The sequence below is a fragment of the Pristiophorus japonicus genome, unplaced genomic scaffold, assembly GCF_044704955.1.
Source record: "Pristiophorus japonicus isolate sPriJap1 unplaced genomic scaffold, sPriJap1.hap1 HAP1_SCAFFOLD_282, whole genome shotgun sequence".
NCBI classification, from domain to species: Eukaryota; Metazoa; Chordata; class Chondrichthyes; family Pristiophoridae; genus Pristiophorus; species Pristiophorus japonicus.
In genome coordinates this window covers 579291-717991 of record NW_027252582.1, presented here as the reverse complement: position 1 = coordinate 717991, position 138701 = coordinate 579291, and the positions used below count along the sequence as shown (strand labels likewise).

Sequence of the window (138701 nt, the reverse complement as noted above, 5' to 3'; positions counted from 1 at the left end):
AAACCGGAACTGTCAATCAGCCCTGGTGAAGAGTTAATAGAAGGAGACACAGCGTCGTTAACCTGCTCAGTGAGCAAGGGTTCTACCCCGATTACCCACTTTTTCTGCAAGGTCCCGGATAAAGAACTCAACCGAGAGGAGTCCAACCTACCAGGAATTACTTACCAAATCGGTAAAGTCCACACCAGCACCGAAGGAGATTTCAGTTGTGGGTTTCATATGAGGCAGGAGGACCTCCTCTGCAGAGCGAATCCATTGCGGTTTCAGTAATAGGTGAGTTACTATAAATACCTCGGTGATAGAACGAAATAAGTGACTCAAAGACAGATCAGTCCGTGAATTACTGCTTGTCTATTAGCTTGGATGGTGTAACATCATCTATGACTTCCATCTGTTTGAAGTGAGGCACGGAGTCATTTACATGAAACAGATGAATGCCAAGAACGAGCAAGGAATGCGATCTGGACACATCAAGTATTGAAGTATAAAACGCAACAGTTATTGGTAGGTTTTAATAAGTGGATCACTCAGTTTACGTTGGCAAATTGAGGAAAGTTACACGAAAAGTTTAATGCATCCACGCATAATAATATAGGCAGTAATTTCTGGGAAATACATTTTAGATTTTTTTTCGATAGTTGTTACTTCTGTACTTCAATTGCAATTGGACAATTTAGGTTCCAGCACGATATTATTGGAATATTGCCAGCAGTGGAGCACACTGTCTTCAGTCCAGAGTTAAGCAGCGATCTGAAGGAGTTAATTGTAACTTTAGGCGAAGGTTAAACATGGGTCATGTCGAAGAGACCACCCATTATAACCGTCACCCTATCCCCCTCTTTGTCTTCACTGAGAAGGGAAACCGGATGTGGTATATGACTGCGGATAATTCCACATCTTGCATTTCAGGCCACCTGCCAAATTCAAAATACGTCCTGACATGTTGCGTGTGAAATTCAATCCATGTTGCATTACTGGCTCATTGTCACCATGACCTTGAGGTTGGTGACAAAAACAGTTATGTACATGAGTGTTTCAGTGTAAGAATGAATAGTGGCAAGTGGAATTCAATCGGAAGAAGTGTGAGGTAATGCATTTGGGGACGGCTAACAAGGCCAAAGAATACACATTAAATGGTGCAATGCTGAAAAGTGCAGAGGTACAAAGGGACATTGGAATGCAGGTCCACAAATCGCTGAGGGTATCAAGTCAGGTGGTTAAGGAGGCATATGGAATACTTTCCTTTATTATCGAGGCATAGCATGCAAGAGCAAGGAGGTTATGCTTGAACTGTATAAAACAGTGGTAAGGCCGCAGCTGGGGTACTGTGTGCTGTTCTGTTCACCACATTACAGGAAAGCTGTGATTGCACCTGAACGGGTACAGAGGAGATTTAGAAAAATGTTGTCAGGACTGTAGAATGTTGCCTTTGAGGAAAGATTGGAGATGCTGGGTCTGTTTTCTTTGGAACAGAGGAGGCAGAGGGGAGACCTGACTGAGGTGTAGAAAATTGAGGAGCCTGGATAGAGTGGATAGAAAAGACCTGTTTTCCTTGGCAGAGGAGTCAATAACCAGGGGATAGACATAAATAATTGGGGGGAGGTATAGTGGAGACATGAGGGGAAATTTATTTACCCAGACGGGTCGGGAACTCATTGCCCGAAAGGATGGTAGAGACAGAAAGCCTCAGCACATTAAAACAAATAATTGGATGTGCATTTATAATGCCGTAAACTACAGGGCTATGGACCAAGATCTGGAAAGTGGGATTAGGCTGGGTAGCTCTTGGTCGGCCGGTGTGGACACGATGGGCCAAAATGGCTTCTTTCTGTGCTGCAACTTTCTATGATTCTATAATTCTGTGATGAACTTCCCGGAAAAAAACATCTTCTGTGGTGTTGCAAATATGGCGATATCTGATCGTTCAACTGCTTTATTCCCCGCCTGATGTAAAATCCTGTTGAAGATTTAGATGTTTCAAAGAAAATGTGCTTTTAGGAGTCACGTACAAGACATTATTGAGAATCAATATTCTACATCATTGATTGTACAACATAAGGGACATTCTGAAATAAGTACAATCTATTTACAACTTGCACCAGTCTAATTTACTTCTCTGATTTTACTCTTATCAATTCCTTAAATAACTGCAGTAAGAATTCCCTGCTTTTTTACTCCATCCACGTTGCAATAAAGGCCATGATACCATTGACCCTCCTGATTTATGCACAAGTACCCCCAGGTCGTGCTGTACTACGGATCTTTGCAATCTTTCTCCATTTAATTAATAACTTGCTCTTTTTTTCTGCCAAGATTACCACTTTCCAAGATTATACTCCATCTGCCAAATTTTTGCCCATTCACTAAGCCTGTCTCTGTTCTTTTGCAGATTTTTGTGTCCTCCTCACACGTTGCTTTTCTTCCCATCCTTGTATCATCAGCAAACTTGGCTACGGTACCCTCGGTTCCTTCTTCCAAGTTGTTAAGATATAAATTGTAAGTAGTTGGGGTCCCAGCACTGATCACTGCGTCACCCTCCGAGTTCCTGTAGCTGGTGCTTCTCTCACTTCCAAAACAAACAAAACTGTGACTTCAGCGGGGGACAGCCTCGTTCTCCAGTGCCGGGTGAAGTCAGGCATTGCACCACATTTCTGCTGGTACCTGAACAACCAACATTTAGAAAGCACCACCGAATCTTACCACTTAAACACGGACGGGAGTGAGCTCATTATCAGTTCATTCCAGATAGGCCTTGAGGGCGATAACACTGTGTAGCGACCAACAGGGGAACCAATGAAAAGAGATTTAACACAACCAGCAATTATAAGGAGTTCACGGTATCAGGTAACCGATTCATGATGCTTGTTTTAATTTAATTAATTAGTTTTTGTTCAGCATATCAATCAGTATATTATATTTGCGTGATTTATACTACAAATGACAAATTGCACCTCAGGTGAAAACTTATATGTTATTATTCTGATCAATAAAGTGAACCTAATTAGGGGTTAAATGGTTCCGATATAAACTAGCAGCTTTTCACAAGGGGACTTTTGAAAATGAAATGGACAAATATATGATGTGGCACCCTCGTTAGAAAGTGAGTGAGAGAGAGATCGATCAGTAACCTAGCTGCAAGTGTAGGTCCTGTGAAGACATTTGAAGCAGGATGTAGTAGAGATGGAAATAGGATTAATGAAATGGTTTAAGAGAGTAGAGCTAAACACTTCCACTAATGGTGTGACAAAGGAAACGCAATCGCCCAATAAGCCACAACTCATCTGGCTGAAGGGTGTAAAGATAGAGATCAAATGGGAGGAGATTTGTCTCAAACATAGGGACCACGTGGACCAGGAGTTTAAATTTGTTACTTTGGAGGACAGGAAGATGGTTGAACACAGTGGCGAGTAGGAATTAGTGTGGGAAAGGGAGGTTGGGATTAGTTGGAGTCTGTGGACAGTGGATTTGGAGATCGGAAAGGCAGTCAATGTAATAATAGAGCTTAGAGCTGAAACATGCATGGATATCAGGGAGAAGGGACTGAGTTGATTGGAAAGGGATTCCATTTTGTGCAGATTTAAAAGGAATTTAATTTTGCACTTGATGCGAGGGTGACTCTGTAATGCTTGGAGAGTATTATGTTATTCATGGATTATGTTTACTTGGTTCCACCGCAGAGTCACACGACGTCGATCACAGCAACAGTTCTTCTACTTTTTCTTATGGCCGCCCTGATTAAGTTATTTTTCTTCAAACTTCATAATAAGTAGCAAGGTGTGTATTGTCTTATGGGAAGGTGATTGTCTCCACAGTCAGGTGAGGGGATTGAGTCCCCTGAATTTTCAGTTGCAGCATTCCAAATATCAGAGTAAGATTTGGGAGGGAGATTCCTACTGATGGCTGGAGAACAAATAATTATTTCCATTGATGAGTTCAGAACAGTCATGAATTGATTTTGCTGGGTTGTTGAATTTTTCCCCTCATTCCATTCTGAAAAGGAATGCACCTGGGCGAGGAACAGAACAGTAACTGGCAAATTGTTACTAAGTGAAGGTGTAATCTGATAGTGGATGTGAAATGCATGGCACTATCTAAAAGGTTTCCAGATGTTATTTTTGCATTAGTACTCTTATATTTAATGATTTATATAAATGCATGTTTGTAACAGTTTATTATTAATATCAGTGAACATGTTGCTGTTTGGGGATTAATGAAAGAAACCCAAACCAACTGTAGACAGTAGGAGCGCAATATTTACTGCACAATTTGCTGAAGTTTGTCTCTTCCTGTTTTATCCAGACAATTGCTCAAGTGTTTCACAGCTGCAGGTGTAAATCTGCACAATCTTCATGTTAGTAAGTATTATGCATATCTATGAATATACTGATGGGGTGAATTTCATCTGTGGCAGGAATGAAAATCAGGCGGTTTTGCATCTGCCACCAGTTATAAGTTTCAAATGGAACTGAAATCGGACGGGACATGGAGGGTGGCAGGTATGCTAGCACTAGTTTTGCCATCCCATCCAATTCTAATTCATCCCATAGTCTCTGATATAGCTCCGCTTGAGACATGTAGATTATTTAAGAGCTACAATATCCTCTAAATTCAGTTTTTGCTTTTTAATTTATGAACAGGCCTGTCAGCCACACCTCGCTGTTGAGAAAGTTAAACGTTGGTCACTTCGAGAATGAGACTGGAGAATTAATAATGGGGAACAGGGAAATGGCAGAAACATTTAACCTATATTTTGTATTGGTCTTCACGGCAAAAGACACTAAAAGCATCCCAATAATTGATAATCAAGCAGCTATGGGGAACGGGGATTGTAAAACAATCACTATCACTAGAGAAAAAGTACTAGGCAAACTGATGGGACTTAAGGTGGACAAGTGCCCTGGATCTCAGGCCTGCATTCTAGCATCGTTAAAATAAATGGCTGCAGAGATAGTGGATATTTAGTAGTAATCTACTAAAAAGCCCTGATTCTGGAGAGGTCCCAGCAGATCAGATCATCGAAAATGTAATGGCTTTATTTAAGAAATTAAAGAAGGCAAAATGCTGGAAACTTTCGACCTATTAGCTTAACATCTGTCATTGGGAAAATGTTGGAGTTATTAGTAGCAAGACATTTAGAAAATTATAATAAAGTCAAGCAGATTGAGCATGGTTTGATGAAAGGGAAATCATGTTTGACAAATTTGCTGATGTAAAGAGCAGGGTGAATAAAAGTGAACCAGTGGACGTGGTGCATTTGCATTTCCAGAAGACATTCGATAAGGTGTCACATAAGAGTTTACTGTACAAGATAAAAGATCTCTGGGTTGGGGGTTAATATATTAGCATGGATAGAGGTAGGACGAACTATCAGAAAACAGAGAGTCAGAATAAATGGTACATTTCCAGTTCGGCAAACTGTAACTCGTGGGGTGCCACAGGGATCAGTGCGGGGGAATCAACTATTTACAATCTGTATTAATCACTTGGATGAAGGGAGCGTTTATATTGCAGCCAAGTTTGCTGATGCGACAAAGATAGGTGGGAAAGCACGTTGTGAGGAGGATTCAAAGAAACTGCAAAGGGATATAGATAGCCTAAGTGAGGTCAAACATTTGGCAGATGGATTATAAAGTAGGAAAATGTGCGGTTATCCACATTGGTAGGAATAATTAAAAAGCAAATTATTATTTAAATGGGGAGTGATTACAAAATGTTGTGGTGCAGATGGATCTGCGGGTCCTTGTACATGAAACACGAAAAGTTAGCATGCAGCTACAGCAAGTAATTAGGAAGGCAAAAGGAATGTTAGCCTTTATTGCAAGGGGCTAGAGTATGAAAGTACGGAAGTCCTGCAACAACGGTACAGGCCATCGGTGAGACCACACCTGGAGTACTGCGTATAGTTTCGGTTTTAAGGAGGGATATATCTGCTGTGGAGGTGACGGTGCCTCGAACTCCCACAGTTCTCAAGTAAGTTGAAACCAACACGTCGATCTGAACCGGGCTTGTTGCTTAAGTATCCAGCTTCCCCTTTGACCTGACTCTAGCTTAAAGAATCGGACCAGCAGTACAATGGCAAGGCTCTTATTGAAACTTCTGTTTTTGACAATGCCGTGGTTTTGATGAGGACCAGGGAGAAGATTTTCCCCCACAGCTAGCGCACTGCATACAGTTCTGGTCACTACTATACATAAAATTCACTATTGCACTAGACAGGGTACACAAGAGATTTATGATGATGTTGCCAGCACTGGATAATTTTAGCTGAGGTTTTTTCTTTCGAACGAGGGAAGCTGGAGGTGTACGTTACTGAGGGGCCTATATAAAATGGATAGGAAGGATCTATTTCTCTTGGCAGAGGATTCAATATCCAGGGGATATAGATTTTAAGCAATTGGTACGAGGATTAGGAGAACTTTGTTTCGCCCAGTGGGTGGTGGGGAGTCTGGACCTCTCTGCCTGAAAGGGTGGTAGAGGTACAAAATCTCAACACATGGACTTGGATGTGCACTTGCTGACCCGACAAGGCTATGGACCAAGAGCTGGGATGTGGGTTAGGTTAGATCGCTCTTTTCGGCCAGCACGGAAACGATGGGCCGAAAACTGATCGAATTCTGATTTACACGAATCCAGTGTCATCACATTGAGCGTTCAACTGCTGTTGTCACCCGTGCTAGCTGCTACTCTCGCAAATCAAGCCTCCTTTCTTCTGGAGCTATATCCGGATTAGTTGAGTAAATTTGGGTATAAAATTCGAGGTTTGTGCAAATTCTTTTCACGCTGCTTCTTATAGCGACTCCATGTGTAAAGGCACCACTAACACCAATAATTGATGTCTAAATTACAAACCGGTCTGAGCTTGGTCTGAACCTGAGATTCCTGCCCCTTCCGAACGCTTCAGACTCACTAGACTTGGAGTTTTGTACCATTGGGTGTACTGGATATCATTTTCCCTTTGGGGGATAGGTAATGGTTTAAGTTGCGTCAGTACCTCCGTCTGGTTCTGCTGGTCTCGCGAATCTGAGGCGCTTACTCCTGGTACCTTCTGCCCACTGCGTGAGGCTCAAATCCGTGAAGGGCAAATTATTAACGAGAAACTAGCGACCTTCCGGTGATGCTGGGGGCGGGGAGGTGAGGACGAGGGACTCGTCGAATTGATTGAAATAACAGACGCGGTGCTTTTGAAGTTCAGAACTTTACTAGCTCTCGTAGCTTCACTAATGGGCTCGGCAAGTCTACAGCATTCCGAGCTGGTCTCAGTCAGTCTGATGGCTTGAGCCTTAACTTGAAGGTGGAGGAATTCTTTCCCTCCGAATAACACAAGGTAAGTGGCCCTATATTTAGCTTCGGAATGGTCACCCGATCCGTTTTCTATGGACAATCAAATAGTGGGAACTATATGGACGAGCACAATAAGAGGTGCAAACGTAGAGTAGTAATATTGGGGGGGGGACATACAATCATAATGTAGAATGAATTATAGTAATATAAAGGGCAGAGAAGGGGATGCATTTCTGAAGTGTTTTCAGGAGAATGATCGTTTCCATCCGATGATGCTGGATCTGGTTCTGGGAAAAAGAGGTGGGTCAAATGGGTGAAAAATTAGTGAACAGCGATCACAGTATCATATGCTCAAATTAGCTATGGAAAAGGACAGGGAGCAATATAGTGTAAACATGTTTATCTGGGAAGACCAATTTCAGTGGGACGAAAACTGATCAACTGGAATGAAAAGATTGGCAGGCAAAGGACAATGCGCTGCATTAAAGAGGAAATAGTTCAGGTACATTTGAAGTACATTCCCACGGGGTTTGCTGGGGGAGGCGGGGGGAGGAAAGAGGGAGGTCGGACAACTGAAGTCGGAGCTCCCTGGATGACCAAATACAATGATGAATCAGAACACATGACGGATGTCAAGTTGCAAATATATGATCATCCGGCTAAATACAAAGATCAGATTTGAGGATGATAATAAAATAGCAGCCAACATAAGTTAATCCAAAAGTCTTGAAGCATGCAAATTGTTAATGGGTAGTGAGAGGAGAGATGTTGAAAATTAGGGACTAAAGAGACTTGTGCATGTGGCAGAGTGTATGGCCAGGTACTAAATTAATATTTTGCATCTGTCTTCACCATGGAAGAGGATGCTGTCCTAGAACCAGGGAAGAGGATAGTGGTGAGACTTGATATGATAAAATGAGGTATTGGGAAGGCTGGCAGTGGACTGGAAATTGAAAATATTAAGCCATTGTTGAAAACCCAACAGATACAGGCCAGTCAGTTTAAACTTGGTAATAGGGACGTTTTTAGAAACAATAATCGGACAATTAACCGGGGTGGATTAAATCAGGAAAGCCAGCACGGACTTGTTAACGGCAAATTGTGCTTAACCAACCTGATCAAGTTTTTGATAAGGTAAAAGGGTTCCTGAGGATAATGCAGTTGATGTACATGGATTTCCAAAATATGTTTGACGAAGTGCCAAATATTGGACATGCCAGCAAAGTTGAAGCACATTGAATAAAAAGAACAGTGACAGTCTGGATACAGAGTTGCTAAGTGACAGGAAACAGCAGCGGTGAATGGTTTGTAAACTGCAGGAAGATATACGGTGGTGTTCCAAAGGGGTCGGTCTGCGGTCCACTGCTTTTCTTGATGTATATCAATGATTTGGACTTGGGTGTACAGGGCACAATTTCAAAATTCAGCCGACACAAACCTTGGAAGTAAAGTGATGTGTGGGGGATAGTGATCGACTTCAAGACGACATGGACAAGCTGGTGAAATGGGAAGACACGTGGCAGATGAAATTTAACTCGCGTGAAATGATGTATTTTGGTAGGAATAATGAGTGAAGCACATGTATAGTAAATTGTACAATCCTAAATTAGGCGCATGCAGAGACTTGTGCATAAATCGCTGAATGTGGCAGGGCAGGTTGAGAAAGCAGTTACAAGGCTTGCGGGATCCTGGACTTCCTCGAGGTACGAGTACAAGTGAAAACTTTAATTAATCTGTTCACTGGTTCGGGCCCAACTGGAGTATTCTGAAATTCTGGGAACCGCACTTAAGGAAGGATGTGAAGACCTTTTTTAAAGGTACAGGAAAGATTTACGAGAATGATTCCAGGGATGAGGGATTTCAGTTACATCGATAGACTGGAGAAGCTGGGATTGTTCTCCATTTGAATAGAGGAGATTTGCTAGGCGCTCATTCATGAGGGATCTGGATAGAGTAGATAGCGAAACTGTTCGCATTGGCAGAAGGGGCAAAAACCAGAGGATACATTCAAGGTGATTGGCAAAAGAACCAAAAAATGATCTAAAACATTTTTATGCAGAGAGTGGTTAAGAACCTGAATTGCACTGCCTGAAAGGCTGGTGGAGAAATACTCTTCTTGTCCAAAAGGGTGTTGGACAAGTATCTGAAAGAAACATATTGCAGGGCTATGGCGAAAGGGCTGGGGAGTGGGATTAGCTGAGTTGCCATGGGCTCGAATGGCCACCTTCCACGCTGTAACCATTCTATGATCTGTGATACGATTTGGGAACTGACTCCCATTACCTGAAGTGGTGCACCCTAATAGTTCAGGTCCTGGTACCTGTGCAAATTCCTGGGGTTGGGGTGCTTTTCTTAATCTGCCACTTTTGTAGAGGGAGGGAGTGGCACGAAAAGGTCCGCTGTGATTCTTTTTAAGAGCAGGGGTGTTATCCCCAGTGTCTGGGGATGAATATTTACTAGGTCAACGTTTATCCTCAATCAATGTAACAAGCTGATTATCTGGCCACTAACGCATCGCTGTTTGTGGAAGCTTGCTGTGCGCAAATTCGCTGCCGCTTTTCCCACATTATAACTGTAACTAGACTTCAAAAGTACTTAATTGTAAAGCGCTTTGGGCATCTGGTGGTCGTGAGGAGCTATAAAGTTTTCTTTCGCACTGGGAGTTTGACTTGTGTTGAAGTACGGGCAGTCCAACTGTTGTTCTTTTCCGGACTGGATGAACAAACTGCCACCTCTGCTTGCCTTTGCTCCCCAGGAGGGGCAGCGAATACTGGAGTCAATGAGCTTCGAGGAACGTGGAATGACCACAATCGATCGATTGCAAAGGGAGAGAGCGGAGCACAGAGAGTTTAACGAAGCAATGATGCGTCTCGCGATTGCTGGTGCAGGTAAGCAGGCTGACTGCGGCTGTCCGCTCTGGAATAGGTTACACGTGTAACTTTCTGTGTGATATTTCCTCGTAATTTAAGAGCTTGCTTCCAATTTTCAATCTGGTAAAACTGGGCAGGCCAATATATCAAGGTGTAGTGCCCAGAACTATGCAGAGTACTCCTGATATGGTCTAACCAGAGATTTGTATACCCGCAGCATTACTTCTCCGCTCTTCCCCCGGCCCCTGTATTCAATTCCTCTAGATTTTATCTGTACCTGTCCATAACATTTTAACCTATATACATAGCCCCTAAATCTCTTTAGACCTCCACTGTCACCTTTTCACCAGTTTGAAAGTACTTTGATCTATCCTTGCATCCAAAGTGGATTACCTCCCATTTGCTTACAATATTACAGTTTTGCCCACACGCTTAATCTATTAATACCTAGGAATGTTATGCTTTCATTTGCAATGCTGCCTATTTTGTCATCGTGAACTTGACTGTGTGCTTTTCTATCCTCTATCCTAAGTCGATAATAGTGAATAGTTGAGGCCCCAACGTTGATTTTTGTGGGACAATAGCCTAACATTGCCAATTATCCCTACTGTCTCCTGCCTCTCAGCCAAATTCCTAATCAGGTCAATGATTTGCCTCAATTCCAAAGGCCAAAAATCTTTTCGGGGAATGGGGCAAATTAAATGAAGTATAGGAGGAAATATCTAGAACGGATTCACGTTAAAAAGTATCAGCAACACAGGTTAAGAACAAACCCTGGGTAGATGACAGTGGTGTGCTGTGCACATTTGTGGTCTCTCTCAAATATATATATCCGAGGCACTGGATGATAAATGAATTACATGGATAATATCATCGAAATTTTTAGCACCGAAGGAGGCCATTGCAGCCCATCGTGTCTGCGCTGACCGACAAAGCTACCCAGCCTAATCTAAATTTCCAGCTCTTGATCTGTCGCCCTGTAGGTTGTGGCACTTAAGTGCACATCAAATACTTTTTAGCAGAGTTGAGCGTTTCTGCCTCTACCACCTTTTCAGGCCGGGAGTACCAGACCCCCATCACCCTCTGGGTGAACACATTCCCTTCGCATCTTCTCTAAATCTCCGACCAATTACTTTAAATCTATGCCCCCTGCATGTTGGCCCCTCGACGGGAAATCGGTCCTTCCTATCCACTCTATCGAGGCCCCTCAGAATTTTACACATCAGTCTTTGCATAAATGATCCGACACAAGCGATTGAACGGGGTGGGGCACTGAGGTGACCTGAGGAAGTATATCAAAATCGAAAGAAGGGCTTTGAAAGACTAGATTAGAAATATGGCGGTTTGTGGAGAATACAACACTGTCATAATAAATGATGGTCAATAATTAACCAATAAAGATTGAGGGGAAACTACTTGGTGGATAAAATGTGGAACTGGATACGACGGGGAGTAGTTGAGGAAAGTAGCATAGATGCAATTAACATGGGTGAAAGGAATATAAGGTTTTACGTGTTGGGTTCGGTGAATTGGTTGGAAGGACGCACTTGTGTAGCATAAAGCAGCAGGGCTGAGCGGCCTCTTTCTGTGCTGTGGAATACATGTAATAATCATAGGCATTCGTTATGTTTCACGAACTAGACTCTGGGAATAAAAGACAGTATATGGAATCGAAGGCAACCTGTCGCCAGTGGTAAGAAATTGGTTAGGGGCAGGGGACAGCGATACTGGCCATCTACTGCAATTGGCAGGGTGTGATTTGTGGTCCTCCTAGGGATCTGTACTGGGGCCTCAGACTTTCACTTTCAATGATTTAGATGAAACAATATAAATATAGAAATTTACAGCGCAGAAGGAGGCCATTTCGGCCCATAGTGTCCGCGCCGGCCGACACACAGCCGTATATCCAAGTTTTCTCACGCCAGCAAGTTGGCTGGCACAGTAACTAGTGTATAAGGTAGCAATTAAGTTTCAAAAGGCTATTAAAGTAAGGCAGCAAAACTGCCAAGATGGCGTTTAGTGTGGGAAGTGTGAGATTGTCGACTTTAAATACCGAGAACGTTGGATCATTATTTCTGTTCGGTTAGAAGCTCGGAACTCAAGCAGAAGAGATCGAGGGACCTCTGAGCAGATATCATTAAACCAGTGGGAGTTACAAAAGACTACTGAGAATTGCTTTCAGGCTCAAATCTCAGTGATCTTAGAAGCGGGCGCGGCCTCCGGCAACTCCCGGCTGGATTTGAATCTGACACCGAGGCAAACATCCAGCGTCTGAGCTGTAGGACGTTTCAAACTAATGGCTCCTGGCTCTGAACACCCAGACGCAGGAAACTTCCGTTAGTTTCCCGGCAGGGTCCTTGGGATTGGAGCCTTGTTCCTGATGGACTATTGAGGTGGTGGGTTGAACAACAAGCCCGCACTGTTCCTCATTGTCCGTCTGCCTGATTGGGCTGCACCCACCAATGAATGTAGCAATTGCACTTTATATCCTCACGGTGGGCTGGGTGGAGGGCTCGGTGTGTGAACTAGACAGAAATAACTCGAGGGCGTGGTTTACGATCAAAGCCTGGATTTATGTCACTTCTCCCAGAGGGCGAGATACAGCCATTGAGACATGAACGGGAAGATCCCAGGTCCTGCTGACTGATTCTGGATTGTCACCAGGGGACCGGGCGGGGTGTCCGGACACACATTATTAGCGGGGGCGGGGAAGTGGGAGTATAACTTGACACTTAACACTGTCTTCAGACTGAAATCGGCTTTCTTTCCCTCTGAACTTCACAGGTGAACAAGGCAGGTCCAGCCTGGCTGGCGATTGTGGAAACCGGGATCAGTGAAAAGTGGACAGGCGGAATTTCCTGATCCGTGTACATTTCTCGTTGCTCAGTTCGGTCTATTCCAAGGTCCTTTCTGAAATGTTTGTTCTCTGGGTCAGTTTTACCTCTTCTGCCTGGGCTGCAGTCAGTGTAAACCTCCACCTTTCGTTACCTGATTGATTCCCGTCCACTTTATTGTCTCCAAACCCCAACTAGGCAGCGGAACTGTTCCCTCGGGTGGAGTTTTGAAAATGGACCAGGGCCCGAATGGTAACAGATTATGCCAGAAGTTTAATTCTCTGATGCCGGGCCAAGCTGGGTCTCAGCATGTCAATGTGACGCTTCATATTCTTCATCCAGGCAGTAAGTGGACAGGGATGGCAAAATTGTTCATCGAATTAATTATTTATGTTTAACACTCTTTTAGTTTCTCGTCTCTGATGCTTGAGCTTATTCCGGGTGAAGTGAGTAATTCATTGTCAGAAGAATAACAAATGAGCCTGGGCGGGAGTCGGATGAACTCTGGCTTGGATCGTGTTGCAATCGGTGGTGCAGCAACAGATTTCGGCAATGTGCACTCCTGGTCTCATGTGAATATTTCTGCTCCTTCCTTTCACGCCTCTATTCCTTTCCTCCTGTTTTGGACCCATTAGGCCGCTCCTCCTGTTCACGAGCGTGCCCCACTGACCAATGGAAGCACAGCCGCTTCAGCAGTTTAATGTGCTGACTCAACTCCCCAGTCCCAGCACGGTCAGTGATCCATATTCAATGAGCAGACTGAACTTCCGTTAACCCCCAGTAACTGAGGCGGCGTTATCTCAGTGCTTGGCCCCTCCTTATATCCATCTACATATTGCATCTCGGTGACATCATCCAAAAGACAATGGGCTGCATTTAACCAGTCCTATAGCGGCCTACGCACAGCATACACTGTCGCAAGCGCCCTTCTGGGATTTCGGCATATGGATGTGCGGAGAAAAAAAAACAGAACTTGCGATATGTCCATGACTGATCGCACCCGTCTGCTGTAAATTCCCTTTCGCTGGTGCAGGATTGGTCTATTTGCCCAACTACTGCCCAATGAACACCCAGTAAACACTTGTACTTGGTAAAAGCAATAAGATCATTTACCAGCATAAAGGTTTATATAAATATTTCAAATGATTTTTAAAAAACGCGAACATTTAAAAGTTCTGGTCAATTTGTCCTGGTTAAAAATGCCTAGATTTATTTTTTAATTTTATTCAAAAGTTTTAATTTTGAAACTAACTATTTTTATTTCTATTTCAGTCAGAGTAGTTTTTTTTAGGTGATTTCCAATATGCTTGTACGGATTAAAGTATCTTCCTTTCTGATTGGTTTTCCTGACTCCCGTGACCCCAGGCACTGCATGCGTCCCTGTGATGCATGAGGTTTTACGCCGGCGTATACCTGCATGCCGAGGACCGCAAAGGACTTGAGCCATGAGATGAGGCATTTTTCTTGAAGTTGAGAGATTTGAGCATGCGGCAAGAATCCGACTGCAATTACCAGGCCGTTATGAGAAGATCGCAGGTTCGAAGCCTGTCACGGTCGTTTTACTCAGTGTAATTTTTTATACTCTGTTCTGAATTGTCCCAAACTGATTGTCTGACAGTGCTCGCCTGAAGTAACGGAAGACCATTTGCTCAAAAAATTCGCCCAGGTCACCAGCAGAATATCATGTGGGACAGTAATGGTAGCACAAATACCCTGCATGAGGAAACTCTAAGCTCAGAGCTCGAGAAGATCTCTCCCCGTGAGAAAAACCCTCGGAGTCGATTTGAGAGGCATCCTACCCTAAAAGCCCTCAGCAATGACATAGATGGGAGTAAAAATAAATTCCATCTATACTGGCTGGAGAAACAAAATAACTCTTGAACTGGCTGACCCAAACAATGAGAACACCCTTCAAACAGCCGTGGTCGAGGTTTGTTCGGCACTCCAGACGATTCAGCATCTGTGGGCTACGCTCTACGACCTCTATACAAGATAAAGCGAGAGCATTCAAGTAAGATGGTCAAAAAACTGAGTAAATCTTCCTAGAGAACAGCGATATTGCCCACATTATGGAGCGGCTCCACACCATGGCCCTACAATCACGGTCGAGCGTCAGCAGGCGGTCGGGACACTCGACAAGAACTCCAGGACATCGTCCTCAAGTCAGCCTACCTAGATTAATTCTCGACCCAATGCTGCTGCTGCAACAAAGAACACAGATTTAGTGGAGGTCATAGCGAGATAAACGGTCGAGGCGAAAGTGGCAGAAGTCCAGGGCGAGGTGGCCTTCCAGTTCCTTCAAGCCAGGAAATCCATGGCCGTACAGCAAGCAAGGGTAGAGGAGATGGAGCGAGCTGGGCAAGAAGCACGGAGGTCTTGTGTCCAAACCTCACCGGAACAGAACTCAAATGACCATGCCTCACAGTTTCGGCACCTCACAGCCAGGTCGGCTCACTCTGCCACTGCATTCCGACTTCAGCTAGCAGCCCTGATCATTCAGCCAGCCGGAACGGAATGAAGAGCTGTCCCCTCAGCCAGTGGCGTAGCACCAAACTACTCGAGCCTCCGTCATCTCGAGCCAGCAACCAACATGCGGGACCAAACCTCGACCTACCAATGGCATTGCCAACACTCGTCACTGCCAGCCTGCACATGAGCCTCATGTTTATGATAGGCTCCCAATCACGTTTCAGCCATGGCACCACACATTTGAAGCCATGGTAGACAGGCCACGCAGAAACTTGCTTTTCTCATCAAGTATATAAAAAGAGAAACTTCAAACAGTTGGTAAAGGTTCCGACACTGGTACTTTGCGGAACATAAAAAGGCCTACCAGGAAGTGTGTAAGGAAATGGAGAGTTTTGGCAAACGTTCAAGATTACCACATACATCCTTCGAAAGCTCGACAAGTTTCTGAAGTTCAAAGCGGATGAAGCCACAAACTTCCCGAACTTGCTTAATTATGTACAGAAATCGCAGTGCAGATGGATGACTTGTCCAAATTGTGGCTGCTCAATTATCCCAACTATCTTCGCCCAACACTCACAACTCCAGGTCTACCTATGCAACGCATGGCGAGAGATGTATCGGAGCATAAGGCTGATACTGGCAGCGACTCATTTCATTAAGCTGGCTAAATTTCTTAAAGGAAGCCAGACCGCACAGCGTCCTTTTCTGCAGTTAGCTCCGTACACCAGCTTCAGAAAAGATGCCAATCATTTTCCTCCGACAAATAAATTCCCCGGAACGACTGGCCACTTGTCGCGGCCTCTGGGTCCTACCCCGCCGAGGGCAGATGGGTACATAAGGTGGAGGTCACGGTTGGCAGCGGTGGCACGTGTCATACCTATACGAGACTGAACTCTCACATAAGATGACACCCGCCTAGAAGCCAACTCACGCACGAAGAGGAACTGAACTGAGTAAACATTTGTAATCCTTGCTTCCAAACACGGAGTGTATTGGTTGGAGCGAGTTTAATTCTTGTCATGAAGTTGTCCAATCATAGGCTGGCATTTTTCCGATTGAACGGAAAAGAGCAGAGAAAGAAAAACCACACGAAACCACCAGCCACAGATTAACAAGCATCCATTTTAGCTCAGATTGTGAAATTTTATTTCAAAACGAACTTCCTTCTATATTAAACCTAACCAGAAGGAAAGTGATGTAAGACGCTTCTCATCCAATTGTTCTGGAATTGTTGTATGTGTGATGGACGGTAAGATAAATTAATTCTCGATTACTGCTTTTATTCGATTGTGAATGTTACAAGAATGTTAGATCTGTATGCTATTCTTTATCAACAGTTTTCGCACTGCATTATAAAAGGATTTGGATTCTGAAGCTCTGACCTTCGGCCATATGCCTTTGTGCAGATTTGAACCCAGCTGGAGAATTAGAGCTATGCTCACGTTATGCTACACTCTGACAGAAACCGGTACAAGGAACCCCAACGTTACACATTAATGATGCCCTCTCTTAATTCCCCATGCGTTTTGTCTCCTGTTTCTTTTGCTCTAACCTACTTTGTTTATTGGAACCATTGTCCCCTTGTTTCTGGATCTCGTAATTTCCCAATTTCTCTAACCAATTCCTCGTTTCTGGGGCTGAAATGTCCTTTGTTTCTAGAGCACCTGATTCCCCCTCCTTCAGGAGCGAATTAACATATTTCTGATCATAATTCCTCTGTTTCTGGAGTTCATAATTCTGGTGCTGGTGGAGAACCTAATTCCCCAGTTTGTGGTGTTAATTCCAATGTTTTAGGAGTTAATTCGCGTGTTTATGGAATTCATTCCTGTATTTAATGAAATCCCATTCCATGTTTCTGGGGCAAATTTCTCTGTTCCTGAAGCTGCTTATTCCCATGTTTCAATTGCTCCTAATGCTCCTGTTACTGGAGCGACTAATACTCTAGATTATAGATGAACTTGTTCCCCTTTTTCTGGAGATATTTCATTTGTTGACATCACAGTTACCCGGTTTCTGGAGCTCCACATTGTATAGTTTATGAAGCACCTAATTGTGCTTTTTGCGTGGCTACCATTTCCACGATAAATATAGCTCCGAATTATATTGCTTGAGGTTCACTCTCCAAATCCTCCTGCTGCAGGAATAGCTAAGTTACCTGTGTCTTTAGCCAACTCTCTTCTTTCTAAACTTAATTCCTCTTTTTTTGCAGCTAATTTCGATGTACAGAGTGAGTTCCCCCTCTTCCTGGAGCTCCCACTTCCCCCTGTTCCTGGAGCTCCCCCTTCCCCCTGTTCCTGGAGCACCAGGTTGTACTTTATACGTGTCTGAGTGCGGCGATATATATAGCTGAATTGTCCCCAATATCTGACGACTGACCCTATTCTCTGTCCCTATTCACTGATCTCACTCTATGACCTGCGGCCCTACACCCGTACCCCTCACCCCAGGTCTCCAAAATCGGCGGAATTATGAGAATGCTAAAGAAAGAGGGGGATTTGAAGATCCAGAAATGGGACAATAGGGATCGCTAAAATCAAGGTCAGGAAATAGGTATTGGTAGAGTTAACCCAAAACAGTGCAGTTAACAGAGAGCTCCCGAAGCAGGGTAAATATTTGCTATGTTAAAAGGTATTTTGAGCTGCTAAAACAGACAAACCTGAGCTTCAGAAACAGGAACATTGAAAGTACATTAAAGAGGGGCACTAACAACTCCATAAACAGGGAGCATTTGCTCAAGGAATCTATCGAATTCGCAATGGCCTGCAAGTTGCGTTAGTTGGACGATGTAGCTCGGCGACGTAGCTCGCCACTTCCTGGCCTTCAGACCATTGACACGTGTAAAATCGATAGCTTGCCATCAGAACGCTTTCATTCGGATTTATGTGCTCCCAGACCAGCGTACACAGTTCTTCATACGATTTGGTTGTTGGTTTCACAAGAGCTAGAAGATTCTTCATGAGGCCATAGGATGTTACCCCACAGAGAGTGAGGAGGATCGTCCTTCGTTTAGCAGCGTTCTCGTCCCCTTCCAGCTCGTTGGCCACGAAGTTTTGGGCGAGTCGCTCCAGGAAAGCCGCCTAATCGTCCCCTTCTGAGAATTTCTTCAGGGTACCAAAAGTTCTCTGCATTTTCACGTGATTGTTCGTTGTCTCTTCGCCAGTTGTTAGTTGCATTACTTTATTATAAGCCTGGGTACTGTTGACATGAGTAAGTGGGACCCAACTCCTTTATACAAAATCCAGAGTGTTGGTACAGCGTGGGAGGCCTGATTATATAAATTGCTGGCATGGGATGCTGGGCTCGCTTGGGACTCCATCAAGTATGCCCTCTGGTGGCCGTATGATACAGATTACTTAGGTTGTATATATAACCAGGTGTTCCTGTTGCAGGGGAATTCGGAGAGCACACTTTTTATATTCTATTCGGAGCTCCAAATTTCGGGAAATTCTCAGCCACATAAAAAGAACAATTAGCTGCTGCATAAACATCTGACTTTGGAGCTCCATAAAAAAAGGGAATTCGCTTCAGAAGCAGGGCGAAAGTCTCCAGAAACAGGCGTCTTAGCTCGAGAAAGTGCAGAACTGCTCCAGAAAAATAGGATTTAGGACGATATTAAGAGCCTCAGAAAAGGGTGAATTAGCTCCAGAAACGGGAATTAGTAGCAGGATCAGGGAAATTAGGATCAGCAGAAATAGCTACCGTATAAGCTCCAGGAATGCGTGAATTAGCTCTGGAACAAGTTAATTCACTCGAGGAACATTGGAATTTGAAGCTCCCGGTAAAGGGGAATTTGAAGCTCCAGGAACAGGGGAATTAGGTCAAGGACAAGGGAGCTAGCAGCAGAAATTGCGGAATTATGAGATACAGCATCAGGGCAAATAGCTCCAGGAACATGATTTTGCATAGAAACATAGACAATAGGTGCAGGAGTAGGACATTCGGCTCTTCGAGCCTGCAGCATGATTCAGTCAGATCATTGCTGATCATTCACCTCAATACCCCTTTGCTGCTTTCTCTCCATACCCCTTGATCCCGTTATCCATAAGGGCATCTCAGTACCCCTTTCCTGCTTTCCCTCCATACTCCTTGATCCCTTTATCCGTAAGGGCGATATCAAACTCCCTTTGGATAGATCTAAATAACTGGCCTCAACAACTTTCTGTGATAGAGAATTCCACAGGGTAATAACCCTCTGACTCAAGAAGTTTCTCCTCATCTCGGTCTTAAATGGCTTACCCCTTATCCTTCGACAGTGACCCCTGGTTCTGGACTAAACCAGTATCGGGAACATTCTTCTGCCTCTAACCTGTCCACTCCCGTCAGTATGTTTATGTTTCTATGAGATCCATTCTCATTTTTCTAAACTCCAGTGAATACAGGCACAGTCGATCCAGTCTCTCCTCATTTGTCAATCCTGCCATCCCGGGAATCAATCTGGTGAACCTTCGCTGCACTCCTTCAATAGCAAGAACGTCCTTTCTCAGATTGGGAGACCAAAACTAACACAATATTCGAGGCGAGGCCTCACCAAGGCCCTGTACAAAAGTATTAAGATATCCCTGCTCCTATACTCAAATCCCCTGGCTATGAAGACCATTTGCCTTCTTCACCGCCTGCTGTACATGAATGCCAACTTTCAATGACTGATGTACCATGACTCCTAGATCTCGTTGCACCTCGCCTTTTCATAATCTGTCGCCACTCAGATAATATTCTGCATTCCTGTTTTTGCCACCAAAGTGGATATTCTCACATTTATCCACATTATACTGCATCTGCCATGCATTTGCCCACTCAACTAACCAGTCCAAGTCACCCTGCAGCCTCTTGGCATCCTCTTAACAGCTCAGACAGCCAACCAGCTTAGTATCAACTGCAAGCTTGGAGATATTACACTCAATTCCTTCATCTAAATCATTGATGTATATTGTAAATAGCTGGGGCCCCAGCACTGAACCCTGCAGCACCACACTTGTCACTGTCTGCCATTCTGAAAAGGACCCGTGTATCCTGACACGCTGCGTCCTGTCTGCCATACAGTTCTCTATCCACTTCAATAACTTACCCCCAATATTTGTGCTTTAATTTTGCCACTAAAGTCTTGTGTGGACCCTTGTCAAGAGCCTTTCTGAAAATCCAAATACACCAGATCCACTGGTTCTCCCTTGTCCACTCTACTAGTTATGTCCTCAAAAAATTCTGGAAGATTTGTTAAGCATGATTTCCCTTTCATAAAACCAATGCTGACTTAGACCGATCCTGTCACTGCTTTCCGAATGCGCTGCTATTTCATCTTTAACAACTGATTCCAACATTTTCCCCACTGCCGATGTCAGGCAAACTGGTCTATAATTCCCCCTTTTCTCTCTCCCTCCTTTTCTGAAAAGTGGAATTACATTAGCTACCCTCCAGTCCATAGTAACTGATCCAGAGTCGATAGGCTGTTGGACAATGAGCACCAATGCATCCACTATTTCTGGGGCCACTTCCTGAAGTATTCTGGGATGCAGATTATCAGACCCTTGGGATTTATCGGCCTTCAATCCCATCAATTTCGCTAACACAATATGCTGACTAATAAGGATTTCCTTCAGTTCTTCCTTCTCGCTCGACACTCGGTCCCATATATTTCCAGAAGGTTATTTGTGTCTTCCTTCATGAAGACAGAACTAAAGTATTTGTTCAATTGGTCTGCCGTTTCTTTGTTCCCCATTATAAATTCATCTGATTCTGACAGCAAGGGACCTTCGTTTGCCTTCACTAATATTTTTCTCTTCACATATCTATATAAGCTTTTGCAGTCAGTTTTTATGTTCCCAGCAAGCTCCCTCTCATATTCTATTTTCCAAGTTCTAATTAAACCCTTTGTCCTCTGCTGAATTCTAAATTTCACCCAATTCTTAGGTTTTCTCCTTTTTCTGGCCTATTTATATTCCTCTTCCTTGGATTTAACACTATCCCTAATTCGCCTTGTTCGCCACAGTTGAGCCACATTGCCCGTTTTGTTTTACTCCAGACACAGGTGTACAATTGTTGAAGTTCAACCATGACATATTTAAATATCTGCCATTGCCTATCCAAAGTCAACGCTTTATGTACCATTCGCCAGTCTATTCTAGCCAATTCATGTCTCATACCATCGAAGTTAACTTTCCTTAAGTTCAGGACCCTAGTCTCTGAATTAATTGTGTTGCTCTCCATCTTAATAAAGATTTCTACCATATTATGGTCACTCTTTCCCAAGGGGCCTCGCACAACAAGATTGCTAATTAGTCATTTCTAATTACATATCACCCAGTCTAGGGTGGCCAGCCTTCTCGTTGGTTCCTCGACATATTGGTGTCGAAAACCATTCCTAGTACACTCCAGAAAATCCTCCTCCACCTTATTGCTACCAGTTTGGCTAGCCCAATCTATATTTGGATTAAAGTCGCCCATGATAAATGCTGTACCTTTATTGCCCGCACCCCTAATTGCTTGTTTGCTGTTGTCCCCAACCTCACTACTACTGCTTGGTGGTCAGTACACAACGTCCACTAGCGTTTTCTGCCCTTTGGTATTCCGCAGCTCTACCCGTACCGATTCCAGATCATCCAAGCTAATGTCCTTCCTTACTATTGCGTTAATTTCCTCTTTAACCAGCAACGCTACCCCACCTCCTTTTCCTTTTTGTCTATGGTTCCTGCATGTTGAATACCTCTGTGTGTCGTGTTCCCAGCCTTGGTCATCCTGCAGCCATATCTCCGAAATCCCAATTATATCATATTCGTTAATATATGCATGCGCAGTAAGTTCATCTACCTTATTACGAATACTCCTCGCATTGAGGCACAGAGCCCTGAGGCTTGTATTTTTAACAAACTTTCTCCCTTTAGATTTTGGCAGTAATGTGGTCGTTTATAATTTTTACCTTGTGTTTCTGTGCTGTCCATTTTTACTTTTCTTCTTTCCATCATTTGCTTCTGCCCCCATTCGACGTCCCTCAATCTCCCTGCATAGGTTCCTACCCCCTGCTATATTAGTTTAATACCTCCTCAACAGCACTAACAAACACTTCCTCTAAGACATTGATTTTGTTCCTGTCCAGGTTCAGATCATCCGGTTTTTACTGGGCCCACCTCCCACAGAACCGGTTCCAATATCCAAGGACTTTGAGTCGCTCCCTCCTGCACCAATCCTCAAGCCACGTATTCATCTTAGCTATCCTGCTAACTCTATTCTGACGAGCACGTGGCACTGGCAACCATCTTGAGATTACCACCTTTGAGATCTACCTTTTAATTTAACTCATGGATTCCTATATTCAGCTTGTAGGACCTCATCCCGTTTTTCACTTACATCGTTGGTACCTATATGCACCGCGACAACTGGCTTGTCACGCTCCCCCTCCAGAATTTCCTGCAGCCACTCCGGGAAATATTTGACCATTGCACCATGGAGGCAACATACCATCCTGGAGTCTCTGTTGCGACTGCAGGAACGCCTATCTATTCCCCTTACAATAGAATCCCCAACCACAATAGCTCTCCCATTCTTTTTCCTGCCCTCTTGTGCATCAGAGCCACCCACGGTGCCATGAACTTTGCTGCTGGCTATCCCTGTTGAGCCATCTCCCCCAACAATATCCAAAACGGTATATTTGTCTTGGAGGGAGATGACTCAGGGGAGCCACGCACTGCCTTCCCGTTCCTGTTCTGATTGATGATAACCCATTCCCTATCTGCCTGTGGAACCTTTACGTGCGTTGTGAGCAACTCATTAAAAGTGCTATTCTCGAAATCCTCAGCATCGTGGATGCTCAACAGTGAATCCATCCGCAGCTCCATTGCCCTAATGCGGTCGCAAGAAATAGTCAATATAACTCCAGAAACAGGGTAATTTCCTGATGAAACTGAATGTTAACTAGAAACAGAAGATAGAGCGCAAGAGACAGCTGAAGTGGCTCAATAAACATGGGAGATGGGATCTCCGGAGACATGGAATGTAAAAGCAAAATAATGCGGCTGCTGGATTCTTGAATAATAACAGAAAATGCGGGAAATTTCAGCAGGTGGCAGCAGCTGTGCTGAAAAGCAGAGTTAACGTTTCGGATAGATGACACTTCGTCAGAACTGCAGAATCTTGGAAAGAACAGATTCTTTAATTAAACACGAATACAAAAGCAAAATATTGTGGATGCTGGAATCTGGAATGAAAACTGAAAATGCTGTAAATCTCAGCAGGTCAGGCAGCATCTGTGGAGAGGAATTAACTAATACAAAAGCAAAATACTGGGGATGCTGGAATCTGGAACGAAAAGAGAAAATATAGATCTTCCCCTCTCCCAATCAGTGCTTCTAAGAATCGGTTCTTTTCCAACACTCTCCAGTTCTGACAAAGTGTCATCGACCAGAAACGTTATCATTGCTTCCTCTCCACAGATACTGCCTGACCTGCTGAGATTTAAAGCATTTTATGTTTTTACAACAGTTGATGTGTCCCAAAACTCTGCCCACTTATTAGCTGTCCTGTGCGATCGCTTAGGTTCCTCTTGCACATAATTTGGCAATGGAGGATGAGTAATATAGATTCAAAGATATAACCAGGAAATACATTTACAACAAACAGGTGCTCTCTGCAATACAATTATTTAAAAAAACTATTGCATTATAATAGACAAACACTAACGCAGGTAAGTATATTTATTTATATACCAAAGCACAACTCACAGCTACACGTTTCACTAACACAAATACACCACAATATATTTACAACTATCACAGATCAAACAAGATTTTACTCGCTGCGAATCCTCGCCAAATGCTGCTGTGCCTGTTTTTAGCGTGCTTGTGCTCGATGTATGGGAAGATTTGGCCGGGCCTTTGTACTTCGCGACTGCATTTCCCTCCCTCAGAGCCTGAGAGATCCGCCAGCACGGGAGGAGCGTTTAATTGATCGCCGAATGCCCTTCTCCAAAATGTGAAGAGACGTAAAACTGGGCAGAGTGCCGATAGAAAGTAACACAAAAAGAGCGAATGATTCTAACAAAATTAATGTTGAAAATTATTATCACGCAACCGCTGAACGGCCCATCCCTCAAGCAATGTCCTGATATGAAACCAGGCTCTCCCCTAAAAATGAAGGGGACACAAAATAACTAGAAATTGCTGAAACCTGGGAGTGAACCAGGAATCTTTAAACCAACCATCCAACACTCTCTCAAATGAGCCATTTCGACATTACAACAAATTAAAGAAAACTTTCACACCCCTTTTTTAAAGAAAACCTAACATCGGGAGAAATTACCCTGACCACACAACCCTCACTTCAGGGCAATGAGTCCCGACCAGATCTCGGAGTTCAGGTTGTGTGAATGTATTAGGAAACTCTTAATGCCCAGGTTGCGTTTTCACTGCCACGGCCCGGGCACTGCCTGATTCTAGATTTGTACACATTGCTAAGTTCAAACTGTTGCATTTTTCTTACTGGCAATGAAATGACTGATAGTCATGCTGTGAGAAGCGAGGGTGATGCAGCGTAAGAAGAAAAAGTCAAGACTAAAGATAACCGAGATTTTATTGACACTTGCAGTTAAATATTGCCAAGATTTACAGTGTCAATTAGCAATGAAAGAGATCTCGTCATTGAATGCTGACTTTAAAACAGCAGGCACAGAAGTGTATTTTGTATCGCAACAATGAATAATGCGCTGCTGATGGTTGCAGCAGCAGCAGTGTGATAAACTGTAAATTTGTTCAAAAACAGCCGTTTACTTTGCAGTTAAAACAGCCGTAAATATTATGCTCGGCGGCCAGGAATCGAACCCAGATCGCAGTGTTAAGAGCGCCGAACCGAATCTCGAGACCACCAAGAAAGCTACTGCAAGTTTGTGTGCCAACAAGCAGACCAACCCAGTCTTTCCTGCTTGCTCCTTCGAAATTCTCACCACATTTGCGCCAGGTAAAACTGTTGGCAGCAAATGTCCGCGCATCCACAGCATCACGTGCGGGTAGGCATCCACTGTAAACTATTTCATTCTGTCCGTTTCTCGGGATTTTTCACTCTCGGTGCTGGGTGAACATTTCATTTGGTGTTTTGTCCTGAACTGCAGCCTTTTGCCCATCTCCGGGCGGCAGAATTGTTCTGTCTGTCTGTTCCTACTTATGACCGTTGACAGGAACAGACCTCCGGTTCATCGTTTATCAGCAAACCAAGAAACACAAATAAACAGAAAGATGTGCCTCTCCACCCCGTCGGCAAAGAAGCCATGACTGTTATTCCAAATAATTCCCAACCCTTGGGATTCTGTATGGATTTGTTTCATTATAAAGATTTGATTTTAAAAGTTAATAAAAAACGAATGAAAATAATGAAGACCATTAGAATGGAACCCGCGACCTTGGCATTATTAGTGCCAGGCTCCAAACAACGGAGCTAACCAGCCACAAAGCGCGTCAAAATTGCGTGTAAGCCCAGTCTGAGGGAATTGTGTTTCCGACTCACACTGGGTGACAGATTTACTTCATAAACATAAAACACATCACATCGCTTAAACATTGTTCACTGTTCAGATACAACACTGGGCAGAGCAAAAATAGAACGTAACAGATAAAGAGCACTGCATCTAAAAAAAATTCATGTTGAAGATTATTATCACGCAACCGCTGAAGAGCACATCCCTCAAGCAGTGTCCCAATATAAAAGAAGTCTCTCCCCTCAGAATGAAGGGAAAGTGAAAAAACCAGAAATGGCTGAAACACAGGATTGAACCAGGAACCATATGGATTTTCAGTCTAACGCTCTCCCAACTGAACTATTTCGGCCCGACAGTGAACAAAGCAAAATTTTCTCACACATTTTTGAAAGAAAACTTAAGCCCGGAAGGAATTGCCCCGCCCACTCAGTCCTCATTTCAAGGCAATGGGTCCCAAAAACATTTCGGAGCTCTGGATGTGTCAACGTAATGTATAATGATACCGAAAATCTTAATGCTTATGTTAAGTTATCACTGCCCACGATCCTGGCTCTTTCGGATTCCGGTCTTGTACATGTTGCAAAGTTCAAAATGTGCATTTTTCCGCACTGGCAATGAATTGACTGATAGCCGGGCTGTGATCATCTCGGTTTGTTAGGGTGATGCCGAGCAAGAACGGACATGGAAGAATAATGATCATTGTGATTGTTCTCACACTGCAGTGAAATGATGGCAAACCGTACAGTGTCAATCAGCAATTGTAGTTCCATATGTTCATTTAATGTTCTGCAGAAGTGTTCATAAATACACAAAAATTGCACACCAGGCTAGATCTCAGCGTGTTGAAGACACATTGAAATATACTGGAGAGTTTATAACTGTTTCAGGACATCAAATGTCAGTACAATTCCCCGTTCTGTTCTCGGCACTGATGGGTTGTGAAAGGGAGACGGGCCGAAGTCCTGTTGAGCCGCACTGACCCAGAGTCAAGGTGAAATTAAAGCAGCTTCAGTCCTTAGCAGTGATATGATAAAGAGAGATAAGAGTCGCGAATCAAGGAGAGATTTAACGTTAGTGATGGTGAATCTCGGTTAGATCAAAAACTACATGAATTCTCTGCAGGGAAATTCAGATCTTGCAAATCGCCTGTGAATGCTAAACATTGACAGGGAGTAAACCAATGTGCAAAATAGGAGGAGCCCAGTCCAAAAATGAAAACTCAAGCATAGGTTATCCGTGCCCATGGTCCAGGCATTCCATGATTCCAGTCTTGCACAAGTTGCAAAGTTTAAAATACTGAATATTTCCACAGTGGCAATGCATTGATTGATGATAAGCTCGAGTGATGTGGCGCACATAGGGAACTGGAAGACTAAAGATAGCCATGATTGGCAAAATTTAATTTGTCTTTCAGCAATTGTAGTTCCACTTGTTGAGCGAGATCTTGTCATTTAGTGCAGACTTCAAAACAGAAGTGTCGGTTGTATCACGACGCGCTGCTGATGATTGGGGCAACAACAGCGAGGTGAGCTGCAAGTTTGCTCAGGAACAGCATTGCATTTCGAAGCACCGCAAATACAATGTTCGATGACCGGGAATTGAACCCGGGCCGCGGCGGTGAGAGCGCCGAATCCTTACCACTAGACCACCAGGGAAGCTGCTGCAAACGTTTGTGCCAGCAAGCAGACCAACCCAGTCTTTCCTCCTTGCTGTTTCGAAACTCTCATCACATTCGCGCCAGAGAAAACTGTTCGCAGCAAATGGCAGTTTTTGTGGAGAACATCAAAGACATGTCCGCGCAATCACAGCGTAAAGTGCGGCTAGGCATCCAGTGAAATCCATTTCATTCTCTCCATTTTCCGGGAATTTTCACTCTCGGTATCGTGTGAAGATTTCATTTGGTGCTTTTGTCCTGAAATGCAGCCTTTTGCTCATCTCCGGGCGACAGAACCGTTCTGTCTTTCTGTTCTGCTTATAACCATTGACGGGAACTGGTCTCCCGTTCACCGGTTATCAGCAAAGCAAGAAACACGTATAAACAGAAAGTTGTGCTCTGCACACCGTCGGCAAAGAAGCAATGGCTGTTATTCCAAATCATTCCCATCCCTTGGGATTCCGTGTGGATTTGTTTCTTTATGAAGATTTGATTGTAAAAGTTAGTAAAAACGGAATAAAAATCATGAAAAATTGGGATGGCCCATATGGGGATCGGGCCCGCGCTCTTGGCTTTATTAATACCACGCCCTAAACGACCGATTTAACCGGCAACAAAATGCCCTTGGGCTGCGTGAAAGCACAGCCTGAGATGATTTTGCATCCGGCACACACTGGGTGATAGAGTTATTGCATAAGAATTGAACACATCGCATCGCTGAAACATTGTTCACTATTAGAATCATGCAAAATAGGTGCAGGAGCATGCCATTCAGTTCTTCTAGCCTGCACCGCCATTCAATGAGTTCATGGCTGAACATCAAACTTCAGTACCATATACAAAACTTGGCAGAGTATGAATAGAAAGTAACAGAAAAAGAGCGCTGAATCTAAAAAAAATCATGTCGAAAATTAGTACCACGCAACCGCTGAACAGCCCATCCCTCAAGCAATGTCTCGAGATCAAACCAGCTTCTCCCCTTAAAATAAAGGAAACGTGAAATCACCAGATATTGCCGAACCCGGGATTGGACCAGGGACCTTTAAAACTTCAGTCTAACGCTCTCCCAACTGAACTATTTCGGCCCGACAGAAAACGAAGCAAAACTTTCTCACACCTTTTTGAAAGAAAACTTAAACCCCGGAAGGAATTGCCCCGCACACTCAGTCCTCATTTCGGGGCAATGGGTCCCAAACACATCTCAGAGCTCCGGATGTGTTCATGTAATGTATAATGATATTGAAAATCTTAATGCTCATTTTAATTTATCACTGCCCACGATCCAGGCACTCCCTGATTCCGGTATTGTGCACGTTGCTAAGCTGAAAATGTGCATTTTTCCGCACTGGCAATGAATTGACTGATAGCCGGGCTGTGATCAGCTCGGTTTGTTAGGGTAATGCCGCGCAAGAAAGTACATGGAAGAATAATGATCATTGTGATTGTTCTCACACTGCACTTAAATCTTGGCAAACAGTACAATGTCAATCAGCAATTGTAGTTCCATATGTTCATTTAATGTACTGATGAAGTGTTCATAAAGACACAAGGATTGCACACCAGGCTAGATCTCACAGTGTTAAAGACACTGTGAAATATACTCGAGAGTTTATATACTGTTTCAGAACTTAACATGTCAGTAAAATTCCCTGTTCTGTTCTCGACACTGATGGGTTGTGAAAGGGAGACGGGCCGAAGGCCTATTAAGCCGCACTGACCCCGAGCCAAGGTAAAAATAAAGCAGGTTCTGTCCTTTGCTGTGACATGATGAAGAGAGATAAGAGTCGCGAATCAAGGAGAGATTTAACGTTAGTGATGGTGAATCTCAGTTAGATCAAAAACTCCATGAATTTTCTGCCGGGACATTCTAATCTTGGAAATCGCCTGTGAACGCTAAACATTGACACGCAGTGAGCCAGTGTGCAATATAGAAGGGGCCCAGGCCAAATGAATGCTAAAGGATAAGTTATCAGTGCCCATGGTCCAGGCATTCCCTGATTCCAGTCTTGCACTCTTTGCGAAGTTTAAAATGCTGAATATTTCCACAGTGGCAATGCATTGATTGATGATAAGCTCGAGTGATGTGGCGCAAATAGGTAACTGGAAGACTAATTATAGCCATTATTGGCAAAATGTACGTTGTCTATCAGCAATTGTAGTTCCACTTGTTGAGCGAGATCTTGTCATTTAGTGCAGACTTTAAAACAGAAGTGTTTTTGTTGTATCACGACACGCTGCTGATGATTGGGCCAACAACAGCGAGGTGATCTGCAAGCTTGTTCAGGAACAACATTTCATTGCGAAGCACCGCAAATACAATGTTCCATGACCGGGAATCGAATCTGGGCCGCGGCGGTGAAAGCGCCGAATCCTAACCACTAGACCACCAGGGAAGCGGCTGCAAACTTTTGTGCCAGCAAGCAGACCAACCCAGTCTTTCCTTCTTGCTGTTTAGAAATTCTCATCACATTCGCGCCAGGGAAAACTGTTCGCAGCAAATGGCAGTTTTTGTGGAGAACATCAAAGACTTGTCCGCGCAATCACAGCGTTAAGTGCGGCTAGGCATCCACTGAAATCCATTTCATACTCTCCTTTTTCCGGGAATTTTCACTCTCGGTACCGTGTGAAGATTTCATTTGGTGCTTTTGTCCTAAAATGCAGCCTTTTGCTCATCTTCGGGCGACAGAACCGTTCTGTCTTTCTGTTCTGCTTTTAACCATTGACGGGAACAGGTCTCCAGTTCATCGGTTATGCGCAAAGCAAGAAACACGTATCAACAGAAAGTTGTGCTCTGCACACCGTCGGCAAAGAAGCAATGGCAGTTATTCCAAATTGTTCCCATCCCTTGGGATTCCGTGTGGATTTGTTTCGTTATGAAGATTTGATTGTAAAAGTTACTAAAAACCGAATAAAAATCATGAAAAATTGGGCTGGCGCATACGGGGATCATGCCCGCGCTCTTTGCTTTATTAATACCACGCCCTAAACGACCGATTTAACCGGCAACAAAATGCCCTTGGGCTGCGTGAAAGCACAGCCTGAGATGATTTTGTATCCGGCACACACTGGGTGATAGAGTTACTGCATAAGAACTGAACACATCGCATCGCTTAAAAATTGTTCACTCTTAGAAACATAGAAAATCGGTGCAGGAGCAGGCCACTCAGCCCTTCGAGCCTGCACCGCCATTCAATGAGTTCATGGCTGAACATGAAACTTCAGTACCATATACAAAACTGGGCAGAGTATAAATAGAACGTAACAGAGCGCTGAATCAAAAAAAAATCATGTCGAAAATTAGTACCACGCAACCGCTGAACAGCCCACCCCTCAAGCACTGTCTCGATCTCAAACCAGCTTCTCCCCTTAAAATGAAGGAAACGTAAAATCGCCAGATATTGCCGAAACCCGGGACCTTTAAATCTTCAGTCTTACGCTCTCCCAACTGAACTATTTCGGCCCGACAGAAAACGAAGCAAAACTTGCTCACACCTTTTTGAAAGAAAACTTGAACCCCGGAAGGATTTGCCCCGCACACTCAGTGCTCATTTCGGGGCAAAGGGTCACAAATACATCTCGGAGCTCCGCATGTGTTCATGTAATGTATAATGATATTGAAAATCTTCATGCTCATGTTAATTTATCAATGCCCACGATCCAGGCACTCTTTGATTCCGGTATTGTGCACGTTGCTAAGCTGAAAATGTGCATTTTTCCGCACTGGCAATGAATTGACTGATAGCCGGGCTGTGATCAGCTCGGTTTGTTCGGGTAATGCCGCGCAAGAAAGTACAAGGAAGAATAATGATCATTGTGATTGTTCTCACACTGCACTTAAATGTTGGCAAACCGTACAATGTCAATCAGCGATTGTAGTTCCATATGTGCATTTAATGTACTGATGAAGTGTTCATAAAGACACAAGGATTGCACACCAGGCTAGATCTCACAGTGTTGAAGACACTGTGAAATATACTGGAGAGTTTATATACTGTTTCAGAACTTAACATGTCAGGAAAATTCCCTGTTCTGTTCTCGACACTGATGGGTTGTGAAAGGGAGACGGGCCGAAGGCCTATTGAGCCGCACTGACCCCGAGCCAAGGTGAAATTAAAGCAGGTTCTGTCCTTTGCAGTGACATGATGAAGAGAGATAAGAGTCGCGAATCATGGAGAGATTTAACGTTAGTGATGGTGAATCGCGGTTAGATCGAAAACTCCATGAATTTTCTGCCGGGAAATTCTAATCTTGGAAATCGCCTGTGAACGCTAAACATTGACACGCAGTGAGCCAGTGTGCAATATAGAAGGGGCCCAGGCCAAATGAATGCTCAAGGATAAGTTATCAGTCCCCATGGTACAGGCATTCCCTGATTCCAATATTGCACTCTTTGCGAAGTTTAAAATGCTGAATATTTCCACAGTGGCAATGCATTGATTGATGATAAGCTCGAGTGATGTGGCGCAAATACGTACCTGCAAGACTAAAGATAGCCATGATTGGCAAAATGTACGTTGTCTATCAGCAATTGGAGTTCCACTTGTTGAGCGAGATCTTGTCATTTAGTGCAGACTTTAAAACAGAAGTGTTTTTGTTGTATCACGACACGCTGCTGATGATTGGGGCAACAACAGCGAGTTGAGCTGCAAGCATGTTCAGGAACAGCATTGCATTTCGAAGCACCGCAGATACAATTTTCCCTGACCGGGAATCGAACCCGGGCCGCGGCGGTGAAAGCGCCGAATCCTAACCACTAGACCACCAGGGAAGCTGCTGCAAACGTTTGTGCCAAAAAGCAGACCAACCCAGTCTTTCCTCCTTGCTGTTTAGAAATTCTCATCACATTCGTGCCAGGGAAAACTGTTCGCAGTAAATGGCAGTATTTGTGGAGAACATCAAAGACTTGTCCGCGCTATCACAGCGTTAAGTGCGGCGAGGCATCCACTGAAATCCATTTCATTCTCTCCTTTTTCCGGGAATTTTCACTCTCGGTACCCTGTGAAGATTTCATTTGGTGCTTTTGTCCTGAAATGCAGCCTTTTGCTCATCTCCTGGCGACAGAACCGTTCTCTCTTTCTGTTCTGCTTTTAACCATTGACGGGAACAGGTCTCCAGTTCATCGGTTATGCGCAAAGCAAGAAACACGTATCAACAGAAAGTTGTGCTCTGCACACCGTCGGCAAAGAAGCAATGGCTGTTATTCCAAATCGTTTCCATCCCTTGGGATTCCGTGTGGATTTGTTTCGTTATGAAGATTTGATTGTAAAAGTTACTAAAAACCGAATAAAAATCATGAAAAATTGGGTTGGCTCATACGGGGATCATGCCCGCGCTCTTTGCTTTATTAATACCACGCCCTAAACGACCGATTTAACCGGCAACAAAATGCCCTTGGGCTGCGTGAAAGCAGAGCCTGAGATGATTTTGTATCCGGAACACACTGGGTGATAGAGTAACTGCATAAGAATTGAACACATCGCATCGCTTAAACATTGTTCACTCTTAGAAACATAGAAAATAGGTGCAGGAGCAGGCCATTCAGCTCTTCTAGCCTGCACCGCCATTCAATGAGTTCATGGCTGAACATGAAACTTCAGTACCATATACAAAACTGGTCAGAGTATAAATAGAACGTAACAGAGCGCTGAATCTAAAAAAAATCATGTCGAAAATTACTACCACGCAACCGCTGAACAGCCCAGCCCTCAACCACTGTCTCGATCTAAAACCAGCTTCTCCCCTTAAAATGAAGGAAACGTAAAATCACCAGATATTGCCGAAACCCGGGATTGAACCAGTGACCTTTAAATCTTCAGTCTCACGCTCTCCCAACTGGACTATTTCGGCACGACAGAAAACGAAGCAAAACTTTCTCACACCTTTTTGAAAGAAAACTTAAACCCCGGAAGGAATTGCCCCGCACACTCAGTCCTCATTTCGGGGCAATGGGTCCCAAACACATCTCGGAGCTCCGGATGTGTTCATGTGATGTATAATGATATTGAAAAGGAGAGATTTAACGTTAGTGATGGTGAATCTCGGTTACATCAAAAACTCCATGAATTCTCTGCCGGGAAATTCAGATCTTGGAAATCGCCTTTAAACGCTAAACATTGACACGCAGTGAGCCAGTGTGCACTGTAGAAGGTGCCCTGTCCAAATGAATGCTCAAGGATAAGTTATCAGTGCCCATGGTCCAGGCATTCCCTGATTCCAGTCTTGCACTCTTTGCGAAGTTTAAAATGCTGAATATTTCCGCAGTGGCAATGCATTGATTGATGACAAGCTCGAGTGCTGTGGCGCAAATACGTACCTGCAAGACTAAAGATAGCCATGATTGGCAAAATGTACGTTGTCTATCAGCAATTGGAGTTCCACTTGTTGAGCGAGATCTTGTCATTTAGTGCAGACTTTAAAACATAAGTGTTTTTGTGGTATCACGACACGCTGCTGATGATTGGGGCAACAACAGCGAGTTGAGCTGCAAGCATGTTGAGGAACAGCATTGCATTTCGAAACACCGCAGATACAATGTTCCCTGACCGGGAATCGAACCAGGGCCGCGGCGGTGAAAGCGCCGAATCCTAACCACTAGACCACCAGGGAAGCTGCTGCAAACGTTTGTGCCAGCAAGCAGACCAACCCAGTCTTTCCTCCTTGCTGTTTAGAAATTCTCATCACATTCGTGCCAGGGAAAACTGTTCGCAGTAAATGGCAGTATTTGTGGAGAACATCAAAGACATGTCCGCGCTATCACAGCGTTAAGTGCGGCTAGGCATCCACTGAAATCCATTTCATTCTCTCCTTTTTCCGGGAATTTTCACTCTCGGTACCGTGTGAAGATTTCATTTGGTGCTTTTGTCCTGAAATGCAGCCTTTTGCTCATCTCCTGGCGACAGAACCGTTCTGTCTTTCTGTTCTGCTTTTAACCATTGACGGGAACAGGTCTCCAGTTCATCGGTTATGCGCAAAGCAAGAAACACGTATCAACAGAAAGTTGTGCTCTGCACACCGTCGGCAAAGAAGCAATGGCTGTTATTCCAAATCGTTCCCATCCCTTGGGATTCCGTGTGGATTTGTTTCGTTATGAAGATTTGATTGTAAAAGTTACTAAAAACCGAATAAAAATCATGAAAAATTGGGTTGGCTCATACGGGGATCATGCCCGCGCTCTTTGCTTTATTAATACCACGCCCTAAACGACCGATTTAACCGGCAACAAAATGCCCTTGGGCTGCGTGAAAGCAGAGCCTGAGATGATTTTGTATCCGGAACACACTGGGTGATAGAGTAACTGCATAAGAATTGAACACATCGCATCGCTTAAACATTGTTCACTCTTAGAAACATAGAAAATAGGTGCAGGAGCAGGCCATTCAGCTCTTCTAGCCTGCACCGCCATTCAATGAGTTCATGGCTGAACATGAAACTTCAGTACCATATACAAAACTGGTCAGAGTATAAATAGAACGTAACAGAGCGCTGAATCTAAAAAAAATCATGTCGAAAATTAGTACCACGCAACCGCTGAACAGCCCAGCCCTCAACCACTGTCTCGATCTAAAACCAGCTTCTCCCCTTAAAATGAAGGAAACGTAAAATCACCAGATATTGCCGAAACCCGGGATTGAACCAGTGACCTTTAAATCTTCAGTCTCACGCTCTCCCAACTGGACTATTTCGGCACGACAGAAAACGAAGCAAAACTTTCTCACACCTTTTTGAAAGAAAACTTAAACCCCGGAAGGAATTGCCCCGCACACTCAGTCCTCATTTCGGGGCAATGGGTCCCAAACACATCTCGGAGCTCCGGATGTGTTCATGTAATGTCTAATGATATTGAAAATCTTAATGCTCATGTTAATTCATCACTGCCCACGCTCCAGGCACTCTCTGATTCCGGTATTGTGCACGTTGCTAAGTTGAAAATGTGCATTTTTCCGCACTGGCAATGAATTGACTGATAGCCGGGCTGTGATCAGCTCGGTTTGTTAGGGTAATGCCGCGCAAGAAAGTACATGGAAGAATAATGATCTTCACAGTTGAAGACACTGTGAAATATACTGGAGAGTTTATATACTGTTTTAGAACTTAACATGTCAGTAAAATTCCCTGTTCTGTTCTCGACACTGATGGGGTGTGAAAGGGAGACGGGCCGAAGGCCGATTGAGCCGCACTGACCCCGAGCCAAGGTGAAATTAAAGCAGCTTCTGTCCTTTGCAGTGACATGATGAAGAGAGATCAGAGTCGCGAATCAAGGAGAGATTTAACGTTAGTGATGGTGAATCTCGGTTACATCAAAAACTCCATGAATTTTCTGCCGGGAAATTCTAATCTTGGAAATCGCCTGTGAACGCTAAACATTGACACGCAGTGAGCCAGTGTGCACTGTAGAAGGGGCCCTGTCCAAATGAATGCTCAACGATTAGTTATCAGTGCCCATGGTCCAGGCATTCCCTGATTCCAGTCTTGCACTCTTTGCGAAGTTTAAAATGCTGAATATTTCCGCAGTGGCAATGCATTGATTGATGATAAGCTCGAGTGATGTGGCGCAAATACGTACCTGCAAGACTAAAGATAGCCATGATTGGCAAAATGTACGTTGTCTATCAGCAATTGGAGTTCCACTTGTTGAGCGAGATCTTGTCATTTAGTGCAGACTTTAAAACAGAACTGCTTTTGCTGTATCACGACACGCTGCTGATGATTGGGGTAACAACAGCGAGTTGAGCTACAAGCATATTCAGGAACAGCATTGCATTTCGAAGCACCGCAGATACAACGTTCCCTGACCGGGAATCGAACCCGGGCCGCGGCAGTGAAAGCGCCGAATCCTAACCACTAGACCACCAGGGAAGCTGCTGCAAACGTTTGTGCCAGCAAGCAGACCAACCCAGTCTTTCCTCCTTGCTGTTTAGAAATTCTCATCACATTCGTGCCAGGGAAAACTGTTCGCAGTAAATGGCAGTATTTGTGGAGAACATCAAAGACATGTCCGCGCTATCACAGCGTTAAGTGCGGCTAGGCATCCACTGAAATCCATTTCATTCTCTCCTTTTTCCGGGAATTTTCACTCTCGGTACCGTGTGAAGATTTCATTTGGTGCTTTTGTCCTGAAATGCAGCCTTTTGCTCATCTCCGGGCGACAGAACCGTTCTGTCTTTCTGTTCTGCTTTTAACCATTGACGGGAACAGGTCTCCAGTTTATCGGTTATGCGCAAAGCAAGAAACACGTATCAACAGAAAGTTGTGCTCTGCACACCGTCGGCAAAGAAGCAATGGCTGTTATTCCAAATCGTTCCCATCCCTTGTGATCCCGTGTGGATTTGTTTCGTTATGAAGATTTGATTGTAAATGTTACTAAAAACCGAATAAAAATCATGAAAAATTGGGTTGGCGCATACGGGGATCATGCCCGCGCTCTTTGCTTTATTAATACCACGCCCTAAACGACCGATTTAACCGGCAACAAAATGCCCTTGGGCTGCGTGAAAGCAGAGCCTGAGATGATTTTGTATCCGGAACACACTGGGTGATAGAGTAACTGCATAAGAATTGAACACATTGCATCGCTTAAACATTGTTCACTCTTCGAAACATAGAAAATAGGTGCAGGAGCAGGCCATTCAGCTCTTCTATCCTGCACCGCCATTCAATGAGTTTATGGCTGAAAATGAAACTTCAGTACCATATACAAAACTGGGCAGAGTATAAATAGAACTTAACAGAGCGCTGAATCGAAAAAAAATCATGTCGAAAATTAGTACCACGCAACCGCTGAACAGCCCATCCCTCAAGCAATGTCTCGATATCAAACCAGCTTCTCCCCTTAAAATGAAGGAAACGCAAAATCACTAGATATTGCCGAAACCCGGGATTGAACCAGGAACTTTTAGATCTTCAGTCTAACGCTCTCCCAACTGAGCTATTTCGGCCCGACAGAAAACGAAGCAAAACTTTCTCACACCTTTTTGAATGAAAACTTAAACCCCGGAAGGAATTGCCCTGCACACTCAGTCCTCATTTCGGGGCAATGGGTCCCAAACACATCTCGGAGCTCCGGATGTGTTCATGTAATGTCTAATGATATTGAAAATCTTAATGCTCATGTTAATTCATCACTGCCCACGCTCCAGGCACTCTCTGATTCCGGTATTGTGCACGTTGCTAAGTTGAAAATGTGCATTTTTCCGCACTGGCAATGAATTGACTGATAGCCGGGCTGTGATCAGCTCGGTTTGTTAGGGTAATGCCGCGCAAGAAAGTACATGGAAGAATAATGATCATTGTGATTGTTCTCACACTGCACTTAAATGTTGGCAAACCGTACAATGTCAATCAGCAATTGTAGTTCCATATGTTCATTTAATGTACTGATGAAGTGTTCATAAAGACACAAATATTGCACACCAGGCTAGATCTCACAGTGTTGAAGACACTGTGAAATATACTGGAGAGTTTATATACTGTTTTAGAACTTAACATGTCAGTACAATTCCCAGTTCTGTTCTCGACACTGATGGGGTGTGAAAGGGAGACGGGCCGAAGGCCGATTGAGCCGCACTGACCCCGAGCCAAAGTGAAATTAAAGCAGGTTCTGTCCTTTGCAGTGACATGATGAAGAGAGATCAGAGTCGCGAATCAAGGAGAGATTTAACGTTAGTGATGGTGAATCTCGGTTACATCAAAAACTCCATGAATTCTCTGCCGGGAAATTCAGATATTGGAAATCGCCTTTAAACGCTAAACTTTGACAAGCAGTGAGCCAGTGTGCACTGTAGAAGGGGCCCTGTCCAAATGAATGCTCAAGGATAAGTTATCAGTGCCCATGGTCCAGGCATTCCCTGATTCCAGTCTTGCACTCTTTGCGAAGTTTAAAATGCTGAATATTTCCGCAGTGGCAATGCATTGATTGATGACAAGCTCGAGTGATGTGGCGCAAATACGTACCTGGAAGACTAAAGATAGCCATGATTGGCAAAATGTACGTTGTCTATCAGCAATTGGAGTTCCACTTGTTGAGCGAGATCTTGTCATTTAGTGCAGACTTTAAAACAGAAGTGCTCTTGTTGTATCACGACACGCTGCTGATGATTGGGGCAACAACAGCGAGTTGAGCTGCAAGCATGTTCAGGAACAGCATTGCATTTCGAAGCACCGCAGATACAATGTTCCCTGACCGGGAATCGAACCCGGGCCGCGGCGGTGAAAGCGCCGAATCCTAACCACTAGACCACCAGGGAAGCTGCTGCAAACGTTTGTGCCAGCAAGCAGACCAACCCAGTCTTTCCTCCTTGCTGTTTAGAAATTCTCATCACATTCGTGCCAGGGAAAACTGTTCGCAGTAAATGGCAGTATTTGTGGAGAACATCAAAGACTTGTCCGCGCTATCACAGCGTTAAGTGCGGCGAGGCATCCACTGAAATCCATTTCATTCTCTCCTTTTTCCGGGAATTTTCACTCTCGGTACCCTGTGAAGATTTCATTTGGTGCTTTTGTCCTGAAATGCAGCCTTTTGCTCATCTCCTGGCGACAGAACCGTTCTCTCTTTCTGTTCTGCTTTTAACCATTGACGGGAACAGGTCTCCAGTTCATCGGTTATGCGCAAAGCAAGAAACACGTATCAACAGAAAGTTGTGCTCTGCACACCGTCGGCAAAGAAGCAATGGCTGTTATTCCAAATCGTTTCCATCCCTTGGGATTCCGTGTGGATTTGTTTCGTTATGAAGATTTGATTGTAAAAGTTACTAAAAACCGAATAAAAATCATGAAAAATTGGGTTGGCTCATACGGGGATCATGCCCGCGCTCTTTGCTTTATGAATACCACGCCCTAAACGACCGATTTAACCGGCAACAAAATGCCCTTGGGCTGCGTGAAAGCCGAGCCTGAGATGATTTTGTATCCGGAACACACTGGGTGATAGAGTAACTGCATAAGAATTGAACACATTGCATCGCTTAAACATTGTTCACTCTTAGAAACATAGAAAATAGGTGCAGGAGCAGGCCATTCAGCTCTTCTATCCTGCACCGCCATTCAATGAGTTTATGGCTGAAAATGAAACTTCAGTACCATATACAAAACTGGGCAGAGTATAAATAGAACTTAACAGAGCGCTGAATCGAAAAAAAATCATGTCGAAAATTAGTACCACGCAACCGCTGAACAGCCCATCCCTCAAGCAATGTCTCGATATCAAACCAGCTTCTCCCCTTAAAATGAAGGAAACGCAAAATCACTAGATATTGCCGAAACCCGGGATTGAACCAGGGACCTTTAGATCTTCAGTCTAACGCTCTCCCAACTGAGCTATTTCGGCCCGACAGAAAACGAAGCAAAACTTTCTCACACCTTTTTGAATGAAAACTTAAACCCCGGAAGGAATTGCCCTGCACACTCTGTCCTCATTTCGGGGCAATGGGTCCCAAACACATCTCGGAGCTCCGGATGTGTTCATGTAATGTCTAATGATATTGAAAATCTTAATGCTCATGTTAATTCATCACTGCCCACGATCCAGGCACTCTCTGATTCCGGTATTGTGCACGTTGCTAAGTTGAAAATGTGCATTTTTCCGCACTGGCAATGAATTGACTGATAGCCGGGCTGTGATCAGCTCGGTTTGTTAGGGTAATGCCGCGCAAGAAAGTACATGGAAGAATAATGATCTTCACAGTTGAAGACACTGTGAAATATACTGGAGAGTTTATATACTGTTTCAGAACTTAACATGTCAGTAAAATTCCCTGTTCTGTTCTCGACACTGATGGGGTGTGAAAGGGAGACGGGCCGAAGGCCGATTGAGCCGCACTGACCCCGAGCCAAGGTGAAATTAAAGCAGCTTCTGTCCTTTGCAGTGACATGATGAAGAGAGATCAGAGTCGCGAATCAAGGAGAGATTTAACGTTAGTGATGGTGAATCTCGGTTAGATCAAAAACTCCATGAATTTTCTGCCTGGAAATTCTAATCTTGGAAATCGCCTGTGAACGCTAAACATTGACACGCAGTGAGCCAGTGTGCACTGTAGAAGGGGCCCTGTCCAAATGAATGCTCAAGGATTAGTTATCAGTGCCCATGGTCCAGGCATTCCCTGATTCCAGTCTTGCACTCTTTGCGAAGTTTAAAATGCTGAATATTTCCGCAGTGGCAATGCATTGATTGATGATAAGCTCGAGTGATGTGGCGCAAATACGTACCTGCAAGACTAAAGATAGCCATGATTGGCAAAATATACGTTGTCTATCAGCAATTGGAGTTCCACTTGTTGAGCGAGATCTTGTCATTTAGTGCAGACTTTAAAACAGAACTGCTTTTGCTGTATCACGACACGCTGCTGATGATTGGGGGCAACAACAGCGAGTTGAGCTGCAAGCATGTTCAGGAACAACATTGCATTTCGAAGCACCGCAGATACAATGTTCCCTGATCGGGAATCGAACCCGGGCCGCGGCGGTGAAAGCGCCGAAGCCTAACCACTAGACCACCAGGGAAGCTGCTGCAAACGTTTGTGCCAGCAAGCAGACCAACCCAGTCTTTCCTCCTTGCTGTTTAGAAATTCTCATAACATTCGCGCCAGGGAAAACTGTTCGCAGCAAATGGCAGTTTTTGTGGAGAACATCAAAGACATGTCCGCGCAATTACAGCGTTAAGTGCGGCTAGGCATCCACTGAAATCCATTTCATTCTCTCCTTTTTCCGGGAATTTTCACTCTCGGTACCGTGTGAAGATTTCATTTGGTGCTTTTGTCCTGAAATGCAGCCTTTTGCTCATCTCCGGGCGACAGAACCGTTCTGTCTTTCTGTTCTGCTTTTAACCATTGACGGGAACAGGTCTCCAGTTCATCGGTTATGCGCAAAGCAAGAAACACGTATCAACAGAAAGTTGTGCTCTGCACACCGTCGGCAAAGAAGCAATGGCTGTTATTCCAAATCGTTCCCATCCCTTGTGATCCCGTGTGGATTTGTTTCGTTATGAAGATTTGATTGTAAAAGTTACTAAAAACCGAATAAAAATCATGAAAAATTGGGTTGGCGCATACGGGGATCATGCCCGCGCTCTTTGCTTTATTAATACCACGCCCTAAACGACCGATTTAACCGGCAACAAAATGCCCTTGGGCTGCGTGAAAGCAGAGCCTGAGATGATTTTGTATCCGGAACACACTGGGTGATAGAGTAACTGCATAAGAATTGAACACATTGCATCGCTTAAACATTGTTCACTCTTAGAAACATAGAAAATAGTTGCAGGAGCAGGCCATTCAGCTCTTCTATCCTGCACCGCCATTCAATGAGTTTATGGCTGAAAATGAAACTTCAGTACCATATACAAAACTGGGCAGAGTATAAATAGAACTTAACAGAGCGCTGAATCGAAAAAAAATCATGTCGAAAATTAGTACCACGCAACCGCTGAACAGCCCATCCCTCAAGCAATGTCTCGATATCAAACCAGCTTCTCCCCTTAAAATGAAGGAAACGCAAAATCACTAGATATTGCCGAAACCCGGGATTGAACCAGGGACCTTTAGATCTTCAGTCTAACGCTCTCCCAACTGAGCTATTTCGGCCCGACAGAAAACGAAGCAAAACTTTCTCACACCTTTTTGAATGAAAACTTAAACCCCGGAAGGAATTGCCCTGCACACTCAGTCCTCATTTCGGGGCAATGGGTCCCAAACACATCTCGGAGCTCCGGATGTGTTCATGTAATGTCTAATGATATTGAAAATCTTAATGCTCATGTTAATTCATCACTGCCCACGATCCAGGCACTCTCTGATTCCGGTATTGTGCACGTTGCTAAGTTGAAAATGTGCATTTTTCCGCACTGGCAATGAATTGACTGATAGCCGGGCTGTGATCAGCTCGGTTTGTTAGGGTAATGCCGCGCAAGAAAGTACATGGAAGAATAATGATCATTGTGATTGTTCTCACACTGCACTTAAATGTTGGCAAACCGTACAATGTCAATCAGCAATTGTAGTTCCATATGTTCATTTAATGTACTGATGAAGTGTTCACAAAGACACAAATATTGCACACCAGGCTAGATCTCACAGTGTTGAAGACACTGTGAAATATACTGGAGAGTTTATATACTGTTTTAGAACTTAACATGTCAGTAAAATTCCCTGTTCTGTTCTCGACACTGATGGGGTGTGAAAGGGAGACGGGCCGAAGGCCGATTGAGCCGCACTGACCCCGAGCCAAGGTGAAATTAAAGCAGGTTCTGTCCTTTGCAGTGACATGATGGAGAGAGATCAGAGTCGCGAATCAAGGAGAGATTTAACGTTAGTGATGGTGAATCTCGGTTACATCAAAAACTCCATGAATTCTCTGCCGGGAAATTCAGATATTGGAAATCGCCTTTAAACGCTAAACTTTGACACGCAGTGAGCCAGTGTGCACTGTAGAAGGGGCCCTGTCCAAATGAATGCTCAAGGATAAGTTATCAGTGCCCATGGTCCAGGCATTCCCTGATTCCAGTCTTGCACTCTTTGCGAAGTTTAAAATGCTGAATATTTCCGCAGTGGCAATGCATTGATTGATGACAAGCTCGAGTGATGTGGCGCAAATACGTACCTGGAAGACTAAAGATAGCCATGATTGGCAAAATGTACGTTGTCTATCAGCAATTGGAGTTCCACTTGTTGAGCGAGATCTTGTCATTTAGTGCAGACTTTAAAACAGAAGTGCTCTTGTTGTATCACGACACGCTGCTGATGATTGGGGCAACAACAGCGAGTTGAGCTGCAAGCATGTTCAGGAACAGCATTGCATTTCGAAGCACCGCAGATACAATGTTCCCTGACCGGGAATCGAACCCGGGCCACGGCGGTGAAAGCGCCGAATCCTAACCACTAGACCACCAGGGAAGCTGCTGCAAACGTTTGTGCCAGCAAGCAGACCAACCCAGTCTTTCCTCCTTGCTGTTTAGAAATTCTCATAACATTCGCGCCAGGGAAAACTGTTCGCAGCAAATGGCAGTTTTTGTGGAGAACATCAAAGACATGTCCGCGCAATCACAGCGTTAAGTGCGGCTAGGCATCCACTGAAATCCATTTCATTCTCTCCTTTTTCCGGGAATTTTCACTCTCGGTACCGTGTGAAGATTTCATTTGGTGCTTTTGTCCTGAAATGCAGCCTTTTGCTCATCTCCTAGCGACAGAACCGTTCTGTCTTTCTGTTCTGCTTTTAACCATTGACGGGAACAGGTCTCCAGTTCATCAGTTATGCGCAAAGCAAGAAACACGTATCAACAGAAAGTTGTGCTCTGCACACCGTCGGCAAAGAAGCAATGGCTGTTATTCCAAATCGTTCCCATCCCTTGTGATCCCGTGTGGATTTGTTTCGTTATGAAGATTTGATTGTAAAAGTTACTAAAAACCGAATAAAAATCATGAAAAATTGGGTTGGCGCATACGGGGATCATGCCCGCGCTCTTTGCTTTATGAATACCACGCCCTAAACGACCGATTTAACCGGCAACAAAATGCCCTTGGGCTGCGTGAAAGCCGAGCCTGAGATGATTTTGTATCCGGAACACACTGGGTGATAGAGTAACTGCATAAGAATTGAACACATTGCATCGCTTAAACATTGTTCACTCTTAGAAACATAGAAAATAGGTGCAGGAGCAGGCCATTCAGCTCTTCTATCCTGCACCGCCATTCAATGAGTTTATGGCTGAAAATGAAACTTCAGTACCATATACAAAACTGGGCAGAGTATAAATAGAACTTAACAGAGCGCTGAATCGAAAAAAAATCATGTCGAAAATTAGTACCACGCAACCGCTGAACAGCCCATCCCTCAAGCAATGTCTCGATATCAAACCAGCTTCTCCCCTTAAAATGAAGGAAACGCAAAATCACTAGATATTGCCGAAACCCGGGATTGAACCAGGGACCTTTAGATCTTCAGTCTAACGCTCTCCCAACTGAGCTATTTCGGCCAGACAGAAAACGAAGCAAAACTTTCTCACACCTTTTTGAATGAAAACTTAAACCCCGGAAGGAATTGCCCTGCACACTCTGTCCTCATTTCGGGGCAATGGGTCCCAAACACATCTCGGAGCTCCGGATGTGTTCATGTAATGTCTAATGATATTGAAAATCTTAATGCTCATGTTAATTCATCACTGCCCACGATCCAGGCACTCTCTGATTCCGGTATTGTGCACGTTGCTAAGTTGAAAATGTGCATTTTTCCGCACTGGCAATGAATTGACTGATAGCCGGGCTGTGATCAGCTCGGTTTGTTAGGGTAATGCCGCGCAAGAAAGTACATGGAAGAATAATGATCATTGTGATTGTTCTCACACTGCACTTAAATGTTGGCAAACCGTACAATGTCAATCAGCAATTGTAGTTCCATATGTTCATTTAATGTACTGATGAAGTGTTCACAAAGACACAAATATTGCACACCAGGCTAGATCTCACAGTGTTGAAGACACTGTGAAATATACTGGAGAGTTTATATACTGTTTTAGAACTTAACATGTCAGTAAAATTCCCTGTTCTGTTCTCGACACTGATGGGGTGTGAAAGGGAGACGGGCCGAAGGCCGATTGAGCCGCACTGACCCCGAGCCAAGGTGAAATTAAAGCAGGTTCTGTCCTTTGCAGTGACATGATGAAGAGAGATCAGAGTCGCGAATCAAGGAGAGATTTAACGTTAGTGATGGTGAATCTCGGTTACATCAAAAACTCCATGAATTCTCTGCCGGGAAATTCAGATATTGGAAATCGCCTTTAAACGCTAAACTTTGACACGCAGTGAGCCAGTGTGCACTGTAGAAGGGGCCCTGTCCAAATGAATGCTCAAGGATAAGTTATCAGTGCCCATGGTCCAGGCATTCCCTGATTCCAGTCTTGCACTCTTTGCGAAGTTTAAAATGCTGAATATTTCCGCAGTGGCAATGCATTGATTGATGACAAGCTCGAGTGATGTGGCGCAAATACGTACCTGGAAGACTAAAGATAGCCATGATTGGCAAAATGTACGTTGTCTATCAGCAATTGGAGTTCCACTTGTTGAGCGAGATCTTGTCATTTAGTGCAGACTTTAAAACAGAACTGCTTTTGTTGTATCACGACACGCTGCTGATGATTGGGGCAACAACAGCGAGTTGAGCTGCAAGCATGTTGAGGAACAGCATTGCATTTCGAAACACCGCAGATACAATGTTCCCTGACCGGGAATCGAACCAGGGCCGCGGCGGTGAAAGCGCCGAATCCTAACCACTAGACCACCAGGGAAGCTGCTGCAAACGTTTGTGCCAGCAAGCAGACCAACCCAGTCTTTCCTCCTTGCTGTTTAGAAATTCTCATCACATTCGTGCCAGGGAAAACTGTTCGCAGTAAATGGCAGTATTTGTGGAGAACATCAAAGACATGTCCGCGCTATCACAGCGTTAAGTGCGGCTAGGCATCCACTGAAATCCATTTCATTCTCTCCTTTTTCCGGGAATTTTCACTCTCGGTACCGTGTGAAGATTTCATTTGGTGCTTTTGTCCTGAAATGCAGCCTTTTGCTCATCTCCTGGCGACAGAACCGTTCTGTCTTTCTGTTCTGCTTTTAACCATTGACGGGAACAGGTCTCCAGTTCATCGGTTATGCGCAAAGCAAGAAACACGTATCAACAGAAAGTTGTGCTCTGCACACCGTCGGCAAAGAAGCAATGGCTGTTATTCCAAATCGTTCCCATCCCTTGGGATTCCGTGTGGATTTGTTTCGTTATGAAGATTTGATTGTAAAAGTTACTAAAAACCGAATAAAAATCATGAAAAATTGGGTTGGCTCATACGGGGATCATGCCCGCGCTCTTTGCTTTATTAATACCACGCCCTAAACGACCGATTTAACCGGCAACAAAATGCCCTTGGGCTGCGTGAAAGCAGAGCCTGAGATGATTTTGTATCCGGAACACACTGGGTGATAGAGTAACTGCATAAGAATTGAACACATCGCATCGCTTAAACATTGTTTACTCTTAGAAACATAGAAAATAGGTGCAGGAGCAGGCCATTCAGCTCTTCTAGCCTGCACCGCCATTCAATGAGTTCATGGCTGAACATGAAACTTCAGTACCATATACAAAACTGGTCAGAGTATAAATAGAACGTAACAGAGCGCTGAATCTAAAAAAAATCATGTCGAAAATTAGTACCACGCAACCGCTGAACAGCCCAGCCCTCAACCACTGTCTCGATCTAAAACCAGCTTCTCCCCTTAAAATGAAGGAAACGTAAAATCACCAGATATTGCCGAAACCCGGGATTGAACCAGTGACCTTTAAATCTTCAGTCTCACGCTCTCCCAACTGGACTATTTCGGCACGACAGAAAACGAAGCAAAACTTTCTCACACCTTTTTGAAAGAAAACTTAAACCCCGGAAGGAATTGCCCTGCACACTCAGTCCTCATTTCGGGGCAATGGGTCCCAAACACATCTCGGAGCTCCGGATGTGTTCATGTGATGTATAATGATATTGAAAAGGAGAGATTTAACGTTAGTGATGGTGAATCTCGGTTACATCAAAAACTCCATGAATTCTCTGCCGGGAAATTCAGATCTTGGAAATCGCCTTTAAACGCTAAACATTGACACGCAGTGAGCCAGTGTGCACTGTAGAAGGGGCCCTGTCCAAATGAATGCTCAAGGATAAGTTATCAGTGCCCATGGTCCAGGCATTCCCTGATTCCAGTCTTGCACTCTTTGCGAAGTTTAAAATGCTGAATATTTCCGCAGTGGCAATGCATTGATTGATGACAAGCTCGAGTGATGTGGCGCAAATACGTACCTGCAAGACTAAAGATAGCCATGATTGGCAAAATGTACGTTGTCTATCAGCAATTGGAGTTCCACTTGTTGAGCGAGATCTTGTCATTTAGTGCAGACTTTAAAACATAAGTGTTTTTGTGGTATCACGACACGCTGCTGATGATTGGGGCAACAACAGCGAGTTGAGCTGCAAGCATGTTGAGGAACAGCATTGCATTTCGAAACACCGCAGATACAATGTTCCCTGACCGGGAATCGAACCAGGGCCGCGGCGGTGAAAGCGCCGAATCCTAACCACTAGACCACCAGGGAAGCTGCTGCAAACGTTTGTGCCAGCAAGCAGACCAACCCAGTCTTTCCTCCTTGCTGTTTAGAAATTCTCATCACATTCGTGCCAGGGAAAACTGTTCGCAGTAAATGGCAGTATTTGTGGAGAACATCAAAGACATGTCCGCGCTATCACAGCGTTAAGTGCGGCTAGGCATCCACTGAAATCCATTTCATTCTCTCCTTTTTCCGGGAATTTTCACTCTCGGTACCGTGTGAAGATTTCATTTGGTGCTTTTGTCCTGAAATGCAGCCTTTTGCTCATCTCCTGGCGACAGAACCGTTCTGTCTTTCTGTTCTGCTTTTAACCATTGACGGGAACAGGTCTCCAGTTCATCGGTTATGCGCAAAGCAAGAAACACGTATCAACAGAAAGTTGTGCTCTGCACACCGTCGGCAAAGAAGCAATGGCTGTTATTCCAAATCGTTCCCATCCCTTGGGATTCCGTGTGGATTTGTTTCGTTATGAAGATTTGATTGTAAAAGTTACTAAAAACCGAATAAAAATCATGAAAAATTGGGTTGGCTCATAGGGGGATCATGCCCGCGCTCTTTGCTTTATTAATACCACGCCCTAAACGACCGATTTAACCGGCAACAAAATGCCCTTGGGCTGCGTGAAAGCAGAGCCTGAGATGATTTTGTATCCGGAACACACTGGGTGATAGAGTAACTGCATAAGAATTGAACACATCGCATCGCTTAAACATTGTTCACTCTTAGAAACATAGAAAATAGGTGCAGGAGCAGGCCATTCAGCTCTTCTAGCCTGCACCGCCATTCAATGAGTTCATGGCTGAACATGAAACTTCAGTACCATATACAAAACTGGTCAGAGTATAAATAGAACGTAACAGAGCGCTGAATCTAAAAAAAATCATGTCGAAAATTAGTACCACGCAACCGCTGAACAGCCCAGCCCTCAACCACTGTCTCGATCTAAAACCAGCTTCTCCCCTTAAAATGAAGGAAACGTAAAATCACCAGATATTGCCGAAACCCGGGATTGAACCAGTGACCTTTAAATCTTCAGTCTCACGCTCTCCCAACTGGACTATTTCGGCACGACAGAAAACGAAGCAAAACTTTCTCACACCTTTTTGAAAGAAAACTTAAACCCCGGAAGGAATTGCCCCGCACACTCAGTCCTCATTTCGGGGCAATGGGTCCCAAACACATCTCGGAGCTCCGGATGTGTTCATGTGATGTATAATGATATTGAAAAGGAGAGATTTAACGTTAGTGATGGTGAATCTCGGTTACATCAAAAACTCCATGAATTCTCTGCCGGGAAATTCAGATCTTGGAAATCGCCTTTAAACGCTAAACATTGACACGCAGTGAGCCAGTGTGCACTGTAGAAGGGGCCCTGTCCAAATGAATGCTCAAGGATAAGTTATCAGTGCCCATGGTCCAGGCATTCCCTGATTCCAGTCTTGCACTCTTTGCGAAGTTTAAAATGCTGAATATTTCCGCAGTGGCAATGCATTGATTGATGACAAGCTCGAGTGATGTGGCGCAAATACGTACCTGCAAGACTAAAGATAGCCATGATTGGCAAAATGTACGTTGTCTATCAGCAATTGGAGTTCCACTTGTTGAGCGAGATCTTGTCATTTAGTGCAGACTTTAAAACATAAGTGTTTTTGTGGTATCACGACACGCTGCTGATGATTGGTGCAACAACAGCGAGTTGAGCTGCAAGCATGTTGAGGAACAGCATTGCATTTCGAAACACCGCAGATACAATGTTCCCTGACCGGGAATCGAACCAGGGCCGCGGCGGTGAAAGCGCCGAATCCTAACCACTAGACCACCAGGGAAGCTGCTGCAAACGTTTGTGCCAGCAAGCAGACCAACCCAGTCTTTCCTCCTTGCTGTTTAGAAATTCTCATCACATTCGTGCCAGGGAAAACTGTTCGCAGTAAATGGCAGTATTTGTGGAGAACATCAAAGACATGTCCGCGCTATCACAGCGTTAAGTGCGGCTAGGCATCCACTGAAATCCATTTCATTCTCTCCTTTTTCCGGGAATTTTCACTCTCGGTACCGTGTGAAGATTTCATTTGGTGCTTTTGTCCTGAAATGCAGCCTTTTGCTCATCTCCTGGCGACAGAACCGTTCTGTCTTTCTGTTCTGCTTTTAACCATTGACGGGAACAGGTCTCCAGTTCATCGGTTATGCGCAAAGCAAGAAACACGTATCAACAGAAAGTTGTGCTCTGCACACCGTCGGCAAAGAAGCAATGGCTGTTATTCCAAATCGTTCCCATCCCTTGGGATTCCGTGTGGATTTGTTTCGTTATGAAGATTTGATTGTAAAAGTTACTAAAAACCGAATAAAAATCATGAAAAATTGGGTTGGCTCATACGGGGATCATGCCCGCGCTCTTTGCTTTATTAATACCACGCCCTAAACGACCGATTTAACCGGCAACAAAATGCCCTTGGGCTGCGTGAAAGCAGAGCCTGAGATGATTTTGTATCCGGAACACACTGGGTGATAGAGTAACTGCATAAGAATTGAACACATCGCATCGCTTAAACATTGTTCACTCTTAGAAACATAGAAAATAGGTGCAGGAGCAGGCCATTCAGCTCTTCTAGCCTGCACCGCCATTCAATGAGTTCATGGCTGAACATGAAACTTCAGTACCATATACAAAACTGGGCAGAGTATAAATAGAACGTAACAGAGCGCTGAATCTAAAAAAAATCATGTCGAAAATTAGTACCACGCAACCGCTGAACAGCCCAGCCCTCAACCACTGTCTCGATCTCAAACCAGCTTCTCCCCTGAAAATGAAGGAAACGTAAAATCACCAGATATTGCCGAAACCCGGGATTGAACCAGTGACCTTTAAATCTTCAGTCTCACGCTCTCCCAACTGGACTATTTCGGCACGACAGAAAACGAAGCAAAACTTTCTCACACCTTTTTGAAAGAAAACTTAAACCCCGGAAGGAATTGCACCGCACACTCAGTCCTCATTTCGGGGCAATGGGTCCCAAACACATCTCGGAGCTCCGGATGTGTTCATGTAATGTATAATGATATTGAAAAGGAGAGATTTAACGTTAGTGATGGTGAATTTCGGTTACATCAAAAACTCCATGAATTCTCTGCCGGGAAATTCAGATCTTGGAAATCGCCTTTAAACGCTAAACATTGACACGCAGTGAGCCAGTGTGCACTGTAGAAGGGGCCCTGTCCAAATGAATGCTCAAGGATAAGTTATCAGTGCCCATGGTCCAGGCATTCCCTGATTCCAGTCTTGCACTCTTTGCGAAGTTTAAAATGCTGAATATTTCCGCAGTGGCAATGCATTGATTGATGACAAGCTCGAGTGATGTGGCGCAAATACGTACCTGCAAGACTAAAGATAGCCATGATTGGCAAAATGTACGTTGTCTATCAGCAATTGGAGTTCCACTTGTTGAGCGAGATCTTGTCATTTAGTGCAGACTTTAAAACATAAGTGTTTTTGTGGTATCACGACACGCTGCTGATGATTGGGGCAACAACAGCGAGTTGAGCTGCAAGCATGTTGAGGAACAGCATTGCATTTCGAAACACCGCAGATACAATGTTCCCTGACCGGGAATCGAACCAGGGCCGCGGCGGTGAAAGCGCCGAATCCTAACCACTAGACCACCAGGGAAGCTACTGCAAACGTTTGTGCCAGCAAGCAGACCAACCCAGTCTTTCCTCCTTGCTGTTTAGAAATTCTCATCACATTCGTGCCAGGGAAAACTGTTCGCAGTAAATGGCAGTATTTGTGGAGAACATCAAAGACATGTCCGCGCTATCACAGCGTTAAGTGCGGCTAGGCATCCACTGAAATCCATTTCATTCTCTCCTTTTTCCGGGAATTTTCACTCTCGGTACCGTGTGAAGATTTCATTTGGTGCTTTTGTCCTGAAATGCAGCCTTTTGCTCATCTCCTGGCGACAGAACCGTTCTGTCTTTCTGTTCTGCTTTTAACCATTGACGGGAACAGGTCTCCAGTTCATCGGTTATGCGCAAAGCAAGAAACACGTATCAACAGAAAGTTGTGCTCTGCACACCGTCGGCAAAGAAGCAATGGCTGTTATTCCAAATCGTTCCCATCCCTTGGGATTCCGTGTGGATTTGTTTCGTTATGAAGATTTGATTGTAAAAGTTACTAAAAACCGAATAAAAATCATGAAAAATTGGGTTGGCTCATACGGGGATCATGCCCGCGCTCTTTGCTTTATTAATACCACGCCCTAAACGACCGATTTAACCGGCAACAAAATGCCCTTAGGCTGCGTGAAAGCAGAGCCTGAGATGATTTTGTATCCGGAACACACTGGGTGATAGAGTAACTGCATAAGAATTGAACACATCGCATCGCTTAAACATTGTTCACTCTTAGAAACATAGAAAATAGGTGCAGGAGCAGGCCATTCAGCTCTTCTAGCCTGCACCGCCATTCAATGAGTTCATGGCTGAACATGAAACTTCAGTACCATATACAAAACTGGGCAGAGTATAAATAGAACGTAACAGAGCGCTGAATCTAAAAAAAATCATGTCGAAAATTAGTACCACGCAACCGCTGAACAGCCCAGCCCTAAACCACTGTCTCGATCTCAAACCAGCTTCTCCCCTGAAAATGAAGGAAACGTAAAATCACCAGATATTGCCGAAACCCGGGATTGAACCAGTGACCTTTAAATCTTCAGTCTCACGCTCTCCCAACTGGACTATTTCGGCACGACAGAAAACGAAGCAAAACTTTCTCACACCTTTTTGAAAGAAAACTTAAACCCCGGAAGGAATTGCACCGCACACTCAGTCCTCATTTCGGGGCAATGGGTCCCAAACACATCTCGGAGCTCCGGATGTGTTCATGTAATGTATAATGATATTGAAAAGGAGAGATTTAACGTTAGTGATGGTGAATCTCGGTTACATCAAAAACTCCATGAATTCTCTGCCGGGAAATTCAGATCTTGGAAATCGCCTTTAAACGCTAAACATTGACACGCAGTGAGCCAGTGTGCACTGTAGAAGGGGCCCTGTCCAAATGAATGCTCAAGGATAAGTTATCAGTGCCCATGGTCCAGGCATTCCCTGATTCCAGTCTTGCACTCTTTGCGAAGTTTAAAATGCTGAATATTTCCGCAGTGGCAATGCATTGATTGATGACAAGCTCGAGTGATGTGGCGCAAATACGTACCTGCAAGACTAAAGATAGCCATGATTGGCAAAATGTACGTTGTCTATCAGCAATTTGAGTTCCACTTGTTGAGCGAGATCTTGTCATTTAGTGCAGACTTTAAAACATAAGTGTTTTTGTGGTATCACGACACGCTGCTGATGATTGGGGCAACAACAGCGAGTTGAGCTGCAAGCATGTTGAGGAACAGCATTGCATTTCGAAACACCACAGATACAATGTTCCCTGACCGGGAATCGAACCCGGGCCGCGGCGGTGAAAGCGCCGTATCCTAACCACTAGACCACCAGGGAAGCTGCTGCAAATGTTTCTGCCAGCAATCAGACCAACCCAGTCTTTCCTCCTTGCTGTTTAGAAATTCTCATCACATTCGCGCCAGGGAAAACTGTTCGCAGCAAATGGCAGTTTTTGTGGAGAACATCAAAGACATGTCCGCGCAATCACAGCGTTAAGTGCGGCTAGGCATCCACTGAAATCCATTTCATTCTCTCCTTTTTCCGGGAATTTTCACTCTCGGTACCGTGTGAAGATTTCATTTGGTGCTTTTGTCCTGAAATGCAGCCTTTTGCTCATCTCCTGGCGACAGAACCGTTCTGTCTTTCTGTTCTGCTTTTAACCATTGACGGGAACAGCTCTCCAGTTCATTGGTTATGCGCAAAGCAAGAAACACGTATCAACAGAAAGTTGTGCTCTGCACACCGTCGGCAAAGAAGCAATGGCTGTTATTCCAAATCGTTCCCATCCCTTGGGATTCCGTGTGGATTTGTTTCGTTATGAAGATTTGATTGTAAAAGTTACTAAAAACCGAATAAAAATCATGAAAAATTGGGTTGGCTCATACGGGGATCATGCCCGCGCTCTTTGCTTTATTAATACCACGCCCTAAACGACCGATTTAACCGGCAACAAAATGCCCTTGGGCTGCGTGAAAGCAGAGCCTGAGATGATTTTGTATCCGGAACACACTGGGTGATAGAGTAACTGCATAAGAATTGAACACATCGCATCGCTTAAACATTGTTCACTCTTAGAAACATAGAAAATAGGTGCAGGAGCAGGCCATTCAGCTCTTCTAGCCTGCACCGCCATTCAATGAGTTCATGACTGAACATGAAACTTCAGTACCATATACAAAACTGGGCAGAGTATAAATAGAACGTAACAGAGCGCTGAATCTAAAAAAAATCATGTCGAAAATTAGTACCACGCAACCGCTGAACAGCCCAGCCCTCAACCACTGTCTCGATCTCAAACCAGCTTCTCCCCTTAAAATGAAGGAAACGTAAAATCACCAGATATTGCCGAAACCCGGGATTGAACCAGTGACCTTTAAATCTTCAGTCTCACGCTCTCCCAACTGGACTATTTCGGCACGACAGAAAACGAAGCAAAACTTTCTCACACCTTTTTGAAAGAAAACTTAAACCCCGGAAGGAATTGCCCCGCACACTCAGTCCTCATTTCGGGGCAATGGGTCCCATACACATCTCGGAGCTCCGGATGTGTTCATGTAATGTATAATGATATTGAAAAGGAGAGATTTAACGTTAGTGATGGTGAATCTCGGTTACATCAAAAACTCCATGAATTCTCTGCCGGGAAATTCAGATCTTGGAAATCGCCTTTAAACGCTAAACATTGACACGCAGTGAGCCAGTGTGCACTGTAGAAGGGGCCCTGTCCAAATGAATGCTCAAGGATAAGTTATCAGTGCCCATGGTCCAGGCATTCCCTGATTCCAGTCTTGCACTCTTTGCGAAGTTTAAAATGCTGAATATTTCCGCAGTGGCAATGCATTGATTGATGACAAGCTCGAGTGATGTGGCGCAAATACGTACCTGCAAGACTCAAGATAGCCATGATTGGCAAAATGTACGTTGTCTATCAGCAATTGGAGTTCCACTTGTTGAGCGAGATCTTGTCATTTAGTGCAGACTTTAAAACATAAGTGTTTTTGTGGTATCACGACACGCTGCTGATGATTGGGGCAACAACAGCGAGTTGAGCTGCAAGCATGTTGAGGAACAGCATTGCATTTCGAAACACCGCAGATACAATGTTCCCTGACCGAGAATCGAACCCGGGCCGCGGCGGTGAAAGCGCCGTATCCTAACCACTAGACCACCAGGGAAGCTGCTGCAAACGTTTCTGCCAGCAAGCAGACCAACCCAGTCTTTCCTCCTTGCTGTTTAGAAATTCTCATCACATTCGCGCCAGGGAAAACTGTTCGCAGCAAATGGCAGTTTTTGTGGACAACATCAAAGACATCTCCGCGCAATCACAGCGTTAAGTGCGGCTAGGCATCCACTGAAATCCATTTCATTCTCTCCTTTTTCCGGGAATTTTCACTCTCGGTACCGTGTGAAGATTTCATTTGGTGCTTTTGTCCTGAAATGCAGCCTTTTGCTCATCTCCTGGCGACAGAACCGTTCTGTCTTTCTGTTCTGCTTTTAACCATTGACGGGAACAGCTCTCCAGTTCATCGGTTATGCGCAAAGCAAGAAACTCGTATCAACAGAAAGTTGTGCTCTGCACACCGTCGGCAAAGAAGCAATGGCTGTTATTCCAAATCGTTCCCATCCCTTGGGATTCCGTGTGGATTTGTTTCGTTATGAAGATTTGATTGTAAAAGTTACTAAAAACCGAATAAAAATCATGAAAAATTGGGTTGGCTCATACGGGGATCATGCCCGCGCTCTTTGCTTTATTAATACCACGCCCTAAACGACCGATTTAACCGGCAACAAAATGCCCTTGGGCTGCGTGAAAGCAGAGCCTGAGATGATTTTGTATCCGGAACACACTGAGTGATAGAGTAACTGCATAAGAATTGAACACATCGCATCGCTTAAACATTGTTCACTCTTAGAAACATAGAAAATAGGTGCAGGAGCAGGCCATTTAGCTCTTCTAGCCTGCACCGCCATTCAATGAGTTCATGGCTGAACATGAAACTTCAGTACCATATACAAAACTGGGCAGAGTATAAATAGAACGTAACAGAGCGCTGAATCTAAAAAAAATCATGTCGAAAATTAGTACCACGCAACCGCTGAACAGCCCAGCCCTCAACCACTGTCTCGATCTCAAACCAGCTTCTTCCCTTAAAATGAAGGAAACGTAAAATCACCAGATATTGCCGATACCCGGGATTGAACCAGTGACCTTTAAATCTTCAGTCTCACGCTCTCCCAACTGGACTATTTCGGCACGACAGAAAACGAAGCAAAACTTTCTCACACCTTTTTGAAAGAAAACTTAAACCCCGGAAGGAATTGCCCCGCACACTCAGTCCTCATTTCTGGGCAATGGGTCCCAAACACATCTCGGAGCTCCGGATGTGTTCATGTAATGTATAATGTTATTGAAAAGGAGAGATTTAACGTTAGTGATGGTGAATCTCGGTTACATCAAAAACTCCATGAATTCTCTGCCGGGAAATTCAGATCTTGGAAATCGCGTTTAAACGCTAAACATTGACACGCAGTGAGCCAGTGTGCACTGTAGAAGGGGCCCTGTCCAAATGAATGCTCAAGGATAAGTTATCAGTGCCCATGGTCCAGTCATTCCCTGATTCCAGTCTTGCACTCTTTGCGAAGTTTAAAATGCTGAATATTTCCGCAGTGGCAATGCATTGATTGATGACAAGCTCGAGTGATGTGGCGCAAATACGTACCTGCAAGACTCAAGATAGCCATGATTGGCAAAATGTACGTTGTCTATCAGCAATTGGAGTTCCACTTGTTGAGCGAGATCTTGTCATTTAGTGCAGACTTTAAAACATAAGTGTTTTTGTGGTATCACGACACGCTGCTGATGATTGGGGCAACAACAGCGAGTTGAGCTGCAAGCATGTTGAGGAACAGCATTGCATTTCGAAACACCGCAGATACAATGTTCCCTGACCGGGAATCGAACCCGGGCCGCGGCGGTGAAAGCGCCGTATCCTAACCACTAGACCACCAGGGAAGCTGCTGCAAACGTTTCTGCCAGCAAGCAGACCAACCCAGTCTTTCCTCCTTGCTGTTTAGAAATTCTCATCACATTCGCGCCAGGGAAAACTGTTCGCAGCAAATGGCAGTTTTTGTGGACAACATCAAAGACATGTCCGCGCAATCACAGCGTTAAGTGCGGCTAGGCATCCACTGAAATCCATTTCATTCTCTCCTTTTTCCGGGAATTTTCACTCTCGGTACCGTGTGAAGATTTCATTTGGTGCTTTTGTCCTGAAATGCAGCCTTTTGCTCATCTCCTGGCGACAGAACCGTTCTGTCTTTCTGTTCTGCTTTTAACCATTGACGGGAACAGCTCTCCAGTTCATCGGTTATGCGCAAAGCAAGAAACACGTATCAACAGAAAGTTGTGCTCTGCACACCGTCGGCAAAGAAGCAATGGCTGTTATTCCAAATCGTTCCCATCCCTTGGGATTCCGTGTGGATTTGTTTCGTTATGAAGATTTGATTGTAAAAGTTACTAAAAACCGAATAAAAATCATGAAAAATTGGGTTGGCTCATACGGGGATCATGCCCGCGCTCTTTGCTTTATTAATACCACGCCCTAAACGACCGATTTAACCGGCAACAAAATGCCCTTGGGCTGCGTGAAAGCAGAGCCTGAGATGATTTTGTATCCGGAACACACTGGGTGATAGAGTAAATGCATAAGAATTGAACACATCGCATCGCTTAAACATTGTTCACTCTTAGAAACATAGAAAATAGGTGCAGGAGCAGGCCATTCAGCTCTTCTAGCCTGCACCGCCATTCAATGAGTTCATGGCTGAACATGAAACTTCAGTACCATATACAAAACTGGGCAGAGTATAAATAGAACGTAACAGAGCGCTGAATCTAAAAAAAATCATGTCGAAAATTAGTACCACGCAACCGCTGAACAGCCCAGCCCTCAACCACTGTCTCGATCTCAAACCAGCTTCTTCCCTTAAAATGAAGGAAACGTAAAATCACCAGATATTGCCGATACCCGGGATTGAACCAGTGACCTTTAAATCTTCAGTCTCACGCTCTCCCAACTGGACTATTTCGGCACGACAGAAAACGAAGCAAAACTTTCTCACACCTTTTTGAAAGAAAACTTAAACCCCGGAAGGAATTGCCCCGCACACTCAGTCCTCATTTCTGGGCAATGGGTCCCAAACACATCTCGGAGCTCCGGATGTGTTCATGTAATGTATAATGTTATTGAAAAGGAGAGATTTAACGTTAGTGATGGTGAATCTCGGTTACATCAAAAACTCCATGAATTCTCTGCCGGGAAATTCAGATCTTGGAAATCGCGTTTAAACGCTAAACATTGACACGCAGTGAGCCAGTGTGCACTGTAGAAGGGGCCCTGTCCAAATGAATGCTCAAGGATAAGTTATCAGTGCCCATGGTCCAGTCATTCCCTGATTCCAGTCTTGCACTCTTTGCGAAGTTTAAAATGCTGAATATTTCCGCAGTGGCAATGCATTGATTGATGACAAGCTCGAGTGATGTGGCGCAAATACGTACCTGCAAGACTCAAGATAGCCATGATTGGCAAAATGTACGTTGTCTATCAGCAATTGGAGTTCCACTTGTTGAGCGAGATCTTGTCATTTAGTGCAGACTTTAAAACATAAGTGTTTTTGTGGTATCACGACACGCTGCTGATGATTGGGGCAACAACAGCGAGTTGAGCTGCAAGCACGTTGAGGAACAGCATTGCATTTCGAAACACCACAGATACAATGTTTCCTGACCGGGAATCGAACCCGGGCCACGGCGGTGAAAGCGCCGAATCCTAACCACTAGACCACCAGGGAAGCTGCTGCAAACGTTTGTGCCAGCAAGCAGACCAACCCAGTCTTTCCTCCTTGCTGTTTAGAAATTCTCATCACATTCGCGCCAGGGAAAACTGTTCGCAGCAAATGGCAGTTTTTGTGGAGAACATCAAAGACATGTCCGCGCAATCACAGCGTTAAGTGCGGCTAGGCATCCACTGAAATCCATTTCATTCTCTCCTTTTTCCGGGAATTTTCACTCTCGGTACCGTGTGAAGATTTCATTTGGTGCTTTTTTCCTGAAATGCAGCCTTTTGCTCATCTCCTGGCGACAGAACCGTTCTGTCTTTCTGTTCTGCTTTTAACCATTGACGGGAACAGCTCTCCAGTTCATCGGTTATGCGCAAAGCAAGAAACACGTATCAACAGAAAGTTGTGCTCTGCACACCGTCGGCAAAGAAGCAATGGCTGTTATTCCAAATCGTTCCCATCCCTTGGGATTCCGTGTGGATTTGTTTCGTTATGAAGATTTGATTGTAAAAGTTACTAAAAACCGAATAAAAATCATGAAAAATTGGGTTGGCTCATACGGGGATCATGCCCGCGCTCTTTGCTTTATTAATACCACGCCCTAAACGACCGATTTAACCGGCAACAAAATGCCCTTGGGCTGCGTGAAAGCAGAGCCTGAGATGATTTTGTATCCGGAACAGACTGGGTGATAGAGTAACTGCATAAGAATTGAACACATCGCATCGCTTAAACATTGTTCACTCTTAGAAACATAGAAAATAGGTGCAGGAGCAGGCCATTCAGCTCTTCTAGCCTGCACCGCCATTCAATGAGTTCATGGCTGAACATGAAACTTCAGTACCATATACAAAACTGGGCAGAGTATAAATAGAACGTAACAGAGCGCTGAATCTAAAAAAAATCATGTCGAAAATTACTACCACGCAACCGCTGAACAGCCCAGCCCTCAACCACTGTCTCGATCGAAAACCATCTTCTCCCCTTAAAATGAAGGAAACGTAAAATCACCAGATATTGCCGAAACCCGGGATTGAACCAGTGACCTTTAAATCTTCAGTCTCACGCTCTCTCAACTGGACTATTTCGGCACGACAGAAAACGAAGCAAAACTTTCTCACACCTTTTTGAAAGAAAACTTAAACCCCGGAAGGAATTGCCCCGCACACTCAGTCCTCATTTCGGGGCAATGGGTCCCAAACACATCTCGGAGCTCCGGATGTGTTCATGTAATGTATAATGATATTGAAAAGGAGAGATTTAACGTTAGTGATGGTGAATCTCGGTTACATCAAAAACTCCATGAATTCTCTGCCGGGAAATTCAGATCTTGGAAATCGCCTTTAAACGCTAAACATTGACACGCAGTGAGCCAGTGTGCACTGTAGAAGGGGCCCTGTCCAAATGAATGCTCAAGGATAAGTTATCAGTGCCCATGGTCCAGGCATTCCCTGATTCCAGTCTTGCACTCTTTGCGAAGTTTAAAATGCTGAATATTTCCGCAGTGGCAATGCATTGATTGATGACAAGCTCGAGTGATGTGGCGCAAATACGTACCTGCAAGACTCAAGATAGCCATGATTGGCAAAATGTACGTTGTCTATCAGCAATTGGAGTTCCACTTGTTGAGCGAGATCTTGTCATTTAGTGCAGACTTTAAAACGTAAGTGTTTTTGTGGTATCACGACACGCTGCTGATGATTGGGGCAACAACAGCGAGTTGAGCTGCAAGCATATGGAGGAACAGCATTGCATTTCGAAACACCGCAGATACAATGTTCCCTGACCGAGAATCGAACCCGGGCCGCGGCGGTGAAAGCGCCGAATCCTAACCACTAGACCACCAGGGAAGCTGCTGCAAACGTTTGTGCCAGCAAGCAGACCAACCCAGTCTTTCCTCCTTGCTGTTTAGAAATTCTCATCACATTCGCGCCAGGGAAAACTGTTCGCAGCAAATGGCAGTTTTTGTGGAGAACATCAAAGACATGTCCGCGCAATCACAGCGTTAAGTGCGGCTAGGCATCCACTGAAATCCATTTCATTCTCTCCTTTTTCCGGGAATTTTCACTCTCGGTACCGTGTGAAGATTTCATTTGGTGCTTTTGTCCTGAAATGCAGCCTTTTGCTCATCTCCTGGCGACAGAACCGTTCTGTCTTTCTGTTCTGCTTTTAACCATTGACGGGAACAGCTCTCCAGTTCATCGGTTATGCGCAAAGCAAGAAACACGTATCAACAGAAAGTTGTGCTCTGCACACCGTCGGCAAAGAAGCAATGGCTGTTATTCCAAATCGTTCCCATCCCTTGGGATTCCGTGTGGATTTGTTTCGTTATGAAGATTTGATTGTAAAAGTTACTAAACACCGAATAAAAATCATGAAAAATTGGGTTGGCTCATACGGGGATCATGCCCGCGCTCTTTGCTTTATTAATAGCACGCCCTAAACGACCGATTTAACCGGCAACAAAATGCCCTTGGGCTGCGTGAAAGCAGAGCCTGAGATGATTTTGTATCCGGAACACACTGGGTGATAGAGTAACTGCATAAGAATTGAACACATCGCATCGCTGAAACATTGTTCACTCTTAGAAACATAGAAAATAGGTGCAGGAGCAGGCCATTCAGCTCTTCTAGCCTGCACCGCCATTCAATGAGTTCATGGCTGAACATGAAACTTCAGTACCATATACAAAACTGGGCAGAGTATAAATAGAACGTAACAGAGCGCTGAATCTAAAAAAAATCATGTCGAAAATTAGTACCACGCAACCGCTGAACAGCCCAGCCCTCAACCACTGTCTCGATCTCAAACCAGCTTCTCCCCTTAAAATGAAGGAAACGTAAAATCACCAGATATTGCCGAAACCCGGGATTGAACCAGTGACCTTTAAATCTTCAGTCTCACGCTCTCCCAACTGGACTATTTCGGCACGACAGAAAACGAAGCAAAACTTTCTCACACCTTTTTGAAAGAAAACTTAAACCCCGGAAGGAATTGCCCCGCACACTCAGTCCTCATTTCAGGGCAATGGGTCCCAAACACATCTCGGAGCTCCGGATGTGTTCATGTAATGTATAATGATATTGAAAAGGAGAGATTTAACGTTAGTGATGGTGAATCTCGGTTACATCAAAAACTCCATGAATTCTCTGCCGGGAAATTCAGATCTTGGAAATCGCCTTTAAACGCTAAACATTGACACGCAGTGAGCCAGTGTGCACTGTAGAAGGGGCCCTGTCCAAATGAATGCTCAAGGATAAGTTATCAGTGCCCATGGTCCAGGCATTCCCTGATTCCAGTCTTGCACTCTTTGCGAAGTTTAAAATGCTGAATATTTCCGCAGTGGCAATGCATTGATTGATGACAAGCTCGAGTGATGTGGCGCAAATACGTACCTGCAAGACTAAAGATAGCCATGATTGGCAAAATGTACGTTGTCTATCAGCAATTGGAGTTCCACTTGTTGAGCGAGATCTTGTCATTTAGTGCAGACTTTAAAACATAAGTGTTTTTGTGGTATCACGACACGCTGCTGATGATTGGGGCAACAACAGCGAGTTGAGCTGCAAGCATGTTGAGGAACAGCATTGCATTTCGAAACACCACAGATACAATGTTCCCTGACCGGGAATCGAACCCGGGCCACGGCGGTGAAAGCGCCGAATCCTAACCACTAGACCACCAGGGAAGCTGCTGCAAACGTTTGTGCCAGCAAGCAGACCAACCCAGTCTTTCCTCCTTGCTGTTTAGAAATTCTCATCACATTCGCGCCAGGGAAAACTGTTCGCAGCAAATGGCAGTTTTTGTGGAGAACATCAAAGACATGTCCGCGCAATCACAGCGTTAAGTGCGGCTAGGCATCCACTGAAGTCCATTTCATTCTCTCCTTTTTCCGGGAATTTTCACTCTCGGTACCGTGTGAAGATTTCATTTGGTGCTTTTGTCCTGAAATGCAGCCTTTTGCTCATCTCCTGGCGACAGAACCGTTCTGTCTTTCTGTTCTGCTTTTAACCATTGACGGGAACAGCTCTCCAGTTCATCGGTTATGCGCAAAGCAAGAAACACGTATCAACAGAAAGTTGTGCTCTGCACACCGTCGGCAAAGAAGCAATGGCTGTTATTCCAAATCGTTCCCATCCCTTGGGATTCCGTGTGGATTTGTTTCGTTATGAAGATTTGATTGTAAAAGTTACTAAACACCGAATAAAAATCATGAAAAATTGGGTTGGCTCATACGGGGATCATGCCCGCGCTCTTTGCTTTATTAATAGCACGCCCTAAACGACCGATTTAACCGGCAACAAAATGCCCTTGGGCTGCGTGAAAGCAGAGCCTGAGATGATTTTGTATCCGGAACACACTGGGTGATAGAGTAACTGCATAAGAATTGAACACATCGCATCGCTGAAACATTGTTCACTCTTAGAAACATAGAAAATAGGTGCAGGAGCAGGCCATTCAGCTCTTCTAGCCTGCACCGCCATTCAATGAGTTCATGGCTGAACCTGAAACTTCAGTACCATATACAAAACTGGGCAGAGTATAAATAGAACGTAACAGAGCGCTGAATCTAAAAAAAATCATGTCGAAAATTAGTACCACGCAACCGCTGAACAGCCCAGCCCTCAACCACTGTCTCGATCTCAAACCAGCTTCTCCCCTTAAAATGAAGGAAACGTAAAATCACCAGATATTGCCGAAACCCGGGATTGAACCAGTGACCTTTAAATCTTCAGTCTCACGCAATCCCAACTGGACTATTTCGGCACGACAGAAAACGAAGCAAAACTTTCTCACACCTTTTTGAAAGAAAACTTAAACCCCGGAAGGAATTGCCCCGCACACTCAGTCCTCATTTCAGGGCAATGGGTCCCAAACACATCTCGGAGCTCCGGATGTGTTCATGTAATGTATAATGATATTGAAAAGGAGAGGTTTAACGTTAGTGATGGTGAATCTCGGTTACATCAAAAACTCCATGAATTCTCTGCCGGGAAATTCAGATCTTGGAAATCGCCTTTAAACGCTAAACATTGACACGCAGTGAGCCAGTGTGCACTGTAGAAGGGGCCCTGTCCAAATGAATGCTCAAGGATAAGTTATCAGTGCCCATGGTCCAGGCATTCCCTGATTCCAGTCTTGCACTCTTTGCGAAGTTTAAAATGCTGAATATTTCCGCAGTGGCAATGCATTGATTGATGACAAGCTCGAGTGATGTGGCGCAAATACGTACCTGCAAGACTCAAGATAGCCATGATTGGCAAAATGTACGTTGTCTATCAGCAATTGGAGTTCCACTTGTTGAGCGAGATCTTGTCATTTAGTGCAGACTTTAAAACGTAAGTGTTTTTGTGGTATCACGACACGCTGCTGATGATTGGGGCAACAACAGCGAGTTGAGCTGCAAGCATATGGAGGAACAGCATTGCATTTCGAAACACCGCAGATACAATGTTCCCTGACCGAGAATCGAACCCGGGCCGCGGCGGTGAAAGCGCCGAATCCTAACCACTAGACCACCAGGGAAGCTGCTGCAAACGTTTGTGCCAGCAAGCAGACCAACCCAGTCTTTCCTCCTTGCTGTTTAGAAATTCTCATCACATTCGCGCCAGGGAAAACTGTTCGCAGCAAATGGCAGTTTTTGTGGAGAACATCAAAGACATGTCCGCGCAATCACAGCGTTAAGTGCGGCTAGGCATCCACTGAAATCCATTTCATTCTCTCCTTTTTCCGGGAATTTTCACTCTCGGTACCGTGTGAAGATTTCATTTGGTGCTTTTGTCCTGAAATGCAGCCTTTTGCTCATCTCCTGGCGACAGAACCGTTCTGTCTTTCTGTTCTGCTTTTAACCATTGACGGGAACAGCTCTCCAGTTCATCGGTTATGCGCAAAGCAAGAAACACGTACCAACAGAAAGTTGTGCTCTGCACACCGTCGGCAAAGAAGCAATGGCTGTTATTCCAAATCGTTCCCATCCCTTGGGATTCCGTGTGGATTTGTTTCGTTATGAAGATTTGATTGTAAAAGTTACTAAAAACCGAATAAAAATCATGAAAAATTGGGTTGGCTCATACGGGGATCATGCCCGCGCTCTTTGCTTTATAAATACCACGCCCTAAACGACCGATTTAACCGGCAACAAAATGCCCTTGGGCTGCGTGAAAGCAGATCCTGAGATGATTTTGTATCCGGAACACACTGGGTGATAGAGTAACTGCACAAGAATTGAACACATCGCATCGCTTAAACATTGTTCACTCTTAGAAACATAGAAAATAGGTGCAGGAGCAGGCCATTCAGCTCTTCTAGCCTGCACCGCCATTCAATGAGTTCATGGCTGAACATGAAACTTCAGTACCATATACAAAACTGGGCAGAGTATAAATAGAACGTAACAGAGCGCTGAATCTAAAAAAAATCATGTCGAAAATTAGTACCACGCAACCGCTGAACAGCCAGCCCTCAACCACTGTCTCGATCTCAAACCAGCTTCTCCCCTTAAAATGAAGGAAACGTAAAATCACCAGATATTGCCGAAACCCGGGATTGAACCAGTGACCTTTAAATCTTCAGTCTCACGCTCTACCAACTGGACTATTTCGGCACGACAGAAAACGAAGCAAAACTTTCTCACAGCTTTTTGAAAGAAAACTTAAACCCCGGAAGGAATTGCCCCGCACACTCAGTCCTCATTTCGGGGCAATGGGTCCCAAACACATCTCGGAGCTCCGGATGTGTTCATGTAATGTATAATGATATTGAAAAGGAGAGATTTAACGTTAGTGATGGTGAATCTCGGTTACATCAAAAACTCCATGAATTCTCTGCCGGGAAATTCAGATCTTGGAAATCGCGTTTAAACGCTAAACATTGACACGCAGTGAGCCAGTGTGCACTGTAGAAGGGGCCCTGTCCAAATGAATGCTCAAGGATAAGTTATCAGTGCCCATGGTCCAGGCATTCCCTGATTCCAGTCTTGCACTCTTTGCGAAGTTTAAAATGCTGAATATTTCCGCAGTGGCAATGCATTGATTGATGACAAGCTCGAGTGATGTGGCGCAAATACGTACCTGCAAGACTAAAGACAGCCATGATTGGCAAAATGTACGTTGTCTATCAGCAATTGGAGTTCCACTTGTTGAGCGAGATCTTGTCATTTAGTGCAGACTTTAAAACATAAGTGTTTTTGTGGTATCACGACACGCTGCTGATGATTGGGGCAACAACAGCGAGTTGAGCTGCAAGCATGTTGAGGAACAGCATTGCATTTCGAAACACCACAGATACAATGTTCCCTGACCGGGAATCGAACCCGGGCCACGGCGGTGAAAGCGCCGAATCCTAACCACTAGACCACCAGGGAAGCTGCTGCAAACGTTTGTGCCAGCAAGCAGACCAACCCAGTCTTTCCTCCTTGCTGTTTAGAAATTCTCATCACATTCGCGCCAGGGAAAACTGTTCGCAGCAAATGGCAGTTTTTGTGGAGAACATCAAAGACATGTCCGCGCAATCACAGCGTTAAGTGCGGCTAGGCATCCACTGAAATCCATTTCATTCTCTCCTTTTTCCGGGAATTTTCACTCTCGGTACCGTGTGAAGATTTCATTTGGTGCTTTTGTCCTGAAATGCAGCCTTTTGCTCATCTCCTGGCGACAGAACCGTTCTGTCTTTCTGTTCTGCTTTTAACCATTGACGGGAACAGCTCTCCAGTTCATCGGTTATGCGCAAAGCAAGAAACACGTATCAACAGAAAGTTGTGCTCTGCACACCGTCGGCAAAGAAGCAATGTCTGTTATTCCAAATCGTTCCCATCCCTTGGGATTCCGTGTGGATTTGTTTCGTTATGAAGATTTGATTGTAAAAGTTACTAAACACCGAATAAAAATCATGAAAAATTGGGTTGGCTCATACGGGGATCATGCCCGCGCTCTTTGCTTTATTAATAGCACGCCCTAAACGACCGATTTAACCGGCAACAAAATGCCCTTGGGCTGCGTGAAAGCAGAGCCTGAGATGATTTTGTATCCGGAACACACTGGGTGATAGAGTAACTGCATAAGAATTGAACACATCGCATCGCTGAAACATTGTTCACTCTTAGAAACATAGAAAATAGGTGCAGGAGCAGGCCATTCAGCTCTTCTAGCCTGCACCGCCATTCAATGAGTTCATGGCTGAACATGAAACTTCAGTACCATATACAAAACTGGGCAGAGTATAAATAGAACGTAACAGAGCGCTGAATCTAAAAAAAATCATGTCGAAAATTAGTACCACGCAACCGCTGAACAGCCCAGCCCTCAACCACTGTCTCGATCTCAAACCAGCTTCTCCCCTTAAAATGAAGGAAACGTAAAATCACCAGATATTGCCGAAACCCGGGATTGAACCAGTGACCTTTAAATCTTCAGTCTCACGCTCTCCCAACTGGACTATTTCGGCACGACAGAAAACGAAGCAAAACTTTCTCACACCTTTTTGAAAGAAAACTTAAACCCCGGAAGGAATTGCCCCGCACACTCAGTCCTCATTTCAGGGCAATGGGTCCCAAACACATCTCGGAGCTCCGGATGTGTTCATGTAATGTATAATGATATTGAAAAGGAGAGGTTTAACGTTAGTGATGGTGAATCTCGGTTACATCAAAAACTCCATGAATTCTCTGCCGGGAAATTCAGATCTTGGAAATCGCCTTTAAACGCTAAACATTGACACGCAGTGAGCCAGTGTGCACTGTAGAAGGGGCCCTGTCCAAATGAATGCTCAAGGATAAGTTATCAGTGCCCATGGTCCAGGCATTCCCTGATTCCAGTCTTGCACTCTTTGCGAAGTTTAAAATGCTGAATATTTCCGCAGTGGCAATGCATTGATTGATGACAAGCTCGAGTGATGTGGCGCAATTACGTACCTGCAAGACTAAAGATAGCCATGATTGGCAAAATGTACGTTGTCTATCAGCAATTGGAGTTCCACTTGTTGAGCGAGGTCTTGTCATTTAGTGCAGACTTTAAAACATAAGTGTTTTTGTGGTATCACGACACGCTGCTGATGATTGGGGCAACAACAGCGAGTTGAGCTGCAAGCATGTTGAGGAACAGCATTGCATTTCGAAACACCACAGATACAATGTTCCCTGACCGGGAATCGAACCCGGGCCACGGCGGTGAAAGCGCCGAATCCTAACCACTAGACCACCAGGGAAGCTGCTGCAAACGTTTGTGCCAGCAAGCAGACCAACCCAGTCTTTCCTCCTTGCTGTTTAGAAATTCTCATCACATTCGCGCCAGGGAAAACTGTTCGCAGCAAATGGCAGTTTTTGTGGAGAACATCAAAGACATGTCCGCGCAATCACAGCGTTAAGTGCGGCTAGGCATCCACTGAAATCCATTTCATTCTCTCCTTTTTCCGGGAATTTTCACTCTCGGTACCGTGTGAAGATTTCATTTGGTGCTTTTGTCCTGAAATGCAGCCTTTTGCTCATCTCCTGGCGACAGAACCGTTCTGTCTTTCTGTTCTGCTTTTAACCATTGACGGGAACAGCTCTCCAGTTCATCGGTTATGCGCAAAGCAAGAAACACGTATCAACAGAAAGTTGTGCTCTGCACACCGTCGGCAAAGAAGCAATGGCTGTTATTCCAAATCGTTCCCATCCCTTGGGATTCCGTGTGGATTTGTTTCGTTATGAAGATTTGATTGTAAAAGTTACTAAACACCGAATAAAAATCATGAAAAATTGGGTTGGCTCATACGGGGATCATGCCCGCGCTCTTTGCTTTATTAATAGCACGCCCTAAACGACCGATTTAACCGGCAACAAAATGCCCTTGGGCTGCGTGAAAGCAGAGCCTGAGATGATTTTGTATCCGGAACACACTGGGTGATAGAGTAACTGCATAAGAATTGAACACATCGCATCGCTGAAACATTGTTCACTCTTAGAAACATAGAAAATAGGTGCAGGAGCAGGCCATTCAGCTCTTCTAGCCTGCACCGCCATTCAATGAGTTCATGGCTGAACATGAAACTTCAGTACCATATACAAAACTGGGCAGAGTATAAATAGAACGTAACAGAGCGCTGAATCTAAAAAAAATCATGTCGAAAATTAGTACCACGCAACCGCTGAACAGCCCAGCCCTCAACCACTGTCTCGATCTCAAACCAGCTTCTCCCCTTAAAATGAAGGAAACGTAAAATCACCAGATATTGCCGAAACCCGGGATTGAACCAGTGACCTTTAAATCTTCAGTCTCACGCTCTCCCAACTGGACTATTTCGGCACGACAGAAAACGAAGCAAAACTTTCTCACACCTTTTTGAAAGAAAACTTAAACCCCGGAAGGAATTGCCCCGCACACTCAGTCCTCATTTCAGGGCAATGGGTCCCAAACACATCTCGGAGCTCCGGATGTGTTCATGTAATGTATAATGATATTGAAAAGGAGAGATTTAACGTTAGTGATGGTGAATCTCGGTTACATCAAAAACTCCATGAATTCTCTGCCGGGAAATTCAGATCTTGGAAATCGCCTTTAAACGCTAAACATTGACACGCAGTGAGCCAGTGTGCACTGTAGAAGGGGCCCTGTCCAAATGAATGCTCAAGGATAAGTTATCAGTGCCCATGGTCCAGGCATTCCCTGATTCCAGTCTTGCACTCTTTGCGAAGTTTAAAATGCTGTATATTTCCGCAGTGGCAATGCATTGATTGATGACAAGCTCGAGTGATGTGGCGCAATTACGTACCTGCAAGACTAAAGATAGCCATGATTGGCAAAATGTACGTTGTCTATCAGCAATTGGAGTTCCACTTGTTGAGCGAGGTCTTGTCATTTAGTGCAGACTTTAAAACAGAAGTGTTTTTGTGGTATCACGACACGCTGCTGATGATTGGGGCAACAACAGCAAGTTGAGCTGCAAGCATGTTGAGGAACAGCATTGCATTTCGAAACACCGCAGATACAATGTTCCCTGACCGAGAATCGAACCCGGGCCGCGGCGGTGAAAGCGCCGAATCCTAACCACTAGACCACCAGGGAAGCTGCTGCAAACGTTTGTGCCAGCAAGCAGACCAACCCAGTCTTTCCTCCTTGCTGTTTAGAAATTCTCATCACATTCGCGCCAGGGAAAACTGTTCGCAGCAAATGGCAGTTTTTGTGGAGAACATCAAAGACATGTCCGCGCAATCACAGCGTTAAGTGCGGCTAGGCATCCACTGAAATCCATTTCATTCTCTCCTTTTTCCGGGAATTTTCACTCTAGGTACCGTGTGAAGATTTCATTTGGTGCTTTTGTCCTGAAATGCAGCCTTTTGCTCATCTCCTGGCGACAGAACCGTTGTGTCTTTCTGTTCTGCTTTTAACCATTGACGGGAACAGCTCTCCAGTTCATCGGTTATGCGCAAAGCAAGAAACACGTACCAACAGAAAGTTGTGCTCTGCACACCGTCGGCAAAGAAGCAATGGCTGTTATTCCAAATCGTTCCCATCCCTTGGGATTCCGTGTGGATTTGTTTCGTTATGAAGATTTGATTGTAAAAGTTACTAAAAACCGAATAAAAATCATGAAAAATTGGGTTGGCTCATACGGGGATCATGCCCGCGCTCTTTGCTTTATAAATACCACGCCCTAAACGACCGATTTAACCGGCAACAAAATGCCCTTGGGCTGCGTGAAAGCAGAGCCTGAGATGATTTTGTATCCGGAACACACTGGGTGATAGAGTAACTGCACAAGAATTGAACACATCGCATCGCTTAAACATTGTTCACTCTTAGAAACATAGAAAATAGGTGCAGGAGCAGGCCATTCAGCTCTTCTAGCCTGCACCGCCATTCAATGAGTTCATGGCTGAACATGAAACTTCAGTACCATATACAAAACTGGGCAGAGTATAAATAGAACGTAACAGAGCGCTGAATCTAAAAAAAATCATGTCGAAAATTAGTACCACGCAACCGCTGAACAGCCAGCCCTCAACCACTGTCTCGATCTCAAACCAGCTTCTCCCCTTAAAATGAAGGAAACGTAAAATCACCAGATATTGCCGAAACCCCGGATTGAACCAGTGACCTTTAAATCTTCAGTCTCACGCTCTACCAACTGGACTATTTCGGCACGACAGAAAACGAAGCAAAACTTTCTCACAGCTTTTTGAAAGAAAACTTAAACCCCGGAAGGAATTGCCCCGCACACTCAGTCCTCATTTCGGGGCAATGGGTCCCAAACACATCTCGGAGCTCCGGATGTGTTCATGTAATGTATAATGATATTGAAAAGGAGAGATTTAACGTTAGTGATGGTGAATCTCGGTTACATCAAAAACTCCATGAATTCTCTGCCGGGAAATTCAGATCTTGGAAATCGCCTTTAAACGCTAAACATTGACACGCAGTGAGCCAGTGTGCACTGTAGAAGGGGCCCTGTCCAAATGAATGCTCAAGGATAAGTTATCAGTGCCCATGGTCCAGGCATTCCCTGATTCCAGTCTTGCACTCTTTGCGAAGTTTAAAATGCTGAATATTTCCGCAGTGGCAATGCATTGATTGATGACAAGCTCGAGTGATGTGGCGCAAATACGTACCTGCAAGACTCAAGCTAGCCATGATTGGCAAAATGTACGTTGTCTATCAGCAATTGGAGTTCCACTTGTTGAGCGAGATCTTGTCATTTAGTGCAGACTTTAAAACGTAAGTGTTTTTGTGGTATCACGACACGCTGCTGATGATTGGGGCAACAACAGCGAGTTGAGCTGCAAGCATATGGAGGAACAGCATTGCATTTCGAAACACCGCAGATACAATGTTCCCTGACCGAGAATCGAACCCGGGCCGCGGCGGTGAAAGCGCCGAATCCTAACCACTAGACCACCAGGGAAGCTGCTGCAAACGTTTGTGCCAGCAAGCAGACCAACCCAGTCTTTCCTCCTTGCTGTTTCGAAATTCTCATCACATTCGCGCCAGGGAAAACTGTTCGCAGCAAATGGCAGTTTTTGTGGAGAACATCAAAGACATGTCCGCGCAATCACAGCGTTAAGTGCGGCTAGGCATCCACTGAAATCCATTTCATTCTCTCCTTTTTCCGGGAATTTTCACTCTCGGTACCGTGTGAAGATTTCATTTGGTGCTTTTGTCCTGAAATGCAGCCTTTTGCTCATCTCCTGGCGACAGAACCGTTCTGTCTTTCTGTTCTGCTTTTAACCATTGACGGGAACAGCTCTCCAGTTCATCGGTTATGCGCAAAGCAAGAAACACGTACCAACAGAAAGTTGTGCTCTGCACACCGTCGGCAAAGAAGCAATGGCTGTTATTCCAAATCGTTCCCATCCCTTGGGATTCCGTGTGGATTTGTTTCGTTATGAAGATTTGATTGTAAAAGTTACTAAAAACCGAATAAAAATCATGAAAAATTGGGTTGGCTCATACGGGGATCATGCCCGCGCTCTTTGCTTTATAAATACCACGCCCTAAACGACCGATTTAACCGGCAACAAAATGCCCTTGGGCTGCGTGAAAGCAGATCCTGAGATGATTTTGTATCCGGAACACACTGGGTGATAGAGTAACTGCACAAGAATTGAACACATCGCATCGCTTAAACATTGTTCACTCTTAGAAACATAGAAAATAGGTGCAGGAGCAGGCCATTCAGCTCTTCTAGCCTGCACCGCCATTCAATGAGTTCATGGCTGAACATGAAACTTCAGTACCATATACAAAACTGGGCAGAGTATAAATAGAACGTAACAGAGCGCTGAATCTAAAAAAAATCATGTCGAAAATTAGTACCACGCAACCGCTGAACAGCCAGCCCTCAACCACTGTCTCGATCTCAAACCAGCTTCTCCCCTTAAAATGAAGGAAACGTAAAATCACCAGATATTGCCGAAACCCGGGATTGAACCAGTGACCTTTAAATCTTCAGTCTCACGCTCTACCAACTGGACTATTTCGGCACGACAGAAAACGAAGCAAAACTTTCTCACAGCTTTTTGAAAGAAAACTTAAACCCCGGAAGGAATTGCCCCGCACACTCAGTCCTCATTTCGGGGCAATGGGTCCCAAACACATCTCGGAGCTCCGGATGTGTTCATGTAATGTATAATGATATTGAAAAGGAGAGATTTAACGTTAGTGATGGTGAATCTCGGTTACATCAAAAACTCCATGAATTCTCTGCCGGGAAATTCAGATCTTGGAAATCGCGTTTAAACGCTAAACATTGACACGCAGTGAGCCAGTGTGCACTGTAGAAGGGGCCCTGTCCAAATGAATGCTCAAGGATAAGTTATCAGTGCCCATGGTCCAGGCATTCCCTGATTCCAGTCTTGCACTCTTTGCGAAGTTTAAAATGCTGAATATTTCCGCAGTGGCAATGCATTGATTGATGACAAGCTCGAGTGATGTGGCGCAAATACGTACCTGCAAGACTAAAGACAGCCATGATTGGCAAAATGTACGTTGTCTATCAGCAATTGGAGTTCCACTTGTTGAGCGAGATCTTGTCATTTAGTGCAGACTTTAAAACATAAGTGTTTTTGTGGTATCACGACACGCTGCTGATGATTGGGGCAACAACAGCGAGTTGAGCTGCAAGCATGTTGAGGAACAGCATTGCATTTCGAAACACCACAGATACAATGTTCCCTGACCGGGAATCGAACCCGGGCCACGGCGGTGAAAGCGCCGAATCCTAACCACTAGACCACCAGGGAAGCTGCTGCAAACGTTTGTGCCAGCAAGCAGACCAACCCAGTCTTTCCTCCTTGCTGTTTAGAAATTCTCATCACATTCGCGCCAGGGAAAACTGTTCGCAGCAAATGGCAGTTTTTGTGGAGAACATCAAAGACATGTCCGCGCAATCACAGCGTTAAGTGCGGCTAGGCATCCACTGAAATCCATTTCATTCTCTCCTTTTTCCGGGAATTTTCACTCTCGGTACCGTGTGAAGATTTCATTTGGTGCTTTTGTCCTGAAATGCAGCCTTTTGCTCATCTCCTGGCGACAGAACCGTTCTGTCTTTCTGTTCTGCTTTTAACCATTGACGGGAACAGCTCTCCAGTTCATCGGTTATGCGCAAAGCAAGAAACACGTATCAACAGAAAGTTGTGCTCTGCACACCGTCGGCAAAGAAGCAATGTCTGTTATTCCAAATCGTTCCCATCCCTTGGGATTCCGTGTGGATTTGTTTCGTTATGAAGATTTGATTGTAAAAGTTACTAAACACCGAATAAAAATCATGAAAAATTGGGTTGGCTCATACGGGGATCATGCCCGCGCTCTTTGCTTTATTAATAGCACGCCCTAAACGACCGATTTAACCGGCAACAAAATGCCCTTGGGCTGCGTGAAAGCAGAGCCTGAGATGATTTTGTATCCGGAACACACTGGGTGATAGAGTAACTGCATAAGAATTGAACACATCGCATCGCTGAAACATTGTTCACTCTTAGAAACATAGAAAATAGGTGCAGGAGCAGGCCATTCAGCTCTTCTAGCCTGCACCGCCATTCAATGAGTTCATGGCTGAACATGAAACTTCAGTACCATATACAAAACTGGGCAGAGTATAAATAGAACGTAACAGAGCGCTGAATCTAAAAAAAATCATGTCGAAAATTAGTACCACGCAACCGCTGAACAGCCCAGCCCTCAACCACTGTCTCGATCTCAAACCAGCTTCTCCCCTTAAAATGAAGGAAACGTAAAATCACCAGATATTGCCGAAACCCGGGATTGAACCAGTGACCTTTAAATCTTCAGTCTCACGCTCTCCCAACTGGACTATTTCGGCACGACAGAAAACGAAGCAAAACTTTCTCACACCTTTTTGAAAGAAAACTTAAACCCCGGAAGGAATTGCCCCGCACACTCAGTCCTCATTTCAGGGCAATGGGTCCCAAACACATCTCGGAGCTCCGGATGTGTTCATGTAATGTATAATGATATTGAAAAGGAGAGGTTTAACGTTAGTGATGGTGAATCTCGGTTACATCAAAAACTCCATGAATTCTCTGCCGGGAAATTCAGATCTTGGAAATCGCCTTTAAACGCTAAACATTGACACGCAGTGAGCCAGTGTGCACTGTAGAAGGGGCCCTGTCCAAATGAATGCTCAAGGATAAGTTATCAGTGCCCATGGTCCAGGCATTCCCTGATTCCAGTCTTGCACTCTTTGCGAAGTTTAAAATGCTGAATATTTCCGCAGTGGCAATGCATTGATTGATGACAAGCTCGAGTGATGTGGCGCAATTACGTACCTGCAAGACTAAAGATAGCCATGATTGGCAAAATGTACGTTGTCTATCAGCAATTGGAGTTCCACTTGTTGAGCGAGGTCTTGTCATTTAGTGCAGACTTTAAAACATAAGTGTTTTTGTGGTATCACGACACGCTGCTGATGATTGGGGCAACAACAGCGAGTTGAGCTGCAAGCATGTTGAGGAACAGCATTGCATTTCGAAACACCACAGATACAATGTTCCCTGACCGGGAATCGAACCCGGGCCACGGCGGTGAAAGCGCCGAATCCTAACCACTAGACCACCAGGGAAGCTGCTGCAAACGTTTGTGCCAGCAAGCAGACCAACCCAGTCTTTCCTCCTTGCTGTTTAGAAATTCTCATCACATTCGCGCCAGGGAAAACTGTTCGCAGCAAATGGCAGTTTTTGTGGAGAACATCAAAGACATGTCCGCGCAATCACAGCGTTAAGTGCGGCTAGGCATCCACTGAAATCCATTTCATTCTCTCCTTTTTCCGGGAATTTTCACTCTCGGTACCGTGTGAAGATTTCATTTGGTGCTTTTGTCCTGAAATGCAGCCTTTTGCTCATCTCCTGGCGACAGAACCGTTCTGTCTTTCTGTTCTGCTTTTAACCATTGACGGGAACAGCTCTCCAGTTCATCGGTTATGCGCAAAGCAAGAAACACGTATCAACAGAAAGTTGTGCTCTGCACACCGTCGGCAAAGAAGCAATGGCTGTTATTCCAAATCGTTCCCATCCCTTGGGATTCCGTGTGGATTTGTTTCGTTATGAAGATTTGATTGTAAAAGTTACTAAACACCGAATAAAAATCATGAAAAATTGGGTTGGCTCATACGGGGATCATGCCCGCGCTCTTTGCTTTATTAATAGCACGCCCTAAACGACCGATTTAACCGGCAACAAAATGCCCTTGGGCTGCGTGAAAGCAGAGCCTGAGATGATTTTGTATCCGGAACACACTGGGTGATAGAGTAACTGCATAAGAATTGAACACATCGCATCGCTGAAACATTGTTCACTCTTAGAAACATAGAAAATAGGTGCAGGAGCAGGCCATTCAGCTCTTCTAGCCTGCACCGCCATTCAATGAGTTCATGGCTGAACATGAAACTTCAGTACCATATACAAAACTGGGCAGAGTATAAATAGAACGTAACAGAGCGCTGAATCTAAAAAAAATCATGTCGAAAATTAGTACCACGCAACCGCTGAACAGCCCAGCCCTCAACCACTGTCTCGATCTCAAACCAGCTTCTCCCCTTAAAATGAAGGAAACGTAAAATCACCAGATATTGCCGAAACCCGGGATTGAACCAGTGACCTTTAAATCTTCAGTCTCACGCTCTCCCAACTGGACTATTTCGGCACGACAGAAAACGAAGCAAAACTTTCTCACACCTTTTTGAAAGAAAACTTAAACCCCGGAAGGAATTGCCCCGCACACTCAGTCCTCATTTCAGGGCAATGGGTCCCAAACACATCTCGGAGCTCCGGATGTGTTCATGTAATGTATAATGATATTGAAAAGGAGAGATTTAACGTTAGTGATGGTGAATCTCGGTTACATCAAAAACTCCATGAATTCTCTGCCGGGAAATTCAGATCTTGGAAATCGCCTTTAAACGCTAAACATTGACACGCAGTGAGCCAGTGTGCACTGTAGAAGGGGCCCTGTCCAAATGAATGCTCAAGGATAAGTTATCAGTGCCCATGGTCCAGGCATTCCCTGATTCCAGTCTTGCACTCTTTGCGAAGTTTAAAATGCTGAATATTTCCGCAGTGGCAATGCATTGATTGATGACAAGCTCGAGTGATGTGGCGCAATTACGTACCTGCAAGACTAAAGATAGCCATGATTGGCAAAATGTACGTTGTCTATCAGCAATTGGAGTTCCACTTGTTGAGCGAGGTCTTGTCATTTAGTGCAGACTTTAAAACATAAGTGTTTTTGTGGTATCACGACACGCTGCTGATGATTGGGGCAACAACAGCAAGTTGAGCTGCAAGCATGTTGAGGAACAGCATTGCATTTCGAAACACCGCAGATACAATGTTCCCTGACCGAGAATCGAACCCGGGCCGCGGCGGTGAAAGCGCCGAATCCTAACCACTAGACCACCAGGGAAGCTGCTGCAAACGTTTGTGCCAGCAAGCAGACCAACCCAGTCTTTCCTCCTTGCTGTTTAGAAATTCTCATCACATTCGCGCCAGGGAAAACTGTTCGCAGCAAATGGCAGTTTTTGTGGAGAACATCAAAGACATGTCCGCGCAATCACAGCGTTAAGTGCGGCTAGGCATCCACTGAAATCCATTTCATTCTCTCCTTTTTCCGGGAATTTTCACTCTAGGTACCGTGTGAAGATTTCATTTGGTGCTTTTGTCCTGAAATGCAGCCTTTTGCTCATCTCCTGGCGACAGAACCGTTGTGTCTTTCTGTTCTGCTTTTAACCATTGACGGGAACAGCTCTCCAGTTCATCGGTTATGCGCAAAGCAAGAAACACGTACCAACAGAAAGTTGTGCTCTGCACACCGTCGGCAAAGAAGCAATGGCTGTTATTCCAAATCGTTCCCATCCCTTGGGATTCCGTGTGGATTTGTTTCGTTATGAAGATTTGATTGTAAAAGTTACTAAAAACCGAATAAAAATCATGAAAAATTGGGTTGGCTCATACGGGGATCATGCCCGCGCTCTTTGCTTTATAAATACCACGCCCTAAACGACCGATTTAACCGGCAACAAAATGCCCTTGGGCTGCGTGAAAGCAGAGCCTGAGATGATTTTGTATCCGGAACACACTGGGTGATAGAGTAACTGCACAAGAATTGAACACATCGCATCGCTTAAACATTGTTCACTCTTAGAAACATAGAAAATAGGTGCAGGAGCAGGCCATTCAGCTCTTCTAGCCTGCACCGCCATTCAATGAGTTCATGGCTGAACATGAAACTTCAGTACCATATACAAAACTGGGCAGAGTATAAATAGAACGTAACAGAGCGCTGAATCTAAAAAAAATCATGTCGAAAATTAGTACCACGCAACCGCTGAACAGCCAGCCCTCAACCACTGTCTCGATCTCAAACCAGCTTCTCCCCTTAAAATGAAGGAAACGTAAAATCACCAGATATTGCCGAAACCCGGGATTGAACCAGTGACCTTTAAATCTTCAGTCTCACGCTCTACCAACTGGACTATTTCGGCACGACAGAAAACGACGCAAAACTTTCTCACAGCTTTTTGAAAGAAAACTTAAACCCCGGAAGGAATTGCCCCGCACACTCAGTCCTCATTTCGGGGCAATGGGTCCCAAACACATCTCGGAGCTCCGGATGTGTTCATGTAATGTATAATGATATTGAAAAGGAGAGATTTAACGTTAGTGATGGTGAATCTCGGTTACATCAAAAACTCCATGAATTCTCTGCCGGGAAATTCAGATCTTGGAAATCGCGTTTAAACGCTAAACATTGACACGCAGTGAGCCAGTGTGCACTGTAGAAGGGGCACTGTCCAAATGAATGCTCAAGGATAAGTTATCAGTGCCCATGGTCCAGGCATTCCCTGATTCCAGTCTTGCACTCTTTGCGAAGTTTAAAATGCTGAATATTTCCGCAGTGGCAATGCATTGATTGATGACAAGCTCGAGTGATGTGGCGCAAATACGTACCTGCAAGACTAAAGATAGCCATGATTGGCAAAATGTACGTTGTCTATCAGCAATTGGAGTTCCACTTGTTGAGCGAGATCTTGTCATTTAGTGCAGACTTTAAAACATAAGTGTTTTTGTGGTATCACGACACGCTGCTGATGATTGGGGCAACAACAGCGAGTTGAGCTGCAAGTATGTTGAGGAACAGCATTGCATTTCGAAACACCACAGATACAATGTTCCCTTACCGGGAATCGAACCCGGGCCACGGCGGTGAAAGCGCCGAATCCTAACCACTAGACCACCAGGGAAGCTGCTGCAAACGTTTGTGCCAGCAAGCAGACCAACCCAGTCTTTCCTCCTTGCTGTTTAGAAATTCTCATCACATTCGCGCCAGGGAAAACTGTTCGCAGCAAATGGCAGTTTTTGTGGAGAACATCAAAGACATGTCCGCGCAATCACAGCGTTAAGTGCGGCTAGGCATCCACTGAAATCCATTTCATTCTCGCCTTTTTCCGGGAATTTTCACTCTCGGTACCGTGTGAAGATTTCATTTGGTGCTTTTGTCCTGAAATGCAGCCTTTTGCTCATCTCCTGGCGACAGAACCGTTCTGTCTTTCTGTTCTGCTTTTAACCATTGACGGGAACAGCTCTCCAGTTCATCGGTTATGCGCAAAGCAAGAAACACGTATCAACAGAAAGTTGTGCTCTGCACACCGTCGGCAAAGAAGCAATGGCTGTTATTCCAAATCGTTCCCATCCCTTGGGATTCCGTGTGGATTTGTTTCGTTATGAAGATTTGATTGTAAAAGTTACTAAAAACCGAATAAAAATCATGAAAAATTGGGTTGGCTCATACGGGGATCATGCCCGCGCTCTTTGCTTTATTAATAGCACGCCCTAAACGACCGATTTAACCGGCAACAAAATGCCCTTGGGCTGCGTGAAAGCAGAGCCTGAGATGATTTTGTATCCGGAACACACTGGGTGATAGAGTAACTGCATAAGAATTGAACACATCGCATCGCTGAAACATTGTTCACTCTTAGAAACATAGAAAATAGGTGCAGGAGCAGGCCATTCAGCTCTTCTAGCCTGCACCGCCATTCAATGAGTTCATGGCTGGACATGAAACTTCAGTACCATATACAAAACTGGGCAGAGTATAAATAGAACATAACAGAGCGCTGAATCTAAAAAAAATCATGTCGAAAATTAGTACCACGCAACCGCTGAACAGCCCAGCCCTCAACCACTGTCTCGATCTCAAACCAGCTTCTCCCCTTAAAATTTAGGAAACGTAAAATCACCAGATATTGCCGAAACCCGGGATTGAACCAGTGACCTTTAAATCTTCAGTCTCACGCTCTCCCAACTGGACTATTTCGGCACGACAGAAAACGAAGCAAAACTTTCTCACACCTTTTTGAAAGAAAACTTAAACCCCGGAAGGAATTGCCCCGCACACTCAGTCCTCATTTCAGGGCAATGGGTCCCAAACACATCTCGGAGCTCCGGATGTGTTCATGTAATGTATAATGATATTGAAAAGGAGAGATTTAACGTTAGTGATGGTGAATCTCGGTTACATCAAAAACTCCATGAATTCTCTGCCGGGAAATTCAGATCTTGGAAATCGCCTTTAAACGCTAAACATTGACACGCAGTGAGCCAGTGTGCACTGTAGAAGGGGCCCTGTCCAAATGAATGCTCAAGGATAAGTTATCAGTGCCCATGGTCCAGGCATTCCCTGATTCCAGTCTTGCACTCTTTGGGAAGTTTAAAATGCTGAATATTTCCGCAGTGGCAATGCATTGATTGATGACAAGCTCGAGTGATGTGGCGCAAATACGTACCTGCAAGACTAAAGATAGCCATGATTGGCAAAATGTAAGTTGTCTATCAGCAATTGGAGTTCCACTTGTTGAGCGAGGTCTTGTCATTTAGTGCAGACTTTAAAACATAAGTGTTTTTGTGGTATCACGACACGCTGCTGATGATTGGGGCAACAACAGCAAGTTGAGCTGCAAGCATGTTGAGGAACAGCATTGCATTTCGAAACACCGCAGATACAATGTTCCCTGACCGAGAATCGAACCCGGGCCGCGGCGGTGAAAGCGCCGAATCCTAACCACTAGACCACCAGGGAAGCTGCTGCAAACGTTTGTGCCAGCAAGCAGACCAACCCAGTCTTTCCTCCTTGCTGTTTAGAAATTCTCATCACATTCGCGCCAGGGAAAACTGTTCGCAGCAAATGGCAGTTTTTGTGGAGAACATCAAAGACATGTCCGCGCAATCACAGCGTTAAGTGCGGCTAGGCATCCACTGAAATCCATTTCATTCTCTCCTTTTTCCGGGAATTTTCACTCTAGGTACCGTGTGAAGATTTCATTTGGTGCTTTTGTCCTGAAATGCAGCCTTTTGCTCATCTCCTGGCGACAGAACCGTTCTGTCTTTCTGTTCTGCTTTTAACCATTGACGGGAACAGCTCTCCAGTTCATCGGTTATGCGCAAAGCAAGAAACACGTACCAACAGAAAGTTGTGCTCTGCACACCGTCGGCAAAGAAGCAATGGCTGTTATTCCAAATCGTTCCCATCCCTTGGGATTCCGTGTGGATTTGTTTCGTTATGAAGATTTGATTGTAAAAGTTACTAAAAACCGAATAAAAATCATGAAAAATTGGGTTGGCTCATACGGGGATCATGCCCGCGCTCTTTGCTTTATAAATACCACGCCCTAAACGACCGATTTAACCGGCAACAAAATGCCCTTGGGCTGCGTGAAAGCAGAGCCTGAGATGGTTTTGTATCCGGAACACACTGGGTGATAGAGTAACTGCACAAGAATTGAACACATCACATCGCTTAAACATTGTTCACTCTTAGAAACATAGAAAATAGGTGCAGGAGCAGGCCATTCAGCTCTTCTAGCCTGCACCGCCATTCAATGAGTTCATGGCTGAACATGAAACTTCAGTACCATATACAAAACTGGGCAGAGTATAAATAGAACGTAACAGAGCGCTGAATCTAAAAAAAATCATGTCGAAAATTAGTACCACGCAACCGCTGAACAGCCAGCCCTCAACCACTGTCTCGATCTCAAACCAGCTTCTCCCCTTAAAATGAAGGAAACGTAAAATCACCAGATATTGCCGAAACCCGGGATTGAACCAGTGACCTTTAAATCTTCAGTCTCACGCTCTACCAACTGGACTATTTCGGCACGACAGAAAACGAAGCAAAACTTTCTCACAGCTTTTTGAAAGAAAACTTAAACCCCGGAAGGAATTGCCCCGCACACTCAGTCCTCATTTCGGGGCAATGGGTCCCAAACACATCTCGGAGCTCCGGATGTGTTCATGTAATGTATAATGATATTGAAAAGGAGAGATGGTGAATCTCGGTTACATCAAAAACTCCATGAATTCTCTGTCGGGAAATTCAGATCTTGGAAATCGCCTTTAAACGCTAAACATTGACACGCAGTGAGCCAGTGTGCACTGTAGAAGGGGCCCTGTCCAAATGAATGCTCAAGGATAAGTTATCAGTGCCCATGGTCCAGGCATTCCCTGATTCCAGTCTTGCACTCTTTGCGAAGTTTAAAATGCTGAATATTTCCGCAGTGGCAATGCATTGATTGATGACAAGCTCGAGTGATGTGGCGCAAATACGTACCTGCAAGACTAAAGATAGCTATGATTGGCAAAATATACGTTGTCTATCAGCAATTGGAGTTCCACTTGTTGAGCGAGATCTTGTCATTTAGTGCAGACTTTAAAACATAAGTGTTTTTGTGGTATCACGACACGCTGCTGATGATTGGGGCAACAACAGCGAGTTGAGCTGCAAGCATGTTGAGGAACAGCATTGCATTTCGAAACACCACAGATAAAATGTTCCCTGACCGGGAATCGAACCTGGGCCACGGCGGTGAAAGCGCCGAATCCTAACCACTAGACCACCAGGGAAGCTGCTGCAAACGTTTGTGCCAACAAGCAGACCAACCCAGTCTTTCCTCCTTGCTGTTTAGAAATTCTCATCACATTCGCACCAGGGAAAACTGTTCGCAGCAAATGGCAGTTTTTGTGGAGAACATCAAAGACATGTCCGCGCAATCACAGCGTTAAGTGCGGCTAGGCATCCACTGAAATCCATTTCATTCTCTCCATTTTCCGGGAATTTTCACTCTCGGTACCGTGTGAAGATTTCATTTGGTGCTTTTGTCCTGAAATGCAGCCTTTTGCTCATCTCCTGGCGACCGAACCGTTCTGTCTTTCTGTTCTGCTTTTAACCATTGACGGGAACAGCTCTCCAGTTCATCGGTTATGCGCAAAGCAAGAAACACGTACCAACAGAAAGTTGTGCTCTGCACACCGTCGGCAAAGAAGCAATGGCTGTTATTCCAAATCGTTCCCATCCCTTGGGATTCCGTGTGGATTTGTTTCGTTATGAAGATTTGATTGTAAAAGTTACTAAAAACCGAATAAAAATCATGAAAAATTGGGTTGGCTCATACGGGGATCATGCCCGCGCTCTTTGCTTTATTAATACCACGCCCTAAACGACCGATTTAACCGGCAACAAAATGCCCTTGGGCTGCGTGAAAGCAGAGCCTGAGATGATTTTGTATCCGGAACACACTGGGTGATAGAGTAACTGCATAAGAATTGAACACATCGCATCGCTTAAACATTGTTCACTCTTAGAAACATAGAAAATAGGTGCAGGAGCAGGCCATTCAGCTCTTCTAGCCTGCACCGCCATTCAATGAGTTCATGGCTGAACATGAAACTTCAGTACCATATACAAAACTGGGCAGAGTATAAATAGAACGTAACAGAGCGCTGAATCTAAAAAAAATCATGTCGAAAATTAGTACCACGCAACCGCTGAACAGCCCAGCCCTCAACCACTGTCTCGATCTCAAACCAGCTTCTCCCCTTAAAATGAAGGAAACGTAAAATCACTAGATATTGCCGAAACCCGGGATTGAACCAGTGACCTTTAAATCTTCAGTCTCACGCTCTCCCAACTGGACTATTTCGGCACGACAGAAAACGAAGCAAAACTTTCTCACAGCTTTTTGAAAGAAAACTTAAACCCCGGAAGGAATTGCCCCGCACACTCAGTCCTCATTTCGGGGCAATGGGTCCCAAACACATCTCGGAGCTCCGGATGTGTTCATGTAATGTATAATGATATTGAAAAGGAGAGATTTAACGTTAGTGATGGTGAATCTCGGTTACATCAAAAACTCCATGAATTCTCTGCCGGGAAATTCAGATCTTGGAAATCGCCTTTAAACGCTAAACATTGACACGCAGTGAGCCAGTGTGCACTGTAGAAGGGGCCCTGTCCAAATGAATGCTCAAGGATAAGTTATCAGTGCCCATGGTCCAGGCATTCCCTGATTCCAGTCTTGCACTCTTTGCGAAGTTTAAAATGCTGAATATTTCCGCAGTGGCAATGCATTGATTGATGACAAGCTCGAGTGATGTGGCGCAAATACGTACCTGCAAGACTAAAGATAGCCATGATTGGCAAAATGTACGTTGTCTATCAGCAATTGGAGTTCCACTTGTTGAGCGAGATCTTGTCATTTAGTGCAGACTTTAAAACATAAGTGTTTTTGTGGTATCACGACACGCTGCTGATGATTGGGGCAACAACAGCGAGTTGAGCTGCAAGCATGTTGAGGAACAGCATTGCATTTCGAAACACCACAGATAAAATGTTCCCTGACCGGGAATCGAACCCGGGCCACGGCGGTGAAAGCGCCGAATCCTAACCACTAGACCACCAGGGAAGCTGCTGCAAACGTTTGTGCCAGCAAGCAGACCAACCCAGTCTTTCCTCCTTGCTGTTTAGAAATTCTCATCACATTCGCACCAGGGAAAACTGTTCGCAGCAAATGGCAGTTTTTGTGGAGAACATCAAAGACATGTCCGCGCAATCACAGCGTTAAGTGCGGCTAGGCATCCACTGAAATCCATTTCATTCTCTCCTTTTTCCGGGAATTTTCACTCTCGGTACCGTGTGAAGATTTCATTTGGTGCTTTTGTCCTGAAATGCAGCCTTTTGCTCATCTCCTGGCGACTGAACCGTTCTGTCTTTCTGTTCTGCTTTTAACCATTGACGGGAACAGCTCTCCAGTTCATCGGTTATGCGCAAAGCAAGAAACACGTATCAACAGAAAGTTGTGCTCTGCACACCGTCGGCAAAGAAGCAATGGCTGTTATTCCAAATCGTTCCCATCCCTTGGGATTCCGTGTGGATTTGTTTCGTTATGAAGATTTGATTGTAAAAGTTACTAAAAACCGAATAAAAATCATGAAAAATTGGGTTGGCTCATACGGGGATCATGCCCGCGCTCTTTGCTTTATTAATACCACGCCCTAAACGACCGATTTAACCGGCAACAAAATGCCCTTGGGCTGCGTGAAAGCAGAGCCTGAGATGATTTTGTATCCGGAACACACTGGGTGATAGAGTAACTGCATAAGAATTGAACACATCGCATCGCTTAAACATTGTTCACTCTTAGAAACATAGAAAATAGGTGCAGGAGCAGGCCATTCAGCTCTTCTAGCCTGCACCGCCATTCAATGAGTTCATGGCTGAACATGAAACTTCAGTACCATATACAAAACTGGGCAGAGTATAAATAGAACGTAACAGAGCGCTGAATCTAAAAAAAATCATGTCGAAAATTAGTACCACGCAACCGCTGAACAGCCCAGCCCTCAACCACTGTCTCGATCTCAAACCAGCTTCTCCCCTTAAAATGAAGGAAACGTAAAATCACCAGATATTGCCGAAACCCGGGATTGAACCAGTGACCTTTAAATCTTCAGTCTCACGCTCTCCCAACTGGACTATTTCGGCACGACAGAAAACTATGCAAAACTTTCTCACAGCTTTTTGAAAGAAAACTTAAACCCCGGAAGGAATTGCCCCGCACACTCAGTCCTCATTTCGGGGCAATGGGTCCCAAACACATCTCGGAGCTCCGGATGTGTTCATGTAATGTATAATGTTATTGAAAAGGAGAGATTTAACGTTAGTGATGGTGAATCTCGGTTACATCAAAAACTCCATGAATTCTCTGCCGGGAAATTCAGATCTTGGAAATCGCCTTTAAACGCTAAACATTGACACGCAGTGAGCCAGTGTGCACTGTAGAAGGGGCCCTGTCCAAATGAATGCTCAAGGATAAGTTATCAGTGCCCATGGTCCAGGCATTCCCTGATTCCAGTCTTGCACTCTTTGCGAAGTTTAAAATGCTGAATATTTCCGCAGTGGCAATGCATTGATTGATGACAAGCTCGAGTGATGTGGCGCAAATACGTACCTGCAAGACTAAAGATAGCCATGATTGGCAAAATATACGTTGTCTATCAGCAATTGGAGTTCCACTTGTTGAGCGAGATCTTGTCATTTAGTGCAGACTTTAAAACATAAGTGTTTTTGTGGTATCACGACACGCTGCTGATGATTGGGGCAACAACAGCGAGTTGAACTGCAAGCATGTTGAGGAACAGCATTGCATTTCGAAACACCACAGATAAAATGTTCCCTGACCAGGAATCGAACCCGGGCCACGGCGGTGAAAGCGCCGAATCCTAACCACTAGACCACCAGGGAAGCTGCTGCAAACGTTTGTGCCAGCAAGCAGACCAACCCAGTCTTTCCTCCTTGCTGTTTAGAAATTCTCATCACATTCGCACCAGGGAAAACTGTTCGCAGCAAATGGCAGTTTTTGTGGAGAACATCAAAGACATGTCCGCGCAATCACAGCGTTAAGTGCGGCTAGGCATCCACTGAAATCCATTTCATTCTCTCCTTTTTCCGGGAATTTTCACTCTCGGTACCGTGTGAAGATTTCATTTGGTGCTTTTGTCCTGAAATGCAGCCTTTTGCTCATCTCCTGGCGACCGAACCGTTCTGTCTTTCTGTTCTGCTTTTAACCATTGACGGGAACAGCTCTCCAGTTCATCGGTTATGCGCAAAGCAAGAAACACGTATCAACAGAAAGTTGTGCTCTGCACACCGTCGGCAAAGAAGCAATGGCTGTTATTCCAAATCGTTCCCATCCCTTGGGATTCCGTGTGGATTTGTTTCGTTATGAAGATTTGATTGTAAAAGTTACTAAAAACCGAATAAAAATCATGAAAAATTGGGTTGGCTCATACGGGGATCATGCCCGCGCTCTTTGCTTTATTAATACCACGCCCTAAACGACCGATTTAACCGGCAACAAGATGCCCTTGGGCTGCGTGAAAGCAGAGCCTGAGATGATTTTGTATCCGGAACACACTGGGTGATAGAGTAACTGCATAAGAATTGAACACATCGCATCGCTTAAACATTGTTCACTCTTAGAAACATAGAAAATAGGTGCAGGAGCAGGCCATTCAGCTCTTCTAGCCTGCACCGCCATTCAATGAGTTCATGGCTGAACATGAAACTTCAGTACCATATACAAAACTGGGCAGAGTATAAATAGAACGTAACAGAGCGCTGAATCTAAAAAAAATCATGTCGAAAATTAGTACCACGCAACCGCTGAACAGCCCAGCCCTCAACCACTGTCTCGATCTCAAACCAGCTTCTCCCCTGAAAATGAAGGAAACGTAAAATCACCAGATATTGCCGAAACCCGGGATTGAACCAGTGACCTTTAAATCTTCAGTCTCACGCTCTCCCAACTGGACTATTTCGGCACGACAGAAAACGAAGCAAAACTTTCTCACACCTTTTTGAAAGAAAACTTAAACCCCGGAAGGAATTGCCCCGCACACTCAGTCCTCATTTCGGGGCAATGGGTCCCAAACACATCTCGGAGCTCCGGATGTGTTCATGTAATGTATAATGATATTGAAAAGGAGAGATTTAACGTTAGTGATGGTGAATCTCGGTTACATCAAAAACTCCATGAATTCTCTGCCGGGAAATTCAGATCTTGGAAATCGCCTTTAAACGCTAAACATTGACACGCAGTGAGCCAGTGTGCACTGTAGAAGGGGCCCTGTCCAAATGAATGCTCAAGGATAAGTTATCAGTGCCCATGGTCCAGGCATTCCCTGATTCCAGTCTTGCACTCTTTGCGAAGTTTAAAATGCTGAATATTTCCGCAGTGGCAATGCATTGATTGATGACAAGCTCGAGTGATGTGGCGCAAATACGTACCTGCAAGACTAAAGATAGCCATGATTGGCAAAATATACGTTGTCTATCAGCAATTGGAGTTCCACTTGTTGAGCGAGATCTTGTCATTTAGTGCAGACTTTAAAACATAAGTGTTTTTGTGGTATCACGACACGCTGCTGATGATTGGGGCAACAACAGCGAGTTGAGCTGCAAGCATGTTGAGGAACAGCATTGCATTTCGAAACACCACAGATAAAATGTTCCCTGACCGGGAATCGAACCCGGGCCACGGCGGTGAAAGCGCCGAATCCTAACCACTAGACCACCAGGGAAGCTGCTGCAAACGTTTGTGCCAACAAGCAGACCAACCCAGTCTTTCCTCCTTGCTGTTTAGAAATTCTCATCACATTCGCACCAGGGAAAACTGTTCGCAGCAAATGGCAGTTTTTGTGGAGAACATCAAAGACATGTCCGCGCAATCACAGCGTTAAGTGCGGCTAGGCATCCACTGAAATCCATTTCATTCTCTCCATTTTCCGGGAATTTTCACTCTCGGTACCGTGTGAAGATTTCATTTGGTGCTTTTGTCCTGAAATGCAGCCTTTTGCTCATCTCCTGGCGACCGAACCGTTCTGTCTTTCTGTTCTGCTTTTAACCATTGACGGGAACAGCTCTCCAGTTCATCGGTTATGCGCAAAGCAAGAAACACGTACCAACAGAAAGTTGTGCTCTGCACACCGTCGGCAAAGAAGCAATGGCTGTTATTCCAAATCGTTCCCATCCCTTGGGATTCCGTGTGGATTTGTTTCGTTATGAAGATTTGATTGTAAAAGTTACTAAAAACCGAATAAAAATCATGAAAAATTGGGTTGGCTCATACGGGGATCATGCCCGCGCTCTTTGCTTTATTAATACCACGCCCTAAACGACCGATTTAACCGGCAACAAAATGCCCTTGGGCTGCGTGAAAGCAGAGCCTGAGATGATTTTGTATCCGGAACACACTGGGTGATAGAGTAACTGCATAAGAATTGAACACATCGCATCGCTTAAACATTGTTCACTCTTAGAAACATAGAAAATAGGTGCAGGAGCAGGCCATTCAGCTCTTCTAGCCTGCACCGCCATTCAATGAGTTCATGGCTGAACATGAAACTTCAGTACCATATACAAAACTGGGCAGAGTATAAATAGAACGTAACAGAGCGCTGAATCTAAAAAAAATCATGTCGAAAATTAGTACCACGCAACCGCTGAACAGCCCAGCCCTCAACCACTGTCTCGATCTCAAACCAGCTTCTCCCCTTAAAATGAAGGAAACGTAAAATCACTAGATATTGCCGAAACCCGGGATTGAACCAGTGACCTTTAAATCTTCAGTCTCACGCTCTCCCAACTGGACTATTTCGGCACGACAGAAAACGAAGCAAAACTTTCTCACAGCTTTTTGAAAGAAAACTTAAACCCCGGAAGGAATTGCCCCGCACACTCAGTCCTCATTTCGGGGCAATGGGTCCCAAACACATCTCGGAGCTCCGGATGTGTTCATGTAATGTATAATGATATTGAAAAGGAGAGATTTAACGTTAGTGATGGTGAATCTCGGTTACATCAAAAACTCCATGAATTCTCTGCCGGGAAATTCAGATCTTGGAAATCGCCTTTAAACGCTAAACATTGACACGCAGTGAGCCAGTGTGCACTGTAGAAGGGGCCCTGTCCAAATGAATGCTCAAGGATAAGTTATCAGTGCCCATGGTCCAGGCATTCCCTGATTCCAGTCTTGCACTCTTTGCGAAGTTTAAAATGCTGAATATTTCCGCAGTGGCAATGCATTGATTGATGACAAGCTCGAGTGATGTGGCGCAAATACGTACCTGCAAGACTAAAGATAGCCATGATTGGCAAAATGTACGTTGTCTATCAGCAATTGGAGTTCCACTTGTTGAGCGAGATCTTGTCATTTAGTGCAGACTTTAAAACATAAGTGTTTTTGTGGTATCACGACACGCTGCTGATGATTGGGGCAACAACAGCGAGTTGAGCTGCAAGCATGTTGAGGAACAGCATTGCATTTCGAAACACCACAGATAAAATGTTCCCTGACCGGGAATCGAACCCGGGCCACGGCGGTGAAAGCGCCGAATCCTAACCACTAGACCACCAGGGAAGCTGCTGCAAACGTTTGTGCCAGCAAGCAGACCAACCCAGTCTTTCCTCCTTGCTGTTTAGAAATTCTCATCACATTCGCACCAGGGAAAACTGTTCGCAGCAAATGGCAGTTTTTGTGGAGAACATCAAAGACATGTCCGCGCAATCACAGCGTTAAGTGCGGCTAGGCATCCACTGAAATCCATTTCATTCTCTCCTTTTTCCGGGAATTTTCACTCTCGGTACCGTGTGAAGATTTCATTTGGTGCTTTTGTCCTGAAATGCAGCCTTTTGCTCATCTCCTGGCGACTGAACCGTTCTGTCTTTCTGTTCTGCTTTTAACCATTGACGGGAACAGCTCTCCAGTTCATCGGTTATGCGCAAAGCAAGAAACACGTATCAACAGAAAGTTGTGCTCTGCACACCGTCGGCAAAGAAGCAATGGCTGTTATTCCAAATCGTTCCCATCCCTTGGGATTCCGTGTGGATTTGTTTCGTTATGAAGATTTGATTGTAAAAGTTACTAAAAACCGAATAAAAATCATGAAAAATTGGGTTGGCTCATACGGGGATCATGCCCGCGCTCTTTGCTTTATTAATACCACGCCCTAAACGACCGATTTAACCGGCAACAAAATGCCCTTGGGCTGCGTGAAAGCAGAGCCTGAGATGATTTTGTATCCGGAACACACTGGGTGATAGAGTAACTGCATAAGAATTGAACACATCGCATCGCTTAAACATTGTTCACTCTTAGAAACATAGAAAATAGGTGCAGGAGCAGGCCATTCAGCTCTTCTAGCCTGCACCGCCATTCAATGAGTTCATGGCTGAACATGAAACTTCAGTACCATATACAAAACTGGGCAGAGTATAAATAGAACGTAACAGAGCGCTGAATCTAAAAAAAATCATGTCGAAAATTAGTACCACGCAACCGCTGAACAGCCCAGCCCTCAACCACTGTCTCGATCTCAAACCAGCTTCTCCCCTTAAAATGAAGGAAACGTAAAATCACCAGATATTGCCGAAACCCGGGATTGAACCAGTGACCTTTAAATCTTCAGTCTCACGCTCTCCCAACTGGACTATTTCGGCACGACAGAAAACTATGCAAAACTTTCTCACAGCTTTTTGAAAGAAAACTTAAACCCCGGAAGGAATTGCCCCGCACACTCAGTCCTCATTTCGGGGCAATGGGTCCCAAACACATCTCGGAGCTCCGGATGTGTTCATGTAATGTATAATGTTATTGAAAAGGAGAGATTTAACGTTAGTGATGGTGAATCTCGGTTACATCAAAAACTCCATGAATTCTCTGCCGGGAAATTCAGATCTTGGAAATCGCCTTTAAACGCTAAACATTGACACGCAGTGAGCCAGTGTGCACTGTAGAAGGGGCCCTGTCCAAATGAATGCTCAAGGATAAGTTATCAGTGCCCATGGTCCAGGCATTCCCTGATTCCAGTCTTGCACTCTTTGCGAAGTTTAAAATGCTGAATATTTCCGCAGTGGCAATGCATTGATTGATGACAAGCTCGAGTGATGTGGCGCAAATACGTACCTGCAAGACTAAAGATAGCCATGATTGGCAAAATGTACGTTGTCTATCAGCAATTGGAGTTCCACTTGTTGAGCGAGATCTTGTCATTTAGTGCAGACTTTAAAACATAAGTGTTTTTGTGGTATCACGACACGCTGCTGATGATTGGGGCAACAACAGCGAGTTGAACTGCAAGCATGTTGAGGAACAGCATTGCATTTCGAAACACCACAGATAAAATGTTCCCTGACCAGGAATCGAACCCGGGCCACGGCGGTGAAAGCGCCGAATCCTAACCACTAGACCACCAGGGAAGCTGCTGCAAACGTTTGTGCCAGCAAGCAGACCAACCCAGTCTTTCCTCCTTGCTGTTTAGAAATTCTCATCACATTCGCACCAGGGAAAACTGTTCGCAGCAAATGGCAGTTTTTGTGGAGAACATCAAAGACATGTCCGCGCAATCACAGCGTTAAGTGCGGCTAGGCATCCACTGAAATCCATTTCATTCTCTCCTTTTTCCGGGAATTTTCACTCTCGGTACCGTGTGAAGATTTCATTTGGTGCTTTTGTCCTGAAATGCAGCCTTTTGCTCATCTCCTGGCGACCGAACCGTTCTGTCTTTCTGTTCTGCTTTTAACCATTGACGGGAACAGCTCTCCAGTTCATCGGTTAAGCGCAAAGCAAGAAACACGTATCAACAGAAAGTTGTGCTCTGCACACCGTCGGCAAAGAAGCAATGGCTGTTATTCCAAATCGTTCCCATCCCTTGGGATTCCGTGTGGATTTGTTTCGTTATGAAGATTTGATTGTAAAAGTTACTAAAAACCGAATAAAAATCATGAAAAATTGGGTTGGCTCATACGGGGATCATGCCCGCGCTCTTTGCTTTATTAATACCACGCCCTAAACGACCGATTTAACCGGCAACAAGATGCCCTTGGGCTGCGTGAAAGCAGAGCCTGAGATGATTTTGTATCCGGAACACACTGGGTGATAGAGTAACTGCATAAGAATTGAACACATCGCATCGCTTAAACATTGTTCACTCTTAGAAACATAGAAAATAGGTGCAGGAGCAGGCCATTCAGCTCTTCTAGCCTGCACCGCCATTCAATGAGTTCATGGCTGAACATGAAACTTCAGTACCATATACAAAACTGGGCAGAGTATAAATAGAACGTAACAGAGCGCTGAATCTAAAAAAAATCATGTCGAAAATTAGTACCACGCAACCGCTGAACAGCCCAGCCCTCAACCACTGTCTCGATCTCAAACCAGCTTCTCCCCTGAAAATGAAGGAAACGTAAAATCACCAGATATTGCCGAAACCCGGGATTGAACCAGTGACCTTTAAATCTTCAGTCTCACGCTCTCCCAACTGGACTATTTCGGCACGACAGAAAACGAAGCAAAACTTTCTCACACCTTTTTGAAAGAAAACTTAAACCCCGGAAGGAATTGCCCCGCACACTCAGTCCTCATTTCGGGGCAATGGGTCCCAAACACATCTCGGAGCTCCGGATGTGTTCATGTAATGTATAATGATATTGAAAAGGAGAGATTTAACGTTAGTGATGGTGAATCTCGGTTACATCAAAAACTCCATGAATTCTCTGCCGGGAAATTCAGATCTTGGAAATCGCCTTTAAACGCTAAACATTGACACGCAGTGAGCCAGTGTGCACTGTAGAAGGGGCCCTGTCCAAATGAATGCTCAAGGATAAGTTATCAGTGCCCATGGTCCAGGCATTCCCTGATTCCAGTCTTGCACTCTTTGCGAAGTTTAAAATGCTGAATATTTCCGCAGTGGCAATGCATTGATTGATGACAAGCTCGAGTGATGTGGCGCAAATACGTAGCTGCAAGACTAAAGATAGCCATGATTGGCAAAATATACGTTGTCTATCAGCAATTGGAGTTCCACTTGTTGAGCGAGATCTTGTCATTTAGTGCAGACTTTAAAACATAAGTGTTTTTGTGGTATCACGACACGCTGCTGATGATTGGGGCAACAACAGCGAGTTGAGCTGCAAGCATGTTGAGGAACAGCATTGCATTTCGAAACACCACAGATAAAATGTTCCCTGACCGGGAATCGAACCCGGGCCACGGCGGTGAAAGCGCCGAATCCTAACCACTAGACCACCAGGGAAGCTGCTGCAAACGTTTGTGCCAACAAGCAGACCAACCCAGTCTTTCCTCCTTGCTGTTTAGAAATTCTCATCACATTCGCACCAGGGAAAACTGTTCGCAGCAAATGGCAGTTTTTGTGGAGACATCAAAGACATGTCCGCGCAATCACAGCGTTAAGTGCGGCTAGGCATCCACTGAAATCCATTTCATTCTCTCCATTTTCCGGGAATTTTCACTCTCGGTACCGTGTGAAGATTTCATTTGGTGCTTTTGTCCTGAAATGCAGCCTTTTGCTCATCTCCTGGCGACCGAACCGTTCTGTCTTTCTGTTCTGCTTTTAACCATTGACGGGAACAGCTCTCCAGTTCATCGGTTATGCGCAAAGCAAGAAACACGTACCAACAGAAAGTTGTGCTCTGCACACCGTCGGCAAAGAAGCAATGGCTGTTATTCCAAATCGTTCCCATCCCTTGGGATTCCGTGTGGATTTGTTTCGTTATGAAGATTTGATTGTAAAAGTTACTAAAAACCGAATAAAAATCATGAAAAATTGGGTTGGCTCATACGGGGATCATGCCCGCGCTCTTTGCTTTATTAATACCACGCCCTAAACGACCGATTTAACCGGCAACAAAATGCCCTTGGGCTGCGTGAAAGCAGAGCCTGAGATGATTTTGTATCCGGAACACACTGGGTGATAGAGTAACTGCATAAGAATTGAACACATCGCATCGCTTAAACATTGTTCACTCTTAGAAACATAGAAAATAGGTGCAGGAGCAGGCCATTCAGCTCTTCTAGCCTGCACCGCCATTCAATGAGTTCATGGCTGAACATGAAACTTCAGTACCATATACAAAACTGGGCAGAGTATAAATAGAACGTAACAGAGCGCTGAATCTAAAAAAAATCATGTCGAAAATTAGTACCACGCAACCGCTGAACAGCCCAGCCCTCAACCACTGTCTCGATCTCAAACCAGCTTCTCCCCTTAAAATGAAGGAAACGTAAAATCACTAGATATTGCCGAAACCCGGGATTGAACCAGTGACCTTTAAATCTTCAGTCTCACGCTCTCCCAACTGGACTATTTCGGCACGACAGAAAACGAAGCAAAACTTTCTCACAGCTTTTTGAAAGAAAACTTAAACCCCGGAAGGAATTGCCCCGCACACTCAGTCCTCATTTCGGGGCAATGGGTCCCAAACACATCTCGGAGCTCCGGATGTGTTCATGTAATGTATAATGATATTGAAAAGGAGAGATTTAACGTTAGTGATGGTGAATCTCGGTTACATCAAAAACTCCATGAATTCTCTGCCGGGAAATTCAGATCTTGGAAATCGCCTTTAAACGCTAAACATTGACACGCAGTGAGCCAGTGTGCACTGTAGAAGGGGCCCTGTCCAAATGAATGCTCAAGGATAAGTTATCAGTGCCCATGGTCCAGGCATTCCCTGATTCCAGTCTTGCACTCTTTGCGAAGTTTAAAATGCTGAATATTTCCGCAGTGGCAATGCATTGATTGATGACAAGCTCGAGTGATGTGGCGCAAATACGTACCTGCAAGACTAAAGATAGCCATGATTGGCAAAATGTACGTTGTCTATCAGCAATTGGAGTTCCACTTGTTGAGCGAGATCTTGTCATTTAGTGCAGACTTTAAAACATAAGTGTTTTTGTGGTATCACGACACGCTGCTGATGATTGGGGCAACAACAGCGAGTTGAGCTGCAAGCATGTTGAGGAACAGCATTGCATTTCGAAACACCACAGATAAAATGTTCCCTGACCGGGAATCGAACCCGGGCCACGGCGGTGAAAGCACCGAATCCTAACCACTAGACCACCAGGGAAGCTGCTGCAAACGTTTGTGCCAGCAAGCAGACCAACCCAGTCTTTCCTCCTTGCTGTTTAGAAATTCTCATCACATTCGCACCAGGGAAAACTGTTCGCAGCAAATGGCAGTTTTTGTGGAGAACATCAAAGACATGTCCGCGCAATCACAGCGTTATGTGCGGCTAGGCATCCACTGAAATCCATTTCATTCTCTCCTTTTTCCGGGAATTTTCTCTCTCGGTACCGTGTGAAGATTTCATTTGGTGCTTTTGTCCTGAAATGCAGCCTTTTGCTCATCTCCTGGCGACCGAACCGTTCTGTCTTTCTGTTCTGCTTTTAACCATTGACGGGAACAGCTCTCCAGTTCATCGGTTATGCGCAAAGCAAGAAACACGTATCAACAGAAAGTTGTGCTCTGCACACCGTCGGCAAAGAAGCAATGGCTGTTATTCCAAATCGTTCCCATCCCTTGGGATTCCGTGTGGATTTGTTTCGTTATGAAGATTTGATTGTAAAAGTTACTAAAAACCGAATAAAAATCATGAAAAATTGGGTTGGCTCATACGGGGATCATGCCCGCGCTCTTTGCTTTATTAATACCACGCCCTAAACGACCGATTTAACCGGCAACAAAATGCCCTTGGGCTGCGTGAAAGCAGAGCCTGAGATGATTTTGTATCCGGAACACACTGGGTGATAGAGTAACTGCATAAGAATTGAACACATCGCATCGCTTAAACATTGATCACTCTTAGAAACATAGAAAATAGGTGCAGGAGCAGGCCATTCAGCTCTTCTAGCCTGCACCGCCATTCAATGAGTTCATGGCTAAACATGAAACTTCAGTACCATATACAAAACTGGGCAGAGTATAAATAGAACGTAACAGAGCGCTGAATCTAAAAAAAATCATGTCGAAAATTAGTACCACGCAACCGCTGAACAGCCCAGCCCTCAACCACTGTCTCGATCTCAAACCAGCTTCTCCCCTTAAAATGAAGGAAACGTAAAATCACCAGATATTGCCGAAACCCGGGATTGAACCAGTGACCTTTAAATCTTCAGTCTCACGCTCTCTCAACTGGACTATTTCGGCACGACAGAAAACGAAGCAAAACTTTCTCACAGCTTTTTGAAAGAAAACTTAAACCCCGGAAGGAATTGCCCCGCACACTCAGTCCTCATTTCGGGGCAATGGGTCCCAAACACATCTCGGAGCTCCGGATGTGTTCATGTAATGTATAATGATATTGAAAAGGAGATATTTAACGTTAGTGATGGTGAATCTCGGTTACATCAAAAACTCCATGAATTCTCTGCCGGGAAATTCAGATCTTGGAAATCGCCTTTAAACGCTAAACATTGACACGCAGTGAGCCAGTGTGCACTGTAGAAGGGGCCCTGTCCAAATGAATGCTCAAGGATACGTTATCAGTGCCCATGGTCCAGGCATTCCCTGATTCCAGTCTTGCACTCTTTGCGAAGTTTAAAATGCTGAATATTTCCGCAGTGGCAATGCATTGATTGATGACAAGCTCGAGTGATGTGGCGCAAATACGTACCTGCAAGACTAAAGATAGCCATGATTGGCAAAATGTACGTTGTCTATCAGCAATTGGAGTTCCACTTGTTGAGCGAGATCTTGTCATTTAGTGCAGACTTTAAAACATAAGTGTTTTTGTGGTATCACGACACGCTGCTGATGATTGGGGCAACAACAGCGAGTTGAGCTGCAAGCATGTTGAGGAACAGCATTGCATTTCGAAACACCACAGATAAAATGTTCCCTGACCGGGAATCGAACCCGGGCCACGGCGGTGAAAGCGCCGAATCCTAACCACTAGACCACCAGGGAAGCTGCTGCAAACGTTTGTGCCAGCAAGCAGACCAACCCAGTCTTTCCTCCTTGCTGTTTAGAAATTCTCATCACATTCGCGCCAGGGAAAACTGTTCGCAGCAAATGGCAGTTTTTGTGGAGAACATCAAAGACATGTCCGCGCAATCACAGCGTTAAGTGCGGCTAGGCATCCACTGAAATCCATTTCATTCTCTCCTTTTTCCGGGAATTTTCACTCTCGGTACCGTGTGAAGATTTCATTTGGTGCTTTTGTCCTGAAATGCAGCCTTTTGCTCATCTCCTGGCGACCGAACCGTTCTGTCTTTCTGTTCTGCTTTTAACCATTGACGGGAACAGCTCTCCAGTTCATCGGTTATGCGCAAAGCAAGAAACACGTATCAACAGAAAGTTGTGCTCTGCACACCGTCGGCAAAGAAGCAATGGCTGTTATTCCAAATCGTTCCCATCCCTTGGGATTCCGTGTGGATTTGTTTCGTTATGAAGATTTGATTGTAAAAGTTACTAAAAACCGAATAAAAATCATGAAAAATTGGGTTGGCTCATACGGGGATCATGCCCGCGCTCTTTGCTTTATTAATACCACGCCCTAAACGACCGATTTAACCGGCAACAAAATGCCCTTGGGCTGCGTGAAAGCAGAGCCTGAGATGATTTTATATCCGGAACACACTGGGTGATAGAGTAACTGCATAAGAATTGAACACATCGCATCGCTTAAACATTGTTCACTCTTAGAAACATAGAAAATATGTGCAGGAGCAGGCCATTCAGCTCTTCTAGCCTGCACCGCCATTCAATGAGTTCATGGCTGAACATGAAACTTCAGTACCATATACAAAACTGGGCAGAGTATAAATAGAACGTAACAGAGCGCTGAATCTAAAAAAAATCATGTCGAAAATTAGTACCACGCAACCGCTGAACAGCCCAGCCCTCAACCACTGTCTCGATCTCAAACCAGCTTCTCCCCTTAAAATGAAGGAAACGTAAAATCACCAGATATTGCCGAAACCCGGGATTGAACCAGTGATCTTTAAATCTTCAGTCTCACGCTCTCCCAACTGGACTATTTTGGCACGACAGAAAACTATGCAAAACTTTCTCACACCTTTTTGAAAGAAAACTTAAACCCCGGAAGGAATTGCCCCGCACACTCAGTCCTCATTTCGGGGCAATGGGTCCCAAACACATCTCGGAGCTCCGGATGTGTTCATGTAATGTATAATGATATTGAAAAGGAGAGATTTAACGTTAGTGATGGTGAATCTCGGTTACATCAAAAACTCCATGAATTCTCTGCCGGGAAATTCAGATCTTGGAAATCGCCTTTAAACGCTAAACATTGACACGCAGTGAGCCAGTGTGCACTGTAGAAGGGGCCCTGTCCAAATGAATGCTCAAGGATAAGTTATCAGTGCCCATGGTCCAGGCATTCCCTGATTCCAGTCTTGCACTCTTTGCGAAGTTTAAAATGCTGAATATTTCCGCAGTGGCAATGCATTGATTGATGACAAGCTCGAGTGATGTGGCGCAAATACGTACCTGCAAGACTAAAGATAGCCATGATTGGCAAAATATACGTTGTCTATCAGCAATTGGAGTTCCACTTGTTGAGCGAGATCTTGTCATTTAGTGCAGACTTTAAAACATAAGTGTTTTTGTGGTATCACGACACGCTGCTGATGATTGGGGCAACAACAGCGAGTTGAGCTGCAAGCATGTTGAGGAACAGCATTGCATTTCGAAACACCACAGGTAAAATGTTCCCTGACCGGGAATCGAACCCGGGCCACGGCGGTGAAAGCGCCGAATCCTAACCACTAGACCACCAGGGAAGCTGCTGCAAACGTTTGTGCCAACAAGCAGACCAACCCAGTCTTTCCTCCTTGCTGTTTAGAAATTCTCATCACATTCGCACCAGGGAAAACTGTTCGCAGCAAATGGCAGTTTTTGTGGAGAACATCAAAGACATGTCCGCGCAATCACAGCGTTAAGTGCGGCTAGGCATCCACTGAAATCCATTTCATTCTCTCCATTTTCCGGGAATTTTCACTCTCGGTACCGTGTGAAGATTTCATTTGGTGCTTTTGTCCTGAAATGCAGCCTTTTGCTCATCTCCTGGCGACCGAACCGTTCTGTCTTTCTGTTCTGCTTTTAACCATTGACGGGAACAGCTCTCCAGTTCATCGGTTATGCGCAAAGCAAGAAACACGTACCAACAGAAAGTTGTGCTCTGCACACCGTCGGCAAAGAAGCAATGGCTGTTATTCCAAATCGTTCCCATCCCTTGGGATTCCGTGTGGATTTGTTTCGTTATGAAGATTTGATTGTAAAAGTTACTAAAAACCGAATAAAAATCATGAAAAATTGGGTTGGCTCATACGGGGATCATGCCCGCGCTCTTTGCTTTATTAATACCACGCCCTAAACGACCGATTTAACCGGCAACAAAATGCCCTTGGGCTGCGTGAAAGCAGAGCCTGAGATGATTTTGTATCCGGAACACACTGGGTGATAGAGTAACTGCATAAGAATTGAACACATCGCATCGCTTAAACATTGTTCACTCTTAGAAACATAGAAAATAGGTGCAGGAGCAGGCCATTCAGCTCTTCTAGCCTGCACCGCCATTCAATGAGTTCATGGCTGAACATGAAACTTCAGTACCATATACAAAACTGGGCAGAGTATAAATAGAACGTAACAGAGCGCTGAATCTAAAAAAAATCATGTCGAAAATTAGTACCACGCAACCGCTGAACAGCCCAGCCCTCAACCACTGTCTCGATCTCAAACCAGCTTCTCCCCTTAAAATGAAGGAAACGTAAAATCACTAGATATTGCCGAAACCCGGGATTGAACCAGTGACCTTTAAATCTTCAGTCTCACGCTCTCCCAACTGGACTATTTCGGCACGACAGAAAACGAAGCAAAACTTTCTCACAGCTTTTTGAAAGAAAACTTAAACCCCGGAAGGAATTGCCCCGCACACTCAGTCCTCATTTCGGGGCAATGGGTCCCAAACACATCTCGGAGCTCCGGATGTGTTCATGTAATGTATAATGATATTGAAAAGGAGAGATTTAACGTTAGTGATGGTGAATCTCGGTTACATCAAAAACTCCATGAATTCTCTGCCGGGAAATTCAGATCTTGGAAATCGCCTTTAAACGCTAAACATTGACACGCAGTGAGCCAGTGTGCACTGTAGAAGGGGCCCTGTCCAAATGAATGCTCAAGGATAAGTTATCAGTGCCCATGGTCCAGGCATTCCCTGATTCCAGTCTTGCACTCTTTGCGAAGTTTAAAATGCTGAATATTTCCGCAGTGGCAATGCATTGATTGATGACAAGCTCGAGTGATGTGGCGCAAATACGTACCTGCAAGACTAAAGATAGCCATGATTGGCAAAATGTACGTTGTCTATCAGCAATTGGAGTTCCACTTGTTGAGCGAGATCTTGTCATTTAGTGCAGACTTTAAAACATAAGTGTTTTTGTGGTATCACGACACGCTGCTGATGATTGGGGCAACAACAGCGAGTTGAGCTGCAAGCATGTTGAGGAACAGCATTGCATTTCGAAACACCACAGATAAAATGTTCCCTGACCGGGAATCGAACCCGGGCCACGGCGGTGAAAGCGCCGAATCCTAACCACTAGACCACCAGGGAAGCTGCTGCAAACGTTTGTGCCAGCAAGCAGACCAACCCAGTCTTTCCTCCTTGCTGTTTAGAAATTCTCATCACATTCGCACCAGGGAAAACTGTTCGCAGCAAATGGCAGTTTTTGTGGAGAACATCAAAGACATGTCCGCGCAATCACAGCGTTATGTGCGGCTAGGCATCCACTGAAATCCATTTCATTCTCTCCTTTTTCCGGGAATTTTCTCTCTCGGTACCGTGTGAAGATTTCATTTGGTGCTTTTGTCCTGAAATGCAGCCTTTTGCTCATCTCCTGGCGACCGAACCGTTCTGTCTTTCTGTTCTGCTTTTAACCATTGACGGGAACAGCTCTCCAGTTCATCGGTTATGCGCAAAGCAAGAAACACGTATCAACAGAAAGTTGTGCTCTGCACACCGTCGGCAAAGAAGCAATGGCTGTTATTCCAAATCGTTCCCATCCCTTGGGATTCCGTGTGGATTTGTTTCGTTATGAAGATTTGATTGTAAAAGTTACTAAAAACCGAATAAAAATCATGAAAAATTGGGTTGGCTCATACGGGGATCATGCCCGCGCTCTTTGCTTTATTAATACCACGCCCTAAACGACCGATTTAACCGGCAACAAAATGCCCTTGGGCTGCGTGAAAGCAGAGCCTGAGATGATTTTGTATCCGGAACACACTGGGTGATAGAGTAACTGCATAAGAATTGAACACATCGCATCGCTTAAACATTGATCACTCTTAGAAACATAGAAAATAGGTGCAGGAGCAGGCCATTCAGCTCTTCTAGCCTGCACCGCCATTCAATGAGTTCATGGCTGAACATGAAACTTCAGTACCATATACAAAACTGGGCAGAGTATAAATAGAACGTAACAGAGCGCTGAATCTAAAAAAAATCATGTCGAAAATTAGTACCACGCAACCGCTGAACAGCCCAGCCCTCAACCACTGTCTCGATCTCAAACCAGCTTCTCTCCTTAAAATGAAGGAAACGTAAAATCACCAGATATTGCCGAAACCCGGGATTGAACCAGTGACCTTTAAATCTTCAGTCTCACGCTCTCCCAACTGGACTATTTCGGCACGACAGAAAACGAAGCAAAACTTTCTCACAGCTTTTTGAAAGAAAACTTAAACCCCGGAAGGAATTGCCCCGCACACTCAGTCCTCATTTCGGGGCAATGGGTCCCAAACACATCTCGGAGCTCCGGATGTGTTCATGTAATGTATAATGATATTGAAAAGGAGATATTTAACGTTAGTGATGGTGAATCTCGGTTACATCAAAAACTCCATGAATTCTCTGCCGGGAAATTCAGATCTTGGAAATCGCCTTTAAACGCTAAACATTGACACGCAGTGAGCCAGTGTGCACTGTAGAAGGGGCCCTGTCCAAATGAATGCTCAAGGATACGTTATCAGTGCCCATGGTCCAGGCATTCCCTGATTCCAGTCTTGCACTCTTTGCGAAGTTTAAAATGCTGAATATTTCCGCAGTGGCAATGCATTGATTGATGACAAGCTCGAGTGATGTGGCGCAAATACGTACCTGCAAGACTAAAGATAGCCATGATTGGCAAAATGTACGTTGTCTATCAGCAATTGGAGTTCCACTTGTTGAGCGAGATCTTGTCATTTAGTGAAGACTTTAAAACATAAGTGTTTTTGTGGTATCACGACACGCTGCTGATGATTGGGGCAACAACAGCGAGTTGAGCTGCAAGCATGTTGAGGAACAGCATTGCATTTCGAAACACCACAGATAAAATGTTCCCTGACCGGGAATCGAACCCGGGCCACGGCGGTGAAAGCGCCGAATCCTAACCACTAGACCACCAGGGAAGCTGCTGCAAACGTTTGTGCCAGCAAGCAGACCAACCCAGTCTTTCCTCCTTGCTGTTTAGAAATTCTCATCACATTCGCGCCAGGGAAAACTGTTCGCAGCAAATGGCAGTTTTTGTGGAGAACATCAAAGACATGTCCGCGCAATCACAGCGTTAAGTGCGGCTAGGCATCCACTGAAATCCATTTCATTCTCTCCTTTTTCCGGGAATTTTCACTCTCGGTACCGTGTGAAGATTTCATTTGGTGCTTTTGTCCTGAAATGCAGCCTTTTGCTCATCTCCTGGCGACCGAACCGTTCTGTCTTTCTGTTCTGCTTTTAACCATTGACGGGAACAGCTCTCCAGTTCATCGGTTATGCGCAAAGCAAGAAACACGTATCAACAGAAAGTTGTGCTCTGCACACCGTCGGCAAAGAAGCAATGGCTGTTATTCCAAATCGTTCCCATCCCTTGGGATTCCGTGTGGATTTGTTTCGTTATGAAGATTTGATTGTAAAAGTTACTAAAAACCGAATAAAAATCATGAAAAATTGGGTTGGCTCATACGGGGATCATGCCCGCGCTCTTTGCTTTATTAATACCACGCCCTAAACGACCGATTTAACCGGCAACAAAATGCCCTTGGGCTGCGTGAAAGCAGAGCCTGAGATGATTTTATATCCGGAACACACTGGGTGATAGAGTAACTGCATAAGAATTGAACACATCGCATCGCTTAAACATTGTTCACTCTTAGAAACATAGAAAATATGTGCAGGAGCAGGCCATTCAGCTCTTCTAGCCTGCACCGCCATTCAATGAGTTCATGGCTGAACATGAAACTTCAGTACCATATACAAAACTGGGCAGAGTATAAATAGAACGTAACAGAGCGCTGAATCTAAAAAAAATCATGTCGAAAATTAGTACCACGCAACCGCTGAACAGCCCAGCCCTCAACCACTGTCTCGATCTCAAACCAGCTTCTCCCCTTAAAATGAAGGAAACGTAAAATCACCAGATATTGCCGAAACCCGGGATTGAACCAGTGATCTTTAAATCTTCAGTCTCACGCTCTCCCAACTGGACTATTTCGGCACGACAGAAAACTATGCAAAACTTTCTCACACCTTTTTGAAAGAAAACTTAAACCCCGGAAGGAATTGCCCCGCACACTCAGTCCTCATTTCGGGGCAATGGGTCCCAAACACATCTCGGAGCTCCGGATGTGTTCATGTAATGAATAATGATATTGAAAAGGAGAGATTTAACGTTAGTGATGGTGAATCTCGGTTAAATCAAAAACTCCATGAATTCTCTGCCGGGAAATTCAGATCTTGGAAATCGCCTTTAAACGCTAAACATTGACACGCAGTGAGCCAGTGTGCACTGTAGAAGGGGCCCTGTCCAAATGAATGCTCAAGGATAAGTTATCACTCCCCATGGTCCAGGCATTCCCTGATTCCAGTCTTGCACTCTTTGCGAAGTTTAAAATGCTGAATATTTCCGCAGTGGCAATGCATTGATTGATGACAAGCTCGAGTGATGTGGCGCAAATACGTACCTGCAAGACTAAAGATAGCCATGATTGGCAAAATGTACGTTGTCTATCAGCAATTGGAGTTCCACTTGTTGAGCGAGATCTTGTCATTTAGTGCAGACTTTAAAACATAAGTGTTTTTGTGGTATCACGACACGCTGCTGATGATTGGGGCAACAACAGCGAGTTGAGCTGCAAGCATGTTGAGGAACAGCATTGCATTTCGAAACACCGCAGATACAATGTTCCCTGACCGGGAACCGAACCCGGGCCGCGGCGGTGAAAGCGCCGAATCCTAACCACTAGACCACCAGGGAAGCTGCTGCAAACGTTTGTGCCAGCAAGCAGACCAACCCAGTCTTTCCTCCTTGCTGTTTCGAAATTCTCATCACATTCGCGCCAGGGAAAACTGTTCGCAGCAAATGGCAGTTTTTGTGGAGAACATCAAAGACATGTCCGCGCAATCACAGCGTTAAGTGCGGCTAGGCATCCACTGAAATCCATTTCATTCTCTCCTTTTTCCGGGAATTTTCACTCTCGGTACCGTGTGAAGATTTCATTTTGTGCTTTTGTCCTGAAATGCAGCCTTTTGCTCATCTCCTGGCGACAGAACCGTTCTGTCTTTCTGTTCTGCTTTTAACCATTGACGGGAACAGCTCTCCAGTTCATCGGTTATGCGCAAAGCAAGAAACACGTATCAACAGAAAGTTGTGCTCTGCACACCGTCGGCAAAGAAGCAATGGCTGTTATTCCAAATCGTTCCCATCCCTTGGGATTCCGTGTGGATTTGTTTCGTTATGAAGATTTGATTGTAAAAGTTACTAAAAACCGAATAAAAATCATGAAAAATTGGGTTGGCTCATACGGGGATCATGCCCGCGCTCTTTGCTTTATCAATACCACGCCCTAAACGACCGATTTAACCGGCAACAAAATGCCCTTGGGCTGCGTGAAAGCAGAGCCTGAGATGATTTTGTATCCGGAACACACTGGGTGATAGAGTAACTGCATAAGAATTGAACACATCGCATCGCTTAAACATTGTTCACTCTTAGAAACATAGAAAATAGGTGCAGGAGCAGGCCATTCAGCTCTTCTAGCCTGCACCGCCATTCAATGAGTTCATGGCTGAACATGAAACTTCAGTACCATATACAAAACTGGGCAGAGTATAAATAGAACGTAACAGAGCGCTGAATCTAAAAAAAATCATGTCGAAAATTAGTACCACGCAACCGCTGAACAGCCCAGCCCTCAACCACTGTCTCGATCTCAAACCAGCTTCTCCCCTTAAAATGAAGGAAACGTAAAATCACCAGATATTGCCGAAACCCGGGATTGAACCAGTGACCTTTAAATCTTCAGTCTCACGCTCTCCCAACTGGACTATTTCGGCACGACAGAAAACGAAGCAAAACTTTCTCACACCTTTTTGAAAGAAAACTTAAACCCCGGAAGGAATTGCCCCGCACACGCAGTCCTCATTTCGGGGCAATGTGTCCCAAACACATCTCGGAGCTCCGGATGTGTTCATGTAATGTATAATGATATTGAAAAGGAGAGATTTAACGTTAGTGATGGTGAATCTCGGTTACATCAAAAACTCCATGAATTCTCTGCCGGGAAATTCAGATCTTGGAAATCGCCTTTAAACGCTAAACATTGACACGCAGTGAGCCAGTGCGCACTGTAGAAGGGGCCCTGTCCAAATGAATGCTCAAGGATAAGTTATCAGTGCCCATGGTCCAGGCATTCCCTGATTCCAGTCTTGCACTCTTTGCGAAGGTTAAAATGCTGAATATTTCCGCAGTGGCAATGCATTGATTGATGACAAGCTCGAGTGATGTGGCGCAAATACGTACCTGCAAGACTAAAGATAGCCATGATTGGCAAAATGTACGTTGTCTATCAGCAATTGGAGTTCCACTTGTTGAGCGAGATCTTGTCATTTAGTGCAGACTTTAAAACATAAGTGTTTTTGTGGTATCACGACACGCTGCTGATGATTGGGGCAACAACAGCGAGTTGAGCTGCAAGCATGTTGAGGAACAGCATTGCATTTCGAAGCACCGCAGATACAATGTTCCCTGACCGGGAATCGACCCCGGGCCGCGGCGGTGAAAGCGCCGAATCCTAACCACTAGACCACCAAGGAAGCTGCTGCAAACGTTTCTGCCAGCAAGCAGACCAACCGAGTCTTTCCTCCTTGATGTTTAGAAATTCTCATCACATTCGCGCCAGGGAAAACTGTTCGCAGCAAATGGCAATTTTTGTGGAGAACATCAAAGACATGTCCGCGCAATCACAGCGTTAAGTGCGGCTAGGCATCCACTGAAATCCATTTCATTCTCTCCTTTTTCCAGGAATTTTCACTCTCGCTACCGTGTGAAGATTTCATTTGGTGCTTTTGTCCTGAAATGCAGCCTTTTGCTCATCTCCTGGCGACAGAACCGTTCTGTCTTTCTGTTCTGCTTTTAACCATTGACGGGAACAGGTCTCCAGTTCATCGGTTATGCGCAAAGCAAGAAACACGTATCAACAGAAAGTTGTGCTCTGCACACCGTCGGCAAAGAAGCAATGGCTGTTATTCCAAATCGTTCCCATCCCTTGGGATTCCGTGTGGATTTGTTTCGTTATGAAGATTTGATTGTAAAAGTTACTAAAAACCGAATAAAAATCATGAAAAATTGGGTTGGCTCATACGGGGATCATGCCCGCGCTCTTTGCTTTATTAATACCACGCCCTAAACGACCGATTTAACCGGCAACAAAATGTCCTTGGGCTGCGTGAAAGCAGAGCCTGAGATGATTTTGTATCCGGAACACACTGGGTGATAGAGTAACTGCATAAGAATTGAACACATCGCATCGCTTAAACATTGTTCACTCTTAGAAACATAGAAAATAGGTGCAGGAGCAGGCCATTCAGCTCTTCTAGCCTGCACCGCCATTCAATGAGTTCATGGCTGAACATGAAACTTCAGTACCATATACAAAACTGGGCAGAGTATAAATAGAACGTAACAGAGCGCTGAATCTAAAAAAAATCATGTCGAAAATTAGTACCACTCAACCGCTGAACAGCCCAGCCCTCAACCACTGTCTCGATCTCAAACCAGCTTCTCCCCTTAAAATGAAGGAAACGTAAAATCACCAGATATTGCCGAAACCCGGGATTGAACCAGTGACCTTTAAATCTTCAGTCTCACGCTCTCCCAACTGGACTATTTCGGCACGACAGAAAACGAAGCAAAACTTTCTCACACCTTTTTGAAAGAAAACTTAAACCCCGGAAGGAATTGCCCCGCACACGCAGTCCTCATTTCGGGGCAATGGGTCCCAAACACATCTCGGAGCTCCGGATGTGTTCATGTAATGTATAATGATATTGAAAAGTAGAGATTTAACGTTAGTGATGGTGAATCTCGGTTACATCAAAAACTCCATGAATTCTCTGCCGGGAAATTCAGATCTTGGAAATCGCCTTTAAACGCTAAACATTGACACGCAGTGAGCCAGTGTGCACTGTAGAAGGGGCCCTGTCCAAATGAATGCTCAAGGATAAGTTATCAGTGCCCATGGTCCAGGCATTCCCTGATTCCAGTCTTGCACTCTTTGCGAAGTTTAAAATGCTGAATATTTCCGCAGTGGCAATGCATTGATTGATGACAAGCTCGAGTGATGTGGCGCAAATACGTACCTGCAAGACTAAAGATAGCCATGATTGGCAAAATGTACGTTGTCTATCAGCAATTGGAGTTCCACTTGTTGAGCGAGATCTTGTCATTTAGTGCAGACTTTAAAACATAAGTGTTTTTTGTGGTATCACGACACGCTGCTGATGATTGGGGCAACAACAGCGAGTTGAGCTGCAAGCATGTTGAGGAACAGCATTGCATTTCGAAACACCGCAGATACAATGTTCCCTGACCGGGAATCGAACCCGGGCCGCGGCGGTGAAAGCGCCGTATCCTAACCACTAGACCACCAGGGAAGCTGCTGCAAACGTTTCTGCCAGCAAGCAGACCAACCCAGTCTTTCCTCCTTGCTGTTTAGAAATTCTCATCACATTCGCGCCAGGGAAAACTGTTCGCAGCAAATGGCAGTTTTTGTGGAGAACATCAAAGACATGTCCGCGCAATCACAGCGTTAAGTGCGGCTAGGCATCCACTGAAATCCATTTCATTCTCTCCTTTTTCCGGGAATTTTCACTCTCGGTACCGTGTGAAGATTTCATTTGGTGCTTTTGTCCTGAAATGCAGCCTTTTGCTCATCTCCTGGCGACAGAACCGTTCTGTCTTTCTGTTCTGCTTTTAACCATTGACGGGAACAGCTCTCCAGTTCATCGGTTATGCGCAAAGCAAGAAACACGTATCAACAGAAAGTTGTGCTCTGCACACCGTCGGCAAAGAAGCAATGGCTGTTATTCCAAATCGTTCCCATCCCTTGGGATTCCGTGTGGATTTGTTTCGTTATGAAGATTTGATTGTAAAAGTTACTAAAAACCGAATAAAAATCATGAAAAATTGGGTTGGCTCATACGGGGATCATGCCCGCGCTCTTTGCTTTATTAATACCACGCCCTAAACGACCGATTTAACCGGCAACAAAATGCCCTTGGGCTGCGTGAAAGCAGAGCCTGAGATGATTTTGTATCCGGAACACACTGGGTGATAGAGTAACTGCATAAGAATTGAACACATCGCATCGCTTAAACATTGTTCACTCTTAGAAACATAGAAAATAGGTGCAGGAGCAGGCCATTCAGCTCTTCTAGCCTGCACCGCCATTCAATGAGTTCATGGCTGAACATGAAACTTCAGTACCATATACAAAACTGGGCAGAGTATAAATAGAACGTAACAGAGCGCTGAATCTAAAAAAAATCATGTCGAAAATTAGTACCACGCAACCGCTGAACAGCCCAGCCCTCAACCACTGTCTCGATCTAAAACCAGCTTCTCCCCTTAAAATGAAGGAAACGTAAAATCACCAGATATTGCCGAAACCCGGGATTGAACCAGTGACCTTTAAATCTTCAGTCTCACGCTCTCCCAACTGGACTATTTCGGCACGACAGAAAACGAAGCAAAACTTTCTCACACCTTTTTGAAAGAAAACTTAAACCCCGGAAGGAATTGCCCCGCACACTCAGTCCTCATTTCGGGGCAATGGGTCCCAAACACATCTCGGAGCTCCGGATGTGTTCATGTAATGTATAATGATATTGAAAAGGAGAGATTTAACGTTAGTGATGGTGAATCTCGGTTACATCAAAAACTCCATGAATTCTCTGCCGGGAAATTCAGATCTTGGAAATCGCCTTTAAACGCTAAACATTGACACGCAGTGAGCCAGTGTGCACTGTAGAAGGGGCCCTGTCCAAATGAATGCTCAAGGATAAGTTATCAGTGCCCATGGTCCAGGCATTCCCTGATTCCAGTCTTGCACTCTTTGCGAAGTTTAAAATGCTGAATATTTCCGCAGTGGCAATGCATTGATTGATGACAAGCTCGAGTGATGTGGCGCAAATACGTACCTGCAAGACTAAAGATAGCCATGATTGGCAAAATGTACGTTGTCTATCAGCAATTGGAGTTCCACTTGTTGAGCGAGATCTTGTCATTTAGTGCAGACTTTAAAACATAAGTGTTTTTGTGGTATCACGACACGCTGCTGATGATTGGGGCAACAACAGCGAGTTGAGCTGCAAGCATGTTGAGGAACAGCATTGCATTTCGAAAGACCGCAGATACAATGTTCCCTGACCGGGAATCGAACCCGGGCCGCGGCGGTGAAAGCGCCGAATCCTAACCACTAGACCACCAGGGAAGCTGCTGCAAACGTTTGTGCCAGCAAGCAGACCAACCCATTCTTTCCTCCTTGCTGTTTAGAAATTCTCATCACATTCGCGCCAGGGAAAACTGTTCGCAGCAAATGGCAGTTTTTGTGGAGAACATCAAAGACATGTCCGCGCAATCACAGCGTTAAGTGCGGCTAGGCATCCACTGAAATCCATTTCATTCTCTCCTTTTTCCGGGAATTTTCACTCTCGGTACCGTATGAAGATTTCATTTGGTGCTTTTGTCCTGAAATCCAGCCTTTTGCTCATCTCCTGGCGACAGAACCGTTCTGTCTTTCTGTTCTGCTTTTAACCATTGACGGGAACAGCTCTCCAGTTCATCGGTTATGCGCAAAGCAAGAAACACGTACCAACAGAAAGTTGTGCTCTGCACACCGTCGGCAAAGAAGCAATGGCTGTTATTCCAAATCGTTCCCATCCCTTGGGATTCCGTGTGGATTTGTTTCGTTATGAAGATTTGATTGTAAAAGTTACTAAAAACCGAATAAAAATCATGAAAAATTGGGTTGGCTCATACGGGGATCATGCCCGCGCTCTTTGCTTTATTAATACCACGCCCTAAACGACCGATTTAACCGGCAACAAAATGCCCTTGGGCTGCGTGAAAGCAGAGCCTGAGATGATTTTGTATCCGGAACACACTGGGTGATAGAGTAACTGCATAAGAATTGAACACATCGCATCGCTTAAACATTGTTCACTCTTAGAAACATAGAAAATAGGTGCAGGAGCAGGCCATTCAGCTCTTCTAGCCTGCACCGCCATTCAATGAGTTCATGGCTGAACATGAAACTTCAGTACCATATACAAAACTGGGCAGAGTATAAATAGAACGTAACAGAGCGCTGAATCTAAAAAAAATCATGTCGAAAATTAGTACCACGCAACCGCTGAACAGCCCAGCCCTCAACCACTGTCTCGATCTAAAACCAGCTTCTCCCCTTAAAATGAAGGAAACGTAAAATCACCAGATATTGCCGAAACCCGGGATTGAACCAGTGACCTTTAAATCTTCAGTCTCACGCTCTCCCAACTGGACTATTTCGGCACGACAGAAAACGAAGCAAAACTTTCTCACACCTTTTTGAAAGAAAACTTAAACCCCGGAAGGAATTGCCCCGCACACTCAGTCCTCATTTCGGGGCAATGGGTCCCAAACACATCTCGGAGCTCCGGATGTGTTCATGTAATGTATAATGATATTGAAAAGGAGAGATTTAACGTTAGTGATGGTGAATCTCGGTTACATCAAAAACTCCATGAATTCTCTGCCGGGAAATTCAGATCTTGGAAATCGCCTTTCAACGCTAAACATTGACACGCAGTGAGCCAGTGTGCACTGTAGAAGGGGCCCTGTCCAAATGAATGCTCAAGGATAAGTTATCAGTGCCCATGGTCCAGGCATTCCCTGATTCCAGTCTTGCACTCTTTGCGAAGTTTAAAATGCTGAATATTTCCGCAGTGGCAATGCATTGATTGATGACAAGCTCGAGTGATGTGGCGCAAATACGTACCTGCAAGACTAAAGATAGCCATGATTGGCAAAATGTACGTTGTCTATCAGCAATTGGAGTTCCACTTGTTGAGCGAGATCTTGTCATTTAGTGCAGACTTTAAAACATAAGTGTTTTTGTGGTATCACGACACGCTGCTGATGATTGGGGCAACAACAGCGAGTTGAGCTGCAAGCATGTTGAGGAACAGCATTGCATTTCGAAACACCGCAGATACAATGTTCCCTGACCGGGAATCGAACCCGGGCCGCGGCGGTGAAAGCGCCGTATCCTAACCACTAGACCACCAGGGAAGCTGCTGCAAACGTTTCTGCCAGCAAGCAGACCAACCCAGTCTTTCCTCCTTGCTGTTTAGAAATTCTCATCACATTCGCGCCAGGGAAAACTGTTCGCAGCAAATGGCAGTTTTTGTGGAGAACATCAAAGACATGTCCGCGCAATCACAGCGTTAAGTGCGGCTAGGCATCCACTGAAATCCATTTCATTCTCTCCTTTTTCCGGGAATTTTCACTCTCGGTACCGTGTGAAGATTTCATTTGGTGCTTTTGTCCTGAAATGCAGCCTTTTGCTCATCTCCTGGCGACAGAACCGTTCTGTCTTTCTGTTCTGCTTTTAACCATTGACGGGAACAGCTCTCCAGTTCATCGGTTATGCGCAAAGCAAGAAACTCGTATCAACAGAAAGTTGTGCTCTGCACACCGTCGGCAAAGAAGCAATGGCTGTTATTCCAAATCGTTCCCATCCCTTGGGATTCCGTGTGGATTTGTTTCGTTATGAAGATTTGATTGTAAAAGTTACTAAAAACCGAATAAAAATCATGAAAAATTGGGTTGGCTCATACGGGGATCATGCCCGCGCTCTTTGCTTTATTAATACCACGCCCTAAACGACCGATTTAACCGGCAACAAAATGCCCTTGGGCTGCGTGAAAGCAGAGCCTGAGATGATTTTGTATCCGGAACACACTGAGTGATAGAGTAACTGCATAAGAATTGAACACATCGCATCGCTAAAACATTGTTCACTCTTAGAAACATAGAAAATAGGTGCAGGAGCAGGCCATTCAGCTCTTCTAGCCTGCACCGCCATTCAATGAGTTCATGGCTGAACATGAAACTTCAGTACCATATACAAAACTGGGCAGAGTATAAATAGAACGTAACAGAGCGCTGAATCTAAAAAAAATCATGTCGAAAATTAGTACCACGCAACCGCTGAACAGCCCAGCCCTCAACCACTGTCTCGATCTAAAACCAGCTTCTCCCCTTAAAATGAAGGAAACGTAAAATCACCAGATATTGCCGAAACCCGGGATTGAACCAGTGACCTTTAAATCTTCAGTCTCACGCTCTCCCAACTGGACTATTTCGGCACGACAGAAAACGAAGCAAAACTTTCTCACACCTTTTTGAAAGAAAACTTAAACCCCGGAAGGAATTGCCCCGCACACTCAGTCCTCATTTCGGGGCAATGGGTCCCAAACACATCTCGGAGCTCCGGATGTGTTCATGTAATGTATAATGATATTGAAAAGGAGAGATTTAACGTTAGTGATGGTGAATCTCGGTTACATCAAAAACTCCATGAATTCTCTGCCGGGAAATTCAGATCTTGGAAATCGCCTTTAAACGCTAAACATTGACACGCAGTGAGCCAGTGTGCACTGTAGAAGGGGCCCTGTCCAAATGAATGCTCAAGGATAAGTTATCAGTGCCCATGGTCCAGGCATTCCCTGATTCCAGTCTTGCACTCTTTGCGAAGTTTAAAATGCTGAATATTTCCGCAGTGGCAATGCATTGATTGATGACAAGCTCGAGTGATGTGGCGCAAATACGTACCTGCAAGACTAAAGATAGCCATGATTGGCAAAATGTACGTTGTCTATCAGCAATTGGAGTTCCACTTGTTGAGCGAGATCTTGTCATTTAGTGCAGACTTTAAAACATAAGTGTTTTTGTGGTATCACGACACGCTGCTGATGATTGGGGCAACAACAGCGAGTTGAGCTGCAAGCATGTTGAGGAACAGCATTGCATTTCGAAACACCGCAGATACAATGTTCCCTGACCGGGAATCGAACCCGGGCCGCGGCGGTGAAAGCGCCGAATCCTAACCACTAGACCACCAGGGAAGCTGCTGCAAACGTTTGTGCCAGCAAGCAGACCAACCCATTCTTTCCTCCTTGCTGTTTAGAAATTCTCATCACATTCGCGCCAGGGAAAACTGTTCGCAGCAAATGGCAGTTTTTGTGGAGAACATCAAAGACATGTCCGCGCAATCACAGCGTTAAGTGCGGCTAGGCATCCACTGAAATCCATTTCATTCTCTCCTTTTTCCGGGAATTTTCACTCTCGGTACCGTATGAAGATTTCATTTGGTGCTTTTGTCCTGAAATCCAGCCTTTTGCTCATCTCCTGGCGACAGAACCGTTCTGTCTTTCTGTTCTGCTTTTAACCATTGACGGGAACAGCTCTCCAGTTCATCGGTTATGCGCAAAGCAAGAAACACGTACCAACAGAAAGTTGTGCTCTGCACACCGTCGGCAAAGAAGCAATGGCTGTTATTCCAAATCGTTCCCATCCCTTGGGATTCCGTGTGGATTTGTTTCGTTATGAAGATTTGATTGTAAAAGTTACTAAAAACCGAATAAAAATCATGAAAAATTGGGTTGGCTCATACGGGAATCATGCCCGCGCTCTTTGCTTTATTAATACCACGCCCTAAACGACCGATTTAACCGGCAACAAAATGCCCTTGGGCTGCGTGAAAGCAGAGCCTGAGATGATTTTGTATCCGGAACACACTGGGTGATAGAGTAACTGCATAAGAATTGAACACATCGCATCGCTTAAACATTGTTCACTCTTAGAAACATAGAAAATAGGTGCAGGAGCAGGCCATTCAGCTCTTCTAGCCTGCACCGCCATTCAATGAGTTCATGGCTGAACATGAAACTTCAGTACCATATACAAAACTGGGCAGAGTATAAATAGAACGTAACAGAGCGCTGAATCTAAAAAAAATCATGTCGAAAATTAGTACCACGCAACCGCTGAACAGCCCAGCCCTCAACCACTGTCTCGATCTAAAACCAGCTTCTCCCCTTAAAATGAAGGAAACGTAAAATCACCAGATATTGCCGAAACCCGGGATTGAACCAGTGACCTTTAAATCTTCAGTCTCACGCTCTCCCAACTGGACTATTTCGGCACGACAGAAAACGAAGCAAAACTTTCTCACACCTTTTTGAAAGAAAACTTAAACCCCGGAAGGAATTGCCCCGCACACTCAGTCCTCATTTCGGGGCAATGGGTCCCAAACACATCTCGGAGCTCCGGATGTGTTCATGTAATGTATAATGATATTGAAAAGGAGAGATTTAACGTTAGTGATGGTGAATCTCGGTTACATCAAAAACTCCATGAATTCTCTGCCGGGAAATTCAGATCTTGGAAATCGCCTTTCAACGCTAAACATTGACACGCAGTGAGCCAGTGTGCACTGTAGAAGGGGCCCTGTCCAAATGAATGCTCAAGGATAAGTTATCAGTGCCCATGGTCCAGGCATTCCCTGATTCCAGTCTTGCACTCTTTGCGAAGTTTAAAATGCTGAATATTTCCGCAGTGGCAATGCATTGATTGATGACAAGCTCGAGTGATGTGGCGCAAATACGTACCTGCAAGACTAAAGATAGCCATGATTGGCAAAATGTACGTTGTCTATCAGCAATTGGAGTTCCACTTGTTGAGCGAGATCTTGTCATTTAGTGCAGACTTTAAAACATAAGTGTTTTTGTGGTATCACGACACGCTGCTGATGATTGGGGCAACAACAGCGAGTTGAGCTGCAAGCATGTTGAGGAACAGCATTGCATTTCGAAACACCGCAGATACAATGTTCCCTGACCGGGAATCGAACCCGGGCCGCGGCGGTGAAAGCGCCGTATCCTAACCACTAGACCACCAGGGAAGCTGCTGCAAACGTTTCTGCCAGCAAGCAGACCAACCCAGTCTTTCCTCCTTGCTGTTTAGAAATTCTCATCACATTCGCGCCAGGGAAAACTGTTCGCAGCAAATGGCAGTTTTTGTGGAGAACATCAAAGACATGTCCGCGCAATCACAGCGTTAAGTGCGGCTAGGCATCCACTGAAATCCATTTCATTCTCTCCTTTTTCCGGGAATTTTCACTCTCGGTACCGTGTGAAGATTTCATTTGGTGCTTTTGTCCTGAAATGCAGCCTTTTGCTCATCTCCTGGCGACAGAACCGTTCTGTCTTTCTGTTCTGCTTTTAACCATTGACGGGAACAGCTCTCCAGTTCATCGGTTATGCGCAAAGCAAGAAACTCGTATCAACAGAAAGTTGTGCTCTGCACACCGTCGGCAAAGAAGCAATGGCTGTTATTCCAAATCGTTCCCATCCCTTGGGATTCCGTGTGGATTTGTTTCGTTATGAAGATTTGATTGTAAAAGTTACTAAAAACCGAATAAAAATCATGAAAAATTGGGTTGGCTCATACGGGGATCATGCCCGCGCTCTTTGCTTTATTAATACCACGCCCTAAACGACCGATTTAACCGGCAACAAAATGCCCTTGGGCTGCGTGAAAGCAGAGCCTGAGATGATTTTGTATCCGGAACACACTGAGTGATAGAGTAACTGCATAAGAATTGAACACATCGCATCGCTAAAACATTGTTCACTCTTAGAAACATAGAAAATAGGTGCAGGAGCAGGCCATTCAGCTCTTCTAGCCTGCACCGCCATTCAATGAGTTCATGGCTGAACATGAAACTTCAGTACCATATACAAAACTGGGCAGAGTATAAATAGAACGTAACAGAGCGCTGAATCTAAAAAAAATCATGTCGAAAATTAGTACCACGCAACCGCTGAACAGCCCAGCCCTCAACCACTGTCTCGATCTAAAACCAGCTTCTCCCCTTAAAATGAAGGAAACGTAAAATCACCAGATATTGCCGAAACCCGGGATTGAACCAGTGACCTTTAAATCTTCAGTCTCACGCTCTCCCAACTGGACTATTTCGGCACGACAGAAAACGAAGCAAAACTTTCTCACACCTTTTTGAAAGAAAACTTAAACCCCGGAAGGAATTGCCCCGCACACTCAGTCCTCATTTCGGGGCAATGGGTCCCAAACACATCTCGGAGCTCCGGATGTGTTCATGTAATGTATAATGATATTGAAAAGGAGAGATTTAACGTTAGTGATGGTGAATCTCGGTTACATCAAAAACTCCATGAATTCTCTGCCGGGAAATTCAGATCTTGGAAATCGCCTTTAAACGCTAAACATTGACACGCAGTGAGCCAGTGTGCACTGTAGAAGGGGCCCTGTCCAAATGAATGCTCAAGGATAAGTTATCAGTGCCCATGGTCCAGGCATTCCCTGATTCCAGTCTTGCACTCTTTGCGAAGTTTAAAATGCTGAATATTTCCGCAGTGGCAATGCATTGATTGATGACAAGCTCGAGTGATGTGGCGCAAATACGTACCTGCAAGACTAAAGATAGCCATGATTGGCAAAATGTACGTTGTCTATCAGCAATTGGAGTTCCACTTGTTGAGCGAGATCTTGTCATTTAGTGCAGACTTTAAAACATAAGTGTTTTTGTGGTATCACGACACGCTGCTGATGATTGGGGCAACAACAGCGAGTTGAGCTGCAAGCATGTTGAGGAACAGCATTGCATTTCGAAACACCGCAGATACAATGTTCCCTGACCGGGAATCGAACCCGGGCCGCGGCGGTGAAAGCGCCGTATCCTAACCACTAGACCACCAGGGAAGCTGCTGCAAACGTTTCTGCCAGCAAGCAGACCAACCCAGTCTTTCCTCCTTGCTGTTTAGAAATTCTCATCACATTCGCGCCAGGGAAAACTGTTCGCAGCAAATGGCAGTTTTTGTGGAGAACATCAAAGACATGTCCGCGCAATCACAGCGTTAAGTGCGGCTAGGCATCCACTGAAATCCATTTCATTCTCTCCTTTTTCCGGGAATTTTCACTCTCGGTACCGTGTGAAGATTTCATTTGGTGCTTTTGTCCTGAAATGCAGCCTTTTGCTCATCTCCTGGCGACAGAACCGTTCTGTCTTTCTGTTCTGCTTTTAACCATTGACGGGAACAGCTCTCCAGTTCATCGGTTATGCGCAAAGCAAGAAACTCGTATCAACAGAAAGTTGTGCTCTGCACACCGTCGGCAAAGAAGCAATGGCTGTTATTCCAAATCGTTCCCATCCCTTGGGATTCCGTGTGGATTTGTTTCGTTATGAAGATTTGATTGTAAAAGTTACTAAAAACCGAATAAAAATCATGAAAAATTGGGTTGGCTCATACGGGGATCATGCCCGCGCTCTTTGCTTTATTAATACCACGCCCTAAACGACCGATTTAACCGGCAACAAAATGCCCTCGGGCTGCGTGAAAGCAGAGCCTGAGATGATTTTGTATCCGGAACACACTGGGTGATAGAGTAACTGCATAAGAATTGAACACATCGCATCGCTTAAACATTGTTCACTCTTAGAAACATAGAAAATAGGTGCAGGAGCAGGCCATTCAGCTCTTCTAGCCTGCACCGCCATTCAATGAGTTCATGGCTGAACATGAAACTTCAGTACCATATACAAAACTGGGCAGAGTATAAATAGAACGTAACAGAGCGCTGAATCTAAAAAAAATCATGTCGAAAATTAGTACCACGCAACCGCTGAACAGCCCAGCCCTCAACCACTGTCTCGATCTAAAACCAGCTTCTCCCCTTAAAATGAAGGAAACGTAAAATCACCAGATATTGCCGAAACCCGGGATTGAACCAGTGACCTTTAAATCTTCAGTCTCACGCTCTCCCAACTGGACTATTTCGGCACAACAGAAAACGCAGCAAAACTTTCTCACACCTTTTTGAAAGAAAACTTAAACCCCGGAAGGAATTGCCCCGCACACTCAGTCCTCATTTCGGGGCAATGGGTCCCAAATACATCTCGGAGCTCCGGATGTGTTCATGTAATGTATAATGATATTGAAAAGGAGAGATTTAACGTTAGTGATGGTGAATCTCGGTTACATCAAAAACTCAATGAATTCTCTGCCGGGAAATTCAGATCTTGGAAATCGCCTTTCAACGCTAAACATTGACACGCAGTGAGCCAGTGTGCACTGTAGAAGGGGCCCTGTCCAAATGAATGCTCAAGGATAAGTTATCAGTGCCCATGGTCCAGGCATTCCCTGATTCCAGTCTTGCACTCTTTGCGAAGTTTAAAATGCTGAATATTTCCGCAGTGGCAATGCATTGATTGATGACAAGCTCGAGTGATGTGGCGCAAATACGTACCTGCAAGACTAAAGATAGCCATGATTGGCAAAATGTACGTTGTCTATCAGCAATTGGAGTTCCACTTGTTGAGCGAGATCTTGTCATTTAGTGCAGACTTTAAAACATAAGTGTTTTTGTGGTATCACGACACGCTGCTGATGATTGGGGCAACAACAGCGAGTTGAGCTGCAAGCATGTTGAGGAACAGCATTGCATTTCGAAACACCGCAGATACAATGTTCCCTGACCGGGAATCGAACGCGGGCCGCGGCTGTGAAAGCGCCGAATCCTAACCACTAGACCACCAGGGAAGCTGCTGCAAACGTTTGTGCCAGCAAGCAGACCAACCCAGTCTTTCCTCCTTGCTGTTTAGAAATTCTCATCACATTCGCGCCAGGGAAAACTGTTCGCAGCAAATGGCAGTTTTTGTGGAGAACATCAAAGACATGTCCGCGCAATCACAGCGTTAAGTGCGGCTAGGCATCCACTGAAATCCATTTCATTCTCTCCTTTTTCCGGGAATTTTCACTCTCGGTACCGTGTGAAGATTTCATTTGGTGCTTTTGTCCTGAAATGCAGCCTTTTGCTCATCTCCTGGCGACAGAACCGTTCTGTCTTTCTGTTCTGCTTTTAACCATTGACGGGAACAGCTCTCCAGTTCATCGGTTATGCGCAAAGCAAGAAACACGTATCAACAGAAAGTTGTGCTCTGCACACCGTCGGCAAAGAAGCAATGGCTGTTATTCCAAATCGTTCCCATCCCTTGGGATTCCGTGTGGATTTGTTTCGTTATGAAGATTTGATTGTAAAAGTTACTAAAAACCGAATAAAAATCATGAAAAATTGGGTTGGCTCATACGGGGATCATGCCCGCGCTCTTTGCTTTATTAATACCACGCCCTAAACGACCGATTTAACCGGCAACAAAATGCCCTTGGGCTGCGTGAAAGCAGAGCCTGAGATGATTTTGTATCCGGAACACACTGGGTGATAGAGTAACTGCATAAGAATTGAACACATCGCATCGCTTAAACATTGTTCACTCTTAGAAACATAGAAAATAGGTGCAGGAGCAGGCCATTCAGCTCTTCTAGCCTGCACCGCCATTCAATGAGTTCATGGCTGAACATGAAACTTCAGTACCATATACAAAACTGGGCAGAGTATAAATAGAACGTAACAGAGCGCTGAATCTAAAAAAAATCATGTCGAAAATTAGTACCACGCAACCGCTGAACAGCCCAGCCCTCAACCACTGTCTCGATCTAAAACCAGCTTCTCCCCTTAAAATGAAGGAAACGTAAAATCACCAGATATTGCCGAAACCCGGGATTGAACCAGTGACCTTTAAATCTTCAGTCTCACGCTGTCCCAACTGGACTATTTCGGCACGACAGAAAACGAAGCAAAACTTTCTCACACCTTTTTGAAAGAAAACTTAAACCCCGGAAGGAATTGCCCCGCACACTCAGTCCTCATTTCGGGGCAATGGGTCCCAAACACATCTCGGAGCTCCGGATGTGTTCATGTAATGTATAATGATATTGAAAAGGAGAGATTTAACGTTAGTGATGGTGAATCTCGGTTACATCAAAAACTCCATGAATTCTCTGCCGGGAAATTCAGATCTTGGAAATCGCCTTTCAACGCTAAACATTGACACGCAGTGAGCCAGTGTGCACTGTAGAAGGGGCCCTGTCCAAATGAATGCTCAAGGATAAGTTATCAGTGCCCATGGTCCAGGCATTCCCTGATTCCAGTCTTGCACTCTTTGCGAAGTTTAAAATGCTGAATATTTCCGCAGTGGCAATGCATTGATTGATGACAAGCTCGAGTGATGTGGCGCAAATACGTACCTGCAAGACTAAAGATAGCCATGATTGGCAAAATGTACGTTGTCTATCAGCAATTGGAGTTCCACTTGTTGAGCGAGATCTTGTCATTTAGTGCAGACTTTAAAACATAAGTGTTTTTGTGGTATCACGACACACTGCTGATGATTGGGGCAACAACAGCGAGTTGAGCTGCAAGCATGTTGAGGAACAGCATTGCATTTCGAAACACCGCAGATACAATGTTCCCTGACCGGGAATCGAACGCGGGCCGCGGCTGTGAAAGCGCCGAATCCTAACCACTAGACCACCAGGGAAGCTGCTGCAAACGTTTGTGCCAGCAAGCAGACCAACCCAGTCTTTCCTCCTTGCTGTTTAGAAATTCTCATCACATTCGCGCCAGGGAAAACTGTTCGCAGCAAATGGCAGTTTTTGTGGAGAACATCAAAGACATGTCCGCGCAATCACAGCGTTAAGTGCGGCTAGGCATCCACTGAAATCCATTTCATTCTCTCCTTTTTCCGGGAATTTTCACTCTCGGTACCGTGTGAAGATTTCATTTGGTGCTTTTGTCCTGAAATGCAGCCTTTTGCTCATCTCCTGGCGACAGAACCGTTCTGTCTTTCTGTTCTGCTTTTAACCATTGACGGGAACAGCTCTCCAGTTCATCGGTTATGCGCAAAGCAAGAAACACGTATCAACAGAAAGTTGTGCTCTGCACACCGTCGGCAAAGAAGCAATGGCTGTTATTCCAAATCGTTCCCATCCCTTGGGATTCCGTGTGGATTTGTTTCGTTATGAAGATTTGATTGTAAAAGTTACTAAAAACCGAATAAAAATCATGAAAAATTGGGTTGGCTCATACGGGGATCATGCCCGCGCTCTTTGCTTTATTAATACCACGCCCTAAACGACCGATTTAACCGGCAACAAAATGCCCTTGGGCTGCGTGAAAGCAGAGCCTGAGATGATTTTGTATCCGGAACACACTGGGTGATAGAGTAACTGCATAAGAATTGAACACATCGCATCGCTTAAACATTGTTCACTCTTAGAAACATAGAAAATAGGTGCAGGAGCAGGCCATTCAGCTCTTCTAGCCTGCACCGCCATTCAATGAGTTCATGGCTGAACATGAAACTTCAGTACCATATACAAAACTGGGCAGAGTATAAATAGAACGTAACAGAGCGCTGAATCTAAAAAAAATCATGTCGAAAATTAGTACCACGCAACCGCTGAACAGCCCAGCCCTCAACCACTGTCTCGATCTAAAACCAGCTTCTCCCCTTAAAATGAAGGAAACGTAAAATCACCAGATATTGCCGAAACCCGGGATTGAACCAGTGACCTTTAAATCTTCAGTCTCACGCTGTCCCAACTGGACTATTTCGGCACGACAGAAAACGAAGCAAAACTTTCTCACACCTTTTTGAAAGAAAACTTAAACCCCGGAAGGAATTGCCCCGCACACTCAGTCCTCATTTCGGGGCAATGGGTCCCAAACACATCTCGGAGCTCCGGATGTGTTCATGTAATGTATAATGATATTGAAAATCTTAATGCTCATGTTAATTCATCACTGCCCACGATCCAGGCTCTCTCTGATTCCGGTATTGTGCACGTTGCTACGTTGAAAATGTGCATTTTTCCGCACTGGCAATGAATTGACTGATAGCCGGGCTGTGATCAGCTCGGTTTGTTAGGGTAATGCCGCGCAAGAAAGTACATGGAAGAATAATGATCATTGTGATTGTTCTCACACTGCACTTAAATGTTGGCAAACCGTACAATGTCAATCAGCAATTGTAGTTCCATATGTTCATTTAATGTACTGATGAAGTGTTCATAAAGACACAAATATTGCACACCAGGCTAGATCTCACAGTGTTGAAGACACTGTGAAATATACTGGAGAGTTTATATACTGTTTTAGAACTTAACATGTCAGTAAAATTCCCTGTTCTGTTCTCGACACTGATGGGGTGTGAAAGGGAGACGGGCCGAAGGCCTATTGAGCCGCACTGACCCCGAGCTAAGGTGAAATTAAAGCAGGTTCTGTCCTTTGCAGTGACATGATGAAGAGAGATCAGAGTCGCGAATCAAGGAGAGATTTAACGTTAGTGATGGTGAATCTCGGTTACATCAAAAACTCCATGAATTCTCTGCCGGGAAATTCAGATCTTGGAAATCGCCTTTAAACGCTAAACATTGACACGCAGTGAGCCAGTGTGCACTGTAGAAGGGGCCCTGTCCAAATGAATGCTCAAGGATAAGTTATCAGTGCCCATGGTCCAGGCATTCCCTGATTCCAGTCTTGCACTCTTTGCGAAGTTTAAAATGCTGAATATTTCCGCAGTGGCAATGCATTGATTGATGACAAGCTCGAGTGATGTGGCGCAAATACGTACCTGCAAGACTAAAGATAGCCATGATTGGCAAAATGTACGTTGTCTATCAGCAATTGGAGTTCCACTTGTTGAGCGAGATCTTGTCATTTAGTGCAGACTTTAAAACATAAATGTTTTTGTGGTATCACGACACGCTGCTGATGATTGGGGCAACAACAGCGAGTTGATCTGCAAGCATGTTGAGGAACAGCATTGCATTTCGAAACACCGCAGATACAATGTTCCCTGACCGGGAATCGAACCCGGGCCGCGGCGGTGAAAGCGCCGAATCCTAACCACTAGACCACCAGGGAAGCTGCTGCAAACGTTTGTGCCAGCAAGCAGACCAACCCAGTCTTTCCTCCTTGCTGTTTAGAAATTCTCATCACATTCGCGTTAGGGAAAACTGTTCGCAACAAATGGCAGTTTTTGTGGAGAACATCAAAGACATGTCCGCGCAATCACAGCGTTAAGTGCGGCTAGGCATCCACTGAAATCCATTTCATTCTCTCCTTTTTCCGGGAATTTTCACTCTCGGTACCGTGTGAAGATTTCATTTGGTGCTTTTGTCCTGAAATGCAGCCTTTTGCTCATCTCCTGGCGACAGAACCGTTCTGTCTTTCTGTTCTGCTTTTAACCATTGACGGGAACAGCTCTCCAGTTCATCGGTTATGCGCAAAGCAAGAAACACGTATCAACAGAAAGTTGTGCTCTGCACACCGTCGGCAAAGAAGCAATGGCTGTTATTCCAAATCGTTCCCATCCCTTGGGATTCCGTGTGGATTTGTTTCGTTATGAAGATTTGATTGTAAAAGTTACTAAAAACCGAATAAAAATCATAAAAAATTGGGTTGGCTCATACGGGGATCATGCCCGCGCTCTTTGCTTTATTAATACCACGCCCTAAACGACCGATTTAACCGGCAACAAAATGCACTTGGGCTGCGTGAAAGCAGAGCCTGAGATGATTTTGTATCCGGAACACACTGGGTGATAGAGTAACTGCATAAGAATTGAACACATCGCATCGCTTAAACATTGTTCACTCTTAGAAACATAGAAAATAGGTGCAGGAGCAGGCCATTCAGCTCTTCTAGCCTGCACCGCCATTCAATGAGTTCATGGCTGAACATGAAACTTCAGTACCATATACAAAACTGGGCAGAGTATAAATAGAACGTAACAGAGCGCTGAATCTAAAAAAAATCATGTCGAAAATTAGTACCACGCAACCGCTGAACAGCCCAGCCCTCAACCACTGTCTCGATCTCAAACCAGCTTCTCCCCTTAAAATGAAGGAAACGTAAAATCACCAGATATTGCCGAAACCCGGGATTGAACCAGTGACCTTTAAATCTTCAGTCTCACGCTCTCCCAACTGGACTATTTCGGCCCGACAGAAAACGAAGCAAAACTTTCTCACACCTTTTTGAAAGAAAACTTAAACCCCGGAAGGAATTGCCCCGCACACTCAGTCCTCATTTCGGGGCAATGGGTCCCAAACAATCTCGGAGCTCCGGATGTGTTCATGTAATGTATAATGATATTGAAAATCTTAATGCTCATGTTAATTCATCACTGCCCACGATCCAGGCACTCTCTGATTCCGGTATTGTGCACGTTGCTACGTTGAAAATGTGCATTTTTCCGCACTGGCAATGAATTGACTGATAGCCGGGCTGTGATCAGCTCGGTTTGTTAGGGTAATGCCGCGCAAGAAAGTACATGGAAGAATAATGATCATTGTGATTGTTCTCACACTGCACTTAAATGTTGGCAAACCGTACAATGTCAATCAGCAATTGTAGTTCCATATGTTCATTTAATGTACTGATGAAGTGTTCATAAAGACACAAATATTGCACACCAGGCTAGATCTCACAGTGTTGAAGACACTGTGAAATATACTGGAGAGTTTATATACTGTTTTAGAACTTAACATGTCAGTAGAATTCCCTGTTCTGTTCTCGACACTGATGGGGTGTGAAAGGGAGACGGGCCGAAGGCCTATTGAGCCGCACTGACCCCGAGCCAAGGTGAAATTAAAGCAGGTTCTGTCCTTTGCAGTGACATGATGAAGAGAGATCAGAGTCGCGAATCAAGGAGAGATTTAACGTTAGTGATGGTGAATCTCGGTTACATCAAAAACTCCATGAATTCTCTGCCGGGAAATTCAGATCTTGGAAATCGCCTTTAAACGCTAAACATTGACACGCAGTGAGCCAGTGTGCACTGTAGAAGGGGCCCTGTCCAAATGAATGCTCAAGGATAAGTTATCAGTGCCCATGGTCCAGGCATTCCCTGATTCCAGTCTTGCACTCTTTGCGAAGTTTAAAATGCTGAATATTTCCGCAGTGGCAATGCATTGATTGATGACAAGCTCGAGTGATGTGGCGCAAATACGTACCTGCAAGACTAAAGATAGCCATGATTGGCAAAATGTACGTTGTCTATCAGCAATTGGAGTTCCACTTGTTGAGCGAGATCTTGTCATTTAGTGCAGACTTTAAAACATAAGTGTTTTTGTGGTATCACGACACGCTGCTGATGATTGGGGCAACAACAGCGAGTTGAGCTGCAAGCATGTTGAGGAACAGCATTGCATTTCGAAACACCGCAGATACAATGTTCCCTGACCGGGAATCGAACCCCGGCAGCGGCGGTGAAAGCGCCGAATCCTAACCACTAGACCACCAGGGAAGCTGCTGCAAACGTTTGTGCAAGCAAGCAGACCAACCCAGTCTTTCCTCCTTGCTGTTTAGAAATTCTCATCACATTCGCGCCAGGGAAAACTGTTCGCAGCAAATGGCAGTTTTTGTGGAGAACATCAAAGACATGTCCGCGCAATCACAGCGTTAAGTGCGGCTAGGCATCCACTGAAATCCATTTCATTCTCTCCTTTTTCCGGGAATTTTCACTCTCGGTACCGTGTGAAGATTTCATTTGGTGCTTTTGTCCTGAAATGCAGCCTTTTGCTCATCTCCTGGCGACAGAACCGTTCTGTCTTTCTGTTCTGCTTTTAACCATTGACGGGAACAGCTCTCCAGTTCATCGGTTATGCGCAAAGCAAGAAACACGTATCAACAGAAAGTTGTGCTCTGCACACCGTCGGCAAAGAAGCAATGGCTGTTATTCCAAATCGTTCCCATCCCTTGGGATTCCGTGTGGATTTGTTTCGTTATGAAGATTTGATTGTAAAAGTTACTAAAACCCGAATAAAAATCATGAAAAATTGGGTTGGCTCATACGGGGATCATGCCCGCGCTCTTTGCTTTATTAATACCACGCCCTAAACGACCGATTTAACCGGCAACAAAATGTCCTTGGGCGGCGTGAAAGCAGAGCCTGAGATGATTTTGTATCCGGAACACACTGGGTGATAGAGTAACTGCATAAGAATTGAACACATCGCATCGCTTAAACATTGTTCACTCTTAGAAACATAGAAAATAGGTGCAGGAGCAGGCCATTCAGCTCTTCTAGCCTGCACCGCCATTCAATGAGTTCATGGCTGAACATGAAACTTCAGTACCATATACAAAACTGGGCAGAGTATAAATAGAACGTAACAGAGCGCTGAATCTAAAAAAAATCATGTCGAAAATTAGTACCACGCAACCGCTGAACAGCCCAGCCCTCAACCACTGTCTCGATCTCAAACCAGCTTCTCCCCTTAAAATGAAGGAAACGTAAAATCACCAGATATTGCCGAAACCCGGGATTGAACCAGTGACCTTTAAATCTTCAGTCTCACGCTCTCCCAACTGGACTATTTCGGCACGACAGAAAACGAAGCAAAACTTTCTCACACCTTTTTGAAAGAAAACTTAAACCCCGGAAGGAATTGCCCCGCACACTCAGTCCTCATTTCGGGGCAATGGGTCCCAAACACATCTCGGAGCTCCGGATGTGTTCATGTAATGTATAATGATATTGAAAATCTTAATGCTCATGTTAATTCATCACTGCCCACGATCCAGGCACTCTCTGATTCCGGTATTGTGCACGTTGCTACGTTGAAAATGTGCATTTTTCCGCACTGGCAATGAATTGACTGATAGCCGGGCTGTGATCAGCTCGGTTTGTTAGGGTAATGCCGCGCAAGAAAGTACATGGAAGAATAATGATCATTGTGATTGTTCTCACACTGCACTTAAATGTTGGCAAACCGTACAATGTCAATCAGCAATTGTAGTTCCATATGTTCATTTAATGTACTGATGAAGTGTTCATAAAGACACAAATATTGCACACCAGGCTAGATCTCACAGTGTTGAAGACACTGTGAAATATACTGGAGAGTTTATATACTGTTTTAGAACTTAACATGTCAGTAGAATTCCCTGTTCTGTTCTCGACACTGATGGGGTGTGAAAGGGAGACGGGCCGAAGGCCTATTGAGCCGCACTGACCCCGAGCCAAGGTGAAATTAAAGCAGGTTCTGTCCTTTGCAGTGACATGATGAAGAGAGATCAGAGTCGCGAATCAAGGAGAGATTTAACGTTAGTGATGGTGAATCTCGGTTACATCAAAAACTCCATGAATTCTCTGCCGGGAAATTCAGATCTTGGAAATCGCCTTTAAACGCTAAACATTGACACGCAGTGAGCCAGTGTGCACTGTAGAAGGGGCCCTGTCCAAATGAATGCTCAAGGATAAGTTATCAGTGCCCATGGTCCAGGCATTCCCTGATTCCAGTCTTGCACTCTTTGCGAAGTTTAAAATGCTGAATATTTCCGCAGTGGCAATGCATTGATTGATGACAAGCTCGAGTGATGTGGCGCAAATACGTACCTGCAAGACTAAAGATAGCCATGATTGGCAAAATGTACGTTGTCTATCAGCAATTGGAGTTCCACTTGTTGAGCGAGATCTTGTCATTTAGTGCAGACTTTAAAACATAAGTGTTTTGTGGTATCACGACACGCTGCTGATGATTGGGGCAACAACAGCGAGTTGAGCTGCAAGCATGTTGAGGAACAGCATTGCATTTCGAAACACCGCAGATACAATGTTCCCTGACCGGGAATCGAACCCCGGCAGCGGCGGTGAAAGCGCCGAATCCTAACCACTAGACCACCAGGGAAGCTGCTGCAAACGTTTGTGCAAGCAAGCAGACCAACCCAGTCTTTCCTCCTTGCTGTTTAGAAATTCTCATCACATTCGCGCCAGGGAAAACTGTTCGCAGCAAATGGCAGTTTTTGTGGAGAACATCAAAGACATGTCCGCGCAATCACAGCGTTAAGTGCGGCTAGGCATCCACTGAAATCCATTTCATTCTCTCCTTTTTCCGGGAATTTTCACTCTCGGTACCGTGTGAAGATTTCATTTGGTGCTTTTGTCCTGAAATGCAGCCTTTTGCTCATCTCCTGGCGACAGAACCGTTCTGTCTTTCTGTTCTGCTTTTAACCATTGACGGGAACAGCTCTCCAGTTCATCGGTTATGCGCAAAGCAAGAAACAAGTATCAACAGAAAGTTGTGCTCTGCACACCGTCGGCAAAGAAGCAATGGCTGTTATTCCAAATCGTTCCCATCCCTTGGGATTCCGTGTGGATTTGTTTCGTTATGAAGATTTGATTGTAAAAGTTACTAAAAAGCGAATAAAAATCATGAAAAATTGGGTTGGCTCATACGGGGATCATGCCCGCGCTATTTGCTTTATTAATACCACGCCCTAAACGACCGATTTAACCGGCAACAAAATGTCCTTGGGCTGCGTGAAAGCAGAGCCTGAGATGATTTTGTATCCGGAACACACTGGGTGATAGAGTAACTGCATAAGAATTGAACACATCGCATCGCTTAAACATTGTTCACTCTTAGAAACATAGAAAATAGGTGCAGGAGCAGGCCATTCAGCTCTTCTAGCCTGCACCGCCATTCAATGAGTTCATGGCTGAACATGAAACTTCAGTACCATATACAAAACTGGGCAGAGTATAAATAGAACGTAACAGAGCGCTGAATCTAAAAAAAATCATGTCGAAAATTAGTACCACGCAACCGCTGAACAGCCCAGCCCTCAACCACTGTCTCGATCTCAAACCAGCTTCTCCCCTTAAAATGAAGGAAACGTAAAATCACCAGATATTGCCGAAACCCGGGATTGAACCAGTGACCTTTAAATCTTCAGTCTCACGCTCTCCCAACTGGACCATTTCGGCACGACAGAAAACGAAGCAAAACTTTCTCACACCTTTTTGAAAGAAAACTTAAACCCCGGAAGGAATTGCCCCGCACACGCAGTCCTCATTTCGGGGCAATGTGTCCCAAACACATCTCGGAGCTCCGGATGTGTTCATGTAATGTATAATGATATTGAAAAGGAGAGATTTAACGTTAGTGATGGTGAATCTCGGTTACATCAAAAACTCCATGAATTCTCTGCCGGGAAATTCAGATCTTGGAAATCGCCTTTAAACGCTAAACATTGACACGCAGTGAGCCAGTGTGCACTGTAGAAGGGGCCCTGTCCAAATGAATGCTCAAGGATAAGTTATCAGTGCCCATGTTCCAGTCATTCCCTGATTCCAGTCTTGCACTCTTTGCGAAGTTTAAAATGCTGAATATTTCCGCAGTGGCAATGCATTGATTGATGACAAGCTCGAGTGATGTGGCGCAAATACGTACCTGCAAGACTAAAGATAGCCATGATTGGCAAAATGTACGTTGTCTATCAGCAATTGGAGTTCCACTTGTTGAGCGAGATCTTGTCATTTAGTGCAGACTTTAAAACATAAGTGTTTTTGTGGTATCACGACACGCTGCTGATGATTGGGGCAAAAACAGCGAGTTGAGCTGCAAGCATGTTGAGGAAGAGCATTGCATTTCGAAACACCGCAGATACAATGTTCCCTGACCGGGAATCGAACCCGGGTCGCGGCGGTGAAAGCGCCGAATCCTAACCACTAGACCACCAGGGAAGCTGCTGCAAACGTTTGTGCCAGCAAGCAGACCAACCCAGTCTTTCCTCCTTGCTGTTTAGAAATTCTCATCACATTCGCGCCAGGGAAAATTGTTCGCAGCAAATGGCAGTTTTTGTGGAGAACATCAAAGACATGTCCGCGCAATCACAGTGTTAAGTGCGGCTAGGCATCCATTGAAATCCATTTCATTCTCTCCTTTTTCCGGGAATTTTCACTCTCGGTACCGTGTGAAGATTTCATTTGGTGCTTTTGTCCTGAAATGCAGCCTTTTGCTCATCCCCTGGCGACAGAACCGTTCTGTCTTTCTGTTCTGCTTTTAACCATTGACGGGAACAGCTCTCCAGTTCATCGGTTATGCGCAAAGCAAGAAACACGTATCAACAGAAAGTTGTGCTCTGCACACCGTCGGCAAAGAAGCAATGGCTGTTATTCCAAATCGTTCCCATCCCTTGGGATTCCGTGTGGATTTGTTTCGTTATGAAGATTTGATTGTAAAAGTTACTAAATACCGAATACAAATCATGAAAAATTGGGTTGGCTCATACGGGGATCATGCCCGCGCTCTTTGCTTTATTAATACCACGCCCTAAACGACCGATTTAACCGGCAACAAAATGCCCTTGGGCTGCGTGAAAGCAGAGCCTGAGATGATTTTGTATCCGGAACACACTGGGTGATAGAGTAACTGCATAAGAATTGAACACATCGCATCGCTTAAACATTGTTCACTCTTAGAAACATAGAAAATAGGTGCAGGAGCAGGCCATTCAGCTCTTCTAGCCTGCACCGCCATTCAATGAGTTCATGGCTGAACATGAAACTTCAGTACCATATACAAAACTGGGCAGAGTATAAATAGAACGTAACAGAGCGCTGAATCTAAAAAAAATCATGTCGAAAATTAGTACCACGCAACCGCTGAACAGCCCAGCCCTCAACCACTGTCTCGATCTCAAACCAGCTTCTCCCCTTAAAATGAAGGAAACGTAAAATCACCAGATATTGCCGAAACCCGGGATTGAACCAGTGACCTTTAAATCTTCAGTCTCACGCTCTCCCAACTGGACTATTTCGGCACGACAGAAAACGAAGCAAAACTTTCTCACACCTTTTTGAAAGAAAACTTAAACCCCGGAAGGAATTGCCCCGCACACTCAGTCCTCATTTCGGGGCAATGGGTCCCAAACACATCTCGGAGCTCCGGATGTGTTCATGTAATGTATAATGATATTGAAAAGGAGAGATTTAACGTTAGTGATGGTGAATCTCGGTTACATCAAAAACTCCATGAATTCTCTGCCGGGAAATTCAGATCTTGGAAATCGCCTTTAAACGCTAAACATTGACACGCAGTGAGCCAGTGTGCACTGTAGAAGGGGCCCTGTCCAAATGAATGCTCAAGGATAAGTTATCAGTGCCCATGGTCCAGGCATTCCCTGATTCCAGTCTTGCACTCTTTGCGAAGTTTAAAATGCTGAATATTTCCGCAGTGGCAATGCATTGATTGATGACAAGCTCGAGTGATGTGGCGCAAATACGTACCTGCAAGACTAAAGATAGCCATGATTGGCAAAATGTACGTTGTCTATCAGCAATTGGAGTTCCACTTGTTGAGCGAGATCTTGTCATTTAGTGCAGATTTTAAAACATAAGTGTTTTTGTGGTATCACGACACGCTGCTGATGATTGGGGCAACAACAGCGAGTTGAGCTGCAAGCATGTTGAGGAAGAGCATTGCATTTCGAAACACCGCAGATACAATGTTCCCTGACCGGGAATCGAACCCGGGCGGCGGCGGTGAAATCGCCGAATCCTAACCACTAGACTACCAGGGAAGCTGCTGCAAACGTTTGTGCCAGCAAGCAGACCAACCCAGTCTTTCCTCCTTGCTGTTTAGAAATTCTCATCACATTCGCGCCAGGGAAAACTGTTCGCAGCAAATGGCAGTTTTTGTGGAGAACATCAAAGACATGTCCGCGCAATCACAGTGTTAAGTGCGGCTAGGCATCCATTGAAATCCATTTCATTCTCTCCTTTTTCCGGGAATTTTCACTCTCGGTACCGTGTGAAGATTTCATTTGGTGCTTTTGTCCTGAAATGCAGCCTTTTGCTCATCTCCTGGCGACAGAACCGGTCTGTCTTTCTGTTCTGCTTTTAACCATTGACGGGAACAGCTCTCCAGTTCATCGGTTATGCGCAAAGCAAGAAACACGTATCAACAGAAAGTTGTGCTCTGCACACCGTCGGCAAAGAAGCAATGGCTGTTATTCCAAATCGTTCCCATCCCTTGGGATTCCGTGTGGATTTGTTTCGTTATGAAGATTTGATTGTAAAAGTTACTAAATACCGAATAAAAATCATGAAAAATTGGGTTGGCTCATACGGGGATCATGCCCGCGCTCTTTGCTTTATTAATACCACGCCCTAAACGACCGATTTAACCGGCAACAAAATGCCCTTGGGCTGCGTGAAAGCAGAGCCTGAGATGATTTTGTATCCGGAACACACTGGGTGATAGAGTAACTGCATAAGAATTGAACACATCGCATCGCTTAAACATTGTTCACTCTTAGAAACATAGAAAATAGGTGCAGGAGCAGGCCATTCAGCTCTTCTAGCCTGCACCGCCATTCAATGAGTTCATGGCTGAACATGAAACTTCAGTACCATATACAAAACTGGGCAGAGTATAAATAGAACGTAACAGAGCGCTGAATCTAAAAAAAATCATGTCGAAAATTAGTACCACGCAACCGCTGAACAGCCCAGCCCTCAACCACTGTCTCGATCTCAAACCAGCTTCTCCCCTTAAAATGAAGGAAACGTAAAATCACCAGATATTGCCGAAACACGGGATTGAACCAGTGACCTTTAAATCTTCAGTCTCACGCTCTCCCAACTGGACCATTTCGGCACGACAGAAAACGAAGCAAAACTTTCTCACACCTTTTTGAAGAAAAACTTAAACCCCGGAAGTAATTGCCCCGCACACGCAGTCCTCATTTCGGGGCAATGTGTCCCAAACACATCTAGGAGCTCCGGATGTGTTCATGTAATGTATAATGATATTGAAAAGGAGAGATTTAACGTTAGTGATGGTGAATCTCGGTTACATCAAAAACTCCATGAATTCTCTGCCGGGAAATTCAGATCTTGGAAATCGCCTTTAAACGCTAAACATTGACACGCAGTGAGCCAGTGTGCACTGTAGAAGGGGCCCTGTCCAAATGAATGCTCAAGGATAAGTTATCAGTGCCCATGTTCCAGTCATTCCCTGATTCCAGTCTTGCACTCTTTGCGAAGTTTAAAATGCTGAATATTTCCGCAGTGGCAATGCATTGATTGATGACAAGCTCGAGTGATGTGGCGCAAATACGTACCTGCAAGACTAAAGATAGCCATGATTGGCAAAATGTACGTTGTCTATCAGCAATTGGAGTTCCACTTGTTGAGCGAGATCTTGTCATTTAGTGCAGACTTTAAAACATAAGTGTTTTTGTGGTATCACGACACGCTGCTGATGATTGGGGCAACAACAGCGAGTTGAGCTGCAAGCATGTTGAGGAAGAGCATTGCATTTCGAAACACCGCAGATACAATGTTCCCTGACCGGGAATCGAACCCGGGTCGCGGCGGTGAAAGCGCCGAATCCTAACCACTAGACCACCAGGGAAGCTGCTGCAAACATTTGTGCCAGCAAGCAGACCAACCCAGTCTTTCCTCCTTGCTGTTTAGAAATTCTCATCACATTCGCGCCAGGGAAAACTGTTCGCAGCAAATGGCAGTTTTTGTGGAGAACATCAAAGACATGTCCGCGCAATCACAGTGTTAAGTGCGGCTAGGCATCCATTGAAATCCATTTCATTCTCTCCTTTTTCCGGGAATTTTCACTCTCGGTACCGTGTGAAGATTTCATTTGGTGCTTTTGTCCTGAAATGCAGCCTTTTGCTCATCTCCTGGCGACAGAACCGTTCTGTCTTTCTGTTCTGCTTTTAACCATTGACGGGAACAGCTCTCCAGTTCATCGGTTATGCGCAAAGCAAGAAACACGTATCAACAGAAAGTTGTGCTCTGCACACCGTCGGCAAAGAAGCAATGGCTGTTATTCCAAATCGTTCCCATCCCTTGGGATTCCGTGTGGATTTGTTTCGTTATGAAGATTTGATTGTAAAAGTTACTAAATACCGAATAAAAATCATGAAAAATTGGGTTGGCTCATACGGGGATCATGCCCGCGCTCTTTGCTTTATTAATACCACGCCCTAAACGACCGATTTAACCGGCAACAAAATGCCCTTGGGCTGCGTGAAAGCAGAGCCTGAGATGATTTTGTATCCGGAACACACTGGGTGATAGAGTAACTGCATAAGAATTGAACACATCGCATCGCTTAAACATTGTTCACTCTTAGAAACATAGAAAATAGGTGCAGGAGCAGGCCATTCAGCTCTTCTAGCCTGCACCGCCATTCAATGAGTTCATGGCTGAACATGAAACTTCAGTACCATATACAAAACTGGGCAGAGTATAAATAGAACGTAACAGAGCGCTGAATCTAAAAAAAATCATGTCGAAAATTAGTACCACGCAACCGCTGAACAGCCCAGCCCTCAACCACTGTCTCGATCTCAAACCAGCTTCTCCCCTTAAAATGAAGGAAACGTAAAATCACCAGATATTGCCGAAACCCGGGATTGAACCAGTGACCTTTAAATCTTCAGTCTCACGCTCTCCCAACTGGACTATTTCGGCACGACAGAAAACGAAGCAAAACTTTCTCACACCTTTTTGAAAGAAAACTTAAACCCCGGAAGGAATTGCCCCGCACACTCAGTCCTCATTTCGGGGCAATGGGTCCCAAACACATCTCGGAGCTCCGGATGTGTTCATGTAATGTATAATGATATTGAAAAGGAGAGATTTAACGTTAGTGATGGTGAATCTCGGTTACATCAAAAATTCCATGAATTCTCTGCCGGGAAATTCAGATCTTGGAAATCGCCTTTAAACGCTAAACTTTGACACGCAGTGAGCCAGTGTGCACTGTAGAAGGGGCCCTGTCCAAATGAATGCTCAAGGATAGGTTATCAGTGCCCATGGTCCAGGCATTCCCTGATTCCAGTCTTGCACTCTTTGCGAAGTTTAAAATGCTGAATATTTCCGCAGTGGCAATGCATTGATTGATGACAAGCTCGAGTGATGTGGCGCAAATACGTACCTGGAAGACTAAAGATAGCCATGATTGGCAAAATGTACGTTGTCTATCAGCAATTGGAGTTTCACTTGTTGAGCGAGATCTTGTCATTTAGTGCAGACTTTAAAACATAAGTGTTTTTGTGGTATCACGACACGCTGCTGATGATTGGGGCAACAACAGCGAGTTGAGCTGCAAGCATGTTGAGGAAGAGCATTGCATTTCGAAACACCGCAGATACAATGTTCCCTGACCGGGAATCGAACCCGGGCCGCGGCGGTGAAAGCGCCGAATCCTAACCACTAGACCACCAGGGAAGCTGCTGCAAACGTTTGTGCCAGCAAGCAGACCAACCCAGTCTTTCCTCCTTGCTGTTTAGAAATTCTCATCACATTCGCGCCAGGGAAAACTGTTCGCAGCAAATGGCAGTTTTTGTGGAGAACATCAAAGACATGTCCGCGCAATCACAGTGTTAAGTGCGGCTAGGCATCCATTGAAATCCATTTCATTCTCTCCTTTTTCCGGGAATTTTCACTCTCGGTACCGTGTGAAGATTTCATTTGGTGCTTTTGTCCTGAAATGCAGCCTTTTGCTCATCTCCTGGCGACAGAACCGTTCTGTCTTTCTGTTCTGCTTTTAACCATTGACGGGAACAGCTCTCCAGTTCATCGGTTATGCGCAAAGCAAGAAACACGTATCAACAGAAAGTTGTGCTCTGCACACCGTCGGCAAAGAAGCAATGGCTGTTATTCCAAATCGTTCCCATCCCTTGGGATTCCGTGTGGATTTGTTTCGTTATGAAGATTTGATTGTAAAAGTTACTAAATACCGAATAAAAATCATGAAAAATTGGGTTGGCTCATACGGGGATCATGCCCGCGCTCTTTGCTTTATTAATACCACGCCCTAAACGACCGATTTAACCGGCAACAAAATGCCCTTGGGCTGCGTGAAAGCAGAGCCTGAGATGATTTTGTATCCGGAACACACTGGGTGATAGAGTAACTGCATAAGAATTGAACACATCGCATCGCTTAAACATTGTTCACTCTTAGAAACATAGAAAATAGGTGCAGGAGCAGGCCATTCAGCTCTTCTAGCCTGCACCGCCATTCAATGAGTTCATGGCTGAACATGAAACTTCAGTACCATATACAAAACTGGGCAGAGTATAAATAGAACGTAACAGAGCGCTGAATCTAAAAAAAATCATGTCGAAAATTAGTACCACGCAACCGCTGAACAGCCCAGCCCTCAACCACTGTCTCGATCTCAAACCAGCTTCTCCCCTTAAAATGAAGGAAACGTAAAATCACCAGATATTGCCGAAACCCGGGATTGAACCAGTGACCTTTAAATCTTCAGTCTCAAGCTCTCCCAACTGGACTATTTCGGCACGACAGAAAACGAAGCAAAACTTTCTCACACCTTTTTGAAAGAAAACTTAAACCCCGGAAGGAATTGCTCCGCACACTCAGTCCTCATTTCGGGGCAATGGGTCCCAAACACATCTCGGAGCTCCGGATGTGTTCATGTAATGTATAATGATATTGAAAAGGAGAGATTTAACGTTAGTGATGGTGAATCTCGGTTACATCAAAAACTCCATGAATTCTCTGCCGGGAAATTCAGTTCTTGGAAATCGCCTTTAAACGCTAAACTTTGACACGCAGTGAGCCAGTGTGCACTGTAGAAGGGGCCCTGTCCAAATGAATGCTCAAGGATAAGTTATCAGTGCCCATGGTCCAGGCATTCCCTGATTCCAGTCTTGCACTCTTTGCGAAGTTTAAAATGCTGAATATTTCCGCAGTGGCAATGCATTGATTGATGACAAGCTCGAGTGATGTGGCGCAAATACGTACCTGCAAGACTAAAGATAGCCATGATTGGCAAAATGTACGTTGTCTATCAGCAATTGGAGTTCCACTTGTTGAGCGAGATCTTGTCATTTAGTGCAGACTTTAAAACATAAGTGTTTTTGTGGTATCACGACACGCTGCTGATGATTGGGGCAACAACAGCGAGTTGAGCTGCAAGCATGTTGAGGAACAGCATTGCATTTCGAAACACCGCAGATACAATGTTCCCTGACCGGGAATCGAACCCGGGCCGCGGCGGTGAAAGCGCCGAATCCTAACCACTAGACCACCAGGGAAGCTGCTGCAAACGTTTGTGCCAGCAAGCAGACCAACCCAGTCTTTCCTCCTTGCTGTTTAGAAATTCTCATCACATTCGCGCCAGGGAAAACTGTTCGGAGCAAATGGCAGTTTTTGTGGAGAACATCAAAGACATGTCCGCGCAATCACAGTGTTAAGTGCGGCTAGGCATCCATTGAAATCCATTTCATTCTCTCCTTTTTCCGGGAATTTTCACTCTCGGTACCGTGTGAAGATTTCATTTCGTGCTTTTGTCCTGAAATGCAGCCTTTTGCTCATCTCCTGGCGACAGAACCGTTCTGTCTTTCTGTTCTGCTTTTAACCATTGACGGGAACAGCTCTCCAGTTCATCGGTTATGCGCAAAGCAAGAAACACGTATCAACAGAAAGTTGTGCTCTGCACACCGTCGGCAAAGAAGCAATGGCTGTTATTCCAAATCGTTCCCATCCCTTGGGATTCCGTGTGGATTTGTTTCGTTATGAAGATTTGATTGTAAAAGTTACTAAATACCGAATAAAAATCATGAAAAATTGGGTTGGCTCATACGGGGATCATGCCCGCGCTCTTTGCTTTATTAATACCACGCCCTAAACGACCGATTTAACCGGCAACAAAATGCCCTTGGGCTGCGTGAAAGCAAATCCTGAGATGATTTTGTATCCGGAACACACTGGGTGATAGAGTAACTGCATAAGAATTGAACACATCGCATCGCTTAAACATTGTTCACTCTTAGAAACATAGAAAATAGGTGCAGGAGCAGGCCATTCAGCTCTTCTAGCCTGCACCGCCATTCAATTAGTTCATGGCTGAACATGAAACTTCAGTACCATATACAAAACTGGGCAGAGTATAAATGGAACGTAACAGAGCGCTGAATCTAAAAAAAATCATGTCGAAAATTAGTACCACGCAACCGCTGAACAGCCCAGCCCTCAACCACTGTCTCGATCTCAAACCAGCTTCTCCCCTTAAAATGAAGGAAACGTAAAATCACCAGATATTGCCGAAACCCGGGATTGAACCAGTGACCTTTAAATCTTCAGTCTCACGCTCTCCCAACTGGACTATTTCGGCACGACAGAAAACGAAGCAAAACTTTCTCACACCTTTTTGAAAGAAAACTTAAACCCCGGAAGGAATTGCTCCGCACACTCAGTCCTCATTTCGGGGCAATGGGTC

The 138701-nt window shown here is 44.8% G+C and overlaps 64 non-coding genes across 64 annotated transcripts; all 64 read right to left on the bottom strand.

The window, feature by feature from the left end:
• Positions 1 to 27490: 27490 nt before the first annotated feature.
• On the bottom strand, positions 27491 to 27562 carry trnae-cuc (transfer RNA glutamic acid (anticodon CUC)). Its single transcript has one exon. It is a non-coding gene; the product is annotated as a tRNA-Glu (tRNA).
• Positions 27563 to 28574: 1012 nt separating this feature from the next.
• trnaf-gaa (transfer RNA phenylalanine (anticodon GAA)) lies at positions 28575 to 28646 on the bottom strand. The gene has a single exon. It is a non-coding gene; the product is annotated as a tRNA-Phe (tRNA).
• A 3611-nt stretch (positions 28647 to 32257) lies between these two features.
• On the bottom strand, positions 32258 to 32329 carry trnae-uuc (transfer RNA glutamic acid (anticodon UUC)). The gene has a single exon. It is a non-coding gene; the product is annotated as a tRNA-Glu (tRNA).
• A 1766-nt stretch (positions 32330 to 34095) lies between these two features.
• On the bottom strand, positions 34096 to 34167 carry trnae-uuc (transfer RNA glutamic acid (anticodon UUC)). The gene has a single exon. It is a non-coding gene; the product is annotated as a tRNA-Glu (tRNA).
• A 2178-nt stretch (positions 34168 to 36345) lies between these two features.
• On the bottom strand, positions 36346 to 36417 carry trnae-uuc (transfer RNA glutamic acid (anticodon UUC)). Its single transcript has one exon. It is a non-coding gene; the product is annotated as a tRNA-Glu (tRNA).
• Positions 36418 to 37423: 1006 nt separating this feature from the next.
• Positions 37424 to 37496, bottom strand: trnaf-gaa (transfer RNA phenylalanine (anticodon GAA)). The gene has a single exon. It is a non-coding gene; the product is annotated as a tRNA-Phe (tRNA).
• A 1236-nt stretch (positions 37497 to 38732) lies between these two features.
• trnae-uuc (transfer RNA glutamic acid (anticodon UUC)) lies at positions 38733 to 38804 on the bottom strand. The gene has a single exon. It is a non-coding gene; the product is annotated as a tRNA-Glu (tRNA).
• A 1006-nt stretch (positions 38805 to 39810) lies between these two features.
• trnaf-gaa (transfer RNA phenylalanine (anticodon GAA)) lies at positions 39811 to 39883 on the bottom strand. Its single transcript has one exon. It is a non-coding gene; the product is annotated as a tRNA-Phe (tRNA).
• A 1100-nt stretch (positions 39884 to 40983) lies between these two features.
• Positions 40984 to 41055, bottom strand: trnae-uuc (transfer RNA glutamic acid (anticodon UUC)). The gene has a single exon. It is a non-coding gene; the product is annotated as a tRNA-Glu (tRNA).
• Positions 41056 to 42061: 1006 nt separating this feature from the next.
• trnaf-gaa (transfer RNA phenylalanine (anticodon GAA)) lies at positions 42062 to 42134 on the bottom strand. The gene has a single exon. It is a non-coding gene; the product is annotated as a tRNA-Phe (tRNA).
• Positions 42135 to 43370: 1236 nt separating this feature from the next.
• Positions 43371 to 43442, bottom strand: trnae-uuc (transfer RNA glutamic acid (anticodon UUC)). Its single transcript has one exon. It is a non-coding gene; the product is annotated as a tRNA-Glu (tRNA).
• A 1006-nt stretch (positions 43443 to 44448) lies between these two features.
• On the bottom strand, positions 44449 to 44521 carry trnaf-gaa (transfer RNA phenylalanine (anticodon GAA)). Its single transcript has one exon. It is a non-coding gene; the product is annotated as a tRNA-Phe (tRNA).
• A 1236-nt stretch (positions 44522 to 45757) lies between these two features.
• On the bottom strand, positions 45758 to 45829 carry trnae-uuc (transfer RNA glutamic acid (anticodon UUC)). The gene has a single exon. It is a non-coding gene; the product is annotated as a tRNA-Glu (tRNA).
• Positions 45830 to 47595: 1766 nt separating this feature from the next.
• trnae-uuc (transfer RNA glutamic acid (anticodon UUC)) lies at positions 47596 to 47667 on the bottom strand. The gene has a single exon. It is a non-coding gene; the product is annotated as a tRNA-Glu (tRNA).
• A 1766-nt stretch (positions 47668 to 49433) lies between these two features.
• On the bottom strand, positions 49434 to 49505 carry trnae-uuc (transfer RNA glutamic acid (anticodon UUC)). Its single transcript has one exon. It is a non-coding gene; the product is annotated as a tRNA-Glu (tRNA).
• A 1766-nt stretch (positions 49506 to 51271) lies between these two features.
• On the bottom strand, positions 51272 to 51343 carry trnae-uuc (transfer RNA glutamic acid (anticodon UUC)). Its single transcript has one exon. It is a non-coding gene; the product is annotated as a tRNA-Glu (tRNA).
• Positions 51344 to 53109: 1766 nt separating this feature from the next.
• Positions 53110 to 53181, bottom strand: trnae-uuc (transfer RNA glutamic acid (anticodon UUC)). Its single transcript has one exon. It is a non-coding gene; the product is annotated as a tRNA-Glu (tRNA).
• Positions 53182 to 54947: 1766 nt separating this feature from the next.
• On the bottom strand, positions 54948 to 55019 carry trnae-uuc (transfer RNA glutamic acid (anticodon UUC)). Its single transcript has one exon. It is a non-coding gene; the product is annotated as a tRNA-Glu (tRNA).
• Positions 55020 to 56785: 1766 nt separating this feature from the next.
• trnae-uuc (transfer RNA glutamic acid (anticodon UUC)) lies at positions 56786 to 56857 on the bottom strand. Its single transcript has one exon. It is a non-coding gene; the product is annotated as a tRNA-Glu (tRNA).
• Positions 56858 to 58623: 1766 nt separating this feature from the next.
• On the bottom strand, positions 58624 to 58695 carry trnae-uuc (transfer RNA glutamic acid (anticodon UUC)). Its single transcript has one exon. It is a non-coding gene; the product is annotated as a tRNA-Glu (tRNA).
• A 1766-nt stretch (positions 58696 to 60461) lies between these two features.
• On the bottom strand, positions 60462 to 60533 carry trnae-uuc (transfer RNA glutamic acid (anticodon UUC)). Its single transcript has one exon. It is a non-coding gene; the product is annotated as a tRNA-Glu (tRNA).
• A 1766-nt stretch (positions 60534 to 62299) lies between these two features.
• Positions 62300 to 62371, bottom strand: trnae-uuc (transfer RNA glutamic acid (anticodon UUC)). The gene has a single exon. It is a non-coding gene; the product is annotated as a tRNA-Glu (tRNA).
• Positions 62372 to 64137: 1766 nt separating this feature from the next.
• Positions 64138 to 64209, bottom strand: trnae-uuc (transfer RNA glutamic acid (anticodon UUC)). Its single transcript has one exon. It is a non-coding gene; the product is annotated as a tRNA-Glu (tRNA).
• A 1005-nt stretch (positions 64210 to 65214) lies between these two features.
• Positions 65215 to 65287, bottom strand: trnaf-gaa (transfer RNA phenylalanine (anticodon GAA)). Its single transcript has one exon. It is a non-coding gene; the product is annotated as a tRNA-Phe (tRNA).
• A 687-nt stretch (positions 65288 to 65974) lies between these two features.
• On the bottom strand, positions 65975 to 66046 carry trnae-uuc (transfer RNA glutamic acid (anticodon UUC)). The gene has a single exon. It is a non-coding gene; the product is annotated as a tRNA-Glu (tRNA).
• A 1766-nt stretch (positions 66047 to 67812) lies between these two features.
• On the bottom strand, positions 67813 to 67884 carry trnae-uuc (transfer RNA glutamic acid (anticodon UUC)). Its single transcript has one exon. It is a non-coding gene; the product is annotated as a tRNA-Glu (tRNA).
• A 1766-nt stretch (positions 67885 to 69650) lies between these two features.
• On the bottom strand, positions 69651 to 69722 carry trnae-uuc (transfer RNA glutamic acid (anticodon UUC)). Its single transcript has one exon. It is a non-coding gene; the product is annotated as a tRNA-Glu (tRNA).
• A 1765-nt stretch (positions 69723 to 71487) lies between these two features.
• Positions 71488 to 71559, bottom strand: trnae-uuc (transfer RNA glutamic acid (anticodon UUC)). Its single transcript has one exon. It is a non-coding gene; the product is annotated as a tRNA-Glu (tRNA).
• A 1005-nt stretch (positions 71560 to 72564) lies between these two features.
• On the bottom strand, positions 72565 to 72637 carry trnaf-gaa (transfer RNA phenylalanine (anticodon GAA)). Its single transcript has one exon. It is a non-coding gene; the product is annotated as a tRNA-Phe (tRNA).
• Positions 72638 to 73324: 687 nt separating this feature from the next.
• trnae-uuc (transfer RNA glutamic acid (anticodon UUC)) lies at positions 73325 to 73396 on the bottom strand. The gene has a single exon. It is a non-coding gene; the product is annotated as a tRNA-Glu (tRNA).
• A 1766-nt stretch (positions 73397 to 75162) lies between these two features.
• Positions 75163 to 75234, bottom strand: trnae-uuc (transfer RNA glutamic acid (anticodon UUC)). Its single transcript has one exon. It is a non-coding gene; the product is annotated as a tRNA-Glu (tRNA).
• A 1766-nt stretch (positions 75235 to 77000) lies between these two features.
• trnae-uuc (transfer RNA glutamic acid (anticodon UUC)) lies at positions 77001 to 77072 on the bottom strand. The gene has a single exon. It is a non-coding gene; the product is annotated as a tRNA-Glu (tRNA).
• A 1005-nt stretch (positions 77073 to 78077) lies between these two features.
• trnaf-gaa (transfer RNA phenylalanine (anticodon GAA)) lies at positions 78078 to 78150 on the bottom strand. Its single transcript has one exon. It is a non-coding gene; the product is annotated as a tRNA-Phe (tRNA).
• Positions 78151 to 78837: 687 nt separating this feature from the next.
• Positions 78838 to 78909, bottom strand: trnae-uuc (transfer RNA glutamic acid (anticodon UUC)). Its single transcript has one exon. It is a non-coding gene; the product is annotated as a tRNA-Glu (tRNA).
• Positions 78910 to 80675: 1766 nt separating this feature from the next.
• trnae-uuc (transfer RNA glutamic acid (anticodon UUC)) lies at positions 80676 to 80747 on the bottom strand. The gene has a single exon. It is a non-coding gene; the product is annotated as a tRNA-Glu (tRNA).
• Positions 80748 to 81752: 1005 nt separating this feature from the next.
• trnaf-gaa (transfer RNA phenylalanine (anticodon GAA)) lies at positions 81753 to 81825 on the bottom strand. The gene has a single exon. It is a non-coding gene; the product is annotated as a tRNA-Phe (tRNA).
• A 673-nt stretch (positions 81826 to 82498) lies between these two features.
• trnae-uuc (transfer RNA glutamic acid (anticodon UUC)) lies at positions 82499 to 82570 on the bottom strand. Its single transcript has one exon. It is a non-coding gene; the product is annotated as a tRNA-Glu (tRNA).
• Positions 82571 to 84336: 1766 nt separating this feature from the next.
• Positions 84337 to 84408, bottom strand: trnae-uuc (transfer RNA glutamic acid (anticodon UUC)). The gene has a single exon. It is a non-coding gene; the product is annotated as a tRNA-Glu (tRNA).
• Positions 84409 to 86174: 1766 nt separating this feature from the next.
• trnae-uuc (transfer RNA glutamic acid (anticodon UUC)) lies at positions 86175 to 86246 on the bottom strand. Its single transcript has one exon. It is a non-coding gene; the product is annotated as a tRNA-Glu (tRNA).
• A 1766-nt stretch (positions 86247 to 88012) lies between these two features.
• trnae-uuc (transfer RNA glutamic acid (anticodon UUC)) lies at positions 88013 to 88084 on the bottom strand. The gene has a single exon. It is a non-coding gene; the product is annotated as a tRNA-Glu (tRNA).
• Positions 88085 to 89850: 1766 nt separating this feature from the next.
• On the bottom strand, positions 89851 to 89922 carry trnae-uuc (transfer RNA glutamic acid (anticodon UUC)). Its single transcript has one exon. It is a non-coding gene; the product is annotated as a tRNA-Glu (tRNA).
• Positions 89923 to 91688: 1766 nt separating this feature from the next.
• Positions 91689 to 91760, bottom strand: trnae-uuc (transfer RNA glutamic acid (anticodon UUC)). The gene has a single exon. It is a non-coding gene; the product is annotated as a tRNA-Glu (tRNA).
• A 1766-nt stretch (positions 91761 to 93526) lies between these two features.
• On the bottom strand, positions 93527 to 93598 carry trnae-uuc (transfer RNA glutamic acid (anticodon UUC)). The gene has a single exon. It is a non-coding gene; the product is annotated as a tRNA-Glu (tRNA).
• A 1765-nt stretch (positions 93599 to 95363) lies between these two features.
• trnae-uuc (transfer RNA glutamic acid (anticodon UUC)) lies at positions 95364 to 95435 on the bottom strand. The gene has a single exon. It is a non-coding gene; the product is annotated as a tRNA-Glu (tRNA).
• A 1766-nt stretch (positions 95436 to 97201) lies between these two features.
• Positions 97202 to 97273, bottom strand: trnae-uuc (transfer RNA glutamic acid (anticodon UUC)). The gene has a single exon. It is a non-coding gene; the product is annotated as a tRNA-Glu (tRNA).
• A 1766-nt stretch (positions 97274 to 99039) lies between these two features.
• Positions 99040 to 99111, bottom strand: trnae-uuc (transfer RNA glutamic acid (anticodon UUC)). The gene has a single exon. It is a non-coding gene; the product is annotated as a tRNA-Glu (tRNA).
• Positions 99112 to 100877: 1766 nt separating this feature from the next.
• On the bottom strand, positions 100878 to 100949 carry trnae-uuc (transfer RNA glutamic acid (anticodon UUC)). The gene has a single exon. It is a non-coding gene; the product is annotated as a tRNA-Glu (tRNA).
• A 1766-nt stretch (positions 100950 to 102715) lies between these two features.
• On the bottom strand, positions 102716 to 102787 carry trnae-uuc (transfer RNA glutamic acid (anticodon UUC)). The gene has a single exon. It is a non-coding gene; the product is annotated as a tRNA-Glu (tRNA).
• Positions 102788 to 104553: 1766 nt separating this feature from the next.
• Positions 104554 to 104625, bottom strand: trnae-uuc (transfer RNA glutamic acid (anticodon UUC)). The gene has a single exon. It is a non-coding gene; the product is annotated as a tRNA-Glu (tRNA).
• Positions 104626 to 106391: 1766 nt separating this feature from the next.
• Positions 106392 to 106463, bottom strand: trnae-uuc (transfer RNA glutamic acid (anticodon UUC)). The gene has a single exon. It is a non-coding gene; the product is annotated as a tRNA-Glu (tRNA).
• A 1767-nt stretch (positions 106464 to 108230) lies between these two features.
• Positions 108231 to 108302, bottom strand: trnae-uuc (transfer RNA glutamic acid (anticodon UUC)). The gene has a single exon. It is a non-coding gene; the product is annotated as a tRNA-Glu (tRNA).
• Positions 108303 to 110068: 1766 nt separating this feature from the next.
• trnae-uuc (transfer RNA glutamic acid (anticodon UUC)) lies at positions 110069 to 110140 on the bottom strand. Its single transcript has one exon. It is a non-coding gene; the product is annotated as a tRNA-Glu (tRNA).
• Positions 110141 to 111906: 1766 nt separating this feature from the next.
• trnae-uuc (transfer RNA glutamic acid (anticodon UUC)) lies at positions 111907 to 111978 on the bottom strand. Its single transcript has one exon. It is a non-coding gene; the product is annotated as a tRNA-Glu (tRNA).
• Positions 111979 to 113744: 1766 nt separating this feature from the next.
• Positions 113745 to 113816, bottom strand: trnae-uuc (transfer RNA glutamic acid (anticodon UUC)). Its single transcript has one exon. It is a non-coding gene; the product is annotated as a tRNA-Glu (tRNA).
• A 1766-nt stretch (positions 113817 to 115582) lies between these two features.
• trnae-uuc (transfer RNA glutamic acid (anticodon UUC)) lies at positions 115583 to 115654 on the bottom strand. The gene has a single exon. It is a non-coding gene; the product is annotated as a tRNA-Glu (tRNA).
• Positions 115655 to 117420: 1766 nt separating this feature from the next.
• On the bottom strand, positions 117421 to 117492 carry trnae-uuc (transfer RNA glutamic acid (anticodon UUC)). Its single transcript has one exon. It is a non-coding gene; the product is annotated as a tRNA-Glu (tRNA).
• A 5991-nt stretch (positions 117493 to 123483) lies between these two features.
• Positions 123484 to 123555, bottom strand: trnae-uuc (transfer RNA glutamic acid (anticodon UUC)). The gene has a single exon. It is a non-coding gene; the product is annotated as a tRNA-Glu (tRNA).
• Positions 123556 to 125869: 2314 nt separating this feature from the next.
• Positions 125870 to 125941, bottom strand: trnae-uuc (transfer RNA glutamic acid (anticodon UUC)). Its single transcript has one exon. It is a non-coding gene; the product is annotated as a tRNA-Glu (tRNA).
• Positions 125942 to 128255: 2314 nt separating this feature from the next.
• On the bottom strand, positions 128256 to 128327 carry trnae-uuc (transfer RNA glutamic acid (anticodon UUC)). The gene has a single exon. It is a non-coding gene; the product is annotated as a tRNA-Glu (tRNA).
• A 1766-nt stretch (positions 128328 to 130093) lies between these two features.
• On the bottom strand, positions 130094 to 130165 carry trnae-uuc (transfer RNA glutamic acid (anticodon UUC)). The gene has a single exon. It is a non-coding gene; the product is annotated as a tRNA-Glu (tRNA).
• Positions 130166 to 131931: 1766 nt separating this feature from the next.
• trnae-uuc (transfer RNA glutamic acid (anticodon UUC)) lies at positions 131932 to 132003 on the bottom strand. The gene has a single exon. It is a non-coding gene; the product is annotated as a tRNA-Glu (tRNA).
• A 1766-nt stretch (positions 132004 to 133769) lies between these two features.
• trnae-uuc (transfer RNA glutamic acid (anticodon UUC)) lies at positions 133770 to 133841 on the bottom strand. Its single transcript has one exon. It is a non-coding gene; the product is annotated as a tRNA-Glu (tRNA).
• Positions 133842 to 135607: 1766 nt separating this feature from the next.
• trnae-uuc (transfer RNA glutamic acid (anticodon UUC)) lies at positions 135608 to 135679 on the bottom strand. Its single transcript has one exon. It is a non-coding gene; the product is annotated as a tRNA-Glu (tRNA).
• A 1766-nt stretch (positions 135680 to 137445) lies between these two features.
• On the bottom strand, positions 137446 to 137517 carry trnae-uuc (transfer RNA glutamic acid (anticodon UUC)). Its single transcript has one exon. It is a non-coding gene; the product is annotated as a tRNA-Glu (tRNA).
• Between the last annotated feature and the right edge of the window lie 1184 nt (positions 137518 to 138701).